The sequence below is a fragment of the Neoarius graeffei genome, chromosome 11 (genome assembly GCF_027579695.1).
Source record: "Neoarius graeffei isolate fNeoGra1 chromosome 11, fNeoGra1.pri, whole genome shotgun sequence".
Classification (NCBI taxonomy): Eukaryota; Metazoa; Chordata; class Actinopteri; order Siluriformes; family Ariidae; genus Neoarius; species Neoarius graeffei.
The window spans coordinates 59,930,149-60,074,327 of NC_083579.1; the positions used below are offsets into that span (position 1 = coordinate 59,930,149).

At 42.6% G+C, this 144,179-nt stretch overlaps 5 protein-coding genes across 14 annotated transcripts; 3 read left to right on the plus strand and 2 right to left on the minus strand.

The window, feature by feature from the left end:
• Window positions 1-4,260: 4,260 nt before the first annotated feature.
• mapkbp1 (mitogen-activated protein kinase binding protein 1) lies at window positions 4,261-74,253 on the plus strand. Of its 2 annotated transcripts, none has more exons than XM_060934396.1 (30): window positions 4,261-5,407; window positions 14,470-14,561; window positions 35,197-35,259; window positions 36,143-36,200; window positions 37,663-37,833; window positions 37,966-38,103; window positions 39,509-39,691; window positions 40,910-41,070; window positions 48,688-48,877; window positions 49,495-49,632; window positions 49,772-49,956; window positions 50,330-50,421; window positions 54,964-55,089; window positions 55,894-55,964; window positions 58,844-58,965; window positions 61,410-61,485; window positions 61,654-61,765; window positions 61,927-61,990; window positions 62,086-62,208; window positions 62,961-63,109; window positions 63,214-63,257; window positions 67,933-68,148; window positions 68,329-68,474; window positions 68,832-68,971; window positions 69,073-69,258; window positions 69,402-69,480; window positions 69,584-69,840; window positions 70,076-70,918; window positions 72,032-72,117; window positions 72,225-74,253. In XM_060934396.1, the coding sequence occupies exons 1-30, from the start codon at window positions 5,294-5,296 to the stop codon at window positions 72,471-72,473; spliced, it is 4,674 nt and encodes a 1,557-aa protein (XP_060790379.1). In that variant the 5' UTR covers window positions 4,261-5,293; the 3' UTR covers window positions 72,474-74,253. The 2 variants fall into 2 exon arrangements, with proteins under 2 accessions (XP_060790379.1, XP_060790380.1); XM_060934397.1 differs by having other exon boundaries at window positions 69,587-69,840.
• A 2,687-nt stretch (window positions 74,254-76,940) lies between these two features.
• jmjd7 (jumonji domain containing 7) lies at window positions 76,941-81,212 on the minus strand. 4 transcript variants are annotated; one of them, XM_060934400.1, is made up of 9 exons: window positions 81,174-81,212; window positions 80,939-81,091; window positions 80,129-80,282; window positions 79,772-80,025; window positions 79,482-79,538; window positions 79,288-79,383; window positions 78,913-78,989; window positions 78,116-78,275; window positions 76,941-77,473 (listed from the first exon to the last, which is right to left on the minus strand). In XM_060934400.1, exons 2-9 carry the CDS (start codon window positions 80,985-80,987, stop codon window positions 77,385-77,387), a joined length of 936 nt encoding a protein of 311 aa, XP_060790383.1. In that variant the 5' UTR covers window positions 80,988-81,091; window positions 81,174-81,212; the 3' UTR covers window positions 76,941-77,384. The 4 variants fall into 4 exon arrangements, with proteins under 4 accessions (XP_060790383.1, XP_060790384.1, XP_060790382.1 ...); XM_060934401.1 differs by having other exon boundaries at window positions 80,939-81,006; window positions 81,174-81,206; XM_060934399.1 differs by lacking the exon at window positions 81,174-81,212 and having other exon boundaries at window positions 80,939-81,165.
• A 5,121-nt stretch (window positions 81,213-86,333) lies between these two features.
• tbpl2 (TATA box binding protein like 2) lies at window positions 86,334-92,029 on the plus strand. The gene is made up of 7 exons (XM_060933100.1): window positions 86,334-86,381; window positions 86,484-86,851; window positions 90,271-90,358; window positions 90,970-91,061; window positions 91,273-91,440; window positions 91,523-91,617; window positions 91,953-92,029. The coding sequence occupies exons 1-7, from the start codon at window positions 86,334-86,336 to the stop codon at window positions 92,027-92,029; spliced, it is 936 nt and encodes a 311-aa protein (XP_060789083.1).
• Window positions 92,030-100,390: 8,361 nt separating this feature from the next.
• On the plus strand, window positions 100,391-119,265 carry atg14 (autophagy related 14). Its single transcript, XM_060934409.1, has 10 exons — window positions 100,391-101,061; window positions 108,751-108,813; window positions 108,913-108,955; window positions 109,041-109,122; window positions 109,276-109,513; window positions 110,616-110,848; window positions 112,273-112,390; window positions 115,902-115,992; window positions 116,085-116,170; window positions 118,357-119,265. Exons 1-10 carry the CDS (start codon window positions 100,775-100,777, stop codon window positions 118,655-118,657), a joined length of 1,542 nt encoding a protein of 513 aa, XP_060790392.1. The 5' UTR covers window positions 100,391-100,774; the 3' UTR covers window positions 118,658-119,265.
• Window positions 119,266-119,430: 165 nt separating this feature from the next.
• On the minus strand, window positions 119,431-143,365 carry fbxo34 (F-box protein 34). 6 transcript variants are annotated; one of them, XM_060934404.1, is made up of 4 exons: window positions 143,175-143,365; window positions 142,828-143,023; window positions 124,940-125,083; window positions 119,431-123,107 (listed from the first exon to the last, which is right to left on the minus strand). In XM_060934404.1, exons 3-4 carry the CDS (start codon window positions 125,029-125,031, stop codon window positions 121,031-121,033), a joined length of 2,169 nt encoding a protein of 722 aa, XP_060790387.1. In that variant the 5' UTR covers window positions 125,032-125,083; window positions 142,828-143,023; window positions 143,175-143,365; the 3' UTR covers window positions 119,431-121,030. The 6 variants fall into 6 exon arrangements, with proteins under 6 accessions (XP_060790387.1, XP_060790388.1, XP_060790390.1 ...); XM_060934405.1 differs by lacking the exon at window positions 142,828-143,023; XM_060934407.1 differs by lacking the exons at window positions 142,828-143,023; window positions 143,175-143,365 and adding an exon at window positions 141,910-141,970.
• Between the last annotated feature and the right edge of the window lie 814 nt (window positions 143,366-144,179).

Here is a 144,179-nt window from a genome sequence, read left to right on the forward strand (position 1 = left end):
AGCCTTACATGTAAAAGCACTATGGAAGTAGTAGTGGATTCTGAATTGTCAAGGCAAGGCAAGTTTATTTATATAGCGCATTTCATACACAGTGGCAGTTCAATGTGCTTTACAGAGGTAAGAGCAAAACAGTAAACAATAGAAAATAAAATTACATAAAATAAAGGGGGAAGAAGAGAGAAAAAAATAAGAATTAAACAATAGTAGAAATAAAATAATAAAATGAAGTAAAAGTTCAGTAAAAAACAGCAGAATAAAATAGAATAAAAGTTAAGTAAAGTTTAAAACATGCAGAGACTGTAAAAGTTAAGTAAAGTTTAAAACATGTAAAGATGATATTTATCAGTTAGCAGAAAGCATGTGAGAACAGCTTGGACTTTAGTCTAGATTTGAAGCTGCCAACAGCAGGAGCATTTTTGATGTCCTCTGGGAGTTGGTTCCGTAGCTGTACTGCATAGTAGCTAAAAGCTGCTTCACCACACTTTGTTTTAACAACAGGTTTTACCAGTAAATTTTGCTGCTGTGATCTGGTAGATCTGATCGGGTTAGGCCGCTGCAACATATCAGAGAGGTAATTGGGCCCTGTACCATTTAGAGATTTGTACACCAGCAGCAATGCTTTAAAGTCAATTCTGTAGCTTACTGGAAGCCAGTGAAGGGACCTTAGAATTGGAGTAATGTGCTCTGTTCTTTTTGTTCGTGTGAGAACCCTAGCCGCTGCATTTTGAACCAGCTGAAGTCGTTTGATGGTCTTTTTTGGCAGGCCTGTGAAAAGGCCATTGCCGTAATCAACCCTACTAGAGATGAAGGCATGTATAAGTTTTTACAGATCATTTTTTGACATAAGTCCTCTTAGTTTGGAAATGTTTTTTAGGTGATAAAATGACAATTTAGTGATTGCTTTCATGTGACTGTCAAAGTTTAGCTCGCTGTCAATGAAAACACCAAGATTTTTAACCATTTCTTTAGTTTTAATCCCTTTTGTGTCAAGAATAGTGGTAATCCTGAGTCTTTCATCTTTTTTCCCAAATAGAATTACTTCTGTTTTATCTGTGTTCAGCTGAAGAAAATTTTGTGACATCCAGCTGTTGATTTGGTCGATACACTGGTAGAGACATTCAAGGGGGGCATAATCATTAGGTGATAGAGCAAAATAGATTCGGGTGTCATCTGCATAGCAGTGATACAAAATTGAGTTGTCAAAAAAAAATGTCCTCTCCGAGAATCACTTCATTTGTTTCTCCCATCTTATAGCAGATTACACAAAACTACCATACACATATGTCAAAAAAATTACCTGAAATCTGTTCTTTAACTTCTCCTTCACTTAAAAACTGGTACAAGAACCAGTTTGAATAGGGTGACCAGACGTCCCGGTTTTACCGGGACAGTCCCGATTTGGGGTTGTGTGTCCCGAGTCCCAACAAAAGTCTGTTGGGACACGGATATGTCCCGGTTTTCGCCACTCGCGACGTTTGTGACTGAGCAGCGTGGGAATCATTAGCGGAGAAATGTCTGCATTTACTATTTTGATGAATTGACAGGAATCGCAAACTTTCCTGGTTACTGCCCCCTGGCCCTGTGGCATGGGTGTTTATTTAGCCACATTATTCCAGACAACAGAACGGGTTGCCATGCAACAATAAAATAAAGATTAACTGGAGCGAATGTTCTTTGTCTAGCAGCTAGCAGCAGTAATGCCGCAGCAATTATGCCGAAAAGAAAATGTACCTTTTCCAAAGATTTACAGGGCACCTACCCCTTCCTCCGAGAGGTGCAGAACAATGCGCACAAAGCCTACTGCACACACTGTAAGTGCTTTGTTCTTGTACTGAGTTGGGCAGCCTATGTCGCAAATGCTGTGCACTCCTGTGGGGGCTTTCCTCGGGCTGTCGCCCCTCTCCTCCTTTACTGCTGTTTTGTTTGAGTGTATATTTACGGAAGCCGCGAGAGGCCCTTCATATAATCTTTTTTTATTCACCTTGTTATCCCGAGATAACGACATAATTAATTCAGGATCTCGAGAAAACAAAACCGTTATTCTGAGATCTCGAGAAAACAAAACCGTTATTTCATGATCTCAGCTGGATCACTGTATCTCCGTCGGTAGAGACGAAGCCGGGCCAGTCTTCTGCGGAGGTGCTGCGGACTAATTTTGAAATTATCCCTTATTAAAAGACTTAATGCAATCTCTCCCTGTGTCAACCCCTGATCAAAATATTGCCTTATTAGGTGATCGATTATTCCAGACATTCTAATGACCAAAGTTGCGTCTATACAGAATGAGAAATAGCCCCAAAGTCAGCATATCACAAGTCTCTTGGCGTGCCTGAATGAACCATTTCTCAGCTGTTTACTCGAGATCATGAAATAATTGTTTTGTTTTCTCGAGATCTCGGAAAACGGTTTTGTTTTCTCGAGATCTCGAATTAGTTGTGTTGTTTTCTTGAGATCCTGAATTAATTATGTCGTTATCTCGGGATAACAAGGTGAATAAAAAAAAGATTATATGAAGGGCCTCTCTCGGCTTCCGTAGGTATATATTCTCAAATCACTTGTCTCTTTTTTCTGTTTAACATACCATTCTGACAGTTTGGCCATATTGCTGTGTTGAACAGCTTGTTGCACCTTCCATTAAAGTGTTCACTTTTGTACACATCTCATCTCATCTCATTATCTCTAGCCGCTTTATCCTGTTCTACAGGGTCGCAGGCAAGCTGGAGCCTATCCCAGCTGACTACGGGCGAAAGGCGGGGTACACCCTGGACAAGTCGCCAGGTCATCACAGGGCTGACACATAGACACAGACAACCATTCACACTCACATTCACACCTACGGTCAATTTAGAGTCACCAGTTAACCTAACCTGCATGTCTTTGGACTGTGGGGGAAACCGGAGCACCCGGAGGAAACCCACGCGGACACGGGGAGAACATGCAAACTCTGCACAGAAAGGCCCTCGCCGGCCACGGGGCTCGAACCCGGACCTTCTTGCTGTGAGGCGACAGCACTAACCACTACACCACTGTGCCGCCTTGTACACATCATCTTGCTTTATTCATTCAGTTGTGGGGAATGGTTAGTAAGGTTGATTCTGACCTAGGCTATGTTGAGGTCACATATCTACTTTTTAAGTTCATGCTATAGTGCATACAATTTTAGAGATATAGCCTACATGTGCATATGCATTCTTCTTGGTGTTCTCACAAACAGGTGAAATAAATCAGTGTAAATTTGGCCTATGGACATATGGTGCGTTCATGTGCTATGGGAATTATGGTAAATACCAAACGCCGACATGGAAAGCACACATGAACGCCCCATCTTGTGGTATTTTCCACTGGGCAACTCGTAGAAAATTTTGATACACGAGTTGCCGAGATCACGGTGGTGTAGTGGTTAGCGCTGTCGCCTCACAGCAAGAAGGTCCGGGTTCGAGCCCTGCAGCCGGCGAGGGCTTTTCTGTGCGGAGTTTGCATGTTCTCCCCGTGTCCGCGTGGGTTTCCTCCGGGTGCTCCGGTTTCCCCCACAGTCCAAAGACATGCAGGTTAGGTTAACTGGTGACTCTAAATTGACCGTAGGTGTGAATGTGAGTGTGAATGGTTGTCTGTGTCTATGTGTCAGCCCTGTGATGACCTGGCGACTTGTCCAGGGTGTACCCCGCCTTTCGCCCGTAGTCAGCTGGGATAGGCTCCAGCTTGCCTGCGACCCTGTAGAAGGATAAAGCGGCTAGAGATAATGAGATGAGATGAGATGAGATGAACTTTAACCTTCCAACATGGCAGCGAGCGTGGCATTCAATGTGTTAAGAAAATCTCTACTTGTCATGATCAGGAAATATTCAGCATTATTTACCTTTTGATAACTCATATTCCTGCTGCAGCTGGTGAACAAGGCAATCTATAATTGTTTTAGCCAAATAACAGGCCTGATTCTGAATCTGGTCCACCATCTTTAATTTGTCAACAACAACAAAAGCATGTGAACACAACACACTGGTAAATACCACTTCCCAACTGGAAAATATCATCTTCAGCCATTACAAAATCTGACCAAAGTCTGACCATAATTTAACGGATCTGTATACCACTATGCTACTAGATAACAAAATGCCTGTTTGTTTTATTTCATGTGAGATGTTGATAAATGTGAGCTTCAACACAATGATCAGAGCGCCTCTCTGAGGGTCACGTTTACGTAAAAAAAAAAAGGTGTGCGTGCACGAGCATGGTCGCGCGCAAAAGTGTCCCGGTTTCAGACTAGGGAAATCTGGTCAGCCTAAGTTTGAATCAATTTGAATTTTGGACCCCTGTGACACAAACTTTGCACCCTGATTGACTGTAAAACAACCCTTTTTTTTTTTCCTATGGATGTGAGCTTCAGGTTCTATGCAGTGGATTTGCTGAACTGAATCAGTTTGTCGCTGGATGGCAGAAGTCGCCTGTGAATAGGAAAAGATGTCGGAAGGTCCAGCTGTGAGGGAAACGGACTGATTCCAACCAGTTAGCTTAGCATTAAAGCAACCTGGATAGCAACAGCGACCTGTCATAAAGGATTAGCATAACGTTAGCAAACAAACGAGCGCGAGCTGAGTGTTTACCTGAGGAAGCTTCATTACACCTAGCATAGCTAGCGGTTGCTATGAAGCTGGCTAACTGTAGCGCAGAACGCTATGTTTAATTTAGGTTACAACAATGACTATCTGTATTTTTAAACTGACATTTTTCCTAAATTACAACCAACCAACCAGTGAGTGTAAATCAGGTCTCAGTATGATAAGACGTTAGAATTTACAGTTTTGCTTTTTTTTTTTTATTAGTAGTCCAACGAAAGTGCTAGCAGCTGAAGGATTGTAGTCCACACCGGCCGCTCCTCCTCCTCCACTGAGAGCTGGAGCGAGTTTGGGGTTTATATTCAGGTTTGGTTTTGTGTGCCGGGGAGATGAACAGAAGACCTTTAAAGAAAAGACTCCGAGCTCAGTAAGGACCTGCTGACTACATGAGAATGAGCCATGGTCCATCTCAACACGTTCAATGCAGTGAGGAGAAAGATCTTTAACAGCTCAGAGTGGCTCCAGTGCAGAAGAAGAGCAGGATTGCTTGCAGCCCACCAACACTGCCGAGCTGCTTTCTCCTCAGCAGGACAGGAATGCCTCATCCACTGCGGCTTGTTGGAGATTATTCAACACACAATCCATGCTGGGGTTGTTTTTTTAAATAGGCTAGAAAAGAGACTGTTTGTTTGTTTTTGATCTGAAAGCAGCAGAACATTTTCCATAAAACGTGATTTAAGATGACGATGGAAAACTCGACCATTAAAAATCGGATTAAAAACCTGCTCCGATCTCCTTCCATCAAACTGAGGAGAAATAAACCACGGGGCAACAAGGAAAACCTGGGAAATAAGGTGTGTAACCTGATTTTAGATCTGGAAACTGTAGTCTATGCTGCTCTGTAAATTTCTCCTCTAGCCTGTCATTTTTAATAGAGCATGTGTAGGATGGTAACCCTGTGTGTACTAATATTTCACTTATTATTATGTAAACGTGTGTTGGTTTCAGATATAAATCTCAGTGTATGACTGCTTCGTGCATTTACTTTGTGTAATAGCCATGCTTTAGCTTCTGTAATGTCAAACTCTTTATAAAGGGCATTAGGACTGCAGCAAAAATTAACCTACACAGTGACTGATTATCTCATCTCATTATCTCTAGCCACTTTATCCTGTTCTACAGGGTCGCAGGCTACGGGCGAGAGGCGGGGTACACCCTGGACAAGTCGCCAGGTCATCGCAGGGCTGACACATAGACACAGACAACCATTCACACTCACATTCACACCTACGCTCAATTTAGAGTCACCAGTTAACCTAACCTGCATGTCTTTGGACTGTGGGGGAAACCGGAGCACCCGGAGGAAACCCACGCGGACACGGGGAGAAGATGCAAACTCCGCACAGAAAGACCCTTGTCTGCCACGGGGCTCGAACCCGGACCTTCTTGCTGTGAGGCGACAGCGCTAACCACTACGCCACCGTGCCGCCCCAAATGTTACTTACGGTTTACATTTGCCTTTGATTTATGACTGATTTTCAGTTATTTTCTAGTATAAGTGTAGTTTGCTGTGTGTTTCAGCAGCTGACTGAGTGCTGCATTCCCTTCTGATTGACTGTTTACTGCTGCAGATAAATGCTCACTTACTTTCCTCTTCAAGCCAGGGGATGTCTGGGGCTTGAGGACTGTTCATGCTGTTAAGCCATGCAGAAACATTGCTTCAGGTTTTGACCCCTGCAGCAGCATATTATTATTAGGATGCAGTGCTGCAGCACAGCAACCTATGGGCTCCCCTAGGGGAGCCCATAGGTTGCAGTGCAAAGCACTGCAACTATTGTTCTTCTACGTATTTCTTCTTCTTCTTCTTCTTCTTCCTCTTATTATTCCTACGCAGTTTTCGATTTCGATTAACTCAATAACCGTACGTCGCACACAGACAAACAATATATCAAAACGTGTGGCTCGATCGTACTCGCTATGCTATTACTTTTCTCTACAGAATATGATTTTTTCGTGACGTAGTCGCGAAAAAATCGTCCAAAAAACCCCCATTCATTTCTATGGAATTAATTGAAAAAAAAAGCACTTTTTCAAACATCCACTGCTCTGGCATGCTTTCACCTAGAGACGTGATTCAAACTCTAAAACGTAGGAAAACTTCTCCTCTGTGGATCTGGCATTCAACTTTTCTGCTAGGTTCTACACTTTCGGATCAGTCCCGGCTCAAACGCCACGTGGGTTCTGGGAGAAAATCCGGCTTTTGAATGGGTGTCTATTGCGTTACACACCAGTGAAGCTCGTTAACTTAGAGTGGAGAGAGGTTGAAAATAAAGCTCAAACTTTCTCGCTTAAACTGTGTTTTCAGCCACAAATTTCACTCTACAGACATGATTTTCTCAAAAGTAGTAGTAAAACTTGTCCTGATTCACACAATGTCTACCTAAACGATAGGATTTGCAGTTTTTGAATGACAAGCGTCAAACTGAGGACAGGGCAGCTGACAGACCTCATTGACACCCATTATAAACGTGAGAGAAAAGTCACTCGTTTTTAAATCGCTCTAGTGTCATTATTTTTAACACTACAGACAAAAAAATACATCATTTTATTCAGGAGACCCTTCTAGCGCTCACTGTGAAAGAATTTTGTGAATAGCTGCTTCCGTTGTCGAGTTATTTGTCATTGTTCGAGGCCTGTTCCGTAGTAAAACAGCACAAAATTCAAGACCTTGTGTGTCTTAGCTCATTGACACCCATTATAAAAGTGACAGAAAAGTCTCTCATTTTTAACACTACAGACAAAAAATTACATCAGTCTATTCAGGAGACCCTTCTTGCGCTCACTGTGAAAGAATTTTGTGAATTTCTTTTTTTTGTGAAAAAAAAAAAACCAGCCTCGGTCGGCATGACACTTCACCTTAGCCGCCCACTTTATTAGGAACGCTTCTGTTCGTACATACAAACTACAAACACTCTTCTTAGAGTTTAGAGTTTATTTTATTTTTAAAAGGGACAGTGCACAAATTAAACATTATCCTTGTGGTAAGGACAGATGTCTGTCCCAGGTTATAGCAGTACATGCTAATTTCCGCCTGTAGTCACTTTGTTTATACTCTTGAATAGCTCTTCTTCATGACGGCTGTTGTCTCAAGCACACACATAATCATTGCATTGAAACATCATTGCAGGTCACACATTCACGGCCAGCAAACATGCGTGACCGAATTGCTTCGCGCACTGCATCCTCTCACAATTTCCCCCGGGGAATTGTCCGGTCTAGTTATTATTTATTATTATTATAGGCGGCATGGTGGTGTAGTGGTTAGCACTGTCGCCTCACAGCAAGAAGGTCCGGGTTCGAGCCCCGTGGCGGGCGAGGGCCTTTCTGTGTGGAGTTTGCATGTTCTCCCCGTGTCCGCGTGGGTTTCCTCCGGGTGCTCCGGTTTCCCCCACAGTCCAAAGACATGCAGGTTAGGTTAACTGGTGACTCTAAATTGACCGTAGGTGTGAATGTGAGTGTGAATGGTTGTCTGTGTCTATGTATCAGCCCTGTGATGACCTGGCGACTTGTCCAGGGTGTACCCCACCTTTCGCCCGTAGTCAGCTGGGATAGGCTCCAGCTTGCCTGCGACCCTGTAGAAGGATAAAGCGGCTAGAGATAATGAGATGAGATTATTATTATTATTATACTCTTTGCAAACTGCAGTAACTTATAATGACTTGTTTACACCCCAGTGGCAGCACAGTGGTGTAGTGGTTAGCATGGTCGCCACACAGCAAGAAGCTTCCGGGTTTGAACCCAGCAGCCAGCGAGGGCCTTTCTGTGTGGAGTTTGCATGTTCTCCCCATGTCTGCGTGGGTTTCATTCGGTTCTCCCAGTTAGGTTAACATGGGGCAGCCTTGAGCTGAGGTGCCCTTGAGCAAGGTACCTAACCCCTGACTGCTCCCTGGGCGCTCTAGTGTGGCTGCCCATTGCTCTGGGTGTGTGTGCGCACGTGTGTTCACTGCTTCAGATGGGTTAAATGCAGAGGATGAATTTCACTGTGCTTGAAGCGTGCATGTGACAAATAAAGGTTTCTTCTTCAGTGGGCGGCACGCTGGTGTAGTGGTTAGCGCTGTCGCCTCACAGCAAGAAGGTCCGGGTTCGAGCCCCGTGGCCGGCGAGGGCCTTTCTGTACAGAGTTTGCATGTTCTCCCCGTGTCCGCGTGGGTTTCCTCCAGGTGCTCCGGTTTCCCCCACAGTCCAAAGACATGCAGGTTAGGTTAACTGGTGACTCTAAATTGACCGTAGGTGTGAATGTGAGTGTGAATGGTTGTCGGTGTCTATGTGTCAGCCCTGTGATGACCTGGCGACTTGTCCAGGGTGTACCCCGCCTTTTGCCCGTAGTCAGCTGGGATAGGCTCCAGCTTGCCTGCGACCCTGTAGAACAGGATAAAGCGGCTAGAGATAATGAGATGAGAATCATCTTCAGTGTATCTGACTAGACTTGCCTGGCTGTAGTGTCCGTGTTGAATGTGGTTCTGCTCAGTCCAAATAAGCCTCTAATGACTTGTCCATTAAGTAAGCCTGTGCAGTTTGATTCCTGCATGCTGCTTATAAAATGTTTATAGCTTACAATTTGTTTTCCTTATCAGTAAAAGATGATGTTCCGTTCCCTCCAAAAGGAACTTGATGATACAAGACCAGATAAAGGGAACATGTGCACGTTTGTGTATTTGTACAATGGGGTGGTTTGCAAACCAAGGCTGTGGTTTTATGTCCTGAGGCTCTTGTGTTGTGCAACTTCAAAAGCATGGTTGATCCTCCCAGCTGTAAGGTGGGTTTTTTTGTTTTTTTGTTTGTTTTTTGGGTGACCCTTTGATGAGAAATGGTTCATTTCTTCTACCACATATGAGCTGAGTTTTTAAATTTCCTATTTAAATCCAAGTAATTAGCTCTAAAATCTATCACGTGTACCCCCGTATGGTCCTGGAGTTCCTCCTGTCCTGAACATTTTAGTGTTTTCCTTGCTCTGACACGCATTTTATCTTAGGAAGGCCTCTTAACTAGCTGATTAGTTGAACCAAGTATGTTTGGAGCAGGAAAATGTAATGAATATCCTACTTTTTTATATTTAGTAAAATAATATCCAGTATATATTTGTAAACTCCATGGACGATATTCAACGTTTACATACAATCAAAAAATCTGTTAATCATCTGTTGATATCTTCTATCTTTTTGAACGCTGTGGATAGTCTGTTAAACAGACCAATAAACCTGAATAATCTGAATAATCATCACTGACTAACATGATTGATGCAAAAATTGTTAGTGAGGAAACAAAGTTCCTATTGTAGATATTAAGGGCCCGTTTACACGAGGACGCTGTCGGGTAAAAACGACTAAATATTTTATCGGAAGTGCCTTTCGTCTACACGGGGACGGCGTTTCTGAGGCTGAAAAACGGAAAAAATTGAAAACGCCTTCCAGAGTGGATAAGTTAAAAATAGCCCCCGTTGCATATCCGTCTAAACTACCCAATACGCGAAACTCTGCTCGGATCTGCTCACGTCGGGTACGCGTTTACGTCATACATATGTCATATACTGTACATGCCAGCCCGGGAAGTAAGAAAGTAAGTAAAAAAAAAAGTAAGAGCATGTCTGATTACATCTATCCAACGGACCTTCAAGCTGCTCTGGCAGCTTTAATAAACGTCCAGGAGTCCTTCGAACATCTATACCGAATCTGCACGTATACCGTTAATGAACAGAGGCGGGTATAGTATGCGCTTACTTTTTTACTTACTTTCTTACTTACCATAGCCAGAGTAGTCAAAGTTTTCGCGGCGCAGATGTGCAGATCAGACAAGACGGAAGATGTTGCGCATGCGTGCAGATATAGCGGAGGTCTTTCACAGCACCACCTAGCCGCCTGGCATGCACATCCAATTGAATTCCACACATTTATGCGTCACTGTATAGACGCAGATTTCCTCCTTGAAAACGGTCATGTAGACGCGGAAAAAAGTGAGAACGAAAACGGACTTTTGCGTTTTTGTTTCAGACCGTCCCTGTGTAAAGTGGGCCTAAGAGTTAAAAATAAAATGAGTGCATGGCAAGCTGGCGGAGACATCGAGCTACTAAGACAAAGGAGAATTTAGAAATGCATTCTGTTTTGCTAAAAACCAACCTTGTTTAAAACCCAAGCAAGGTGTTTTCAGTATGCTGGAATTAATTAGTTCATTCATTCATATTAACATAAATGTTTGTATATAAACATGCAAATGAATGTTTCAGCATCACTGGTAATTTTATATTTGTGCACACGATTGTGGGATTAAAAGTATCCATCCATTACCACTTATCCTGTGCAGGGTCGCGGGCAAGCTGGAGCCTATCCCAGCTGACTATGGGCGAGAGGCGGGGTACACCCTGGACAAGTCGCCAGACCATTGCGGGGCTGACACACGACCATTCACACTCACATTCACACCTACGGTCAATTTAGAGTCACCAGTTAACCTAACCTGCATGTCTTTGGACTGTGGAGGAAACCGGAGCACCCGGAGGAAACCCACGGGGAGAACATGCAAACTCCGCACAGAAAGGCTCTCGCCGGCCACGGGGCTCGAACCCAGAACCCTTTTGCTGTGAGGCGACAGTGCTAACCACTACACCATCGTACCACTGGATAAAAAGCAGTGAGGGGGGAAAACATTGTTCACATTTTTACAATATGGTTCTAGTTGTTTAATTATGCAGAAGCTAATACTGGTATTTATTTTGGAATGTGAAGTCTGAAATGCTTCACGTTTGAGTAAGCTTGACACGAGTGAATTTATTAATGTGTGCGGTTGTGTGAGTGAAGAAAATGTACTGGCTTCAGTCTGTCGTGTTGAGTTCTGATGGACAGATGGAGGAGAAAAGGGACGGACTGCTGTGTGTTAGAGGGCAGGGTTATACTAACTAAACACACACAGACACAAGTTTTGTTTACTCAGTCTTTCAAGAATTCATATGCATGGGTCTGATGGAGCTTGGATTTTTGTTGAAAAGAGGATATTCGTGTGATTTGTACCCCATGGTTTTGTTAAAAGTTGGAGTGAGTGTATTGTTAAAATAAACCTTGTGTTTATTGTGGTCGCATTGAAAATGTTTCCTGCAAAGAGACTGTTAAAAGCTACACGACCTGATGTAAGTTCTCTTATGCTTGTTATTGTGTTGTGTGCATATAATAACACGGTTTCCTAGAGTTCATTGTGTAGTATCAGATACCGATTTTTTTTTTAATGTGTTTTTAATTTGCTTCAAAGCGTATTAATAATGCCTGCTTTTGTTACAAGTATTCAAACTTTTTTCAAAGTATAACTTAGGGCTGTGCGATATATCGAATATACTCGATATATCACTGAAAATTCTGTGTGCGATACATAAAATTATTATATCGTAACTATCGAGTATTTTATGGTCATCTTCCGACTTGCGTTTGTTGCGTTTGTTTAAAACCTTTTCCGGTGGTTTTCTCCCTGTCCCTCAGGCAGTAACGTGAGAGGCTGCCTAAGGGGAAAGAAAAGAAAAACGTCACGCACTCGCCAACCAATCCCGGGCGACATCTTGGTGCTGAAAGGAACTTGCGGGAAGATTTTCTATTTTCGGTTGTGTTGCCAGATTGGGCGGTTTTAATTGCGTTATGGCGGGTTTTGAACATATTTTGGGCTGGAAAACGTCAGCAGTATCTGGCAACACTGCCGGCGGGAAGATTTCCTGGTTCCGGTTTACAGCGCTGACTCAGTTCGTGCAGTCGCTGGTGCTGCATAGGCTACCATGTAAGCTCTGGCAATTTCAGCGGCAAATTAAAAATGGAAGCGGACGAATTGGTTCCTAAAAGAACTAGTAAGGGGTCAGTCATCTGGCATTTTTTGGATATCGCGAGGAGGACTTGGAACAGCAAATGCCAGTTTGTAAAGTGTGCAAAAAAACCTGTCATCACGAAAGGCAGCAGCACTACAAATATGTTCCATAAACTCACCCGGTACAGTATGAAGAGTCTCTTAGGCCAAGTTTACATTAGACTGTATCTGTCTCGTTTTCTTCGCGGATGCACTGTCCGTTTACATTAAAACGCCGGGAAACGGGAATCCGCCAGGGTCCACGTATTCAATCCAGATCGTGTCTGGTCCGGTGCTGTGTAAACATTGAGAATACGCAGATACGCTGTGCTGAGCTCTAGCTGGCGTCATCATTGGACAACGTCACTGTGACATCCACCTTCCTGATTCGCTGGCGTTGGTCATGTGATGCGACTGCTGAAAAACGGCGCGGATTTCTGCCTTGTATCACCTTTCATTAAAGAGTATAAAAGTATGAAAATACTGCAAATACTGATGCAAATACTGCCCATTGTGTAGTTATGATTGTCTTTAGGCTTGCCATCCTTCCACTTGCAAGTGGTAAGTGACGCGCATGCCCGACATGCACTGAGATCACACACACAGCGGCTCAGTCCCGAGTCACTGCTTGTGCGCTTCACTCGCGCGCTCTGTGAGCTGTGCAGGGCCGGAGTGCGCACCCTCCAGAGGGCACTCGCTGTTCAGGGCGGAGTGATTTGGAGCGCAGGATGCCTGCGGAGCCGAGCGTATCCATGTAGTGGCGTTGCTGTGTGCACGCTAATCGTTTTAAAAACGTTAATCTGATGATCCGCTGATACGGTCTAATGTAAACCCCACCTTAAACTCCGAACTACTTGCCCACGAGCTAAAACCCCCCACAAACTAAACAAATGACCATAGCGGCCTCATTCTCCAAAGCCCCCCATATGAGAAAACGAGTCAGAGATGGAGAGCTATAACGGATGCAGTCACTCACTTCATTGCCGAAGACATGATCCCAGTTGGTATAGTGGAAAAACCAGGCTTCCAAAAATTACTAAACACACTCAATCCCAAATGTGAGTTGCCTGCTCGCAGACATTTTACAGAGAAGGCAATTATACACATCTGAGAGTCAGAGCCAGAAAACATTCAGTTCAAAAGTGTGCAAAGAGAAAAATTATGTTTTGCAGATCTCTGTCTTCTCTCCCTCAGTCTCTCTCTCTATTGTGAATGTTCCAGTGGTTCTCAGTAGTCAGGTTAATAGCTTGGAGATCTATTTTTTAAAATAATTTAATGAATGAGCACTTTTCTTATTTAGGCTAAATGTCTCAGTGTTGAGCTTGCACTTTATTGGTTTGAGCTCTGAGCAGCTCTGTATTGTGTTGCCCCTTTGTTGCAATTTTCAAGATTGTTTTTTGCAGTTTGTGCCACATCTTTGTTGAATAAAAATAGTCTTATTTCAATTCAATTGTGATTAATCACGAACATGAAAATGTAAAATGTGTTGTTGAAAACCACCTGTAAAGTTAACCAAGAATGTTATTTAATCTGCAGGGATTGTAGTGAAAACAGTAAAGAGTGAAAGTTAGATTTCATGGGGTCCTTTAGAGGAGATTTAAATATATCGAGATATATATCGTATATCGTGAAATGGAGAAAATGTATCGGGATATTCATTTTTTCCCATATCGCACAGCCCTAGTATAACTGTTTGTTTCTATTTGCTTAAATTTGCACTGCAATGGAAATTTTTAACTTGTGATTTCCATTTCAAGTGACAGCACTGTTTTGGAGTGTTGGTTATCAGAGGAATCATCCTGGTCCAACTGGGCTTTTAAACTGGTTGTTCTACGGTACAAAAGTTATTGTGCAGGAGCTTGTCTGAAGTCTTGTAAATTTGAGGCACATTGCCTTTTATCATGCATCTGGCACACACACACACACACATTACACCCTTTCATACCCAGACAGCTCTTCCTTTCTTTTTCACCCAGAAGTGATAGCAATGTAGCAATGCACTGTGACACCACATTCGATTCATCTTTCTCTTGTTATTTTGCAGGTGACTCTTGAAAAGGTTTTGGGAATTACTGCTGCAGGAAACCGTGCCTTGGCCTGTGATCCTCACTCGGGTTTGGTAGCATACCCTGCAGGGTGAGTAACGAAAAAAAACCTGCACAGCAAAAATGGTTACTGTGCAAGAGTGAGCCCAGTTCTTATCTACAGGAATGGCTGTCATTCGCGTATCAATTTTCAGGAATAGAGAGAACTATGCATTGACAAGTTTGTTTTATTACTGATTTATTGAATTGAATAATTTTTGTTGAACACACTCGACAGTACAAAAATGACTTTCTGTGCTGTATGGGATTCTTAGAAATTCATCTGACAACAGCTGGGTAAGCATGTACAGGAGTTAGGTGGAGTACAAACAGGAAAAGCAAAAAGCAGGATCAGGATGGACAGTTTTATTCTCTGAGGTGTACAGAGTATGAGTGTCCAGTCGACCCAGACCCTTCTCTGCGTACATGCCTGTTGGCTATCCTGCTGTGGTTTATCCAAAGGCATGCACAGGATGCTTCTGTATTTTCAAAAGTATGTGTGTACAACACTCCACAGAAGCAAGACTAAAACATGCACACAAAAGCAGGTCTTGTGGCTGCCTTTGTATGTGAGAACGTACTCGGCTATAAACTTGATTCTGATTTAATGTTTGAATGTATTAAGTGCACGGAACATGGTGGCCTTCAGTTTGGTTATGGACATGAAATTATTGGGAAAGATGTCAGACCCTCAATGGGCTGGATACTAATCATGTATACTTCTTGGTGATTAACTAGAAATGGATTAGGATGGAATGTGCTGGTATTAGCCTTGGAATTCTGGCCATGAATATGGAGATTAAGAGCCTCCTCTCAGCCACCACGGTGAGATGTTTTAGTTCTCGCTCTCTATGAAAACGTTCTTTCGTTGCCATACAGCAGCGATTTCTTTGAGCATAATGTAATGCACTATACATACACGTTACTAGTACTGAAATAGTCTGTTGAACTGATTGAATCAAGCAAATGCCCTACAAAAACGTCCACTACCTTTCATGCAACCCCCCCATTCTGAGTGTGCGTAAGTGTAAAATGCTTTCATGAATAGTTGATTGTACAGTATAATAGGTGGAAGTGTTCTTCTCAAGGTATACGGCAGCTTTCTCAAGGGATGTGTTAAGTCTGCAGTTTGCTGATTAAGCTAAGTTACCAGTTGGTGCAGACAACTGACCATGCACCGCTCTGAATATAGTGTGGCGCACAGTGAAGTGTGCACATGGGGCAATCAGATCAGACCCTGCAGCTGTTATGCCAAGTCTGTTCTCCTAGTGAAATGTTTCTATCATCAGTGCAAAAGATTTCAAGGTTTGTAAATGCTTTGTTGCATACTGTGTTCAGTGCCTTTTGTGTCTGTGCTTCACCATCACACTTTGCCATGACTCAATGACTTGCAATTTGTAGTTCAAGTGACATTTATCACTCATAGTCGCTATAAACACGTTCTGGCTGACTTCAAATTTTGACTTGGCAAATTAAAACCTTGCTGATCTCTGGGCTCTGTTTGGATATCGAATAAAGTAAGATAACAGATAGCCACTGAAGTCAGGCTAAAGATCTGGATTGCTTTCATTGACTTTTAGGAGGTTTTATTGTGTCCAATATAGTTTTGACAAGATCATCTATATTGCAGCAGGTTTTAACACACACGCACACCATTCAAGAGTGTGTGTGTGTGTGTGTGTGTTACTCTGAATTGTAGTTATATAGATGACTGTTTTATAGATCCCCAAATGAGGGTGGTGTTCTGTGGTTTCAGATAACCGAGATATATTTTGCATTCTGTCCATGTGAATACTGAAGTTCAAAGTGCAAACACATGTTCTGCAGTGAGTTGAATGATTTATTTATTAGTACTCATTTGTGGAAACTGAGTGTTCATTTACTTCAGAATGAGCAGCTAATTCCATTTGAAGCCGTCTTTGTTGATTAAATTTGAAGTACTCTACGCCCTTTTCTTTCTGAAGCACGCCTAAATAAAGAGATGAAGTACTTGATTGGTCAAGTGTGCGCTCATTTAGTTTGACTGGCCTTTTCGGTCATAGGCTCTGTAGTTATGTGATATGCATCATGTGCTGCTGTTGCAGATTTAAAGGAGATACACAGAACCTTTTATTTTTAAATCAATTTCTGAGTGGATGGTATCTCCATCCTTGACTCTTGTATGCTGCATAAATGGGAATAAAAAAAAAATTTAAGAGTTAAAATCGACCGCAAAGTTGGCATTCGAGCCGCCCCGCTGAGCCAGCCAGCCCCGAGTGTGTGACGTCACAGCAGGAACCGGTTTTAAGGCCGAGGCCTTTTACAGCTATAGACCAAAGTCATATAAATAAAAATTTATGGTGAAAGTAAGAAATGCCGTTACCGACTTGCTCACCTAAGAGAAATTTTAAATGAAGGATCGGCATCCTACGCTGTGACAAATGACGCGTCTCTCTTTTATTTGCTTACGTCCTGATGCAGTGGGAATCATCAGGTTTTAGCAGTGCCGCTTTGTTGACGATGTGTTCAACAAATGTTTGGACAGCTCTGTGTTTCTATATACTTATCAGCCTGTTTAGAATCCTGCAGTAGTTCCGTCAACATCGGAAACATTTGTGGTATTATGAATATACACTCGCCGGCCTCTTTATTAGGAACACCCATCCACCTGCAGTTTTATGCAGTTATTTAATCAGCCAATCCCTTAACAGCAGCACAGTGCATAAAATCATGCAGATAGAAATCAAGAGCTTCAGTTCATGTTCACATCAAACATCAAAATGGGAAAAATTGTGATCTCTGTGACTTACACTGTGGCATGGGTGTTCGTGCCAGATGGACTGGTCTGAGTGTTTCAGAAACTGCTGATCTCCTGGGGTTTTCACACACACAACAGTCTCTAGAGTTTACACAGAATGGTGTGAAAAAAAAACATTGAGTGAGCAACAGTTCTCTGGATGGAAACATCTTGTTGATAAGAGAGGTCGGAGGAAAATAGCTACAGTGGTGCTTGAAAGTTGTGAACCCTTTAGAATTTTCTATATTTCTGCATAAATATGACCTAAAACAACATCAGATTTTCACACAAGTCCTAAAAGTAGATAAAGAGAACCCAGTTAAACAAATGAGACAAAAATATTATACTTGGTCATTTATTTATTGAGGAAAATGATCCAATATTACATATCTGTGAGTGGCAAAAGTATGTGAACCTCTAGGATTAGCAGTTAATTTGAAGGTGAAATTAGACTCAGGTGTTTTCAGTCAATGGGATGACAATCAGGTGTGAGTGGACACCCTGTTTTATTTAAAGAACAGGGATCTATCAAAGTCTGATCTTCACAACACATGTTTGTGGAAGTGTATCATGGCACGAACAAAGGAGATTTCTGAGGACCTCAGAAAAAGCGTTGTTGATGCTCATCAGGCTGGAAAAGGTTACAAAACCATCTCTAAAGAGTTTGGACTCCACCAATCCACAGTCAGACAGATTGTGTACAAATGGAGGAAATTCAAGACCATTGTTACCCTCCCCAGGAGTGGTCAACCAACAAAGATCACTCCAAGAGCAAGGTGTGTAATAGTCGGCGAGGTCAAAAAGGACCCCAGGGTAACTTCTAAGCAACTGAAGGCCTCTCTCACATTGGTTAATGTTCATGAGTCCACCATCAGGAGAACACTGAACAACAATGGTGTGCATGGCAGGGTTGCAAGGAGAAAGTCACTGCTCTCCAAAAAGAACATTGCTGCTCGTCTGCAGTTTGCTAAAGATCATGTGGACAAGCCAGAAGGCTATTGGAAAAATGTTTTGTAGATGGATGAGACCAAAATAGAACTTTTTGGTTTAAATGAGAAGCGTTATGTTTGGAGAAAGGAAAACACTGCATTCCAGCATAAGAACCTTATCCCATCTGTGAAACATGGTGGTGGTAGTATCATGGTTTGGGCCTGTTTTGTTGCATCTGGGCCAGGACGGCTTGCCATCATTGATGGAACAATGAATTCTGAATTATACCAGGGAATTCTAAAGGAAACTGTCAGGACATCTGTCCATGAACTGAATCTCAAGAGAAGGTGGGTCATGCAGCAAGACAACGACCCTAAGCACACAAGTCGTTCTACCAAAGAATGGTTAAAGAAGAATAAAGTTCATGTTTTGGAATGGCCAAGTCAAAGTCCTGACCTTAATCCAATCGAAATGTTGTGGAAGGACCTGAAGCGAGCAGTTCATGTGAGGAAACCCACCAACATCCCAGAGTTGAAGCTGTTCTGTACGAAGGAATGGGCTCAAATCCCTCCAAGCCGGTGTGCAGGACTGATCAACAGTTACTGCAAACGTTTAGCTGCAGTTATTGCTGCACAAGGGGGTCACACCAGATACTGAAAGCAAAGGTTCACATACTTTTGCCACTCACAGATATGTAATATTGGATCATTTTCCTCAGTAAATAAATGACCAAGTATAATATTTTTGTCTCATTTGTTTAACTGGGTTCTCTTTATCTACTTTTAGGACTTGTGTGAAAACCTGATGATGTTTTAGGTCATATTCATGCAGAAATATAGAAAATTCTAAAGGGTTCACAAACTTTCAAGCACCACTGTAGATTGGTTTGAGCTTCCAGGAAGGATAGAGCAGCTCTTTACAGCCATGGTGAGCAGAAAAACATCTCCGCATGCAACAGCAGAAGACCACATTGGGTTCCATTTTATTTAAAAAAAAAATTATTTTCTAAACAAATATCTTTGGATGGAATAACCTCACCGTTTGAGAGTATTGATCAAAAATAATGAATATGCTTAGAAGCAGGATGTTGCTGTATTGGTTTATAGAACATGGCCATTAATTTCAGCCATGCATGAACATGTGGGTCAGATCCTCTGTGTCTCAGCACTGCAAAAAAAAAAAAAAACTAGATAGAACTCGACGCCAATGGCGTCGATGGGGATGCCTCCGCCCGGTAGACTACACGCCTTATTAAGTTGTGATTTGGGGATGGGCATTTGACCTCACAGTAATCTTGACCTGGTGAAATTACTTGTATTAGCCTTGGATATACAGTGTTCACAAGGTTTTTGGACAGACATTTGACCTTGGACCTTTTGATCTCAAAATCTAATCAGTTTATCTTTGTCCCCAAATGCACAAATGGTGAAAGTTTGGTGAAATTCCTTTCATCAGCCTTTGAGATATCGCGTTCGCAAGGTTTCGGGACGCACGCACGGACAGACGGACAACCCGAAAACATAATGCCTCCTGCACCTTACGGTGGTGGAGGCATAAAAAAAAAAGACCTGTTCAGGTCTACTAACCCTTTAAGTGGTTCAGAGAGGGAGAAAAGAGGATTGGAAAACGGAGAGGAAGGGATAGAATGATGCAATCAGAAAAGCATAATTACCCAGTTGTTTAATGAGAATAAAGGGGTGGTGGGGGGGTTGCTGCTTTCTACTGTGCAGTCTGCATCTCTGCTGCATTGCAGCACTTGGGACTATTACTCTATTAGTAATCTCTCTAAGCGTAGCAGCAAAACTGAATTAGATGATGTGTGGGAAATGCTGGCACTTTAAAGGAGATTATTTCATTTCCCCTGCTTTGCACAGAAACTCACACCACATAAACTGTTCCCAATGTGAGTATTAAAGGCAGAACCTTGTGCCAAGACTTGCAATCTTTGTGCTAAAGTGTTCTATCCTGGCAGCTGTGATCTGACGCTGGAGAATTCGAGAACTCTGCTCAGTCTGTTGAGGCTGTGGGAGTCCTGGATCTGCGGCAGATCCTCGGTAACACAGGAGCATCGGGGGTTGGGCTACGAGTTGGAAACCAATACTCTGACAGCGAACCTGGATCAGTGCGTGTGTGTGTGTGTGTGTGTGTGTGTGTGTGTGTGTGTGTGTGTGTGTGGCTTGACCACCTGTCTCTCTTGTATATCCCACTTGCCAGATGGAGCAACGCAGTGGCTATTACACCATATAAACCACTTTTACTTCACCATTTTAACTCTCCCTTGCTCACCCAGGAAAGAAAAAAACGTGTTTATTGCTTGTAGATAAGTATTTGACTCTCCTCCTATATTCTGTACGTGAGAAGAAATGGAATGGCTAATTAACTACAACACATTTTTAAACATTGTGTATAAGCTGTATGATGCTGAAATCTAAATATTTCTGGTTGTCCCTACTCCCAGTACACCTTATCCATTTCCATAAGGCCTTGATCAAACTTCCAAGCTGTGATGGGGTCTCAGGGCTGACTGAAGTTAAAAGAAAAATCCACCTTGAAACATTAAAAATGTTTATAGTGAAATTTTTTTTTTTGGATGTGCTTGGCAATTCTTGGTGTTAATTTGTTGGTTGGTGCTTTATTTTCATTATGCCTGTGCATACATGTCAACCTATACGGAATGTCCGTATTTTATACGGATTTGATTCAGTAAACGTAGTATATGGGCATATAAATAAAGTTATACGGATTCTTTAAAAAAAACTTCAATATTTATTTAGAGCTATAATCAATTCCCACGATGATAAAAGAACGCATAACATTTACAAACGTACTGTACACCACAGACAGCCAGTAAAGAGTCTTATGAAATCACGCGTTATCTGGTGGTAGCGAGACTTCGTTCCACTTTTGATCATGCGCACACCGCATTGCGAGAATCCCGCCAACCGGGAAGTCATAGACATATAAACATAGATGCCGCCTTCTGCGTAGAATCATACGTCATCCTCGCCGCCATATTGGATGTGGCAAAGTGGAGATTCTTCAACCGTCTCTGGTATAGCGTCTAGACAGTAGCCGAGAATAAAGATGCCTCATTCATGTGCTGCGTTTAACTGTACCAACAGGTTTACCGTCCAAACGAGATCACATGGGATTACCTTTCACAGGTGAGACTGGAAAAATACTTTTCATTGTATTTGGTCACTATAACGTAATTGTACGAACAGATTTTCCTGACTTTGTGGCTAATATGAAGTCTCGTGCATAATAGCCGCTCGGTGAAACCTGTCTCCAAACAACGAAGTATTTCCTTCGTAACTACGCTGATAACACTTTGTGTTTTTGTCAAACATTGGAGCTTTGTATTCATTCTGAAGGTTTATTGTTATTAATATTGAATAAAAAGTAACTGGGATACATCATTGTTAATTATCATTCAAATTTTAGGAAAATTATTTTAATTTGCATCTTGTACGGATTTTATAAGGGAAATACGGATTTTGGAGGTTGGTTATACAGGTTTGATTGACCAAAGGTTGACATGTATGCCTGTGAGCAGTTACAGTGCCGTTTACAAGCAGAAAATTGTTAGTGACATCAAACATAAGGAACTACGGTCAGTCAGCTTTCGCTGCATGTGCCTAACAAGAAAAAAAAAAAAGAGTGCTCTGAGAGCACAATATCCCCGCTGGCAACTATGCCATAACTCCTGGTAAAATGCGACTGAATTGAAAGAAATTACAATATACGTATTACCAACATATAACGAAGAATCCTTTCCAGTTTCGTGAAATTCCTCCAAAAATTGTGAGAGGAGTTGATTTCAGAACGTGAGTACCCTTCCCGGGACAGACGGATGGACAGACATCGCCACAACATAATCCCCCTTCGGGCCTTTTGGCCAGTGGGGGATAATGAGAGCTTCAGGAAGTACTGGAAACATCAAATGTTGGACTTGAAGTTCCAAAATGAAATGCAGCTATGCAATTGCATTGAGATTTATTGCAGCGAAACAGCTTGGCTAGTTAGAGATGACGAGCGTGATTGATCAAGCTTGATTGATGATTGATCAAGGATGGTGGTATTGGCATGAAAATTGAATTTAAAAGTAGGGTTTTTTTTAACTACTGAAGATCACATTGACTGACTGATTTTATAAATACTGATATGCAAGTTACTTGGGATTTTTCCTTAAGGCCCCATAACTGAATTATTTGTTAATGAAATGTCTCTTTTTATGTAATGTCTTCTGGAGACTCAGACTCTGCGTCACGTTGTGTCAGAGGTGTATTGTTTTCTTGTGGGATACAGTGCAGTACGTGATCGTACTTGCAGGCAGGAATTCTCTTCAACTGTTAATTAACCTGCTGCCATAAGTCTTTATTTTTCCTTCAGTGATTAACAAGCCTAGTTGCACAATCACAGCTCACCTGCCTCTTAAAGTGCATATTCTGGACCAATTTAGTTTTTTTTTTTTAATTATATGAAAGTATGTCCCTTTACACGCTCATCCATAAGGGTAATTTTGCACAAGGCCATCTGTCTACAGCAGAAAAAAACAAAATAAAATGCGTCTGGAAAAATCCCAAGGGAGTCTGGAGCCAGATTCGTGATGTTATCTGCGGCAGCGCCAGCAGGCTGCGCGAGCTTTGCACGGTTTCAGTGCACAGCCTGTGTAGACCAAGCGCTCCCATTTCTCTCTCATTGTCCGGTCTTTTAGAAAACGATGAGTACTAATCCCATCAAGATTAGTGTTGCTACACCCTCCTACAATACAGCTGTTAACCATTTTAATAATTACGTGATAACGTTGAAGAAATTTGCAGAAAACCACCAGGTCATTTTCTCATAAACAAACCAGCGCTGATGTAGGATTCAGAGGGAGGCATCCCGCACGCGACGTCACGAAAATCAATGTTTCCCGGGAAATCCAAATGCCAAGTTTTTTCAGAGGTGGACCAATTCGCCTCAAATGCCTTGATTTCAACTGAATTTTTCTGGTATTGCACAAGGTAAAAAAAAAATTGCACAAAATGTAAAATGTGACCGATATTTGACCAAAGTTTAATATAAAATAGGAGAATTACATTGATCTTGCTCCTGAATTTACCCGTGATATGCACTTGAACCTATAATGGTGCAAATAGACCACGTTCACCGATTTCACTTCTGTTAAATGCGTCACAGTACATATAATGAATTTCTGTGACTTCACATTCACAGTCCATAATTCTAACATGTTTGCATAGGCTATGTTCTGTGACAGCTGTACACTGCAACACTTGACTGAACTGATTAGGCCTCTGACCAGGAGGGATGATGAGCTGGATCAGCTTGTGTCTGACAGTAGGCACAGACATGATACACACGGCCCTGCAGAGTTCAGCACATGGCAGTTCATGTTCAGCAACCTGTGTCATTTTTATTTTTTATTTTTTTACACCCCTCTCAGTATAAATGTGCTTCTTCTTACATTGTCATGAAACTCGCTAATTATTTAGGAATTTTTGGATTTCTTAACATTGCTGACATCCCTATGACAGCTGCTCAACTCTGTCTTTCTCAGGACATAGCTGTGCCTGGGAGATAGAATTATATTTAGAAAAATAACCAGTTTTTCCACTCTGGTTTGACATGTTCACTTAATTTTATGTGTAGAGAGAACTGGGTATTTTTAACACCAAGTTTATGTTCCCAAGGATATCGAATACAGAGACTGCTCCATTTGGATCCAATCATTTATATTTAATAATTTGGCTGATGCAAACAGCTGAAGGCACAACAATGCAAAGTACTTAAAGGAGATGCGCAGAGCCATGGCCTCACTTTCATTTATAAATGCCTTGAGACCTCAAGAATGGCACAGGAATAGTTTTAAGCATTAACAATAAATCTAATATAGTAATTTTTATGATTAAAGTGATTTATATAGGTAGCGGTCAGAGTGAATGACCTTGACGTCCGTAACGTCACAGCAGGAAGTCTATCGGTCTCATCGCCATTTCCGCTATACTAAAACACAGAGCTGACTGCAACTCCGATCCTCCATTTTGAGCTAATTTATCGCCATGCCATGCAGGTGTGTTTCTGGCCGGTACAGCAACACAACAGAAGCTGGATTTACGTGGGATTCATGGCCCAAGAATATTCAAACTGTAAAGATTTGGATGCGTTTTGCGAGAAGTTCACAGGCACATTGGGCGCCTACGAAGTGGTCTCTCCTCTGCTCTGCACATTTTACTGAGGACTTGTGCGAAACCTCTGATCTGTTGAGGAGCGTTGGCTATAAGCCCATATTGAAAGAAAGTGCAGTATCAACAATTAAAGAAAAAGAAACTACAAGAAAAGGAAATTTATTTATTTATTTATTTTTAAAAGGAAAGTGAGTTTAGTTGCACCAGTCCTCCCGGAGTGAGCCGAGGGTTGTTGCTAAAACCCGGGACAGGACGGGACATATCGCTCGGGCAGTGACCTCCCTGCAGTTGTTGCTAAAACCAATGACGTCCCGTTCCATCCCGGGTTTTAGTAATTGCCTGAGCCCAGCAGTAATGGCGGAATACACAGTATGAAGAAAAGGTGAATGAGTGTAACAGCCGTCTTATTTCTAAACTGGATATTGCTGCCATCTCGCCCTTATGTGGAAGAAGTAAATGAACGGAGAACTGAACAAACAACTGAAAGTCAGATTGTTTCAAAAACAATCGGCCACAAGATCGGCCTTCAAGAAGCGAGAACACAGACAGGTAAGCTCCGACTCTCATTTGGATAAAAAAAACAACAAATTGTTGACCTGCATTTAGATTAATACATGTAACTTGTATTGTGTGTTTAAGTTACCGGTATAAGATTATTTAATTTGCTTCAGAATGTGATTGTCTCAGTTCATCTGATTATTTAATTAGCCTTTTAATGTTTTATCAGGGAAAATGTATGCATGTACATGTATGTTGCATGTTATAACACCTATCTTGTTTTAATGAGAGTCAACCCACAATCAACGAAGTCAAATCAGTCTTAGTTGAGCAAGTTGGTAACGCTATTTCTTACTTTCACCATAAATTTTTATTTATATGACTTTGGTCTAGCGGGCGGCATGGTGGTGTAGTGGTTAGCGCTGTCGCCTCACAGCAAGAAGGTCCGGGTTCGAGCCCCGTGGCCGGCGAGGGCCTTTCTGTGCGGAGTTTGCATGTTCTCCCCGTGTCTGCGTGGGTTTCCTCCGGGTGCTCCGGTTTCCCCCACAGTCCAAAGACATGCAGGTTAGGTTAACTGGTGACTCTAAATTGAGCGTAGGTGTGAATGTGAGTGTGAATGGTTGTCTGTGTCTATGTGTCAGCCCTGTGATGACCTGGCGACTTGTCCAGGGTGTACCCCGCCTTTCGCCCGTAGTCAGCTGGGATAGGCTCCAGCTTGCCTGCGACCCTGTAGAACAGGATAAAGCGGCTAGAGATGAGATGAGATTAGACTTTGTTCTATAGCTGTAAAAGGCCTCAGCCTTAAAACCGGTTCCTGCAGTGACGTCACGCACTCGGGGCTGGCTCGCTCAGCGGGGCAGCTCGAATGCCAATTTTGCGGTCGATTTTAACTCTCAAAAATATATATGTATATATATTTTTTTATTCCCATTTATGCAGCATACAAGAGTCAAGGATGGAGATACTATCCACTCAGAAACTTATTTAAAAATAAAGGCTCTGTGTATCTCCTTTAAAGTATCTTGAGTAACGTTAAAGTCGATTTCAAAACCTAAACACTTCCAAGTTGCTTAATCTTTGAAAATGTGTCGTGTTTAAATCATTTTCTCCTTTTCAGTGTTAATGTGTCTGTTCGCCAAGATTCCTGTTTGTGCCATATTTCAAGAACGAGAGGTTGAATGTTTGTAGGATTTATATGGAATTATCATTTTAATCAGAAGATCAACTGATTTAGGTTTTGGGATCGACCCATACAGGGTCAAGGTTAAATGCTTGAAATTAGTTTTTCTTGCTTCCTTTGTTTGAGGTATATTTCTGCTATACAAATCAGTAACCAGAAAGAGTAAACTTGTTAATGACTGAGATATCCCTGTTGATGCCATTTGCATCGAGTTCTGTTTGTTTATAAATAAAAATTCCCAACGATGCCACAGCTATCCATGGCCAAGTTCCAAGAGAGCAAATTTGGCCATGTTCTCTGGGTGGGACGGATGGCATACTTTCTCTCCCTTATCAATCACAGTGACGCTAGCCAATAAAGGGCATCTGTGAGCTCATGTATGTGGGAGAGGGCAGATAGTGTTACATTACCCTGGGATACAGCAGTTTGCAGGTCATGCTACGTTCAGTTGGCAGCTTCATATGTCTTGGGAAAGAATGTGTTAGCCTTCATCTTTCTTGCCTGGTAGCTGTTTATGATGAGGGAATGCTAACAAGTAAATGGGAATTGGAAGTTGACTAAACTGGGGAGAAAAATGGGGAAACAAAGTAGCTGAGAGAGTTTTTGTAATACAGAACTACTGTATGCCTTGAGGATTGTGAGAAACCTGTATATTGTGATGCGCATCATGTATTGTAGAAATGCTTTCAAGAATCATATGACGTTGTCATATCACCCACTTCTATTGCATAAACAAAAGCAGAGATGTACAGGGGCTGTGTTTAATAGTATGCAAAGAAAAAGTAAACCTTTTATCACGAATTTTAACAATTATCAATACTCCAGGCATGTTTGTGTGAGGTGAGAAATCTTTGAGATAATGGAGAAATGTTTAACTCTGTAAAGGTGTAAAAGAAAGGTTACTGCATGAACATAGGCTTTGTGTCTGTGCTGGTTTGTTTTGGCAGGGCAAAATTGTTTCAGATGTATTTCAGTCATTAATAAAACACATTGTAAGATGATAATAATAATAATAATAATATTATTATTATTAGTGCTGTCAAGTGATTAAAATATTTAATCGCGATTAATGTCACGACTGTCATAGTTAACTCGCGATTAATCACAATTTAATCGCACATTTTTGTCACATGAAAAACCATTGTAATTCTCTTATCAGCATAAAGTGAATGGGCTTGCTTTGTACCAATGTTTTTTTATTGCAGAGCATAACACGTCACAGCCACTGACATCCATAACTTCCATATTAGATGAGAAAACCAAGGGATGAAAAATAAAGTGCATATCACTGTGAAAATAAAAAAATGTTTTATTTTACTCTTCATTAGTTTCTTTTGAAGAGAAGTATTTGCCATAAAAGAAGAAAAAAAACAGATAACAAAAATAAAAACATTCATCATGCGTTCAAAAACGTTCATCATAGTGTGGCACTGTATTATCTAATTCTCACTGCGTATAACTCTACACCTCCCCGGTGGAGATGAGCTGGGAAACTGAAGGAACAGTATTGAAAAGTATTTTTCCAGTCTCACCTGTGAAAGGTAATCCCATGTGATCTCGTTTGGACGGTAAACCTGTTGGTACAGTTAAACGCAGCACATGAATGAGGCATCTTTATTCTCGGCTACTGTCTAGACGCTATACCAGAGACGGCTGAAGAAGCTCCACTTTGCCCCATCCAATATGGCGGCGAGGATGTTTACATGTCTATGCCTTTCTCCATCACTCACACGTACACTTATTGAAGCAGCACGCGACAAGCCTCAACAGGAACTACGGGTGACTCGCAGGGCCAAATTAGAATTTGCGTTAACGGCACTATTTTTTTTAAATCGCGCTAAATTGAGATCGCGTTAACGCGTTATCGCGTTAACTTTGACAGCACTAATTATTATTATTATTATTATTATTATTACTGAGGTGACGATATTGCTGTGTGTGCATCAACTCAAATGTAATTAGTTAGAATTAATGGCCAACCACCAAGTGTTTTTATGGAATGATGCCAATCTTTAAAGAGTGACAAACTGATGACTGATACAGTGCCAATGTTGGATCATAATTACAATTGTAGAGCTTTATTTAGAGCTTTATTTAGTATAAATCATATATATTTTTAAAAGTATGCATTCCAATTTCAATGCGCCATTGACTCATCATTTTATCATAAAGCCATAGATACAGTTCACTTTGTCATTTGACAAAAATGTACCCTATTTTTCATTGATGAGAATCTTTTTTTGGACATCCTGAAATAAAATGCTACTGTAGTCTAAATTACACATGAACAGTAGAAAATAACATTTTAGAAGAAAGAAGAAACCTTTGTCACATGCACACTTCAAGCACAGTGAAATTCATCCTCTGCATTTAACCCATCTGAAGCAGTGAACACACGCACATGCGTGCACACACCCAGAGCAGTGGGCAGCCACCCTAACCCAGAACCTTCTTTTATGAAATCACTCAATCAGTAGCCTTTATTTAACCAGGTAAAAAACTCATTGAGATTAAAATCTCTTTTCCAAGAGTGATCTGGCTGAGAGGGCAGCATAAACAATATTACAATAAAAATTATAAATATACAACAGCAGTCCTCGAAAAAAATCTCCCAGCATTACTTGCCCAGTAGGCAAGCAGCACCCAGAACATCTCATCTCATTATCTGTAGCCGCTTTATCCTGTTCTACAGGGTCGCAGGCAAGCTGGAGCCTATCCCAGCTGACTACGGGCGAAAAGCGGGGTACACCCTGGACAAGTCGCCAGGTCATCACAGGGCTGACACATAGACACAGACAACCATTCACGCTCCCATTCACACCTACGGTCAATTTAGAGTCACCAGTTAACCTAACCTGCATGTCTTTGGACTGTGGGGGAAACCGGAGCACCCGGAGGAAACCCACGTGGACACGGGGAGAACATGCAAACTCCGCACAGAAAGGCCCTCGCCGGCCACGGGGCTTGAACCCAGGACCTTCTTGCTGTGAGGCGACAGTGCTAACCACTACACCACCGTGCCGCCCCACCCAAAACATACTTGCCCGAAAAACAATTCCACTTGCCCAGAGCTTTTATTTTATTTTGGAGAGGACAGAATGCAGTTGAGTTTTTATTTATTTATTTTAAATAGGTGAAGCAGCATAATTATGATAAATCCACAAAACCATAACACCAATATATGCAGACACATTCAGAAAGAAAGAAGTTCTAGTAGCAGAGGAATGAATAATTCAGGGTATATTCTGTTCCCAAAAGCTAATCAGGAAAAAATCTTTACACAAAGGTTTTCTTGCTTTTGTATTTTTAAACTGTTCTTCTGTATCGGGACTTTTTGGGGAAAAAGAAGGTATATTCCAACATGTAGCTAATGCTAACGCTGGGCCACAAATCTGCACCGTCACTCCAGTCATTTCGAGGAATTTTGTACAGATCATAACCGCTAATAAGCTCTAATTTCCGTGTATATCTACCATATCCTTCACTTCTTTCTGACTAAGACTGTCCAAGTAATCCGGTAGTAGAGCTTTTTTAGCTGTAGTTTTCTTTGGACAACAGCACCAGACGCCGGACATCTCCACTTGGCTTCATTATGTGAACAGCCAATCAGCAAGTCCCGTATGTGTTAACAATTTTTATGTCACAATTTACAACGAATGAGGGACACCCTTTGTCGGCTGTCCACCAATCACAGGCTCCCGTGCTACAATGTCGGTATGTTGATAAATATTTAGAAAATAAAAATATCGTTATGCAATATATGAAACCATCAAAAACAATTTAAAAAATCGTTATACACACACACACACACACACACACATGGTGGTGTAGTGGTTAGCGCTGTCTCCTCACAGGAAGAAGGTCCGGGTTCAAGCCCCGTGGCCGGCGAGGGCCTTTCTGTGCGGAGTTTGCATGTTCTCCCCGTGTCCGCGTGGGTTTCCTCCGGGTGCTCCGGTTTCCCCCACAGTCCAAAGACATGCAGGTTAGGTTAACTGGTGACTCTAAATTGACCGTAGGTGTGAATGTGAGTGTGAATGGTTGTCTGTGTCTATGTGTCAGCCCTGTGATGACCTGGCGACTTGTCCAGGGTGTACCCCGCCTTTCGCCCGTAGTCAGCTGGGATAGGCTCCAGCTTGCCTGCGACCCTGTAGAACAGGATAAAGCGGCTAGAGATAATGAGATGAGGTGAGATGAGACACACACACACACACACACACACACACTGGTTAGAGGTAAGGAACATTTATTAAGTGATATCGTTTATTATTAACTCCAATTCTGATATAAAAGTTCCAAGTTTGACACCTGCCCGCTTCAACCGCACTGCTGGCACACAATGTCCTTGACTCTCGTCGCCCTGAGCCAATTGGTATCATACGTGGACCCCTCTGAGTCGAGCTTTTCCAGTACACTCATACTTCGATGAATTACAACCAAAAGCAAGGAAATTTGAATGATTTCCTCAAAATAATTTTTGTACTTTTATATATTGTTGTGTTGATGAATAAAACTTTTTAATGTGTTTCCTGTGAAACGAGACAAGCTACTTTAGACTGCTTCACTGCTCTCTTAGCGCCTGCGTGCCTGTGTTTGCTTAGGTTGCCAGCACTAACTTTTGTCGTCCAATCAGACAATTACAATTAAAGTTTTACTCGTCCTTGCACAGACTTTAGTTGTCTCGGACGATCGGACATGAGGTTTTTCGAGTATTGAACAGACAAAAATACACCTGGTGTAACGTTACAAATGATTTACAGATAAAACGGTATTCAGTTAAAATGCTAAAAGCATAAAATAAAAATTTAAAAACAAGTGCATTGTACAAGAGAGGTATTTTCTCTGTCTTTTAGAATGGATTTAAATTCACCCAGGTTTATCAGCTTTGACAGTTTCAAGTCCTTTTGTGAATTGTTCCAGGATGAAGGAGCAGCATATTTAAAAGCCTTTTTTTTCCTAAAATCTGTTCTCACTCCAGGAACTAAACCTCTGTAACATGTTATTAGAGCGCAGGCTGTGTCGTTTTGTTTGTTTGTTTGTTTGTTGTTTTTTGTTTCAGACACAAGTATAAATAAAGATGATGAGGAGCTAGCCCAAGAACAGATTTATAAACAAACATCAACCAGTGTGAAAGTCTGCGAACAGACAGAGATGGACAGTTTGCTGTGTTATACAGAGTACAATGGTGTACAAGATTGCCGCAGCCAGTGATAAAACGTAAGGCACAGTGATGTGTCCAATTTCTTTAAATACTGGTCAGGTGCATTCATAAAGAGTAGATCCATGTAGTCCAATAAGGGCAATAAAAAACCTTGCTGAAAACAGATGTCTCCTAGCCTGGAGTGAAAAGCAGAATTTACAGTGGTGCTTGAAAGTTTGTGAACCCTTTAGAATTTTCTATATTTCTGCATAAATATGACCTAAAACATCATCAGATTTTCACACAAGTCCTAAAAGTAGATAAAGAGAACCCAGTTAAACAAATGAGACAAAAATATTATACTTGGTCATTTATTTATTGAGGAAAATGATCCAATATTACATATCTGTGAGTGGCAAAAGTATGTGAACGTTTGCTTTCAGTATCTGGTGTGACCCCCTTGTGCAGCAATAACTGCAACTAAACGTTTCCGGTAACTGTTGATCAGTCCTGCACACCGGCTTGGAAGAATTTTAGCCCATTCCCCCGTACGGAACAGCTTCAACTCTGGGATGTTGGTGGGTTTCCTCACATGAACTGCTCGCTTCAGGTCCTTCTACAACATTTCGATTGGATTAAGGTCAGGACTTTGACTTGGCAGTTCCAAAACATTAACTTTATTCTTCTTTAACCATTCTTTGGTAGAACGACTTGTGTGCTTAGGGTCGTTGTCTTGCTGCATGACCCACCTTCTCTTGAGATTCAGTTCATGGCCAGATGTCCTGACATTTTCCTTTAGAATTTGCTGGTATAATTCAGAATTCATTGTTCCATCAATGATGGCAAGCCGTCCTGGCCCAGATGCAGCAAAACAGGCTCAAACCATGATACTACCACCATGTTTCACAGATGGGATAAGGTTCTTATGCTGGAATGCAGTGTTTTCCTTTCTCCAAACATAACCCTTCTCATTGAATTCAAAAAGTTTTATTTCGGTTTCATCCATCCACAAAACATTTTTCCAATATCCTTCTGGCTTGTCCACATGATCTTTAGCAAATTGCAGATGAGCAGCAATGTTCTTTTTGGAGAGCAGTGGCTTTCTCCTTGCAACCCTGCCATGCACACAATTGTTGTTCAGTGTTCTCCTGATGGTGGACTCATGAACACTAACATTAGCCAGTGTGAGAGAGGCCTTCAGTTGCTTAGAAGTTACCCTGGGGTCCTTTGTGACCTTGCCGACTATTGCACGCCTTGCTCTTGGAGTGATCTTTGTTGGTCGATCAGTCCTGGGGAGGGTAACAATGGTCTTGAATTTCCTCCATTTGTACACAATCTGTCTGACTGTGGATTGGTGGAGTCCAAACTCTTTAGAGATGGTTTTGTAACCTTTTCCAGCCTGATGAGCATCAACAACACTTTTTCTGAGGTCCTCAGAAATCTCCTTTGTTCGTGCCATGATACACTTCCACAAACATGTGTTGTGAAGATCAGACTTTGATAGATCCCTGTTCTTTAAATAAAACCGAGTGCTCACTCACACCTGATTGTCATCCCATTGATTGAAAACACCTTCAAATTAACTGCTAATCCTAGAGGTTCACATACTTTTGCCACTCACAGATATGTAATATTGGATCATTTTCCTCAATAAATAAATGAGCAAGTATAATATTTTTGTTTCATTTCTTTAACTGGGTTCTCTTTATCTACTTTTAGGACTTGTGTGAAAATCTGATGATGTTTTAGGTCATATTTATGCATATTACCCATATTTATGGGTACTTCTAAAAAGAAAACCCAATTTAAGTTTCAGTTTTAATACAAGTTTATTGATGTGTAACTTAAATGTCAGGGACTCCTCAATGATAATACCTAGGTACTTGTACGATGTGACCCTTTCAATTTTTCAAAATGAAAGCTTGCTTCATCTGCAAATTTTTATCACTGTGGCCAAAACAACACCAGGAAAAACAACAACTGCTGACCAACATATCAGCTGACTGTTGGGTAGTTTACTTCTGGTTTCCTTCCTCTTACAGAAATGGATTTTCTGTTTTGTTTCTTCCAGTTAATTTAATAGTGTTGTTTTTTCCTCTTAGTGTCTCCTTGAATGTAAAAGCGGTTATATTGCAGCACTGTCGCAGCCATGTGTTGAACAGCCTCACTGTTTGAACAGCAACATGCACCAAAGCTGTATTCTTTCTTCCATTGTGATCTTGCATTGTTTGTTGTTCCTCTGAGTCACATTCTGTGCAAAATAAGATCCTTTCACATTGCTCATGTGTCCGCACTTGTGTGTTGCATGTGTGCGTACAGTATATGTTGCCCAAATTGTTTCTGTTCTAGCACCGAAAGGCTGCTGGTCTGGAGCTGAGGGAACTCGAGATGAGGTCTTGAAATGGAATTGTCTTCTCATGTTCATGATAACCCAAGCAACAATGACCACAATGAGAATAAATGGCTAAATAGTAGATTTATTTTCGAATGTAGGTTGGTTCTTAAAGGTTCAGCGGTTCCTTTAAGCAGTACCTGCTCTGTGTCGATGTTACAGTGGTGTCTGCTTCATATAGGAGTGTATCTGACGTAAGATGAATCCTCTGTAGTCACACTCTTGTCTGTGTGTGTGTGTGTGTGTGTGTGTGTGTGTGTGTGTGTGTGTGTGTGTGTGTGTAAGTGCTCTGTCTGAGCCTTGTAAATCCTCTCGCAAGTTCTATATAAATAGCCCTGAAAATCTGTTAAGTGCATTAGTTGTCAGTGGAGTCTCTTTTTCTCTTTGCTTCTTTGTCCTTTCAAATAACTTGCACAGCATGCAGAGGAGAAGTGCCTGACTGCATGGTTTTGGGAAAACGAATCACGTGTTTTTGATACATCAGTCTGTTCTCTCTGATGTTTAGCAGTGACTTAAGTGACCCATGATTCCTCCACAGCTGACACACAGCTGCATTTGCTGGTGCTGTGTAACAGGAAAGCATAATGATTGATTAAAGCCCTTTTCCTATTATGCACTGATGACGCTGCAGTGCCTTTCCCAGAAACACGTTTTTCTAAGTGGTACCACTGTCAAGTATCCATCCAACATTCAGCCAATGATTCTGTCTGTATTTTGCTCTTGCATAAATAAATTGACCTACTAAGTTGGCAGTCAGCCAGCAGAGCAGACCTAAGGTTTGAGTCAAGCTATACTACTGGTAGGAGCTTGTCCATTTGCCTGTGTGAGTGGACATAGCGTATTACTAATTTAACTATATATTTATACTTGGTATGATTGATTCTAAGTTGTATTATTTTGGACGGCAAACCTTGCAGGACTGACGTTCCTATGTGCTTCATAATAAAGTCTTTTCCCTTTAAAAAAAAAAAAGTGTTCCACATAATATAGGGTGGGGCTGGTGAGCATAACAAAATCAGGAGCAAGCAGCATGTGGCCCACCGAACCTACTTTCAAAGCTAAGCACACATGTTTCTGACCACCTCTCACTCCTGATTCTTCCTGTTTTAATCACTGTTGGGCTGCGTTTCTGGTTAGAGACTGGATTACTCGACACCAATGACAATTTAATAATTGTTTGGATTGTATTTCTCCAACTCAGCTCTTCAACTTTGTCCTGTCAGAGGGCTATCTGTGAATTTGTAGTTGTATAATGACGCGAGTGGCTTTTCTCAGTTTATTCCCAGAACAGACTGCTGTATTTCTCCTTTTTTTTTTTTTTTTGTTACTGGTAGTTTTGCAGAACTTTGCAATCATGATGGCATGTAAAGGAATAATAGGCAGTGTTTATTTCCAGCCCATTTAAAAGGCTTTTACTTTTTTCATTTTGCAAGATGAAAGAAATGGGGGGAGAGCAAATGCGCAAAGGGAAACGCCACACAATACAAACTGTACCAAAAATACTAGTTAATTTCTAATCAAACTAGTAAAGATGTGCTTGGTATTAATTAGTATTTCATTATTTTCTTTCCTTTCTGCTTTAGGTGTGTGGTGGTGCTTCTGAACCCCAAGAAGAACAAACAGTATCATATTCTCAACAACTCAAGGTAGAGTTCCCAGTCCCAGCTGCATGTCACAGCTTCGGCACATGCCCCGGCTTGATTCATAGCTAATACGCTGTAAAGCCTACTTTTATACCTTTTGTCCTAGAAACTGCAGTGCAGATAAAATTGGATTTATTTGCACTGAATAAAAGGAAACGGTGACTAGTGGTCCTGTGGTTTCAGAGATGTTTAACATCAGTTGTTCTCGTACATGATCATACGTGTACTCTGATTTTATTACAATACAAATGGGCCTCATATTACAGAGGCCTTAGACTAGACTCCAAAGACACTGGATAATATCTGTATCTGTTTAGAACTGAAACCATACAGATACCGCAGTTAATGAGTATAATTTTTCCCTTACTGGCTACAGAATAAATTGCAACACGTTCACAAGCATGCGTATTTCTGTTTTTTTTTTTTTTTCTGTCTCTCTGAGATAGGAAGTCACTTAACATGATAGATTGATTCAGTTGAGTTATGGTGATTCAGACTGTGGTTTAGTGATGGACAACACCTCAGGAATGTAACCTCTCATTCTACATAATTATCACATGCTTTAGACACTTAGTAATTCTCCAAGGACATTCTTTTAACGCTATGTAAAACTTAACATTCAAAGCCAAAAAGCATACAGAATCGTATATTCATCATTACTCAAAGCAGAAATGAGTTTGTAGTAATAATAATAATAAAGCAGCTATAACTGTTTGAATCAGTGCTTCTGTCTGAAGCGATATTCATGAGCTTGATCATGATATGAGTCATGTTCATTGTTGGAATGAGCACTAACCAACCAGACAGGAAGCCTTTTTATGTGGACAGGAAGCATTCACTTCAGCATGATAACTGAAATACTTCTCTTTCCTTTCTTTCCCCTCAGGAAAACAATCACCACTCTATCTTTCTCACCAGATGGCAAATATGTGGTCACGGGAGAGGTGAGGAGGGGATTTTTTTTTTATTTTACTTTATTTTATTGTTTTTGCCCCACCACCACCACCACTTCAAGGCTCATACAAAATAAGACACTGTAAAGCAGCCATGCCTGCTTGATCGGTTAGATTAGGCTACTTGCATTAAAGAAATAATAAATGAATTGCTCCTTCATACAAAACAATGAAGAGGTGTCTCTGAACCCTTCAGCTTCTGCAGTATGTGATGCTGTGCAGTTGATAATATGGGGTAAAAGGCATTTGATGAATGTTCAAGCATCCATTAAATATTTAGATTAGGTATTAGGATATTCTCTACCCTGCTTCAGTGTTTATCAAATTACCTTGAAGGTAATTATTTGGAACACTACCACTGGACAGAATGTTTGTTTGCCCCACCTCCAAATATTTGTACCATCCCCACCTCAGACAAACAGAACACACCCAGGAATATTATTTTCCCAAAAAAACCAAGCACGTTCAAGCCGAGAGAGATAAAATTTCAGGAAAATATATCCAGACATCATTGATTTAAGGTTAACTCTTTGTTGTAGTTAACTGATAGAACTGACTTAGTTGTCACAATTCCAATACAGAGGCGTCAGTGTGAGTCTGGAACATGTAAGGAGCACTTCAGGCTTTGTGATGTTGCCTGGTGTGGCTAAACACAAGTTGTGTGTTGCCCTAATCCTCAAATCCATACACGCTCCGCATGAGACTCTACTGGTGTGCAAGACTAATCTTTTCCGTTCCTGTGCCTCGAGCGTGTGTGTGAAAATGATGAGTGTGTGCTTACTGGTTGCTGTGGAAACAGGCGGCACAGTGGCAGCCTACGCATAGACTGTGCTGTCAGTAGGAGGTGAAGGCGAGGGGGGGAAAGAGAGAAGGAGAAAGATTGTAAAATAGGGCGCAAGGCAATGAGAATGAAAATGGGTCTTGGAGAAGCAGAGGGTAGGAGGCATGTAAGGCTTTGCTAGGGGTGAAAGAAATGCAAAAGCTGAAGAAGTCTCAGCGTGTGTTTGGCTGCTGTGGTTGGCCCTTGCATAAACAACTTTCTCCCTCTGAGTGTAGCCTCTGTGTGTGGTTCTGTTAGTGTTAACTAGTAAATGCATTTGGACTGCTTTGACTATTAAAGTAGAATTATCTAATCAGCAAACTGTCATGAGCTCAAGTCAGGTGTTTACTTTTTGTAATGGATTTGTAATTGGGATGCATAACTTGGATAATCCCAAGTCCACTGATTCTTTACCCATCATTTCAAGTAGTAAACAAAGACGTGTGTGTGTGTGTGTGTGTGTGTGTGTGTGAGATTGCAATTTCAGAATATTGAAATTACAAACTCTTTTCCCTGCTGTCTATCACAAATCTATCCCATTTGCTGCTAAAACAGGATAGGATATTGATATGTGGGCCTTGATTAAGTCACTGGTTATTACATTCTCTCTGCTCTCCTCTCTCTCACACACAGAGTGGTCATATGCCAGCAGTGCGTGTGTGGGATGTGGTGGCAAGAACTCCTGTAGCAGAACTACAGGAGCACAAGTATGGTGTGGCCTGCGTAGCCTTCTCCCCCAACAGCAAGTACATCGTCAGTGTGGGCTACCAGCATGACATGATTGTCAACGTCTGGGCCTGGAAGGTGTGCACAACATTTGTCTCATATAAGTTTAACCTTACCTGCACCACAGATCAGTAGATTTGTCCAAACGAGGCCCGTCATTTGAAACGGTCACTATAACGATGCCATGGATATTTCTTGTTCTCCTTCCAGAAAAATGTACTGGTGGCCGCCAACAAAGTCTCCAGTAAAGTGACGGCCGTGTCATTTTCAGATGACAGCTCCTACTTTGTCACAGCAGGAAACAGACATGTCAAGTTTTGGTACCTGGACCATACCAAGGCCTCCAAGGTATGCAGACTGCTTATGGCAAATCTTTTAACTAGCCATTTCTCATTGGTCACAAATACAAATGCTGTTTTTACATGAGAGGTTTGTTAAATTCAAATACTGTTTTGCATAAAATTATGTATAGGAAATGACCTCAATAACGCATGTGATATAATCAGCAGTGCTAGATTGTGTTCAATGCTACCTGATCTAGGCTAGATAAAACTATGTTGTACAATAACCTTTTATTGAAGTGAATGCATTCTAAAGTGCACAATACTGTGCAAAAGTCTTGGGCACATGTAAAGAAATGCTGTAGACCAAAAATGGCTTAAAAATAATGAAATGTATCAACATAAAAAAAATACTAATAAACAGCAGTAAGCCATAATAAATGAAACAAAGTCAATATTTGGTGTGAGATGTAGTAGTCTCGTGTACAGTGAGTGCAGTTTTGTAAAGAAACGAGCTGTAGGTTTTACTGAGCATCTTGCAGAACCAGCCACAGTTCTGCTGGACACTTTGACTGTCACACTTGGTTGTTAATTTTGCAGGAAAACCCAGTAGCCTTCATAGTTTTTCTTTTTTAATCTGAAAAAAAAATGGTCTCTTATGTAATATTCTGCTCAGATATGAACTTTTTTTTTTCCTATAATATTTAATTTTGTGCTGGGAAACGAACGTTTGGAACTCTAAAATGTTTTTGTACTGACTCAATCATGTCGACGTCATAAAATAGAAATCTATAACAAAGTTTGTATGGAAAAAAATAGGATGCCTAAGACTTCTGCAGAGTACTGTATATAAAACTTTGTCTAAAATAATATTTTAACAAAACAACGGCACGTTTTATTTGACAAATATAATCCATCATCCTGTTTTTTTTCCTCCTGTTATTATATTTGTTCATATTTCTGTGTTAACACCAGACACAGTTGTCTTGTAAACTACAGAAACACAGTTTATATGTTTATGTTAAAACCAAAAACGCAGTTAAAATTATTTTATAAGAAGTGTAATACCATACGTCTCGTCTCATTATCTCTAGCCGCTTTATCCTGTTCTACAGGGTCGCAGGCAAGCTGGAGCCTATCCCAGCTGACTATGGGCGAAAGGCGGGATACACCCTGGACAAGTTGCCAGGTCATCACAGGGCTGACACAGACAACCATTCACACTCGCATTCACACCTACGGTCAATTTAGAGTCACCAGTTAACCTAACCTGCATGTCTTTGGACTGTGGGGGAAACCGGAGCACCCGGAGGAAACCCACACGGACACGGGGAGAACATGCAAACTCCACACAGAAAGGCCCTCGCCGGCCACGGGGCTCGAACCCGGACCGTCTTGCTGTGAGGCGACAGCACTAACCACTACACCACCGTGCCGCCCCTAATACCAGATGTGATGTGTTATATTGTCAGGTCAATGCCACAGTGCCCTTACTAGGTCGTTCTGGGTTGCTGGGTGAGCTCAGGAATAACTTCTTCAGTGATGTGGCTTGTGGCAAGGGCCGGAAGTCCAGCAGCACTTTCTGCATCACCTCCTCAGGCCTCCTGTGTGAGTTCAATGACAAGAGGCTGCTGGACAAGTGGATGGAGCTCAGGGTGAGTGGGTCTAACTGGCCAATTGATTATTTGCTTAAAATTAAGGTTGGTCTGCTTGCAGTATATTAAGAAAAGTTAAATCATGACATGTTAAAATTTATTTTTTTAAAAACTCCTTAAATGTTTTGTTTTTTGGCTTTTTTCTAACCACGCTATATTGAAGACAAGACACTGCTTTTAGCTGCCGTTTCTAGCTTGTACTAACTATGCTTAGTGTTCTGCTTCTTCTCCTCTTATACTGTGCAGAAAAACGACAATATCACAGTAAGTTGCTCATCTGGGCCACATCAGCCACTTTTACCTCACATTTACTGTTGGTTATGGCCATCCATTCATAATGGTTTCCATTTGCCCATTATATCATCTCACAAATTCATTATTGTGTTGCGTTCACATTGCATTTTATCACTGGCACCGTGTCTATGGTTCATTTGGTGTCCAGATCTTACTTGCACCATCAGGGTCTGGTGATTTAGTCTGGTACACTGGTACACAGTCTTCTTGAACATTCACTGGTATTTTGAGCTTTTCAGATTGGTCAAGCCAATGAATTCTGTTTGTAGTCAAATGCAGAGTTTATTTCTGTGGCATCCAGTGTTAATTGTATAGACAAAAGCACAAGTGTGAACGAGAACAAGAGGGTCATTAGCTGAAAGCTCATCAGCTGTGAGGCTGCAACATTTATATACCATTCTGTGATTTGGGCAATCAAATTATATCAGTATCTGAGTAAATCGGTAAACACCAAGTACACCTTTCTCCTCAATTCACAACCAGAGCTTTTTTTTTTTTTTGAGCTAAATTAGACTTGGTTAGATTCCCTAAACACAAACATCTGACTCCTATTATGGATCATAAGGAACCTTGTGGTTGGCTCAGAGAGGCTGTCGGTGGTGGCCTACTTGCATGGTTAAAGTTGCACATTTTTAGAAAATGAGATGCAACTCTCAGAATGTCTACTGAGTATACACAGGCCTTTATTTCATCAGTATCATTACAGATTCAGATTGTGTGTCGTCCTAAAATTGCATCCCATCTACCATTTTTAATCTGTTTTACATCAAAACCCAGTTCTGTTATCCACAAATGCAGTTGTTTTACGTAGACCCGCTAAAAGCTCAAAAGTGTATAATGGTGTGTGTTCACATTTTTTTGTCTACAGACTGTTGTATTTCTTTGTCCAGTTCAAAAACGCTATACTTTTATTTGCTCTTCCAGACTGGCTTAGCCACTGCACTGTCTGTCACTGAGGATCTGATATTCTGTGGCTGTGCTGATGGAACTGTGCGAGCTTTCAACCCAGTCAACCTGCACTTCATCTGCACTCTGCCTCGCCCACACAGCCTGGGCACTGACATCGCCACAGTCACTGATGCCAGGTCAGCTGCAACATTTAAAAATCTCTTCAAATTTACTCTTTTAGGACCCTGTGAGTTATGGAATTTGAATTATATCTGAATTCAACATATTCATGTAGAAATAGTGCATCAAAGTATATGTTTTGCTTAGTAGGCAGACAGCGTGCTATACTCGGAGCTTTGTCACTGTTAACTCTTGTTTTCAAAAGGTCAGTTGAGTTCTGTTGAACAGCATTCCTGCTTTCATTGGGCATCATATAAATTGGGTCAGTGTGGGTTTTCTGGTATTTGATTCTTATCCACAGTCATACTTATGCAAATTTTTGCAAACTATGTAGGAAGCATTTCCTCCCCTTCTAAAATGTATCCAGTGTGTGGTCTGCTTGAATAGGCTGACCCGTCACATTTATTCAGCAGTCCTTGTTGTGTGTGGGGTTCTCCCCTCCCACCCCCTTCCTGTATGATAATCATGCTGTATACAGGATAGCTAAAATTGGGCTTTTGAGCTTAAAGGAGATATGCAGAGCCCAGACGCGCAGCTTGTGAACAGGCAAGGCAGGCAACTGCTTGGGGCCCCCTGGCCCAGGGGCCCCCCGAGAGTCGGGGTCCGAGGGTTTATTTATTTTGTTTTGTATTGTTCTTTACCATTGTATTTTCACATTTGGAATTTAAAAAACTTTGGTTTCATACATTTTTCGTTGGTGTCAGATTATTTATAACATATTGGTGATGAACACTGGTCAGAAGGGCCCCCTGGAAATTTTTGCTTGGGGCCACAACAGACTCTAGAATCACCTCTGGCAGAGCCTTTATTTTTAAATAAATTTCTGAGTGGATAGTATCTCCATCCTTGACTCTTGTATGCTGCATAAATGGGAATAAAAAAATATATATTTTTGAGAGTTAAAATCGACTGCAAAGTTGGCATTTGAGCTGCCCCACTGAGCCAGCCAGCCATGAGTGTGTGACCTCACAGCAGGAACCGGTTTTAATGCCGAGGCCTTTTACAGCTATAGACCAAAGTCATATAAATAAAAATTTATGGTGAAAGTAAGAAATACTGTTACCAACTTGCTCAACTAAGACTGATTTGACTTCACTATTTGAGTTGACTCTCATTAAAACAGGATAGGTGTTGTAACTTATGCAACATACATGTACATGCATGCATTTTCATTGATAAAACGTAAAAGGCTAAGTAAATAATCAGATGAACTGAGACGATCACATTCTGAAGCAAATTAAATAATCTTATACCGGTGTAGCAATTCCTGATGTGGGTGGAGCACAGGAGCACGGCAGGCGAGAATTGATGTTAGCCAAACCACTTTATTTAGCTTTTCAGCTTTCTTTCTTTCTTTCTCACTCATTCACACATGCATTGTGGTCAGGGGGAGAGCTCCTTTTCTCTGCTCTCTTTCGCTCCCTTTATGCTCCATCCCTGTAACAAACAAACACACACGTTATTGACAGCAGGTGGAATGACTTAGCCACTTACCTTCCCCGACCCCGCCCTCCGTTCACAGACTGTTGCTTGGCCATGCCCCGCTGCCACATATCCCTACCGCCCGACTCAGGCCGGGGAGCCACCACCATCTGTGCCCCCGGCCTGTGGATCACCTCGAGCTTAAATGGCTGGAGGGCAAGATACCAACAGGTGATCCACGCATTGGCATCCTTCATGCGGTGGAGCCATTGGAGGGGTGCGTGGTCCGAACAGAGAGTGAAAGGGCGCCCCAGCAGGTAGTATCGAAGGGCGAGGACCGCCCATTTGATGGCGAGACACTCCTTCTCGATTGTGCTGTACCTACTTTCACGCATCGAGAGTTTCCGGCTGATGTACAGCACGGGGCGCTCCTCGCCCTCCACCTCCTGGGACAAAACGGCCCCCAGCTCTCTGTCCGATGCATCAGTCTTCAAAATAAAGGGTAGAGAGAAGTCAGGGGAGTGTAAAAGTGGCCCCCCACACGGTGCAGCTTTACCTCCGAGAAGGCCTGTTGGCACTGCTCCGTCCACTGGACCGGATCTGGAGCCCCCTTTTTAGTGAGATCGGTTAGCAGGCTGGTGATGTCCGAATAATTAGGTATAAACCTACAATAATAGCCAGCCAGCCCCAAGAACCGTCTCACCTCCTTTTTGGTCTTGGGCCTCGGGCAGGCCGCAATCGCTGCAGTCTTGTTAATTTGGGGACGCACCTGCCCATGGCCCAAGTGGAACCCCAGATACTGTACTTCCACCTGCCCAATTGCACACTTTTTGGGTGAGCTGTGAGGCCAGCCCACCCGCCTCAGCGACTTTAGAACGGCCCTCGGGTGTTCCAGGTGCTGCGACCAATAATTACTGTAAATTATAATGTCGTCTAGATAGGCAGCAGCGTGAGGGCGGAGGACCCTGTCCATAAGCCGCTGGAACGTAGTGGGTGCCCTAAATAACTCAAAAGGGAGCATGACAAATTGGTGTAATCCAAACGGTGTGGAAAAGGCTGTTTTTTTTTCTTGGGATAGAGGAGTCAAGGGGATCTGCCAATATCCCCTTGTTAGATCCAGTGTTGAATAAAAGCAAGCAGCGCCTAACCGATCAAGTAACTCATCAATGCGAGGCATTGGGTATGCGTCAAATTTAGACACCGCGTTGACCTTTCTATAGTCCACACAGAACCGGACCAACCCGTCGGTCTTGGGAACCAGGACTACTGGGCTGCTCCAGTCACTGTGGGACTCCTCGACTATGCCCATTTCGAGCATGGCCTTGAGTTCATCTCGAACCACCTTTTTTTGTGTTCGGGCAATCGGTAAGGGCGGCTACACACTATCACCCCCGGGGGCGTTCCGATGTGGTGTTCTATGAGGTGAGTACGACCAGGAAGGGGCGAGAACCTGTCGGAAAATTCCTTCTGCAACTTGGCTACTTCCGTGAGTTGGTGAGAGGTGGTCTCCACAAGGGACCAGAGTGGTCCAAGATGTTGTTATCCTTTTTACCTCTGGCCCCAGCTCCACCTTCTCTGGGACTACCAATGCCATGGGGACCCCCTCATTCCAGCGTTTTTAAAGGTTGAGGTGGTAGATTTGCAGTGCCCCGCCCCTATCCGTTTGCTTCACCTCATAGTCAACGTCCCCAACTCGCTGTGTGACCTCACCGTGGGTGGCACGGTAGTGTAGTGGTTAGCACGGTCGCCTCACAGCAAGAAGGTTCCGGGTTCGAACCCAGCAGCCGGCGAGGGCCTTTTTGTCTGGAGTTTGCATGTTCTCCCCATGTCTGTGTGGGTTTCCTCCGGGTGCTCCGGTTTCCCCCACAATCCAAAGACATGCAGTTAGGTTGACGTGGGGCGGCCTTGGGCTAAGGTGCCCTTGAGCAAGGTACCGAACCCCTGACTGCTCCCCGGGCGCTCTGGGCTGCCCACTGCTCTGGGTGTGTGTGCGCGCGTGTGTTCACTGCTTCAGATGGGTTAAATGCAGAGGATGAATTTCACTGTGCTTGACGTGTGCATGTGACGAATAAAGTTTAAAAAAAAAAAAGGACCCTTGCCACTTGGTGACTAGTTTAGAACTCGACGTGGGCAATAATACGAGCACTTTGTCTCCTGGCGTGAACTCTCTAAGGCGCGTGCCCCTGTCATACAGCCAGCTTTGATGTTCTTGTGCCTGCTGCAAATTCTCCTGAGTTAGGTGCGTGAGGGTGTGGAGTTTTGCACGCAGGTCAAGAACGTACTGAATTTCATTTTTACTTGGTGAAGGCCCCTCCTCCCAATCTTCCCGTAGCACGTTCAGAATGCCATGCAGCTTACGCCCATATAATAATTCAAAGGGAGAAAACCCCGTGGAGGCTTGCGGGACCTCTCATACTGCGAACAACAGGGGCTCGAGCCACTTATCCCAATTACGCGCATCTTCACTTACGAATTTGCGGATTATGTTTTTGAGCGTTTGGTTAAATCGCTCTACTAAGCCATTTGCTTATGGGTGATAGACACTGGTGCAGATAGACTTAATCCCCAGTAACCCATACAGCTCGCGCAGTGCGCGTGACATAAACAGGAATTCTTTCGGAATCCTGACCCGGGTGATAAAGCGGAAGAGCGCTTCTGCAATACTGCGTGCTGAGATATTGTGGAGAGGCACTGCTTCTAGATATCGCATTGCATAGTCCACTAGAACTAAAATAAAGTGGTATCCCCGTGCTGACCGATCTAATGGCCCGATGAGATCCATCCCAATTCGCTCAAACGGGGTCTTGATTAGAGGAAGAGGGCACAACGGCACTTTTGGAGTGGCCGCGGGATTTACTAATTGGCATTCACGGCATGCCACACACCACCGACAGACATCCCCGCAAATCCCTGGCCAATAGAACCAGGCCATTATTCGGGCTAGTGTTTTGTCTTGTCCCAAGTGTCCAGCCATGGGATTAAAGTGAGCTGCATGGAATACGAGTTCCCTATGGCTCTTTGGGATTAACTCGTTCCTTAGTTTGAGTGTCCTGCGTCACTCGGTACAATCTATCTTTAATAATGGCAAAATAGGGGAAGGTTGGTGCCATGCTTGGCTGAAGAGTTTGACCATCGATTACTCTCACTTGGTCAAACGCATGCCACAGAGTCTCGTCTCGTGACTGTTCTCACGGGAAATCCCCAAGGGAATCCCCGAGAGAGGAAGGAGGAGCAGGCTGCTCCTCACTCTGACGCGGTGTCGACGTAGACGGCTCTGTGACAGCTTCTCCCGCCAATGCCACACCAAGATCTTCCCGTGACCTACTAGGGCAGGACCCACTACGTGTTAAATATTTCATTAGTTTTTTAAATCCCGGCCAATCAGTACCCAAAATCAACGAGTGGGTAAGACGGGGACTAACCGCCGCCTTTATTCTATGCATTTGGCCCTGGAATAAAATATGGACAGACACCAGAGGGTAATGGTGAACATCCCCGTACACACACAACACTTTCACCGCTTGTGCTCTCCCCAATGCCTCACCTTGCACCAGGCATTAGTGAATTGAGGTCTGATTGCAACCGGAATCCACCAAAGCGTGATATGTATCCCCTTGAATACTCACCGGTATGCGATACGCTCCAGCCCGATCGGGGGCGGTTTCTGGTGCGTTGGGGATCCGGATTACAGCACCCACCTCCCTTGTGGAGCTCTGACTTTGGAGATGCTCCGACTCCCCGCCGCGCCAGCACACCGGCCCAGGCTTTCCCTCTGCACTGGTGTTATGGGTGTCACTCACCTGAGGGGGAGACAACACAGAAGAGGGAGATGGGAGGACACCACGGGTGCGACGGGCCAGTTGGGGAGGAGCCAGCTGCCGCCTCCGTGGCAGGGGAATGGGGTGGAGAGGGGGACAAGAGACAGGAGAGAGAGAGAGAGAAAGAAAGAAAGAAAGAAGAGAAGCAAGGGGAGGCTCCTCGTCTGTCTGCCATTGGAGCCGCCTCCAGATGGTCCTCCGCCAGCTCGATGGCTCGTTCTAGCGAGGCCGGGCGGTGACACTGGACCCATTCTGCCATTCCTTCCGGAAGTCGAGAGATAAACTGCTCCAGTGCCACCAGATCGATGATCTCGTCGGCGTCGCGGTCTTCTGCCCTCAACCACCACCGGCAGGCGTCCCGGAGTTGCTGGCCGAATGCAAACGGCCGGCCGGCTGACCTCCTCCAGTGCCAGCGTCCGGAAGTGCTGATGATGTTGCTCCAGGGAGCAGCCGAGCCGCTGCAGAATGGCTTTCCTTAGGTCAGCATAGACCAGTCGGCTGTCAGCAGGGAGCTGCGCCTCGCCAGTCGGGAGCGGGAGGAGGCGCGCCGCGCGCTGCTCCTGCGGCCACCCCCATGCCTCGGCTGCTTGCTCAAAGAAAGCAAGGAACGCTTCCAGATCGTCCTGTGGTCCCATCTTCCTGAGGGTGGCAGCAGCGGTGGCCGACGGCCCTGCTGACGCAAGCAGGTGCCGAAACGCCTGGTGATTCTTCCTGCTGGGCCAGCATCAAGGCTTCGAAGCGTTGCTGCTGCTCCTTCCGGAGGGTGATCAGCGCTTGATGCTGGTTCTGGTGGGCGGTAGCGAGGGCAAGGATGAGCTCTTCGAATGGGGAGGACTCCGTGGGGTGGTTCCCTTCTGTGCTCCCGGGTTTCGGCACCACTGTAGCAATTCCTGATGTGGGTGGAGCACAGAAGCATGGCAGGCGAGAGTTGATGTTAGCCAAACCACTTTATTTATTTAGCTTTTCAGCTTTCTTTCTTTCTCTCTCTCTCACTCACTCACTCACTCACACACATATGCATTGTGGTCGGGGAGAGAACTCCTTTGCTCTCTCTCTCCCTTTATGCTCCATCCCTGTAAAACACACACACTATTGACAGCAGGTGGAATGACTTAGCCACTTACCTTCTCCGACCCCGCCCTCTATTCACAGACTGCTGCTTGGCCACGCCCCGCTGCCACACCCGGTAACTTAAACACACAATACAAGTTACATTTATTAATCTAAATGCAGGTAAACGTTTTTTTTTAAATGTTATCCAAATGAGAGTCAGAGCTTACCCTTTGGTGTTCTCGCTTCTTGAAGGCCGATTTGTTTTTTAAACAATCTGACTTTCAGTTGTTTGTTCAGTTCGCTGTTCATTCACTTCTTCCATGTAAGGGCGAGATGGCAGCAATATTCAGTTTAGAAATAAGACTGCTGCTACACTCATTCAGTTTTCTTCATGCTGTGTATTCCGCCATTACTGCTGGGCTCAGGCAATTACTAAAACCCGGGATGGAACGGGACGTCACCGGTTTTAGCAACAACTGCAGGGAGGTCACTGCCTGAGCGATATGTCCCATCCCGTTCCCTCCTGGGTTTTAGCAACAACCCTCGGCTCACTCTGGGAGGACTGGTGCAACTGAACTCACTTTCCTTTTAAAAAAATAAATAAAATAAATACTTTCCTTTTCTTGTAGTTTTCTTTAATTGTTGGTACTGCACCCTCTTTCAATACAGACTTGTAGCCAACACTCTTCAACAGATCAGAGGTCTCATACGAGTCCTCAATAAAATGTGCAGAGGAGAGACCACTTCATAGCCGCCCAACGTGTCTGTGAACTTCTCGGAAAACGCATCCAAATATTTGCAGTTTGAACATTCTTGGGTCATGAATGCAACATAAATCCAGCTTCTGTCGTGTTCCTGTACCAGCCAAAAACACATCTGCGTGGCATAGCGATAAATTAGCTCAAAATGGAGGATCGGCATTGCAGTCAGCTCTGTATTTTAGTATAGCGGAAGTGGCAATGAGACCGATAGACCTTCCTGCTGTGACGTTATGGACGTCAAGGTCATTCACTCAGACCGCTACCTATATAAATCACTTTAATCGTAAAAATTACTATATTAGATTTATTGTTAACGCTTAAAACTATTCCTGTGCCATTCTTGAGGTCTCAAGACATTTATAAACGAAAGTGAGGCCATGGTTCTGCGTATATGCTTTAAATCCTCTGTGCAGTCAATGAATATAAAGGAACATTGTATCAATGAAATTCTAGCATCTTCTTTCCACTATTTTCATTATTTCTGCCTGCATTCCAAAAGCATAGGAAAGCTTAGTTTCACTGACCATTTATTAGGACACTCATTTGTCTCATGACAAATCTATCTTTTGCTTCCCATCAGCCACCTCTTTGCATACAAATTGGATGCTCGGTACCCTGACACAGTGGCTGTGTCTTATGATCCCACTAACCGCTGGCTGTCCTGTGTTTACAATGATCATAGCCTGTATGTCTGGGATGTTCGTGACCTTCACAAAGTGGGAAAAGTTTACTCTGCCCTGTATCACTCTTCGTGTGTGTGGAGTGTGGAGGTAAGACGCATGCCTAACACAAAGATTCTCCCCACTGAAAAAGTTGTGCCTTATCTAAATGGGTGATTTCTACAGAATTTTACACTTAAAGCTAAATTTAGAAATGTCTTTGACTAAAGTATTAAAAGTTTCACAATTTTTTTTAATTATTAACTAAAATATATACAAAAATTTTCTATAAAATTCTATTTTATAATTTCAATAAGTGAGTTTTGAGAAAACAGGTTCCTATTCTTTTCTTGGTTGAAGAAAAACTTGTTAATATTCTTGTATATAGTTTATTTCACTGTAGTTTATTTTATATATATATATATATATATATATATATATATATATATATATATATATATTTTTTTTTTCTTTTCTTTTGGGAAACTATTCCCATGGAAAACCCTATTATATGCCTTAAGTAACCTCTGCCTGTACCAGCAGATTATGTCATGTTTGTTACTATAATGGCATTTTGTATTTGTATTGTTTACATGATTGTGGTATTCTATTAAGGAATACAATTTTTTCCCATTTAAAAAGAATTGTTTTTAATATTTATTTTTAATTTTTAATGTTACTTGAGTAGGGTGTGTCAGATTAGGTTAACATCTGCTTTTGTGTGATAGATGTGCCCACAGAGCAGTGAGACAGAGCAGTCTTGTCTCACTCCGGGATCCTTCCTTAGCTGCTCTTCTGACAACACCATCCGCCTTTGGAGCACAGATGGATACAGTGCCACAGTCAAGCGCAACGTCATCAGCAACGTCAGTCCCACAACTACTCATACAGCCATGCATTATCAAAAGCATACAACAGACATCAGCGGGTTTTCATGAGATCATTCTCTAGCCATAGCACAAAATGATGCAAATTTTCTCTCTCTTTCTGTTGTTCTCACTGTAGGACCTCCAAAAAATTATTTATATAGACAATAATGTTGCAGCTTTGTTGGACCCAGACTGTACTGTCTCCAGCAATTCGGAGAAAGCCGATCCACAGACCTCTGAGAACAGGACTGGCATTAGGACCATGTGTGTCAGCCCAGACGGTCAGCACCTGGCATCAGGGGACCGCAATGGAATACTAAGGTTTGGACCTGAGGGAATTTGATTTTCTACTTCACTACTTGGCATCTTTGTGCTAATAGATTTAAGATAATTGGTCTACTGTGGCTTTAATGGAAAAAGCAAAGTGTGTTTATGATTCATTGGGTATTCACTGGGCATTGATCACGCGAGCATGCAGGCTCTCCTGGGTGTGTTGGTCTCTATAATATGGCACTGTTTATAGTTGGCTTTCTAGCTAAATTAGTTGGATGTGTTTTATGAAAGGATCTATAAGTACTGTTAAGCTTTGGCAAGCTTTTGCGGAATGTGTATACCAAGTCCAAGGTATATAGTAATTCTTAAGTGCTGCGTTTGTAATCTAGTTTGTAACTGTGCTTCATTGTTTACATTCCAGAATCCATGAGCTACTGAGCATGGAGGAGATTCTGAATGTTCAGGCCCACGACTCGGAGATCCTGTGTCTGGAGTATTCAAAGCCTGAGACAGGTGAGTAAGAACTGCCATACGTGGACCAACAGCTCAACTCTTGCATTGTAGACTGCAGCACAGAGCATCATGTTAAACACTAAAAAAAAAAACCCTGCTGATCCTGCTCAGATAATCAGAAAATTTTTTCAGTCTGTTAGAAGCTGCTGAGTGTAGCTCATACTTATGGTACTAGATAGGACTGTCTCCCATGCTGAAGCTGCCTTAATAGTTGGACTTTGAGTAATTGAACTTAGGACTGATACTATACCATATAACAACTTTACTGCGTTATATCAGTCATTGTCACTTGTACCATGTCGGACTACATCAACACACTGTATTGAGCTATCCACTATCCTTGAGTTGGGGTTTTTTTTTTAAATATATCTTTTAATCCTCTACTGCCCTGCACTTAACACTCACTGTAGTTGGATTTTAGGCATTCACCTCAACTTGCTCTGGCACCAGTGACCTTGCCCCTTGGGTTGGATTGTCCCTATAATCCACATTTTACAGAGTAGACAGCACCTGCTAACCATTGTACAAGGCTTATGCTCCTGCAAATAAATGAATTTCTTAGAAAATGAAGATGGGCATTAGTTATCTGCACTACCTTGGCATTAACCATCTGAAAGACTCACTTTCTCACAGGAGGCCTCTCATTCTTTGACCTAGTGGTCACGCTAGTACCGACATGTACTTGGTGGCAGATTTGTATCCTGGTTTAGAGCATAATCTGCCCAAATATCTTGGTCTCAACAGCCTGTTCTTTTGACAACTGATATGTACTGCAGAAAGCAATCCAAGTTACTCTACTGACGAATTAATGACTTTGTTGCAGACATGGCTCAAATCAATGATGAGATGTACGCTGACCAAGTACTGAGTACAGACCCTGGTGAAAATGTACATCACATGTGGTACACAATAACACATTGGTTATTCTTCTGCTAGCACTGGAGGAATCTGCAGGTGTTGGCACTCCTGTAATAGAGCTAATTATCATCTCATTTTTGTGCCCAAGTCTCCCTTGATGTTTCATAAGGGGTGGTTTATTAAGTCCTAACTTTCGGTAGCATACAAATGGTCTTTTCTCCTTTGCTTGCCACTGGCATGAGGGTACAGCTCTATTGGGATGACTGGCTCTTGTGTGCACAAACTGCTGAAAAAGTTAATGCTGACACTTTTCTGTTTTAGCCAGCATTAACTTTTTCAGCAGTTTGTGCTACAGTAGCTTTTCTGTGGGATTGGACCATATGGGCTAGCCTTCATGCCCCATGTGAATCAGTGAGCCTTCGACACCCATAACCCTGTTGTTAATTCACCGGTTGTCCTTCCTTGGACCACTTTTGGTAGGTACTAACCACTGCATACTGGGAACCCCACACAAGATGTGCCATTTTGGAGATACTCGAACCCAGTCATCCAGCCATCACAATTTGACCCTTGTCATAGTTGCTCAGATCCTTACGCTTGCCCATTTTTCCTGCTTCCAATACATCAACTTCAAGAACTGACTGTGGTACATTTTCCAAAAGCCTGTTAACGCTAAGAGTGTCTTAACTAGGAGAGAGAGCATTCATTGTGTTGCTCGCGCTACCATTTAACGATGATCTTTGTGCTGCGATGCTTTTGGGAGACTCGGGCCTGTTCTCTTGCTGTCTAATACAACCCCGATTCCAAAAAAGTTGGGTCAAAGTACAAATTGTACAACCTCGATTCCAAAAAAGTTGGGACAAAGTACAAATTGTAAATAAAAATGGAATGCAATAATTTACAAATCTCAAAAACTGATATTGTATTCACAGTAGAACATAGACAACATATCAAATGTCGAAAGTGAGACATTTTGAAATTTCATGCCAAATATTGGCTCATTTGAAATTTCATGACAGCAACACATCTCAAAAAAGTTGGGACAGGGGCAATAAGAGGCTGGAAAAGTTAAAGGTACAAAAAAGGAACAGCTGGAGGACCAAATTGCAACTCATTAGGTCAATTGGCAATAGGTCATTAACATGAATGGGTATAAAAAGAGCATCTTGGAGTGGCAGCGGCTCTCAGAAGTAAAGATGGGAAGAGGATCACCAATCCCCCTAATTCTGCGCCGACAAATAGTGGAGCAATATCAGAAAGTAGTTCGACAGTGTAAAATTGCAAAGAGTTTGAACATATCATCTACAGTGCATAATATCATCAAAAGATTCAGAGAATCTGGAAGAATCTCTGTGCGTAAGGGTCAAGTCTGGAAAACCATACTGGGTACCCGTGATCTTCGGGCCCTTAGATGACGCTGCATCACATACAGGCATGCTTCTGTATTGGAAATCACAAAATGGGCTCAGGAATATTTCCAGAGAACATTATCTGTGAACACAATTCACCGTGCCATCCGCAGTTGCCAGCTAAAACTCTATAGTTCAAAGAAGAAGCCGTATCTAAACATGATCCAGAAGCGCAGACGTCTTCGCTGGACCAAGGCTCATTTAAAATGGACTGTGGCAAAGTGGAAAACTGTTCTGTGGTCAGATGAATCAAAATTTGAAGTTCTTTATGGAAATCAGGGACGCCGTGTCATTCGGACTAAAGAGGAGAAGGACGACCCAAGTTGTTATCAGCGCTCAGTTCAGAAGCCTGCATCTCTGATGGTATGGGGTTGCATTAGTGCGTGTGGCATGGGCAGCTTACACATCTGGAAAGACACCATCAATGCTGAAAGGTATATCCAGGTTCTAGAGCAACATATGCTCCCATCCAGATGACGTCTCTTTCAGGGAAGACCTTGCATTTTCCAACATGACAATGCCAAACCACATACTGCATCAATTACAGCATCATGGCTGCGTAGAAGAAGGGTCCGGGTACTGAACTGGCCAGCCTGCAGTCCAGATCTTTCACCCATAGAAAACATTTGGCGCATCATAAAACGGAAGATACGACAAAAAAGACCTAAGACAGTTGAGCAACTAGAATCCTACATTAGACAAGAATGGGTTAACATTCCTATCCCTAAACTTGAGCAACTTGTCTCCTCAGTCCCCAGACGTTTACAGACTGTTGTAAAGAGAAAAGGGGATGTCTCACAGTGGTAAACATGGCCTTGTCCCAACTTTTTTGAGATGTGGTGTTGTCATGAAATTTAAAATCACCTAATTTTTCTCTTTTAAATGATACATTTTCTCAGTTTAAACATTTGATATGTCATCTATGTTCTATTCTGAATAAAATATGGAATTTTGAAACCTCCACATCATTGCATTCTGTTTTTATTTACAACCCCGATTCCAAAAAAGTTGGGACAAAGTACAAATTGTAAATAAAATAAAAACGGAATGCAATGATGTGGAAGTTTCAAAATTCCATATTTTAAACATATTTTATGAAAAAAGATCATAAAAATTTAATTAGTATAACATGCAAAACACTCGTACTGCAAACAAAAAATGAATGCGTATGCATCAATATTATGGGTGGACAGTTCAAAAAATCTTTTTTTGTGAGAAAACCATGACCCTGCCAACACTGGTGAGTAGGCGGTCTTTGATGCCATTAGGGAGGCATCAGTACACGTTGTCATTCATACTACAAATGTAATGTGGCTACAAGTATCCCACACCACCTCCCCAAGTGGCCTGAGTGATCTGTTTACAAGACACATTTAACCGCTTTACCATCTTTTTTTTTATTTAGTGCTGTCCACTTGAATGGGACATTGGAGATAGCACATCTGCGCTTACACACATGCACACTATCTCTCCTTCCCACCCTCCCTTGACTCACCGTTTATCACACATGCTTATCACAGGCTTTAAGGTTGTTATTATTATATTTTCTGTTGTTAAAGCTCCTGTCTCATTGAAACCATCCACTATAGCAGAAGAGCTGTTACCAGATCACAGTCCCTCTTAGCCTGTATATTAAATTCTAAATTATGCAAATGGATTAAATATTAGATCATTTGTACAAACTGAACTAGTTACTATTTCAGTGCACTAAAATACACCTAAGCTGACTTTACATTTCAAATCCGTTATCAATTCATCAGCATATTTTTTATTTTTATTTTTTTATCTTGGTAGCACAGTTGTACAATTCTGGGTTAGGTTTCACAAAGTATCAATATATTTAACATATTCGAAATGCATACAATATATAGTGTTTAGTTTTCCTGAGATTAACTAACTACAGAATGAAGATGCACTGTTTCATCTCGCATTGTAATTTTATGATATCTGGGTCCCAACCAAGTACCTTTTTTTTTTTTTTTGTGAGGGAGAGCATAATCTGGTTCCCAGCTCTTTATTCATTTGTGAGCTTGCTCACCCAGTATTTTTACCCTGAAGCTTGTTAAGTGCTGATTCACACTTTTATGTGTTTTTGAATCAGCATGTGGATTCAGTTGCAAAAAATGTGGTTAGCACTAGCGTTTATGAGCATTCCACTCAACATGGTGTCCCGGATATAAAGCTGATCAATTTCAGCATCCACTAATGATAGGTGTGTGTGTGTGTGTGTGTGTGTGTGTGTGTGTGTGTGTGTGTGTGTGTGTGAATACTGCAGGCTTGAGGCTGTTGGCCACAGCGAGCAGAGACAGGCTTATCCATGTTCTTGATGCTCAGTGCGAGTATGGCCTGGTGCAGACACTTGACGAACATTCTTCCTCCATCACTGCAGTGCGGTTTGCTGGTGAGATATGACACACAGCTACTTTCCCTCTCCATATGGGGACTCACTTAGGCCAAGTTTACATTAGACCGTATCTGTCTCGTTTTCTTCGCGGATGCACTGTCCGTTTACATTAAACCGCCTGGAAACGCCGGGAAACGGGAATCCGCCAGGGTCCACGTATTCAATCCAGATCATGTCAGCTCCGGTGCTGTGTAAACATTGAGAATACGCGGATACGCTGTGCTGAGCTCTAGCTGGCGTCGTCATTGGACAACGTCACTGTGACATCCACCTTCCTGATTCGCTGGTGTTGGTCATGTGACGCGACTGCTGAAAAACGGCGCGGACTTCCACCTTGTATCACCTTTCATTAAAGAGTATAAAAGTATGAAAATACTGCAAATACTGATGCAAATACTGCCCATTGTGTAGTTATGATTGTCTTTAGGCTTGCCATCCTTCCACTTGCAAGTGGTAAGTGATATGCGCTGGGATCACACACACAGCGGCTCAGTCCCGAATCGTGGCTCGTGCACTTCACTCGCACGCTGTGTGAGCTGCGCAGGGCCGGAGTGCGCACCCTCCAGAGGGCACTCGCTGTTCAGGGCGGAGTGATTTGGAGCGCAGGATGCCTGCGGAGCCGAGCGTATCCTTGTATTGGTGTTGCTGTGTGCACACTAATCGTTTTAAAAACGTTAATCTGATGATCCGCTGATACGGTCTAACGTAAACATGGGCTTAGTTCACTTATTATTTAACAAAGAACAACTGAAGATGTGTTATTTGACTGTAATTCTATCTATGCAAATCCTCTGCCCTTAGCAAATGATGGTAAAATCAGAATGATCAGTTGTGGTGCTGACAAAAGTATCTACTTCCGCACAGCACATAAGGTAAGATGGATGGCCCGAGGGGATGTCATGTAATGAAGTATGTTTTAAATGAAAAGGAACCTGAACTGATTTTGTTTCTGCATTTGTTTGTTTGTTTTTATTCAGCAGTTCGAAATACTGATTATTTTGTATTAAGTCTGAGCTAGCCTTGTAATGATCATACAACCCAACTCTTGTAACACACTGGCACCCCACCATATTCTAAAGAAGTCTATTTTCATAATTAAAAAAAAAAATTATAATTTAAGTCAGCCTTCCAAAAACTGAAATTCCTGATCTTGTGAACTTGTCATGCAGTATCATGTGCCAATGGACATGGTATAATATTGTTTCTGTTCTATTTTTTGTTCGGTTGGTTTTGTTTATTTTCAGTTGATCCAGATTTTCAGTTGTTCATTGAATAAAGGTATAGAGAGAACGAATGTGCTCCACAGGCTGCAAGTTTCTAAAAAGGCTTAACTGATTTTGTAGGAGATGATCTGAAAATCATAGTCAATGGACGAATAAACAAAGAATGTTCTCTCAAACCCAAGAGACACATTGCTGATTTTAATTCAAGCTCTCAGTCCCAGATCATGTCTGCATTCATATCAGAGGTGATGTGGGCCTGTGAGCTTGAACTAAGATGACATGAAAGATTGCCTGCTTTGTCTCTTTGGTTAATTGCAAGCAAAAAAACCCAAACAAACCTGAAATATGTTCAGGGAGGCTTTTGGTATTTAATTTCCTATCATTATACCATTTAAATGCTGAACTAAGTCACCATGTATCAACTCTAATCAGTTTTCCTAATAGCTCTCAATCCCAGTGTAATCTTTTTTTAATAAGAATTTTATAAGCTTTAATGGAAACTCTGCTGGTTAATTGTGCTAGAGTAAATCTGTGTGCTACTGAAGTGAGCTAAATGTGTTTTCTGTTGAAGTCAAGTTTATTTGTATAGCGCTTTTAGCAATAAACATTGTCGCAAAGCAGCTTTACAGAATTTGAACGACTTAAAACATGAGCTAATTTTATCCCTAATCTATCCCCAATGAGCAAGCCTGTGGCAACGGTGGCAAGGAAAAACTCCCTCAGACGACATGAGGAAGAAACCTCAAGAGGAACCAGACTCAAAAGGAAACCCATCCTCATTTGGGCAACAACAGACAGCATGACTATAAAATTAACAGTTTTAACATGAAGTCAGTTTCGTTGATGTTTATAAACTCTTCATTGATGGAAACTTGAGTGCAAAACTGTTCATGACAACTGCAGTCCTAAAGTTAGCAAGTCAACTGTAGTCCTCAGCCATAAAAGCATTACTGTAAGAGTCCAGAGCGTCCTCCAGGTGTGACTTTCAACTGTCCACATGGGGCCGTCCTCCACAGGAGCGATGCAATGAGACTCCAACCAGACACAGGGCACCAGGATGGATCAGGCAGGCCCGAGGAGCAGAAGAGGTCAGCATCTCAATCCCAGGACCGACATGTAACTCAGAGGGACAAATTGGGGGGGGAGAGAGAGAAAACACAGGTTGTTAGGTATGCCCAGTGTCACCTGAATAAGTAGGAACAGTATACATATTGCACTGAGTACAAGCAGGGACTCCGGCAACTAACTATGACAGCATAACTAAAAGGGGAGAGCCGGAAGGTAACACAGGCATGAGGGAGCCCCGGGACATAAAGCAGCAGCCACTACACCGTCAACAAACTCGAGTGAGCAAGCGAGTGGGGACTGACAGCATCCATACATCCCAGTTTACCAAAACACACTGTCTGAGGACCCTCCAGATCTACTCCTTTAATTCATAAACACCATTAACAGAAGGCTTGACTAAACAGATAGTTTTCAGCCTAGACTTAAACGCTGAGACTGTCTGATTCCCAAACACTACTTGGAAGGCTGTTCCATAACTGTGGGGCTTTGTAAGAAAAGGCTCTGCCCCCTGATGTAGCCTTCACTGTACGAGGTACCAGCAGATAGCCCGCACCTGTTGATCTAAGTAGGCGTGGCGGGTCATAGAGGAGCAGAAGTTTGCTCAGGTACTGTGGTGCGAGACCATTCAGTGCTTTAAAGGTCAATAGTAGTATTTTATAATCAATACGAAATTTGATTGGGAGCCAATGCAGTGTGGATAAGACGGGTGATGTGGTCATATTTTCTAGTTCTAGTAAGGACTCTTGCTGCTGCATTTTGAACTAACTGGAGCTTGTTTATGCACTTATTGGAACATCCAGACAGTAAGGCATTACAATAATCCAACCTGGAGGTAACGAAAGCATGAACTAGTTTTTCCGCGTCATGTAGTGACATTTAAATTTCTTATCTTAACAATATTTCTGAGATGAAAGAAAGCTATCCGGGTGATTTTTATCAATGTGAGTTTCGAATGAAAGACTGGGGTCAATAATCACTCCGAAGTCTTTTACTGCTGTACATGAAGAAACAGAAAGGCCATCCAGAGTTACTATGTAATCAGAAAATTTACTTGTAGCTGCATGTGGTCCTAGTACAAGTACTTCAGTCTTGTCAGAGTTGAGCAGAAGGAAGTTAATAAGCATCCAGCTGCTAATTGCTGAAATGAGCTGATTGAGAAGAACCACATCTACTAGTCTTGTCTCTCCTACGTAGGGCATCTTAAATCATCACATATATATTTTTTTCAGACGTACGCAGATAATAATGCTGAGACTCCTTCTTGAAATCTAATCTAATTAAATATAATTTAAATCCACAATTTATCTATTCTCATGAAGTGGTAGATTTGCTATTATACAAGTTGGTATTATATGGCAACTTATTTTTTTTATTCAGATCTCATGGTTTCTTATATTTGTATCACTGTCAAGTTGGCCTTGTCATTCATTTGCATCACAACATTGTATACAATCTTACAGACAGATGAAGGAATCCTGTTTACACGCACCCACCATATTGTGAGGAAGACTACTCTGTACGATATGGATATTGACCCCCTGCGCAAGTACGCTGCTATTGGCTGCCAGGACCGCAGCATCAGGTAAGCGAGGAAATGTGTGCATCATTTATACCCTTAAACAATAACCAAATTATTATTTAGGTATTATTGTAGTAAAATGGGATTCAAAGTGTCTGTGCTATATTAACACCTGACCAACAAGACTGTTTCTTGAGTCACTTGACACACGCACATTCCCAGCACGCACGCGCACACATGCGTCTGTAATGGCAGTCTGACTAACATCTGAGACAATCCAATTTATCAGACAGGCTTTTAGCTATACTTCAGTCTGTTTATGTAGTAAAAAGGTGTGTGTGTGTGTGTGTGTGTGTGTGTGTAATAACATCTGAGCAACGGTCATGTTTAAAGGCTGACCTGTAATACCAGTCTGACTGACATCTATGAGGGAATACTATATATGAAACTTGGTTTAGTCTCTTTGTCTGAAAGGGCTTGGGGTGTGTTTGTTTGTTTGTTTGTTTGTTTGTTTGTTTGTTTGTTTGTTTGTTTGTTTGTTTGTTTGTTTGTTTTAGATTTAGGTGTAGCATAGTAAATTAGCTGCATTAGCAGTTGTGTAAATGGAAGATGGATTTAGTACTCAGGTGAAATCCAAGTGGTCACAAACACAAGTCTGATGCTTGTCATTCTAGTCCATTTCTTTGGTAGGACACTGTACTTGTCTTTTCTCTGTACCTCCTAATTTAGAATTGGGGGGAAAAATAGAATCTTAGTATATGTAATCAAGTCAAATAGGAATTTACAAGAACATGCTCCTTCTCTAAAGTCCATTTAAATCAGTTCCTAGTTCTGGCTGGAAGTTATTTTGGGAAGCAAAGTGTGCTAGGAGGAAACCAGAGAATCACATGACTGTGAACTGTCATTATGTTCATCCACTAAACCAAGCCTGCAAAGAGTACGCCTCGAAAACGATGTTCTAAACTGTGTCTCTTTAAGCAATGCCTCCTTTTAGCACAGCAGTAATTGCAACTGAGTTTTGACACAGGCTCAGAAAATTAATAGACTGCAAAGTGCAAGAAGCTGTACACAAGTAGTGCTTTGTTCTTCATGTAAGACACGTGGAGCTTTGACATTCTGTGCGTGCGTGCGTACGTGTGTGAGAGAGAGAGAGAGAGAGAGAGAGAGAGAGAGATTTGGCCCTCTGGTGGTCAGTGGATAAAGAGACACAATGAACTGTTCTGGTTTGTCTTCTCAGAAACTTGTAGTGTTTTTATCCCTCGTTGGCCGAAAGGCCCGAAGGGGGATTATGTCGTGGCAATATCCGTCCGTCCCGGGAAGGGTGCTCACCTTCTGAAATCAACTCCTCTCACGATTCTTGGAGGAATTTCACGAAACTTGATGAGGCATTGTTATGTCAGTAATGCACATATTGTAATTTCGTTAAATTGGTTTACATTTTACCAGAGTTACAGCCCTTGATTAACAAAATTATACTTTGACAATTTCATGAGTGTGTTTTCCTTCTGACGTCAACTCCTCTTACAATTTTTGGACAAATTTCTCGAAGCTTGGCAAAAGGCCTTGTTATATGACAGTAATACGCATATTGTAATTTAATGTCGTTTGTGAAAATTTTACCAGAGTTTTGACCCTTGATTAAATAACTTGAACTTTGACAAGTTCATGAGGGTGTATGTTCTTCTGAAATCAACTCCTCTCACAATTTGTGGAGGAATTTCGCCAAACTTGGCAAAAGGCTTTGTTATATGACAGTTATACACATGTATTGAAATTTTGTTTAATTTGGGCAAATTTTACCAGAGTTATGCCCTTGATTATTAACAAACTTGTACTTTGGCAATTTCATCAAGGTGTGTTTGCTTTCTGAAATCAACTTCCTTCACAATTTTTTCCCCCTCGCTGGCCGAAAGGCCCGAAGGAGGATTATGTCGTGGCGATGTCTGTCTGTCCGTCCCAGGAAGGGTACGCACATTCTGAAATCAACTCCTCTCACAATTTGTGGAGGAATTTCGCCAAACTTGGCAAAAGGCTTTGTTATATGACAGTTATACACATATTGAAATTTTGTTTAATTTGGGCACATTTTACCAGAGTTATGCCCTTGATTATTAACAAACTTGTACTTTGGCAATTTCATCAAGGTGTGCTTGCTTTCTGAAATCAACTTCCTTCACAATTTTTTCCCCCTCGCTGGCCGAAAGGCCCAAAGGAGGATTATGTCGTGGCGATGTCTGTCTGTCCGTCCCGGGAAGGGTACGCACGTTCTGAAATCAACTCCTCTCACAATTTTTGGAGGAATTTCACGAAACTTGACAGGATTCTTTGTTTTATGTCTGTAATATGCATATTGCAATTTCGTTCAATTCAGTTGCATTTTACTAGAGTTATGGCATAGTTGCCAGCGGGGGGATATTGTGCTCTCAGAGCACTCTTGTTTGAACTGTAGTTCTAGTCTATCCACATTCAACATCTTTGTTCCTCATTCAATCTTCTGTCTAATACAGGATCTTTAACATTAGCAATGGCAAACAGAAGAAAATATACAAGGGCTCTCAGGGGGAGGATGGCACTCTCATTAAGGTAAGCACTTCCTAAGAGAAAATGGTTGATAAAATCGGTGATTGTTCATGTTCTCAGTAGTTAGACTGCACATTTTATTTACTATAAAAGCATCCCGGCCTAATCAAGCCTGAGGTCAATATTTGATTTAGAAATTAATTTTACTTGTTTTTTGTGAATGTGTCTCAGGTCCAGATGGATCCATCTGGGATGTATGTGGCTACCAGCTGCTCAGACAAAAACATAAATATTTTTGACTTCTACACTGGGGAGTGTGTAGCCACCATGTTTGGGCACTCCGGTATGAATACACTACTTTTGCAATTAATACGGTCTCGGCTGATATCATGCGTGTTCTCGCATGTTCAATCAATCAATGTTCTCCATATTACTGTATTTCAAATCATTACCCAGTGGTGGTTTGTCTTTGAAGGATTGCTGACTCTTTCCCCTTATTTGCAGAGATCGTCACTGGGATGAAGTTTACCAATGATTGCAAGCATCTGATATCAGTGTCAGGGGACAGGTAGGACCTCAGAATTTCATTGTCTATTTCAATTATTAATATTATTAATAATAATAATAATAATAGACTTTTTCATTGAATTATTCTGATAATAGCTGCATCTTTGTGTGGAGGCTGAATCCAGAGCTGACCATCAGTATGAGACAAAGACTTTCTGATCTTAAACAAAAGAGCAAACCTGTACAGAAAAGTCCCCCTACCAAACATCATCCAGTCAGGTACCACACAAAAACACACATGTATACAGGTTATTATAGGGTGTTTGTGTCTGTATTGGGTGAATTATAATGAATCATGCATGTCAGGGCACTGAATGTAATAAAACTGAATAATTGAGGTCTGAGCAGGCAACTTAACTCTCCAAACTACTTCCAAAAAAAGAAGGAAAAAAAAACAAATCAGGTTTTCCACATTATGAGCATTTTATAATTGGTCTCATTTGTTGTGGATTTTGTCCCAGAATTCATTTGAATTCTGAAAAAAATAGTACATATTTAAAAATAAATAAATAAATAACCTTAGCTTTCTGTTCCTGATACTTACTTTTGATGCATGTTGTGTGCATCCTCTGCACACCTCCGCTTTAATGTTAACTTCATCAGAATAAGATGGTGGATCACACCTAATAGTCAATATTTAAAGTTCACCAGGATTCTCCACTTGAATTCTTTCCTGGAATTGCGACTTCTTTGGTCATTAAACCCAGATGAAGCTAAAAATAAAACAACCGACATGCTAGTTATTCAGAATAATTTAGAACTCCTGTCTGAATGTGAGACTGCCTATTTTAAAAAGGCTGAATTGTCTATGGTTTCTCCTGAATGGCTTTACACACATTAATGCATAACTTGGATGTTAGTAACAATCCAACAGAGCCAAACCAGCAAAATTGTTACTGACCAAATCCAGACTGCAGTCTTTGTATGTTCACACATTATAATGCACATTAAATCTACATCATTGTGTTCAGCACTAGGAGAGAGGTGCACAGTGCTCCAGCTATACGCACCATGTCCTCAGACAGTGATAAAGAGCCCGAGGAAGAGGAGGGTATCGAAGATGAGGATGAATACAACTTTCCACACCTATGTTCTGGCAGCAGCAGCACAGAAGAGACTGGTAACTTACAGTATTTGCCCTTCTTTGTAGCTTGTGGAATTCTTTGCCTTTATTTGTAAATGCTTCAGATCTATACAAAACACATTGCCTTTTATGTTTATAAGGATCGTCCGAGGAGAAACAGGACTCTATCCGACAGATGAGAAAGGTAAGAATAATTATTGCATTATATAATGCATTCATTGTGCATTTTATTAGGAACACTATACTATTCCTGGGCGGCACGGTGGTGTAGTGGTTAGCGCTGTCGCCTCACAGCAAGAAGGTCTGGGTTTGAGCCCCGTGGCCGGCGAGGGCCTTTCTGTGCGGAGTTTGCCTGTTCTCCCCGTGTCCGCGTGGGTTTCCTCCGGGTGCTCCGGTTTCCCCCACAGTCCAAAGACATGCAGGTTAGGTTAACTGGTGACTCTAAATTGACCGTAGGTGTGAATGTGAGTGTGAATGGTTGTCTGTGTCTATGTGTCAGCCCTGTGATGACCTGGCGACTTGTCCAGGGTGTACCCCGCCTTTCGCCCGTAGTCAGCTGGGATAGGCTCCAGCTTGCCCGCGACCCTGTAGAACAGGATAAAGCGGCTAGAGATAATGAGATGAGATACTATTCCTGGGTAGGGCCTTCCTTTGCTCTCAAAACAGGATCGAGTCTTTATTGCATGGATTGCACAAGATGTTGGAAACATTCCTATAAGATTCTGGTCCATGTTGACATGATTGTATTGCGCAATTCCCACAGATTTTTCAGGTGCACTTTCATGATGCGAATCTCCTGTTCTACCACATCCCAAAGGTGTTCTTTTAGATTCAGATCCGGTAACTGGGAAGGCCACTGAAGGCCATAGAACTCATTGTCATGTTCATGAAACCAGTTTGAGATGACTTTTGCTTCGTGACATGGTGCATCTTCATGCTGGAAGTAGCCATTAGAAGATGAATAAATTGTGGACATGAAGGGACGCACATGGTCTGTAACAATACTCAAATAGGCTGTGGCATTCAGGTGAAGATTCACTGGTACTAACAGGGCTAAGGGGGCCAATAAAACATTCCCCACAGCATTATACCACCTCCACCAGCCTGCACTGTTAACACAAGGCAGATTGGGTCCATAGCTTCATCCTGTTGATACCAAATTCTGATCTTACTATCTGTGAGCCTCAGATAAGTTACTGTAGACTTGCTGTCAGCTTGAACTAGTCTGGACATTCTCCATTCAACTCCCTCACCAGCAAGGCATCTCTGCTCACAGAACTGCATTTTCTTCATTGCACGATTCTGAATAAACTCCTAGAGACTGTTGTGTGGGAAAATCCGAGATGATCAGCAGTTATAGAAATGGTCAAACCAGTCTGTTTGGCACCACCAACAAAACCACAGTCAAAATCACTGAGATGATATTTTTCCCCATTCTGATGGTTCATGTGAATATTACCCAAAGCTGCTGGCCCATACCTGCATGCTTTTATACACTCCACTACTGCTACACGATTGGTTAATTTAGATAATTGCATGAATGAACAGTTGTACAGGTATTCCTAATAAAGTCCCCAGTGAGTGTATTTACTACATTTATATTATACAGTGGTGCTTGAAAGTTTGTGAACCCTTTAGAATTTTCTATATTTCTGCATAAATATGACCTAAAACATCATTAGATTTTCACACAAGTCCTAAAAGTAGATAAAGAGAACCCAGTTAAACAAATGAAACAAAAATATTATACTTGGTCATTTATTTATTGAGGGAAAATGATCCAATATTACATATCTGTGAGTGGCAAAAGTATGTGAACCTCTAGGATTAGCAGTTAATTTGAAGGTGAAATTAGTATCCGGTGTTTTCAATCAATGGGATGACAATCAGGTGTGAGTGAGCACCCTGTTTTATTTAAAGAACAGGGATCTATCCAAGGCTACATCCACACGACAACGGCAACGAGATGTTATTTAAAAATATATCGCGTCCAAATGGGCAACGATCAGTAAAATATCAGGTCCATATGGCAACGCAACGCTTGCTGAAAACGATGCAATACACATGCCACACCTCTAGGGGCGCTGTAAGACGGTCCCTTCGGAGACACCAGAACAATAGAAGTAAGGACGCATGCGCATAAACTATTATGCGCGAAACTTCATATTAGCCACAAAGTCAGGAAAATCTGTTCGTAAAATTACATTATAATGACCAAATACAATGAAAAGTATTTTTCCAGTCTCACCTGTGAAAGGTAATCCCATGTGATCTCGTTTGGACGGCAAACCTGTTGGTACAGTTAAACGCAGCTAATCTTTATTCTCCGCTTTGACCTATCCAATATGGCGGCGAGGATGACGTATGATTCTATGCGGAAGGCGGCGTCTTTAATGGTCCGGAATAAATTGAATGCTACACGTTGATGGATTAACTTGTTGTTTCTCACCTGTGAAAGGTAATCCCATGTGATCTCGTTTGGACGGTAAACCTGTTGGTACAGTTAAACGCAGCTAATCTTTATTCTCCGCTTTGACCTATCCAATATGGCGGCGAGGATGACGTATGATTCTACGCGGAAGGCGGCGTCTTTAATGGTCCGGAATAAATTGAATACTACACGTTGATGGATTAATTTGCTCTTCTACGCCCTTTTTGAGGAATGTATTGTAGGATTTAAACCAACATCTGAAGAGGTGAGATCGCTCCTTTTTTTTTCCCTATTTTTGCTGGCGGGATTGACTCTGCCCTAAGGGCAGAGTCTCTCTCTCTCTCTCACTTTGCACCATTACACAATTAAATATTCACAGTGAAAATATTTTGTAAGCGCGTTTCATGAACCAAGTTATAGGATTTGTTGACAACTCGCATCGAGTTCGTTACACTTCTACCCGGCGTGAAGCACTGACAGTCATGTGGTTGTGACGTCATCGTAAACAAATCCGTTCTACTCATCCAGACAACTTCACAACGGCAACGTTGCCAGATCTTTCCACTCTAGAACCCGTTCTCAAAAAGATTGCGTTTTGGGCACCCAAAACGCCGGTGCCGTGTGGATGCCAGGCCTAAATGATAAGCAATTGTATCGGAGTCACCTGAATCCGTTGCCGTGTGGACAGGGCCCAAGTCTGATCTTCACAACACGTTTGTGGAAGTGTATCATGGCACGAACAAAGGAGATTTCTGAGGACCTCAGAAAAAGCATTGTTGATGCTCACCAGGCTGGAAAAGGTTACAAAACCATCTCTATAGAGTTTGGACTCCACCAATCCACAGTCAGACAGATTGTGTACAAATGCAGGAAATTCAAGACCATTGTTACCCTCCCCAGGAGTGGTCGATCAACAAAGATCACTCCAAGAGCAAGGCGTGTAATTCTCGGTGAGGTCACAAAGGACCCCAGGGTAACTTCTAAGCAACTGAAGGCCTCTCTCACACTGGCTAATGTTAATGTTCATGAGTCCACCATCAGGAGAACACTGAACAACAATTGTGTGCATGGCAAGGTTGCAAGGAGAAAGCCACTGCTGTCAAAAAAGAACATTGCTGCTCATCTGCAGTTTGCTAAAGACCACATGTACAAACCAGAAGGCAATTGGAAAAATGTTTTGTGGACTGATGAGACCAAAATAGAACTTTTTGGTTTAAATGAGAAGCGTTATGTTTGGAGAAAGGAAAACACTGCATTCCAGCATAAGAATCTTGTCCCATCTGTGAAACGTGGTGGTGGTAGTATCATGGTTTGGGCCTGTTTTGCTGCATCTGGGCCAGGACGGCTTGCCATCGTTGATGGAACAATGAATTCTGAATTCTCATCTCATCTCATTATCTCTAGCCGCTTTATCCTTCTACAGGGTCGCAGGCAAGCTGGAGCCTATCCCAGCTGACTACGGGCGAAAGGCGGGGTACACCCTGGACAAGTCGCCAGGTCATCACAGGGCTGACACATAGACACAGACAACCATTCACACTCACATTCACACCTACGGTCAATTTAGAGTCACCAGTTAACCTAACCTGCATGTCTTTGGACTGTGGGGGAAACCGGAGCACCCGGAGGAAACCCACGCGGACACGGGGAGAACATGCAAACTCCGCACAGAAAGGCCCTCGCCGGCCACGGGGCCCGAACCCAGGACCTTCTTGCTGTGAGGCGACAGCGCTAACCACTACACCACCGTGCCGCAGAATTCAGAATTGAATTCTGAATTATACCAGGGAATTCTAAAGGAAAATGTCAGGACATCTGTCCATGAACTGAATCTCAAGAGAAGGTGGGTCATGTGGGACAAGGTGGGACAACGACCCTTAGCACACAAGTCGTTCTACCAAAGAATGGTTAAAGAAGAATAAAGTTAATGTTTTGGAACTGCCAAGTCAAAGTCCTGACCTTAATCCAATCGAAATGTTGTGGAAGGACCTGAAGTGAGCAGTTCATGTGAGGAAACCCACCAACATCCCAGAGTTGAAGCTGTTCTGTACGGAGGAATGGGCTAAAATTCCTCCAAGCCGGTGAGCAGGACTGATCAACAGTTACCGGAAACATTTAGTTGCAGTTATTGCTACACAAGGGGTCACACCAGATACTGAAAGCAAACGTTCACATACTTTTGCCACTCACAGATGTGTAATATTGGATCATTTTCCTCAAGAAATAAATGACCAAGTATAATATTTTTGTCTCTTTTGTTTAACTGGGTTCTCTTTATCTACTTTTAGGACTTGTATGAAAATCTGATGTTTTAGGTCATATTTATGCAGAAATATAGAAAATTCTAAAGGGTTCACAAACTTTCAAGCACCAACCACTGTATATACATTGCTATCAATATTCCCAATATTCATTTTTCCTCCCTCAGATTTCTGACAGCAGTGCGGCATGTGAGAACTCTGGCCCAAGTCAAAGGCGGCGCTGGTCCAGGCGAATGGGCAGCACGAATTTGGTGGTGAAGTCTATGCTGGACTTGAGGCAGCTGGAGTCCTTTGCCAAATCCTCTGTTGTGAACCGAGAGCCTGCGCTGCATCCAGATATGGATCTTGGCAGTACAGTCAGCCTACAGACGATCGCTGGATGGGTAATTAGACATGTGCACAACCCTGTGTCAGGTTGATTCCAGTTTTGTATGAAACGCTTCAGTTACTTCAGAATACTCATAGGTGCAATGGTGAAAAATACATTTGCTTTACCAGGATTATGAAGTTTAAGGAAACAGTGCCTCATATGAGGGAAACATTCTCACTATTTTTTTATGCAGGTGGAGGAACCTGAACTGCAGGTCTCGTCTGTCCCAAGAGGACATGGACGTCCTCATTACATCCCTCTGTCGCCTCAGGTGCCAGACACAGAGGCTGTGGTGCTGTACCCTGAGGGCTGTGAGGACAGAGTGAGCCTGGCAGGCAGGTCAGTCCACATGTCCTCCTCAATCACACAGCACTTAGATGTAGAGGCAGAGCTGACCATTCAGTATTTTTGTCATCGTGGTGATTCTTTCAGTAATGCCTTCTGTTAATACACTTTATAATGCTCTGGTATTTTCTCAGTATTCATAGTTGCTTCATTAACTCGTTGAAATTTCTCACTATTTACATGTCGGGCAAAATGGAAAGCTTGAGAATTGGCTTGTTTTATTGAAAGTTTACATCTTTCAAATGAGAGCAAAATCTCTCATTTGAAATTTTTGAATAATATATTTTTATATAATGATTGTCATAGCAGTCTTGCTCATGTTATGCAAGACGATTCTTCTCTGCTGTTTAGTGAGTATCAGGTCAAGGAATTAGCCCATGGTGTGAGGTTGCCTAAAGGAAACTCCTGTCCTGAGAAGCAGAGCCCTGACAGTGCGTGCTCAATGGATTATTCCAACAGCCATCTTTCCAGCCCAGATCAGCCTGGAGAAGGTGAAAAAAAAAAAAAAACACACACACGCACGCGCGTCAGTAATACTTACAAAGCCATGTAGATGCTAACGTTGTTTTATCTTGATTTTGGTGTGTGTTAGACTCTGAACCAACTGAGCCACTGAGCGTGGATGGAAACTCATCAGAGCTGGACATGGAAGACCTAGAAGAGGAAGAGGAGGAAAGCCTGAGGAAGACTGATACCTCTAGCTCTATGCCTAAGGCTCCAGACCAAGAAGCCTTCCTCAAAAAAAACTTTGCGAACTTGTCAGACTTCAGCACCTCAGGTCTCTCTCTCTTTTTTTTTTTTTTTGTGTGTGTGTGAAAGTTTGTAGTAGAAGAGTTCTATTTTTAAGTAATACAGTAATGAGCTTACAGTTGTCTGTCATGCTCTTTCTTGTTTTTTTTCTTTCTTTTAACGGTGATACAGGAAGCCCAGCTTCTTCTCAGCCAACAATCACTGACACTGTCAGTATCTCATCAAAGTTCCTCACTGGTTCCACTGGCTGGTAAGATATTCAAGCAAGAGCAAACTTTACTCAGCAGCATACTAAATTATGGGTTACACAAAGTAAAATATTATTTTTTAAAGATTTTTTTCTAATTTCTCAGCAGGCAGGCATTTGTTTCCCCTTCATGCAAAACTACTGAGAATCAGGTTGCCAGTGAATTGGTGCATCCCCTGGTTTCTGAAGTGCACCCTCTTATGGCGGACAGAAAACAGTGTGCCCTGCAAGAACTTGAGAGGCCTTCAGTTCTGCACTTAAATCCTGCAAAGAAACGCATCCCTGTAGAAATTTCTGCTGATTCTCTGGCTTCCTCAACTGGCATGAGGAAAGCCCAGTCCATCCACAACATCGCTTCAGAGGGTGAGACATCCAGCCTCTGATAAATAGAGCTATTAAATAAAACACTAATATGGCCTTCAGTCATATGATATCAGTTCATATAAAGATCCATTTGATGATAGATTATATAAATACTTTTTTGTTTGTTTGTTTTTTACTGGAGTGAAAAATTTTAAGTTTCTGTTCTTGTTTTGAATGACCTTTTCCTTTTTTCCTGTTTCTGCGTTTGTTCAACCTTCCTCACGGTCTTGTTCAGCTGATATGCCTCAGACATCTACACGTCCTTCTAAGGAGGTTCTCCCTCAGCACCAGCATTACGAGCGTGCTCTACCATCCACACTGCGCCGCACACTTCCCACTGTGCCTCTCTCCAGCCCAACATCTACCCAGCCCAGGGACTGCCCTACACCCACCAAGTCCAAGCCACGCTCATACATGAGCCCCACCACCAGTTCCAAAGCAAAGATGTCACGCTCCATGTCCATGGGGGACAGCCTGAACGTGAGTGAGCTCAGTGAAGCACCTGCAGGCTTCGACACCAACCGAGGCTCAGGATCAGACACTTCCAACCTTCGCAATGCTTCTCGCAGCAAGCCCTCGTCTCCAGTAGTCCCACTACCCTCTTCATTTATTGGCTCTCCCTCCCGTGGTGCTGTTATACCCACCATTAGTGGTGCCTCCACTCCTAACTCTTCTTCTAAAAGCATCCAGGCCAAATCACCCGGTAGCACCCGTCCACAACTACACCTTGACATCACCAAACCTCTTCCAGATAAGCTCTCCATGGCCTCCTTCTCTCCTAACAGCAAGATTACAAAGCTTGATCACAAGGAAGATTTTGGTAACAGGACTCCAGTAAGTGTACCCCCCCTGCCAGGACCAGAGCAGTCTCATTCCAGTAACATGCAGCCTATTACATGCTCAGTCCCTACTGAACCCAAGCCACCAGAGCAACAGGAGCTCAATACTGATCAGTCTGAAGAGCCGGAGAAGATCCAGGGAAAAGATACAGAGCTGGAGGAGACTCAGACCAAGCAATCATATCAGAATCAGGGCAGCACAGTTTGTCTGCAGGCAGCCAGTCAAGCCCAGGATTCAGGTTTGCTGGGATTTCAATCCTCTCTTGTTCTCTGATCTGTGCCTCTGCGCCTGGGTCTGTCCAAGCACTTCTTTACCAGCAAGCTCTGGTATCATTCTCCTTCCGTCTCTTCCATCACTTCTGCCATGTTCTCCTTTTCACCCTGTCCCTCCATTAACTATTACCAACTGAAGGGTGAGGCATTCTTCCTCTCTTCATACTCTTGATACTCTTCCATTAACCATGCAGCCTGCTCCTAAATATGTTTTCCTTTCCCTATGAATTCTCATTCTGTTCTCTTGACTCAATTTTACATATACTGCAAATAAAAACCTGTTCTTTATGCAACTTATGTAAACAGTATGTCTGTGAATGTGAGTCCTTTTTGTATCATCAAGGTGCTGGTGCCTAGTCTGGAACTGTTCTGAGCCAGTACTTGGCAGCAAAATATCTTCAGCCCCAGCGCTAAAGTGCTGCTGGTCTGGAAGCAGAAACTAGTCATATCAGAGACTTGGGGGTGGTGCCATGTCTTTTACCAACAACCTGAGCAACCACCGTTAAAATAGGACACGAACAGTGAAGAGGGTTTGAATATATGGTGAAAATTGTTCAATGTGGGGGCGTCGTGGCTCAGGTGGATAAGGCGCCATACCATAAATCCGGGGACCCAGGTTCGATTCCGGCCCGAGGTCATTTCCCGATCCCTCCCCGTCTCTCTCTCCCGCTCATTTCCTGTCTCTACACTGTCCTATCCAATAATAAAGGTGAAAAAAAAGCCCAAAAAAAATCTAAAAAAAAAAAAAGAAAATTGTTCAATGTAATGCTAGGGCTGATGCTATATTTTCTTGAAGAATCTCTGTGCTCAAAATCAACAATTAAAAGCAAAAAAAAAAAAAAGCGTATTCATTGTCCATGATAATGAGGTGTATCTTACAAAATGACTTCAATCCCTGTATGTCAGGAAACTCCCACATCTGATTATGGAATGGTTTGGTTCCTAAACCAGCAGAAATGCAAAATTGATCTTAATTGTTCACTTGTTTTCCTGAAAAGACGCCAAATGCAGCACCAGCACCTTGTCAGTGGACAAGGAGTGTTACAGAATGTTGTCTTCCCCCCTCCTCTCTACATCAGATGCATCTCTCAGTATGGCATCATGCAGACTTGCAGCTAGTGAACTTCAAAGCAGTTTTAAAAAAGCCTGCCAGTTCTACAGGATGGTAAGTTATCAGTGCAGTAATCTATTCTTGTATTCATTGCCTGTAAACTGTTGCACTGAGAAGACGCATCTAACTAAACACTGTGTGTATTTACTCTGTGTTTACAGCTGAGCAGTTCCATAGACGAGAGGCAAGAGCATCAGGAGATGGCTAAAGTGCTAACTGAGGCGTTTGAGGCAGTACAGGCTGAGTTGAACTCATTGCCACATTATATAGAAAGCCGCAGCAGCAGCTCGGTGTGTGCGCTGGGCAGTGGGGCAGGTGGTGTGGGCGAGGAACGAACATTGGCACTGCTGGAGCAATATTCACAGCTTCTCCTCAGAGCAGTGGAGAAGAGAATGGACAGCAAAAGCTGACATGCACCTCTTTCGTCTTATTAGATCGTACAGGCTGAGGCCGGATCCCAAGCCATGACTGCGCAGCAGCAGATTCTTTTAATTGAGTTTTTTTTTTTTTTTTAAATAAGCAGATTTTTTAAATAACTCACAAATGATTGGGGTGTGGAAGTCCCTTCCTTTTGCTTAAACACTACCAGCACAGATGGACAGGCTCAGTCAGACAGGCATGGCCATATTGCACTATAGACTGTAATCTCATCGGCCTACCTCCCTTTTTTTAGTGTGCTATTACAGCAACCGTACACTCTACACTTCACCTCATTGCCAAATAAGGTGCCCTTTTACCCTTTATTTGTATACTGTACCTGGATTTTTGTGTATAGGAACAATTAGTGAAAAAATGGACTTTATTGTTCTCAAGGAGGTGAGATCTGAGCATTGCATGGCTCATAACAGAGTAAAAATGAGAAATGGACTCGCACAGCTCCAGTTTGGCCATCACCAAGATGGAGATTAACTTATTTTATCGATCCTCAAGAAAATGTGAACTTTTTTTTTTCAGAACTTAACTTTCAACCTTTCTATCTCTTTTTGAGATAATCCAGATGTTTGCTCATTTATATCTTCCACCATGGAGTGCTTTTTATCCAGTATGATGATGTTGCAGATGTGTCACTCTATTTATTCTAACGCCATTGGTCAATAACGGCGGTTACACGTCTACAGACAGTGTGCCGTACAGTGAATGTGTTTTCATCCAGGATACCCTTAATGCCAGTACATTTCCAGAGGGGAGGATCTGGAATGACAGCATCCAAATCTCATGCATGAACCTTGACAATTTTGTACATTTTGGAATATTGACACTGTCGGTGTCTCAAGAGACCGGGTGCCTTATCTTGTAACCAGCAAATCTCTGGCATTTATAATTCAAAAATTTGCTTTTGATGGGATGCTGTCTCCCTCAATGTAAAATACTCCAGTAGATCAGATTCAACTGCCACAGAAATACAATAGAATAGGACAGAATTACAAACGGAATGTTGCATATATTAATAAAAAAAAGGTAAAATTAAATGTACGTTGAGGAATTTACATTTAATTTGCTCTCAGTTCCTTAATTTTGGATTAAACCTAGATGTTAGTGTTTTTCATAAATATATACTTTATGAAATACTCATTCACGTTCCTGTACCTTTTCTTAAAGCTAACACTGATGTACAGTAAAGCACTTTGTTTTCTAAAGTAATACCATTGTAATACCACAAGAATACTGTGTTTGTGTTCGTTGTCTGTCTGCTGTATATTCAGACTCTTCTCATACTGTTACAGAACATGGTGCTTGTGCTCAGTACAGCCAAGTTGTGCTAACCAGTTTAATACAACTTACAAGTTACTGGATGCCCAAAACAAATTTTTTATGATCCTCCATCCCAAATAGTGCAGCAGATAACATAATATTTCAGAGGAATCTTTCAAATTGTGATACAAGCACCAAATTCGGCACAGATACTCCTTAGACATTATTCTTTTGAAAAAGTACGCGGGCCACTTGAAATTCAAGATGGCTGCCCATTTTAAAGCTGGCCGCCATGTCCAGTACAGAAATATATCGTTTTGCCATAACTATGCACAGACTTGTCCGATATGAATGATTCTGGCATCAAATTATACATTTTTGACCATGTAGAATCCAAATCTGGGAGAATAAAATCACTCAGAAGCTTACTTTTGCCTTATTCTTGGCCTTTTGTAAAATAGTCCGCTAACATAGCTAGCATGCATGTTTGTATAGACTGTAGCAATAATTATAGTTTGGGGTGTAGCAGTAGAGGTAGAGGATGTCCTCGTCATAGCAATCAGTGTTCTGCCTCTCCTTCAAGGGATTGGTCTGCACCAGTTGTGGGTGGCCTTTGGCCAAGGACGGAACCTGAGATGGATTCCTGTACATGACCTACACCTCTCTTTAGGACTGGAGAAGAGCAAAGGAATACTCTTCTTCCATGCCTTCACTATTTGCGATGTTGTATCAGGCTTCCGCAGCAAAGGGAAGAAGTCTGCATGGCAAACCTGGGATGTGTATGTTGAAGCTTCTGATGTCTTTGCCAAGCTCAGCCAGTACCCACCAACAGTAGATGATGATGATCTGGAGGTCCTGGAGAAGTTTGTGGTGACAGTGTATGACAGGTCCAGTACAGTTGCACGTGTTGATAATGCCAGGCTGGATATGTTTGCTCGAAAGCAGAGGCCATATGAAGCCATCCCTCCAACTCAAGCAGCACTACTTCAGCATGCAAAGCGCGCTGCCTATCAAGCAGGCTGTATATGGAGTCAGTCAACACTGTGCCAACCAGAAACACAAAGTCCTGCTGACTGGGGATGGACAAAGAGTGGAGACACATGGAAGGTCTTCTGGACAATGCTTCCACCTATTGCCGAGAGTTGCCAACAGCTGACCAAATGTGGATGCAAATCTGAATGCCGTGGAAGGTGCAAATGCTACCGATTCAGTCTCACCTGCACCGGACTATGTAGCTGCAAATGTGAGGACAAGTGAAACCATGCAGCTCACTGCTGGGGTGAACAGTGCATTTGTGAGCTCTGTATTTGACTCATTGCACTTTGCAGTGACAAACATTGACCATAACTAAACATTTCAGTTGTGCATTTAAAAATAACAAATAAATGAAATAGTTTGTAGGATATGTTATGGTCTATGTATATTTTTCATCATATTTTTGCTAGAAATGGCAGAAAGGAGCTCCCTAGAAGGTTAAGAGTGGGATTTTTAGATTTCTCAGTCAAAAACCTACTTTTAGACACCAAGATCATTCAGATCGGTCAAAGTGGCCAGATTATATCCCATTTTCAAGTCTGCAGCGGGGCGGCACGGTGGTGTAGTGGTTAGCGCTGTCGCCTCACAGCAAGAAGGTCCGGGTTTCGAGCCCCGTGGCCGGCGAGGGCCTTTCTGTGCGGAGTTTGCATGTTCTCCCCGTGTCCACGTGGGTTTCCTCCGGGTGCTCCGGTTTCCCCCACAGTCCAAAGACATGCAGGTTAGGTTAACTGGTGACTCTAAATTGACCGTAGGTATGAATGAGAGTGTGAATGGTTGTCTGTGTCTATGTGTCAGCCCTGTGATGACCTGGCGACTTGTCCAGGGTGTACCCCACCTTTCGCCCGTAGTCAGCTGGGATAGGCTCCAGCTTGCCTGCGACCCTGTAGAACAGGATAAAGCGGCTAGAGATAATGAGATGAGATGAGAAGTCTGCAACGGCGGCCATCTTGAAAATAAGCAGCCATCTTGAATTTCAGGTGGCCCGCGTACTTTTTCAAAAGAATGTCTAAGGAGTATTTGTGCCAAGTTTGGTGCTTGTATCACCATTTGAAAGATTGTTTCAGTTATCTGCTACACTAAAACCAGCCTCAACTCCATCCCTTAATGTCAGGATTTTTAACTCCAAAAGTTTACCAAGAGCATTTCAATGTGCATGAGAGAAATTACACTCACCAGCTACTTTATTAGGTACACCCATACACTTGCTGTTTTATGCAGTTCTCTAATCAGCCGGTCGCTTGACAGCAGCACAATGCATAAAATCATGCAGATACAAATCAAGAGCTTCAGTTAATGTTCAATTCAAACATCAGAATGGGAAAATTTGTGATCTCAAAGTGTGACTTTCACTGTGGCATGGATGTTGGTTGAGCCAGATGGACTGGTTTGAGTATTTCAGAAACTGCTGATCTCCTGGGATTTTCACACACAACAGTCTCTAGAGTTTACACAGAATTGTGAAAAAAAAATATTGAGTGACCGTTCTATGGGTGGAAATGCCTTGTTGATGAGAGGTCAGAGGAAAATGGCCAGATTGGTTTTGAGCTGCCAGGAAGGATATAGTAACTCGTAGCAGCTCTTTACAAACGTGGTGAGCAGAAAAGCATCTCAGCATGCAACAGTAGAAGAGCACATTGGGTTACACTTCTGCCAGCTAAGAACAGGGATCTTAGACTCAAGAACAAGTTTCTATCAAAGTGGCCGGTGAGTGTATAACACATGAATGTACAGTTCTTATATTTTCTAAAGTAATCTGTTAATCATGTGACCATATTAAATAATTTAGCTGAACTGAGTGAATTTAAAGTGTAAAAGGTATATGTAAAGACAGTGGGTAGGAGAGTAACTTTTACTGCTAGCATGATGTAATTGTATGCATGAAGAAGACTTAAGAGCTCAATGGATGCTAAACTAGAGTGCATGATTGTATATCTGACTTTCTTGAAGAATGTTCTATGGTTTCTATTCAGCACTATATCTATAGCTACCTATACTGTTTTCTCTCTTTTGTTTTTTCCTGTAAGGCAACAAATCACAGAAGCTAGCGTCTGTTTCCCATTTGAAACTTGTTTATTGTTTGTTCTGCACTACTCCTAAATAATTTGTTTTTATATATTTTAAGGTGTCATCTGAAAAGCAAAGTCGGGTGCTACTTAATAAAATTGTATTTATTACACAGAAACTCTGGTCCATTTGTGCTGCATGAATCAGCCATTCCTTTTCAGAGTGATTGAAAATAATGAACTCTAAACATGTGACCGGTAATACTTTGTTCAGTGGATTAGGAGCTGAAGTGGATTTGTTCATGTACAGCAGTTATCGTTGCCATCTCATAGCTTCAGGGTCTGGGATTCAATTGTGAGCTCAGGATGCTGTATGCATGGAGGCTCACATGTTTGCCTCATGTCTGTGTGTGTTTCTTCTGGACTGCAGTTTCCTCCCATCTCCCAAAAACATTAGCTGGATCGATGACCTTAAATTACTCCTTGGTAATGTAGGTGTGTGGGGTTCCTTGTGACGCACTCTTGTCCTATTCAGAGTGTACTCCTGCCCTGTTCACACTTGGAAGAATATTTGTTCAGGAGGTCAAAGCTTCATAGTGAACCCACAACTCCGGATAGAGATTCCACCAGTTGAAAGTAAGTATACTTGATATCATAATCCATATCGTACCAGAAATTCACTGAAGAGACACACAGCACATTTTCACATTACATTCTGTTACTTCAAGGAACAACATACATTTAAGTCCACTGGAAAAATATTTAAGCTTACTCTTAATTCATACATTTGCACTGCATGGTCATATTTGAATATCTCATCTCATCTCATTATCTCTAGCCGCTTTATCCTTCTACAGGGTCGCAGGCAAGCTGGAGCCTATCCCAGCTGACTACGGGCGAAAGGCGGGGTACACCCTGGACAAGTCGCCAGGTCATCACAGGGCTGACACAGAGACACAGACAACCATTCACACTCACATTCACACCTACGGTCAATTTAGAGTCACCAGTTAACCTAACCTGCATGTCTTTGGACTGTGGGGGAAACCGGAGCACCCGGAGGAAACCCACGCGGACACGGGGAGAACATGCAAACTCCACACAGAAAGGCCCTCGCCGGCCCCGGGGCTCGAACCCAGGACCTTCTTGCTGTGAGGCGACAGCGCTAACCACTACACCACCATGCCGCCCCATATTTGAATATTATTTAGTAAAGAATAGTCAGTCCTAGTGGTTGAGGAGGGAATTTATTCCCATGTGAAACTACATTTGTAGATCAAATAGAGTCTAAGGCTGGTAGAGGAAAATCCCCTGCACAGTACCTGCTATGCATCCATGAGACTGGCGGACATGGTGGAACCAGAGTGAGGGGAGGTAAAGCATCTCTCCTGCTCTCACTGTACAGCACAGTGGCCGGGCCTGTTTGTAGGAGGGAAAGCGTTCCAGGTCTGGATTTAGAGGATCCAGTGGAATCCATGGCACCTAAAGTGAGACAATAATACGTTTCTCAAACAGACTGTTTGTTCGTTTCGGATGAGCCCATGTGTAGTCCAACACCAGTTTGGTGATTCACCTTCTTAAACTCACTGCCAAAATTTAACCATTTAGCAAAAAACATCCAATTGCTTAATAGTATGTTTTAGTTTGACCAGCTAATGTAGAACTTTTCCTTCACACAATAAAACTCATCTCATCTCATCTCATTATCTGTAGCCGCTTTATCCTGTTCTACAGGGTCTCAGGCAAGCTGGAGCCTATCCCAGCTGACTATGGGTGAAAGGCGGGGTACACTCTGGACAAGTCGCCAGGTCATCACAGGTCTGACACAGGCAACCATTCACACTCACATTCACACCTACGGTGAATTTAGAGTCACCAGTTAACCTAACCTGCATGTCTTTGGACTGTGGGGGAAACCGGAGCACCCGGAGGAAACCCATGGGGACACGGGGAGAACATACAAACTCCACACAGAAAGGCCCTCGCCGGCCACGGGGCTCAAACCCGGACCTTGTTGCTGTGAGGCGACAGCGCTAACCACTACACCACCGCGCCGCCCACAATAAAACTTTTATTAAAAAAAATAAAGGTTTCAAGACATGTAAAATGAATGTCATACTTTTTCTGAATCCTCTTCATCCACTATTTCAAAGTTGCCATCTTGCTTCTGTTTGTATGTTGCTGGCTGGTACAGTTCTACAAAGTCAGAATGTGAACACAGTTGTTTCCTTTTGTGGTGATCAAAAATACTACCAGGACAAAGAGAATCAAAACCATCAAATAAGCCCTTTTTTCCTTAGGGATACTGGTCAATATTTTTGTAAAGATCACTGCAATGTAGGACATGATTTAAAAAAAAAACATGCAGGGATTCGAACAGTATTTAGTTAAGTGAAAGACTATCTGGACAGCCCTAACAGTAGGTGAGACTTAAGAAGCAATTATCTCAAGTACAATATAGAGAGCAAAAATATTCATGAGAATTTTGCCTTGCCATATGGTATAAAGGGTCGATCAGTGGGAGGGAGTAGAATAAACGTCTTCTCTCCAGAGATGACGCAGTAAAGGTTCTCATAGGGGTCTTTGTGCACTGCAAAATAAAAGGTTAATTTTCTAGTTCAACATCCCTCAGTGCTTCTGAATTTTAGACCCAAACTTTCTAATGGAAATTATATAAATAAAACCTACTAGATGTGACGGCATGCTCCTCTCCCAACCAGAAATTCACAGCATCAGGCATTTTTCCTAAAAAAAAAAGTGTATAACATTTACTTTTAACCTTTAAGGTACAGTCTGTTGGATCCTAACCATGTTTAATCAAATCAAAGTAGTCATAATGATTCTCAGTGCAAAGTGCAATAACCAAAATTCAGGAATGCAAAACACAAGCTACACTCACAACTTGGTTAACCCACCAGGCTAGTCAGTCATTTCTTACTGCTTTAGACTTAAAAGTAGGTATCTGTTGTATGACACACCCAGAGCCTCGCTCATCCAGGGGATGTGAGCCTGTACGTCTCCTGTGAGCTCTGGCAGTTCCTCAGTCAAATTTGAACACTGCTTCTGCACATAAAACACACCCCTGCTCTTTTTTCTGCCTTCTATAATGTCCAGTACGGCTGAGAAAGTCATCTGGCGCTCTTCAGGCATTACAAAACGATTTCCGTTAACAGCGTCTGCATAGCCATTTGGTGTAACAGCAACGCTGATGAGCTTGGAGCCAACAACCTGCCTGAACATACACACAATAGCCCTTTAGAAATGACCTGTTGCAGGCAATGGAACCTGACTGCAGTGATTAGTATAGCTGCATCAGTGTCATTTAACTGTCTCACCTGAGATATGTGCTGTTCCATTTAGACAAAGCAGGCCAGTCATTGAAGGCATTACGGATAATGCAGGGCTTATTGGAGCTGATCCAGTCCCGATAGAACTGTAGAGGGGAGAGCGGCCCATCCAGATATGGGACTGACTCGTTCAGATAGAGCTCTGAGGAGTATAAGACATGCACATTATTTGAACCATCCATTCAAAAATCATTTTAATAAATAAATGCAAAATCATTCTTACATTTAAGGCAACCAGTCACTCTCATTTTTAAAATGATTTGAATGATGACACTGCTGTCAGGCGGCACGGTGGTGTAGTGGTTAGCGCTGTCACCTCACAGCAACAAGGTCCGGGTTCAAGCCCCGTGGCCAGCGAGGGCCTTTCTGTGTGGAGTTTGCATGTTCTCCCCGTGTCTGCGTGGGTTTCCTCCGGGTGCTCCGGTTTCCCCCACAGTCCAAAGACATGCAGGTTAGGTTAACTGGTGACTCTAAATTAACCGTAGGTGTGAATGTGAGTGTGAATGGTTGTCTGTGTCTATGTGTCAGCCCTGTGATGACCTGGCGACTTGTCCAGGGTGTACCCCGCCTTTCGCCCGTAGTCAGCTGGGATAGGCTCCAGCTTGCCTGCGACCCTGTAGAACAGGATAAAGCGGCTAGAGATGATGAGATGAGATGAGATGAGACACTGCTGTCAGAGACACAGTATATTGGCATTTGGAGATGCAATACTGAGCAAATAATTCAGCCACAAGCTTACAGGACACAATCTGAATACGCATTTATCTGATGAAACAAGTTTGAACCTTACTCACTCACCTCGAGCTTCTTTTGGGAAGTCTCTCAAACAACTTCTCACTTCTTCCATAACCTTATCTCATATCATACTGACCAGAGCAAATATCAGACTTACTCCTCACATCAGACAATTCATTATAAGCAAGAAAACTTCTTTACAGGACCATGCACAAGCTAATAAAATAAGAACACAGTATAATAATCAAATAATGCTATGTTTACTGTTACATGCACAATATATGTGTGTCAGACATACTGTATCACTGTACATGACAAGAGCTGCTTCTTCTTCTTCGGTTTGTAATGACAACTTACTCTATACGTGTCGTTACTGCCACCTAGTGGACATGATTGTGTTTTGCATTAGGGTTGTGTGATACCACCAATTTTCTTTTCGATCCAGTACTATCCATCCAATATCTGTAGCTGCTTATCCTGTTCTACAGGGTCGCAGGCAAGCTGGAGCCTATCCCAGCTGACTATGGGCGAAAGGCGAGGTACACCCTGGACAAGTCGCCACATCATTGCAGGGCTAACACAGAGACAAACAACCATTCACACTCACATTCACACCTACGGTCAGTTTAGAGCCACCAATTAGCCTAACCTGCATGTCTTTGGATTGTGGGGGAAACCAGAGCACCCGGAGGAAACCCACGCAGACACGGGGAGAACATGCAAACTCCACACAGAAAGGCCCTCGCCGGCCACTGGGCTCGAACCCGGACCTTCTTGCTGTGAGGCAGCAGTGCTAACCACTACACCACCGTGCCACCCGATCCAGTACCAAGTATAATCCAATATCGATACTTCAAGTCTTGTTTATATTAAAAGTCAAATCAATTTTATTTTTATAGCGCTTTTAACAATAGACATTGTCACAATGCAGCTTTACAGAATTTTAATGACTTTAAACATGAGCTAATTTTATCCCTAATCTATCCCCAATAAGCAAGCCTGTGGCGACGGTGGCAAGGAAAAACTCCCTCAGACGACATAAGGAAGAAACCTCGAGAGGAACCAGACTCAAAAAGGGACCCATCCTCATTTGGGTGATAACAGACACCGTGATTATAACATTTTTAACAGTTTTAACATGAAGTCAGTTTTGTTGATGTTGTTATAAACTCTTCATTGATGGAAACTTGAGTGCAAAACTGTTCATGACAACTGCAGTCCTAAAGTTAGCAAGTCAACTGTAGTCCTTAGCCATGAAAGCATTACTGTGTCCAGAGCATCTTTCAAGTGTGACTTTCAACTGTCCATATGGGGCCGTCCTCCACAGGAGCGATGTGATGAGACTCCAGCCAGATATAGGGCATCAGGATGGATCAGGCAGGTCCGAGGAGCAGAAGAGGTCAGCATCTTGATCTCAGCATTGACATGTAACTCCAAGGGACAGACAGGGGGTGATATTTTATTTTAAAAATGAAAAGGGGGAAATATGCTACTTCAACAATTACAATTTAATAATGATTTTTTAAAATAAATAATTTAAGACTAATCAAAGTGAGAACAAAGTTGTTCACTCAAAAGAGCAGTGCCTTATCAGGTTTGCGCTCTCAATACCTTGCCTGCATGATTGGGCAAGTAGATGATGGCAAAAGTGTCATATTCTGATTGATGTTTTAAAAAATATGTATAAACACACAATACGGATATTTTGACGAGTGTGCGAATGAAACATGAAAGACCGACTACAGTCACAGAAAGCAAGAAGAAAAGACATTATGTTGCGAAGGAAAGGAAACACAGGACCAAACTAATAAACATCGACGGTCAGCGAGCACCTTGGTGTGATCAGCTGTTAGTTTAGCGACAGAATGATGTAACTGTTAGTGCACAGTCAAGGTAAACCTGTAGATGACTGTAATGCAACACTGGATGCCGGCTGCCGTTAAACCCAAAAGAAGAAGAAGAGGTAAACCTGCGCATGTGCACACAGACTTCCTCTGTCTGCTTCACTGCGCAAAGCGAGTGATTTCATGCACGTTATTTGCTCAGGAATCCCCTCAAATTAAGTAGCTTCCCAGCCACAGAATGGCCTGATATTTTGTGAGATATTACAGAAATAAACATATATCACAATGACCAAATTTCAGAGGGAACTAAATTTCACCAATTTTATTAACTCAAATGGCCGTCTAGCTTTAATATACATCCATTCCTGTGTTTCAGGCCTGCAACACATTCCAAATAAAAGTTGGGACGGGGCAATTTAGGGCTAATAATTGGGTAAAACAAATAATGATGTGATTTGAAACAGGTGATTGTAATCATGATTTGGTACAAAATCAGTATCCAGGAAAGGCCTAGCATTTGAGGAGCAAAGATGGGCTGAGGATCTCCACTTTGTCAACAAATGCATGAGAAAATAATTGAAATGTTTTAAAACAAAGTTCCTCAAAGAAATATAGGAAGGGTTTGGATATTTCAGCCTCTATGGTGCATAATATCATTAAACAATTCAATTGGAGGAATTTTGGTGCATAAAGGGCAAGTGCAATCCTAAGCTGAACACCTGTGATCTCTGATCCCTCAGATGGCACTGCATCAAGAACCATCATTCATTTTAATTTCCCTGAGGGAACCCTCCCAAAGGGATGAATAAAGTTTTATCTAATCTAATCATCTATAGCTGATATAACCACATGGGCTTGGGATTACTTTGGAAAACCTTTGTCAAGCATAATACAGAGTTACATCCACAAATGCCAGTTAAAACTTTACTGTGCAAAAAGGAAGCCTTATGTTAACTGTGTCCAGAAACCCCATCAACTTCTCTGGGCTCAGAGGCATCTGAGATGGACCATCACCCAGTGGAAATATGTACTGTGGTCAGATGAATCAGTATTCCAGATGTTTATTGGAAGAAATGGATGCCATGTTCTCCAGACTAAAGATGAAAAGGACCATCCAGACTGTTACCAGCAGCAAATCCAAAAGCCAGGGTCAGCCATGGTATGGGGTTGTCAGTTCCCTTGGCAAAATTAACTTCTGTGATGGCAGCATTAATGGAGAAAAGTACACAGATTTTGGAGCCACATATGCTGCCTTCAAGACGACATCTTTTCCAGGGACATTTTAACAAGACCACATTCTGCACACATTACAAAGGCATGACCGCGGAAGAAGAGGGTGCCTGTCCCCGCTGTCCCCAATAGAGAATATGTGGCGAATTTTGAAATAAAAATATATGACAAAGACCCTGTACTGTTGCACACCTTAAGACCTGTTTGCAGGAAGAATGGAACAAAATAACACCTGAAACGCTTCATCACTTGGTGTCTTCAGTCCCTAAACATCCTATAAGTGTTGTGAGAAGGAACAGCAACATTATAAAGTGGTAAATAATTTCAGTCCCAACTTTATTTTTTTTAAATGTGTTGAAAGAATACAATTGAAGTGTGTTTATTTTGAAGAAGCAATAAAATTAACGAGGTAAATCATCAAATAATGTGCTGTTGTATTGTTTTGAGTGCAGTACAAGTCAAAGATTATTCACAAATCATTGTTTTCTGTTTTAATTTCAATTTCAACATACCATCCCAACTTTTTCTGATTTGGGGTTGTATTGTATATGTACAATAATCATAAGCGTTACCATTTGATGCATTGTACCAGAGTTAGCCTAAAGCTAATTTTCATCCGCTGTTCCCTGGCAAGTCACAATTAAAACTTCCACTAAGTGACTGAAAAACATTCAGCAAACTAGACAAACAAAACAAATTACCATATAGCAAAAACAGGCGGCACGGTGGTGTAGTGGTTAGCGCTGTCGCCTCAAAGCAAGAAGGTCCGGGTTCGAGCCCCGGGGCCGGCGAGGGCCTTTCTGTGCGGAGTTTGCATGTTCTCCCCGTGTCCACGTGGGTTTCCTCCGGGTGCTCCGGTTTCCCCCACAGTCCAAAGACATGCAGGTTAGGTTAACTGGTGACTCTAAATTGACCGTAGGTGTGAATGTGAGTGTGAATGGTTGTCTGAGTCTATGTGTCAGCCCTGTGATGACCTGGCGACTTGTCCAGGGTGTACCCCGCCTTTCGCCCGTAGTCAGCTGGGATAGGCTCCAGCTTGCCTGAGACCCTGTAGAACAGGATAAAGCGGCTAGAGATAATGAGATGAGATGAGATAGCAAAAACACACCTTGAAAAAACTATGAATATGTTAAACTACTTAATGGCTGGGCAGTACGGTGGTTAGCGCTGTCGCCTCACAGCAAGAAGGTTCTGGGTTCGAGCCCAGCAGCCGGCGAGGGCTTTTCTGTGCGGAGTTTGCATGTTCTCCCCGTGTCCGCGTGGGTTTCCTCCGGGTGCTCCGGTTTCCCCCACAGTCCAAAGACATGCAGGTTAGGTTAACTGGTGACTCTAAATTGACCGTAGGTGTGAATGTGAGTGTGAATGGTTGTCTGTGTCTATGTGTCAGCCCTGTGATGACCTGGCGACTTGTCCAGGGTGTACCCCGCCTTTCACCCGTAGTCAGCTGGGATAGGCTCCAGCTTGCCTGCGACCCTGTAGAAGGATAAAGCGGCTACAGATAATGGATGGATGGATGGACGTAATGGCTAGTAAACTTGGAATTAATTAAATTCTTACTAAATTAGGCTTCGAGTTCTGAGTGGAAGTTATATCAAAACAAGGATAAATGTACTTATTAAAGGAATTTTCTGTGTTCTTATTTGGGGTGTATAAGATGTGATGAGAGGAACGTGATGGTGTTTTAAGTCCAAAACGGTGGCAGCGCTACCATAGCGCCATCTAACGGTGTCTGTAAAAAAACAACAACAAAAAAAAAAACCCACCACAGTCTCGTTTCTTTGCCAGACTGGCCTGTTACACATCAACGCTTGTTTTAATCCCACCGACATTAGAAAAAGGGCTCGCCTTCTGCATTAGGAATGGCTAACCATTCGTACTTACTGTCAGTCCGCCGATCAACTACAATTATTATTGGACAGAGCATGAAGTGCTAGCCAATCATATTCCGAGGGGTGGGGCTTTCCGGAATACGGGTGGGAAAATAAATAACGTTGATGCTCGCTGATCACTTCCGGTCTTGCGCAAAAGATAATTGGTTTTGTTGCTGATAAATATAACGTCTCCCTCTTGTGGATGGAGGCTAAAGCGTATGGACTGTGACGTTGTGTTGTTTTAATCCTGACGTTTAATTAAAAGTAAGCGTGAGGTAGCTGCCTGGAATTATTTGTTTAAATAAAGAAAACAGTGCTGATGTTGATGTTATTTCACGTTTTGTTACACTACACCTCTTGACCGGGGTTTCACACTTGATCCTAATTCGTGAGTGATATTAATTCAAAACGGAAAACAATCAAGCTTTGTGTTAAACAGTTTTAAATTTACACCACGCGACTATTCGACTTACTTTCTTGTTCATTCACAATCCTTAATGGATCTTCAGAGACATGGATGAAGAGGCGTCTCTTGAGAGTTACTTTGACCAGTCAATTGCGGTATGTTGAGATCTTGTGGTGCTTAAAACAAGGAGAATGACTGACTGATTTTCATCTTCTTCAGGCCATGCATGCTCCTCACTGTATGCCCACTTCCACCAGGGTTCCTCTGAGTACATGTTTGGAGGAGAATTGGGTTTGCAGGGCCCACCACAGCTTCAGGATCCCTCTTTCCTCTGCTCCTCTATCTCCAACCAACAGAAAGAGCTCACTGAGGATCTGGACCTGAGCTTTCTGCCTGATGAGCTTAATGCTCAGGATGAAGGGAGAGAGAATGCAGGAGTGGGTTCGACGGAAGACAGTGGTGTTTACCCAGACTGTACGACTGCGGTGTCGACTGAAGCAGACACTGATGTCAATAAGACACAGTCTGCAGACTCCCCCTTCTGCAACCTCCCTATGACCCCCATGACCCCTATGACCCCTGTCGCCCCTGTGGCAGAAAGTTCAGGAATCATCCCACAATTACAGTAAGATATTTTACTTTTATTAAACAATCTAGATTTCAAAATATCTCCAGCTGTTCTATAAACGTGTCATGATGGTTCTACTTTACTTCAATAAATGCTGACAGAAACAAAGATATGGCATCTCGTGCTTATCACTGGGGTGGTGCCTTCTGAACTTTTATGTCTCTTTTACCTGGTAAAGTAAATGTAGTGACATTCAAAACTCATCTCATTATCTCTAGCCGCTTTATCCTTCTACAGGGTCGCAGGCAAGCTGGAGCCTATCCCAGCTGACTACGGGCGAAAGGCGGGGTACACCCTGGACAAGTCGCCAGGTCATCGCAGGGCTGACACATAGACACAGACAACCATTCACACTCACATTCACACCTACGGTCAATTTAGAGTCACCAGTTAACCTAACCTGCATATCTTTGGACTGTGGGGGAAACCGGAGCACCCGGAGGAAACCCACGCGGACATGGGGAGAACATGCAAACTCCACACAGAAAGGCCCTCGCCGGCCCCGGGGCTCGAACCCAGGACCTTCTTGCTGTGAGGCGACAGCGCTAACCACTACACCACCGTGCCGCCACATTCAAAACTCACTTGAGGTATATAGCAAGAACATCGCTTAATGGTAAATAAATGTTAAAGTGCACAGCTTCACTACACACACTTTCGTATGTAAAAGTACAGAAGATATACCCTTGAGAGTACTGGTAAAAGAATGGTACAGTTCGATACTTATTGTTTTGAGAATGATAGAAGGATATAGGTCTGTCTCAGAAACTGGGTACTGTGAGGGTACCCCATTAAATATACTCACAGTCAATAAACTATACAGTTTTGAATGGTGATGTTGGTTTTAATTTGAAATAAAACGATGAAAGAAATAATACAGATAAAACTAAATCTTTGATGTGAATACTCTATTCAGAATTTGGCAAAAATTCTGCAAATTTGTGGAAAAATGGCGGCTTGATCTGGGACATGATAAATGGTTGACTACATCGCGTTCCCTTAAAAAGGTTGTAGTCCACTGAAAAGTCTACAGTTATCACTAATTGTATTTTAAGTTGTAACTTTATACACCTAAGGATTGGTGCGCTCACAGAATAATCATAACCGTAATAAAACATCATGCAAAATATTTGATCACCGTTGTAACTCCATTTTCCGCAGACCCACAACCAATACGATCGTGTGTTTTGATCTAAACGGAAAGCCTCAGGGTCAAGGTCACTACCTCACCAAAAGTAGTAACTTAAAATCACTACGCCATATAAAAATGTAGTTATAAATCTGCGATTTTGTTTTTTAAAACGAAAGCTGAAAGTTAGGTATAGAATATGTTTCTTACAGAATATGTTACGATGGTAGCTGGTCTTGTATGAATTTCTGAGCTATAAAATGAGTTGTGGTCTATTTTTTACCGTAGCGTGTTATTTGTGTGCGGGGAAGGACACACATTAACAATTTGCATGTGTAGAATGGAATTTTCCACTCCAACAGTTAGAAGTTGATCGTGCTTCCATTTGCGGTCTTTCTGTTACGCGGGTGATCTGTTCGGACGTTATCACTGAAAAGGTGAGTTTTGACAGTTTTATTTTGTTTTAGTTTTGCAGTATAAGGCAATAGAATGTTTCTTTTTCATCTTACTTTCATATTTCGTAGTGTTTGTGTATTTTTGGCCAATATTTTGCAACCACGGTCAATTTAGATCGAACATTTGATAGAATCTACGGCCAGTCATTTTGCCCCGCCCCTGCTCCATCCGGTGCGGTAGTGATGTCCCGTTACTTGCGTGCCGTAGCAGAGACCTGCGCGACCTTCAGCCGGTACAGTCGCTGTTCTTTTACCACCGCCGTTATTCTCATCTTTCCGGTGTGTTCTTGATTTTTCCATTGTGTCCTATTTCGCCATATCAAATACCCAAAATGTATCATATTATTCATATTTAAGTGAATAATCAATTCAGTCATCATAACTTGGCATTTTTAACCCAAGCAATCAAAAAGAGGAAATTTATTCAATATTTTCACTCATCTGTGAAGGAGGGGCTTTAATTCTTCATGATGTAGTTATTTTATATGGAAATCAATTTTACAAAAGCATTTGAATTGTAATCAAAAAAATTTCCACAGTGGAGGCCAGATGAAGCAAGATACTATCTTTATTCTTATTAAACATGACAAAAGAAACATTGAGTGTTAGGTAAATGCAAAAAAAAAAGTAAAATTAGAAAACTTATTTTTTGACCATAACGCCCCAAATGAGAGACCAGTTTCTGAGACGGACCCATAAGTTTATCAAAGTATATTATTTGTTTAATAATTACCAAGCAAAAATAACAAAAATCCAGTTGCAAATACTTCAGACAGTATCATGTCTATGGACTTGGTATATATTGACAGAAAACATGTACATTTAAGACAATAAATTACAAATGTTAGGAGGGAAATAGTTAAGTGTTTATGATGTATAGTATGCAAAAAGTACAGTCCTTGATGCATGTATAAAAAGCTACAATGCATAGGACTTATTAAAAATGGAAGGCAAAGAAAACAACACACCTATGATTACTGAGTCCAGGAAGGAAATAATACTCTACATTATGATGTTCCTGACCTGCTGTGGCTCACCCTGTAAATCCTGTAACAGTAATTCATAGTCAGGTGTGTTAGATCAGAATTGGGGAGAATTTTCTGCACCTGCATTATATGCCAGCTCACATACATTAAATATCATCACACACAAACTTTAGAAGTCTGCACAATTTTATTTATTTTTTTATTCTCATAACACTTCTATAATACCTTAAAGATGGCAAATCAAAGTATATCTGCACACCTTTTGATATCCTTAGTATTTAGGCATCTGCTTAATGCACACTGGATGTGGCTCTGAGTTATCTTTAATTATAGTGACCCACAGCCATGAAATTAATTTGTGCAATAAAGCACAATCCATGTTCCAGTACGTTCTTCTACAATTGGCTTGTGATAGCTTTTTTCACCAGATCGAGTAAAATTTCCAGATCTTGTATTCAGCAACTTTTAAATATGGAAGAATGTTCTATATTTGGCGTGTAAAGAAACAAAAAGAGATGATCACAGGAGCTCAGAGGTTTACTTGTGGTCAGTTAGGGTAAACAGGAGAATACAGGGTGTGTTTAGCACTGGTACTGGAGAGCATTTTTCTAGCTCTGGCTTTCTGAATTTCTGCACCCTGTATTTTTCCATTGCTGAGATGTTTGCCCTTCTAGCTTTGTGGGATCTGAACATATGACAACAATAGGTTGTTGTGGACAATGTGATCTATTTTGACTATTTGCTTATTGGGTTACTGTGTCCAAGTCTGAGTAGGACTGGATGCTTTTTGTGTGAAAAAACTGCATGTTCATGTACACGTATTAACCTGTGTGTGGTTGTGTATAGGAATATAGTGTCCACAGTAAACCTGGCTTGTCCTCTAGACCTGAAAGCAATCGCCCTTCAAGCTCGAAATGCTGAGTACAATCCAAAGGTAGGTCTAATTTGAATGCGTGACACTGGACCGCATATAATTAAATTTCTTTTACAGTGCATTCAGCTTTCAGTCCCTGCTGAATCTGAGATCAAGGAGGTAAAAATAAAAGTATTTAGTATGCATGAATATTTCATTTCATCTCATCTCATCATCTCTAGCCGCTTTATCCTGTTCTACAGGGTCGCAGGCAAGCTGGAGCCTATCCCAGCTGACTACGGGCGAAAGGCGGGGTACACCCTGGACAAGTCGCCAGGTCATCACAGGGCTGACACATAGACACAGACAACCATTCACACTCTCATTCACACCTACGGTCAATTTAGAGTCACCAGTTAACCTAACCTGCATGTCTTTGGACTGTGGGGGAAACCGGAGCACCCGGAGGAAACCCACGCGGACACGGGGAGAACATGCAAACTCCGCACAGAAAGGCCCTCGCCGGCCACGGGGCTCGAACCTGGGCCTTCTTGCTGTGAGGCGACAGCGCTAACCACTACACCACCGTGCCACCCGCATGAATATTTACAATAGCAAAATGTAATTACTATTACCATGTTAAAAATTCTATGTTCAGTATTGTGAGCTCTTCCAATCATGTTCTTCGCTAGCGTTTTGCTGCTGTAATTATGCGGATCCGTGAACCCAGGACCACTGCCCTCATCTTCAGCTCAGGAAAAATGGTCTGCACTGGTGCAAAGAGGTTAGGAACTTTCATCTCAAAAATCAAGCATGTTCAATGTACTAATTGGTGGTGTGTGGCATGATGGTGCAATGTGGTTGGTTGTTTAAGGGCAACCTGACATTGAATGTCTCTATAGTAATTTGTCGTCATGTTAAAATCACATTCTCTCACTTTCCTGTCTGTTTTACTAACATCTCATTTGAATAAGGTTAATCTTATTTCCCACCAGTGAGGAGCAGTCTCGCCTTGCTGCAAGGAAGTATGCCCGGGTGGTACAGAAGCTTGGCTTCCCAGCCAAATTTCTCGACTTCAAGATCCAGAACATGGTTGGCAGTTGTGATGTATGTTTCCCCATACGGTTAGAAGGCCTGGTTCTGACTCACCAACAGTTCAGCAGGTTTGCCCAAATAAGTGATCCTGTTTTAAAGTAACATGAAATCTCACTTCTGTATAGTAATTCCAATCTGTTATGCCTCAAGCTATGAACCCGAATTGTTTCCTGGTTTGATCTACCGTATGGTGAAACCAAGGATTGTCCTGCTGATTTTTGTGTCTGGAAAAGTTGTTCTTACAGGTATGGTGTGGTCATCTGTTGATGATCAGGTTTAGTTTTGATCATTAGGTTCATTTATATCATTTGAAATTTCTGGTTTAAACTTCAGGTTTCAAATGCCAAAATTATTTCAATAAGTATATCTTACTTTACACAATGCACATTCTCCCCCCCCCCCCCCCCCCCCCCAAAAAAAAAAAAAAAAACACATTGCAATGCAAAAGCATTGATTAAAAATGCTGGAAATGTCTTAACATTTGTAATATTTCTAAAAACATCCTATACATTGTTTTGATTTTCGCATGACGATAAACATTATGATGATGACTTTTCGTTTTCTCCATTTGTAAATCTAGGTGCTAAAGATCGCTCCGAAATATATGAAGCTTTTGAGAATATCTACCCAATTCTGAAAGGATTCAGGAAACAGTGAAAAAGAAAGAGCACTTCTACTTTTTATTGAGTTCTGATATGTCAGTATATGAGGTGATTTGTCTCTGTTTAGATATCTACTTTTATTGAAAATGACTCTAATATTTCACTTGAATCGAACCTTTGTTAAGGGACATTTTGTTTGCAAACCTTGTGCATGTTGTTTGTATATGCTTCTGGCACTGTGCTTACCATTTGAGTGGTGAGAGGTAACTGTTTTGTTCTCACATTTTGCTACATAGGACACTGAACTATAAAAGTCTGATTTTCTGGCAACTGGTTCTGATTTTCACACTAGAATAATGACACTGCTGTTTCAGAGCCTCTGTGCATGTCATGTTTGCATTTCTCATGTTGCCTTGTTTTTCACAGCTTGTTCTCGAGGCTCACCAACACGCAGTTCTCCTGACAGAATGTTCATCTAGCTGTTTCTTCTGATTTAGGAGAATGAAAACAGTTCTGTTTATTTCAGTATTGTAACCCGCTCCCTGTTCTTCGTACATCACTTAAATTCAAGATAAAAAAACCATTTGTGCCATATTTACTAATCGTGATTATTCCAAGTGGTCTAATTCAGTTCTTCAAACGCAAAAGAAAACTTGATGATAGTTCTACATTATATGGCCAAAGGTTTATGGACACCTGACCACCACATCCATATGTGGACCTTCCACAAACTGTTGCCAAAAATGTAGAGAAAACAGTTTTGCAGGAGGCCTTTTGTATGATGTAGCATTACAAGTGAAAATCCCTTTAATTGAACTAAAGGGTCCAAACCTGTTTCAGCATAATTATCTTCCTGTGCACAAAACGAGGTCCATGAAGACACGGGTTGCCAGTGTTGGAGGGGATGAACTCTTGTGGTCTGCACAGAGCCTTGACTTTAACCCCACTGAACATCTTTGGGATGAACTAGAATGCTGACTGAACCCCAGGTCTCCTTGCCTGACATCAGTGCCTGACCTCACTAATGCTCTTGTGGGCACAAATCCCCACAGAAAAAACTCCAAAATCTAGTGGAAAGCCTAACCAGATGAGTGGAGATTATAACAACAGTGAAGGGAGACTAAATCTGGAAAAGGATGTTCAAAAAGCACAGACATTTCATACATGATGGTCAGGTGTTCACAAACTTTTGGCCATATTGTGTATCATTTATAGAACTTGATTAGCATAGCCAGGCTGACTTGTGTGACACAACTGCACCTTCCTCTTTTGCCTGGAAAGGAAGATACAGTTCCCGTTAAACATATTGGAATGACAAGGCCAATTCAATTGTTTCTGCTATACACTGAAGACATTTGAGATTGAGATGAGAAGATGAGACGATAGATCAGGATTTCAGCTTCAACTTCCTGATGTTTATGTCTGCATTTGTTAAACAACTTGGAACATGGTACCTTTGGTGGCAGACCATCCAATTTTTAGGTGAGCTTTTGCTTGTATCGGAACAGATAGTCTTAAAGTACAATGTTTCTGTTAATAACTACTGTTGTTCTCTTTGGCCAACCTGTTTGATATCTGGTTGTTGGTACACCAGTGGTTTCTTTCTTTTTCAGGACACTACAGATTGTTGTACTGGGTATGCCCAGTGCTTGTGCAGTGGTGCTGATAAATTTTCTCTCTTTTCTCAGCTTCAAAATGGCTTACTTTTCTCCTGTAGACAGCTCTCTACTCTTCATGTTGGTTTATCCTTTTTGAACAGCAAATGCAGTCTTTGCAGGTGAAACCTGGGGCTCAAACCAAGAGTAGACATTGTTCTTCTTTTTTGATCTCTTTTTCCCCCACTTCTGTGCAAGGTTGATGTGGATGGGTTAGGCTGATAATGTTAAGGGCCTTGCTCAAGGGCTCAAGAGTGACCAAGCCTTAAACCAAGAGTAGACATTCAGAGCTATTAATTGTTTAAACAATCAATCTAACAGGGCACACCTGGGCAACAAGAAATACCCGTCAGTCACATGTTCCAATATTTTTGATCACTTGAAAAATGGCTCAGACAAATGGTGTCATGTTCTCAGATGTAAATATCAGGAAATGAGAGGTGAAATTCTGATCTTTTTTTCTCTTATTTGTCTTTTGATCGTAAACCTACAGCAAAAACAAAATAATTGGCCTTACTGCTCCAATGCTTTGAGAGGGGACAATCTGCATATTGATCACATGGGCCAAGAGTCTCATGTTAAATAGGAATGTCCATTTGATCGTATTTACTCTATTTTATTTGCTAACATAAAGCCAGGTAGGAGGATGCAGTATGTCATTATGCAAACATTCAGTGAGCATAAAATTTCATTTTTCATCCTTCTTCTGGAAGACAAAAGTGATTTTCTATTCCCTGTGGCTTTTATCTCATTTTCCACTGTTCGAGCCTCCTCTCTCTGTCTGAGACAACAAACTCCTTTTTATACACACGTCCCTGACAACAATGTCATTTGGGAGGTTTTAAGGCAAAACAATTTTTTTCCAGTAATACGTGCACATGCCTATTAGCCTATTATGGTGTAGTTTTCATATGTGAAAAAATGTAGAGAATGCAAAATCATAATGGACTTATTTGTTTTGACAAGACTGTTTTGACATCTGTTTTGACATCGAAAGGAGTCAGTTGAGGTGGTTCGGGCACCTTGTTAGGATGCCCCCTGGATGCCTTCCAGGGGAGGTTCTCTGGGCATGCCCCACTGGGAGGAGACCCCAGAGCAGACCTAGGACACGCTGGAGAGATTACATCTCTCGGCTGGCCTGGGAATGCCTCGGTATTCCCCCAGAAGAGCTGGTGAAGATGGCCGGGGAGAGGGCAGTCTGGGCTGCTCTACTTAGGCTGCTAGCCCCGTGACCTGGATAAGCGGCAGAAAATGGCTGGATGGATGGATGGATGGATGTTTTGACTGTACTGATTGGAGTGTTTTTGAAGCTGCAACTGACAACTTGGATGAACTGACAGACACTGTGAGATCCTATATCAGCTTTTGTGAAGACATGCTTGTACCAACCAAGACCTACTGCATTTACAATAATAAACCATGATTCACATCCAGGCTAAGGCAACTCCGACAGGCCAAGGAGAGAATGCCTACATAAGTGAGGACAGGGCCCTCTACAAGCAGGCCAGAAACACACTGACTAAGGAAATTGGAGTTGCTAAAAGAAGCTACACTGAAAAGCTGAAAAACAGGTTTTCAGCCAGTGACCCTGCATCAGAGTGGAGAGGCCTGCAAGACATCACCAACTACAGGAGACCATCCTCCCCGCTGAGGAAAAAGACCTGGCCGACGACCTGAATGCCTTCTACTGCAGATTTGAGGAGAACATATTAACACCCCTCACCCATCCCAGCCCATCGACAACAGCTCTGATCACACCTTGGCAACCCCCCTCCCCTGATAGTAAGCCCATGTTTACATTAGACCGTATCAGCGGATCATCAGATTAACGTTTTTAAAACGATTAGTGTGCACACAGCAACACCAATACACGATTTGCGTGCACACAGCAACACCAATACACGGATACGCTCGGCTCCGCAGGCATCCTGCGCTCCAAATCACTCCGCCCTGAACAGCGAGTGCCCTCTGGAGGGTGCGCACTCCGGCCTTGCGCAGCTCACAGAGCACGCGAGTGAAGTAAACAAGCTGTGATTCGGGACTGAGCCGCTGTGTGTGTGAGATCCCAGCGCATATCACTTACCACTTGCAAGTGGAAGGATGGCAAGCCTAAAGACAATCATAACCACACAATGGGCAGTATTTGCATCAGTATTTGCAGTATTTTCATACTTTTATACTCTTTAATGAAAGGTGATACAAGGCGGAAGTCCGCGCCGTTTTTCAGCAGTCGCATCACATAACCAACGCCAGCGAATCAGGAAGGTGGATGTCACAGTGACGTTGTCCAATGAGACGCCAGCTAGAGCTCAGCACAGCGTATCCGCGTATTCTGAATATTTACACAGCACCGGAGCTGACACGATCTGGATTGAATACGTGGACGCTGGCAGATTCCTGTTTCCCGGCGTTTCCAGGCGGTTTAATGTGAACGGACAGTGCATCCGCGAAGAAAACGAGACAGATACGGTCTAATGTAAATGTAGCCTAAGGCTATACTCAAGGTGTGTGAAGAGGGTGTGAGATGGCTCTTCCGGAATCAGAAAATAAGGAACGCACCAGGCCCAGATGGAGTCTCTCCCTCCTGTCTTAGGCTACATCCACACGACAACGGCAACGAGATTTTTTTTTTTTTTTAAATATCGCGTCCACATGGGCAACGAATCAGTAAAATATCAGGTCCATATGGCAACGCAACGCTTGCTGAAAACGATGCAATACACATGCCACACCACTACGTGCGCTGTAAGACGATCCCATCGGAGACACCAGAACAATAGAAGAAGTAGACGCATGTGCATAAACCCCTTCTTCTGTAGCATTAGCCACACAAAGTTTTGATTATTAATCAGTAGCGTAAAACGAAAGACGCGGAAAGAGGAATGAATGGGGGTAGATGGAAGCCGGTACGCCAACATTCTGATATCCTCCAGAATTCTTTAATGGTCCGGAATAAATTGAATGCTACACGTTGATGGATTAATTTGTTCTTCTACGCCCTTTTTGAGGAATGTATTGTCAGACTTAAACCAACATCTGAAGAGGTGAGATCGCTCCTTTTTTTTTTTTTTCCTATGTTTGCTGGCGGGATTGTTTTTGTTTTTGGAAAGTGCACGGGCGGTGCGCGGTTTGGTACTGCTTCCGCAGTGTTTGGACTAAAGACTCTGCCCTAAGGGCTACTCTCTCTCTCTCTCTCTCTCTCTCTCGCTCACTTTGCACCATTGCACAATAAATATTCACAGTGAAAATATTTTGTAAGCGCGTTTCATGAACCAAGTTATAGGATTTGTTGACAACTCGCATCAAGTTCGTTACACTTCTACCTGGCGTGAAGCACTGACAGTCATGTGGTTGTGACGTCATCGTAAACAAATCCGTTCTACTCATCCAGATGACTTCGCAACGGTGCCGTTGCCAGATTTTTTCACTCTGGAACCTGTTCTCAAAAGATTTAGTTTTGGGGCACCCAAAACGCCGGTGCCGTGTGGACGCCAGGCCGAAACGATAAACAATTTTATCAGATTCACCTGAATCCGTTGCCGTGTGGACAGGGCCTTAAAGTCTGGGCTGACCAACTGGCTACAAACTTTACACAGATCTTCAACAGACCCCTCAAGCTGTGTCAAGTCCCCTCTTGCTTCAAGCGCTCCACCATCATTCCAGTCCCCAAGAAACCCTCCATCACAGGACTAAATGACTACAGACCTATTGCTCTGACATCTGTGGTCATGAAGTCCTTTGAACCACTAGTGTTGGCCCACCTGAAGAGCATTACAGGTCACCTGCTAGACCCGCTGCGCAGACACGCAGCTTGTGAACAGGCAAGGCAGGCAACTGCTTGGGGCCCAGGGGCCCCCCCGAGAGTCAGGACCCAAGGGCTTATTTATTTTGTTTTTGACCATTGTATTTTCACATTTGGAATTTAAACTTTGGTTTCATACATTTTTCGTTGGTGTCAGATTATTTATAACATATTGGTGATGAACACTGGTCAGAAGGTCCCCTTGGAAATTTTTGCTTGGAGCCACAACAGACTCTAGAATCACCTCTGCCGCTGCGGTTTGCCTACAGGGCAAACAGGTCAGATGATTCAGTTAACATGGGACTGCACTACACCCTGCAACATCTTGACTGCCCAGGGACCTATGCAAGAATACTGTTTGTAGACTTCAGCTCAGTGTTCAATACCATTTATTCCAAAAATCCTCTCCTCCAAACTGTCCTAGCTCAATGTCTCACCTGCTATATGTCAGTGGATCACCAGCTTCCTGACAGGCAGGGAACTGTAAGACTGGGGGCAGTCACTTCTGGCATGTGGTCACTCAGCATTGGTGCTCCTCAGGGATGTGTCCTCTCTCCACTGCTCTTCTCCCTTTACACCAATGACTACACCTCCATGGACCCAACTGTAAAATACCTGAAATTTGCAGATGACACTACAGTCATAGGCCTCATCCAACATGGCAATGAGTCTGCATACAGGCAGGAGGCTGAACAGTTGGTGCTCTGGTGCAGTCAGAATAACCTTGAGCTAAACACGCTCAAAACAGTGATGATAGTGGACTTCAGGAGATACCCCTCTGCAATGCTCCCCCTCACAATATCCAGCAGCCCTGTGTCAACTGTGGAAACCTTCAAGTTCCTGGGAATTACCATTTCACAAGACACTGAAATGGGACTCCAACATCAACTCCACACTTAAAAAAAAAAAAACCCAGCAGAGGATCTACTGCAGGAAGCTGCTGTTTCAGTATGTCACAGGAGCTGCTGACACAGTTCTATACTGCTGTCATCGACTCCGTCCTGTGCATATCCATCACAGTCTAGTTTGGAGCAGCCCCAAACCAGGACAGGAATAGACTGCAATGAACAGTAAAGTCAGTAGAAAGGATTCAGTGCTCCTCTGCCCAGCCTCCAGGATTTGTACATTTCACGAACCAGGAGGTGGGCAGAGAAAGTCATTAAGGACTCCTCACACCCTGGTCACAACTTTTTCCAATTCCTCCCCTCCAGCAGGTGCTATAGAGCACTGCGAACCAGAACCACCAGCCATAAGAGCAGCTTCTTTCTCTGTACTATCAACATCATATCTGATCTGAAGCATCCTTGCCATTATACCATCATGCCACTTGTACCTCCTGTATACTCCCGTTTGCACTACCTCAGTGCACTCTATCATGTATATTTTTAGCATATTGTGTGTTGTCTGTAAAATATCCTGCATATTGTCTATGTACTGTTTACTGCTGATAATGCACTTTTATAATGTATATTATAGATATTGCATACTATTGATATAGATATTTTAATGCATAATAGATGTTTATTATAGATAGACATTGTGTATAATATAGGTATTGTATATAATAAGTATACTAGTTCTTGTAGATTGCATATTTATTATAGTGTGTAATGTCCATATTATCCATCCATCCATTATCTGTAACCGCTTATCTTGTGCAGGGCTGCAGGCAAGCTGACTATGGGTGAGAGGCACGGTACACCCTGGACAAGTCCCCAAATCATTGCAGGACTGACTCATAGAAACAACCAACCATTCACACTCATGGTCAGTTTAGCGCTACCAATTAGCATACCCTGTATGTCTTTGGACCTGGAGAAAACTCACACGGACAACATGCAAACTCCACACAGAAACGCCCCTAGGCTCGAACCCAGACAGTGCTAACCACTACACCACCGTGCCACCTGTCCATATTGTATATTATTTGTTTATCTATAACCGCTTATCCCGTGGGGGGCAAGCTGGAGCCTATCCCAGCTGACCATGGGTGAGAGGCAGGGTACACCCTGGCCAAGTTGCCAGGTCATCGCAGGCTGACACAAACAACCATTCACACTCTCGGTCAAGTTAGAGCCACCAATTAACCTAACCTGCATATCTTTGGACTGTGGGAAGAAACCCATGCAGACACGGGGAGAACATGCAAACTCCACACAGAAAGGCCCTCGTCGGCCGCTGGGCTCGAACCCAGAACCTTCTTGCTGTTAAGCAACAGTGCCAACCACTACACCAGCGTGCCACCTGTCCATATTGTATATTATTTGTTTATCTGTAACCGCTTATCCCGTGGGGGGCAAGCTGGAGCCTATCCCAGCTGACCATGGGTGAGAGGCAGGGTACACCCTGGCCAAGTTGCCAGGTCATCACAGGCTGACACAAACAACCATTCACACTCGTGGTCAATTTAGCGCCACCAATTAACCTAACCTGCATATCTTTGGACTGTGGGAGGAAACCCATGCAGACACAGGGAGAACATGCAAACTCCACACAGAAAGGCCCTCGTCGGCCACTGGGCTCGAATCCAGAACCTTCTTGCTGTTAAGCAACAGCGCCGACCACTACACCAGCGTGCCACCTGTCCATATTGTACATTGTTTCATCTGTAACTGCTTATCCCGTGCGGGGTTGCGGGGGGCAACCTGGAGCCTATCCCAGCTGACCATGGGCGAGAGGCAGGGTACACCCTGGCCAAGTCGCCAGGTCAGACACAAACAACCATTCACACTCTCGGTCAAGTTAGAGCCACCAATTAACCTAACCTGCATATCTTTGGACTGTGGGAGGAAACCCATGCAGACACGGGGAGAACATGCAAACTCCACACAGAAAGGCCCTCGTCGGCCACTGGGCTCGAACCCAGAACCTTCTTGCCGTGAGGCGAGCGCTAATCACTGATTCTGATACTGATTCGTTGCGTCGGGGGCGGAGCCACAGGAGGGTTAGAGCTCGGTGAACTGGCTCCCCATGTGATAAGAATGTAAACGAAGGTATTTGGATTCATTTAGGCTCAGATAGTTTTAGAGAAATTGAGCGTTAAGTCTTTAAATGCCCCCCGGCGCCCAAATGGGTCCGAACATGTCTGCTTCGTTCGTGTGTGTTTACGGTGAAGAGCGACACGCGACCCGCGCACACGCGACCTGGACGTAAACAAAGTGAGTCACGTGGTAGAGGTCCGCAGGAAGCGCAGCAGAGTCGCTCCTCCCCGGTGAGCGGGATGCTTTGTTGTGGTGTAACTTACAGATTCAGCGTTTGTAGCTGAGAATGCTGTCGGACACAACGTGAACTGTTGCTGGCGTATCTCGGTAGAACGGCACTGCAGCGAGAAAGCGCCGGTGCTATGGCGTGTCCTACGGAGAGCGAAGTGCGGGTGGTCGGGCCCTGTGAGTCGGGCGCTGAGGGTGTAAGAGCACAGGCCCGAGCAACCAGTCGGCAGGATCAGCCTTGCCCAGGGGCCCTGACAGGTTCCCCGGCGACTGTAATGGTGGAGTCGGTGGACGATGCGGAGGGGCTGTATGTGGCTGTGGAGAGATGTCCTCTGTGTAACACTGCAAGGCGCAGGCTAACCTGTGCCCGGTGTATCAGAGCTGGAGACTTCGTGTACTTCGACGGTAAAAATCCCGAAAGGTACCGTATGTTTCTGTTAATATCGCCGTGCGCCTTTACATTTTTAAACAACAAACCGAAAACAAGAGCCTCTTTTGTGGCTGTATCGCAAGAACCCTGTAGGTAAATTACTTAGCCATGTAGCATTTACATTAGCGAGCTCTTTATGTAAACAGTGATGTTTGCTAGCTCTTGCTAACGACTGTGCTAAACAACAAAGACCTTTTATAGCTAGGCTCTTTGTTCGGTTCTCCTGTTTTGTGATAAAACATCTTAATACGTGTCTGAAGTCTAAAAACAAGCTTTAGAGAACTGTCAGTCTGTATTAGCTAACTGAGTGACCAGCTTCTTCATGAGTTAGCCGAGGAATAACGAAACGAGCTAACTAGGTTAGCAGGTTTATGGTGGATTAGCCGCTTCTTCAGGTGTTTCACACTGGAGGCTAAACCACCGGATACCGAGCTCCATCACTGAATTGAACTAAGTTTGCTCATAATTTTGCCTTCTAAAACACCAATTACAGTAACTGATCAGTTTTTAGAATTAAATCAAATGAAATATCTAGTCAGAAACGTCAAGTTCAAACTTTCCTTTGAAAAAAAAGCTCTGTTTCATCTCATTATCTCTAGCCGCTTTATCCTGTTCTACAGGGTCGCAGGCAAGCTGGAGCCTATCCCAGCTGACTACGGGCGAAAGGCGGGGTACACCTAGCCTGGGCCCGCCCATCCTAAGCGTGACGCAACACGAGGGCCTGTTGCGAGCTTACACTACGTTCACACTGCAGGCTGAAGTGACTCAAATCCGATTTTTTCGCCCATATGTGACCTGTATCCGATCTTTTATTGACAATGGCTACGTTCACACTGCAGGCTGAAGTGACTCAAATCCGATCTTTTCGCCCATATGTGACCTGTATCCGATCTTTTATTGACAATATGAACGACACAGATCCGATTTTTTCAAATCCGACCCAGGCCGTTTGGATATGTGGTCCTAATTCCGATTCCTATCCGCTCTTTTCATATGCGACTTCAGTCTGAACCGCCAGGTCGCATTCATCCGACTTACACGTCATCAACAAGCCACAAACGTCACTATTCTGCGCTGAAGTAGGCGGCGGGTCTCTCAAAAAAAGTTACAACAACATGGCGCATAATCACGGGCGCAGATAGAGGGGGGGACTCGTCCCACCCAGATTTAAATTCACCTCGTTCGGTCCCCCCCACTTATAGGGAGGAAAAAACGTCTATGCTGTCTTTCTTTGCATAAGGCAAACCTCACAGAAAAATCAAAAGACTAATTACCATTCGGTTTATTGAGGTGCACGGCAGTGTATACATAGTTGCAACAACTCACATAAAACAAAACAAAGACTGATATTCGGTTGGTTGAGCTGCGCAGACTGCACAGGTTGCGAGCTCGAGCTTGGTTGCTATGGTTACTAACAACAAGTTTGACAGGCATATCGGGGTTGGGGTTGGTTTGCTGGCAGCTTTGTCCCCCCCAGTTCAAAAAACGTATCTGCGCCCCTGCGCATGACATCAATGCGAGGGACGCTTCGGGCTGTGAAGGTTCTGAATCTTCTCAATGGAAGGACGCAGAGGTTAGGGAGCTGATTTCCATTTGGGGGGATACAGCTATTCAAGCTAGATTGGATGGGTCATACCGCAACCGGGCGGTTTTACTTCCGTAAACACTGGACATGCTCACTGCGTGTGACGTCATCGTATCCTGCAATGCGCATGCGGAACACTTTTAGGTCGCTTTTCGTTCATACTGAGGATCACATACAAGTCGCATATATTTGTTAATGTGAACGACCTCACAAAAAAATCGGAATTGAGCATTAAGCCTTGCAGTGTGAACGTAGCGTTTATGAACGACGCAGATCCGATTTTTTCAAATCCGACCCAGGCCGTTTGGATATGTGGTCCTAATTCCGATTTCTATCCGATCTTTTCATATGCGACTTCAGTCTGAACCGCCAGGTTGCATTCATCGGACTTACACGTCATCAACAAGCCACAAACGTCACTATTCTGCGCTGAAGTAGGCGGCGGGTCTCTCAAAAAAAGTTACAACAACATGGCTTTGATGTTCCTTTGAACGGAGGTTGCAGTCACTACCCCGCGGAACGCCTGAGCCAAAACCCTTGCCCTCTTCCTTCTCAACATCAGGCTATTGTGCATGTTCTGGCTCCGTTGCAACAACAACTGCATCATCGCCAGGTACTCCATGCTGGCTACTGTCATACACAGGAAACTTTAGGTTACTTCCGTAAACACTGGCCATGCTCACTGCGTGTGACGTCGTCGTATCCTGCAATGCGCATGCGGAACACTTTTAGGTCGCTTTTCGTTCATACTGAGGATCACATACAAGTCGCATATATTTGTTAATGTGAACGACCTCACAAAAAAATCGGATTTCACAAAAAAATCGGAATTGAGCATTAAGCCTTGCAGTGTGAACGTAGTGTTAAGGCCTCTGCATGCTCGTGCGACAAGGCTTTCGCAGATAGCTTTTCGCAGACAGTTGTAATTTATCGTTGAGCGGGGAGTAATAGGCGTGCGCGATGTTATTCACCGGCACAACGCAAGGGGGCGCGAAGTCGCTAGGAGTAGTTGGTGGGTGTGGTTAGTGGAGTGTTTATCCTCCGGTTACTTATAATGACTAGAACTTTTTTATAATGACTAGAACTGGAGTCGTATAGATGTACGTACTTCCTCAATCAACCGCTCTTCATGCTGCTCCATCTTCGCTCGTGTTTTTAAAAATGCCAGTCGTGAAAACAAAACAAACCGGGAAAGTAGGGAAGCGGAAGTGCGTGTACAGCGGGTAGAGTGGACCAGTCAGAGCCCTCTTGTCTGCGGCGCTGTCTGCGAGGCTTCTGCGGTGGTCACAATTTTTGGGAGGTGCGCGCAGAGCATCTGCGAAGGTGGGGGGGCTACGCAGACGCTATCTGCAACACCGTCTGCGAGGACTGGGTTGTCAGCATAAATTGGCCTTTAGTCTGGCCAGGCAAGCTATCTACAGCTCTTCCAAGCTCCCGAAAAATCGGGAACCAATCAACTTTGAGCATCTCCAACGGCCCTGGGTAGAGGCGTGTTCAAGGCACTGACGTAGTAGAACTGCGACCGGAAGCCATAGATTGTTTACAGAATCTATGCCGGAAGCGCTTCATTCACGCTTCCGCATCTATTACGCATAGATGCTGTATTGAAAGCATTCAATGGGAAGTTCTCATTGAAAACGGAGCAAAGAGCAGCCCTGGAGGTATTTATTGAAAGGAAGGACGTTTTCGCCTTGCTCCCGACCGGCTTCGGTAAGAGTTTAATCTACCAGTTAGCCCCGTTGCGTCGCATACGTCAGAGGAAAGAGTGATGTGATTGGTTTAAGCTTCGTCACAGCCTTTTCTGGCTTCGACCAGTAGCAAACTGAGGCATTTCAGGGAGGCGGGTCAACCACGGGCTCTGGGAAATGGTTGGGCTTAATATCTTGGCCAGACCAATAGCTCGGAGAGCTTTGAAGTCGCGTTAGCCAGGCTAGGGTACACCCTGGACAAGTCGCCAGGTCATCACAGGGCTGACACATAGACACAGACAACCATTCGCACTCACATTCACACCTACGGTCAATTTAGAGCCACCAGTTAACCTAACCTGCATGTCTTTGGACTGTGGGGGAAACCGGAGCACCCGGAGGAAACCCACGTGGACATGGGGAGAACATGCAAACTCCACACAGAAAGGCCCTCGCCGGCCCCGGGGCTCGAACCCGGACCTTCTTGCTGTGAGGCGACAGCGCTAACCACTACACCACCGTGCCACCGTCTTTAAATAACAATAATGATAATTTTTTTCTTTATAAGCACCTTTCAAGACACTCAAGGACACTGTATAATCAATAAAAACAGCAATAAATAAAATCAACATGCATGAAGCAATGGAGAGCATAATAGAAGTTAAAGTGAGTGAGCAATCTTAAACAAGTGAGTTTAGAAGAAACCTTAATTTGTCACATGCACACTTCAAGCACAGCAAAATTCATCCTCTGCATTTAACCCATCTGAAGCAGTGAACACACATGCGCGCATACCCAGAGTAGTGGGCAGCCATACTACAGCGCCCGGGGAGCACCACATTAACCTAATTGCATGTCTTTGGATTGTGGGGGAAACCCATGCAGACTCCACACAGAAAGGCTCTCGCTGGCCGCTGGGTTCGAACCCAGAACCTTCTTGCTGTGAGGCAACTGTGCTAACCACTACACCACCGTGCCACCAAGTTTAGACTTGAAGATGGGGAGAGAGTCAGAGTTGCGGATGTGAGGAGTCAGAGAGTTCCAGAATCTAGAATGATCAATCATAGACACGTTTGATCAACTTTATTCACATTTAAACACTGGGCTACAACACAATACCGCTTAGCAGAATCATGAAGTTAGTTATGTATTTTATGTTGAACATCCTGTTATCTTAAACGTTTAAAGGGCATATTCTGGACCAATTTAGTGTTGTTGGGTTTTTTTGATGAAAGTATGTCCCTTTACACACTCATCCAGAAGGGTAATTTTGCACAAGGCCATCGGTCTACAGCAAAAATAAATAAATAACAAAACGCGTCTGGAAAAATCCCAAGGGAGTCTGGAGCCATACTGATCCAGATTCGTGACGTCACATGCGGATCTGCCAGCAGGCTGAGAGACAAACACAGGAACACCTAATTTAGAGTATAGTCTCTATTTCTTACCCTGGCAACAATCAACTTGTGAATTGCCGATTTTCTTGGTCTTTTTCTCGGCTCTGCTTGGTCCTCGGCTTCGAGGGCCTCAGTGGATGCAGCACTTCGCCTTCTGTCAGGGGAAACGAACACGGCTGGCTCCTTTGGGGACGCTGACACAAATGGAGACAGTGTTGCTTTGGGCATTCTAACAGATGGAACTGCGTCTTTTTTCAGATCAAGTTACTTCTTGAAGCCCGTTTCCCACTGCAAATGTTCTCAAAGTCGTCAGGCTTTATGAATTGAGCCCCGCATATGATGCTGTGGTCTGTTGCATGTTGCCAGTTTTTCCAGGTGCCTCGCACGAAGCGCTCCCATTTCTCTCTCATTGTCCGGTCTTTTGGAAAACGATGAGTACTAATCCCATCAAGATTGGTGTTGCTACACCCTCCTACGATACAGCTGTTAACCATTTTAATAATTACGTGATAATGTTGAAGAGATTTGCAGAAAACCACCAGGTCGTATTCTCATAAACAAACCAGCGCTGACATGGGATTCAGAAGGAGGCGTCCCGCACGTAACGTCACGAAAATCAATGTTTACCGGGAAATCCAAATGCCAAGTTTTTTCAGAGGCAGACGAATTCGCCTCAAATGGCTTGATTTTAATTGAATTTTTCTGGTGTTGCGCAAGGTAAAAAAAAAATTGCACAAAATGCAAAATGTGACAGATATTTGACCAAAGTTTAATATAAAATAAGAGAATTACATTGATCTTGCAGGGCGGCACGGTGGTGTAGTGGTTAGCGCTGTCGCCTCACAGCAAGAAGGTCCTGGGTTCGAGCCCCAGGGCCGGCGAGGGCCTTTCTGTGCGGAGTTTGCATGTTCTCCCCGTGTCCGCGTGGGTTTCCTCCGGGTGCTCCGGTTTCCCCCACAGTCCAAAGACATGCAGGTTAGGTTAACTGGTGACTCTAAATTGACCGTAGGTGTGAATGTGAGTGTGAATGGTTGTCTGTGTCTATGTATCAGCCCTGTGATGACCTGGCGACTTGTCCAGGGTGTACCCCGCCTTTCGCCCGTAGTCAGCTGGGATAGGCTCCAGCTTGCCTGCGACCCTGTAGAAGGATAAAGCGGCTAGAGATAATGAGATGAGATGAGACATTGATCTTGCTCCTAAATATACCCCAGATGTGCCCTTTAAAGCAAATTACGGGCAGCATGGTGGTGTAGTGGTTAGCACGGTCGCCTCACAGCAAGAAGATTCTGGGTGCGAACCCAGCAGCCGGCAGGGGCCTTTCTGTGTGGAGTTTGCATGTTCTCCCCATGTTTGCGTGGGTTTCCTCTGGGTGCTCCGGTTTCCCTCACAGTCCAAAAGACATGTGGTTAGGTTAATATGGGACGGCCTTGGGCTGAGGTGCCCTTGAGCCAGGCACCTAACTCCCAACTGCTCTGGGCATGTGTGTGCGCTCATTGTGCACGTGTGTTCACTGCTTCAGATGGGTTAAATGCAGAGAGGAATTTCAGAAGTGTGTGATGAATAAAGTTGTGCTTTCTTTCTTTTATCTCGAATGTTTAAAGCAAATTACTTTCAGAAACATATGCAGGTGTCTAACTATTTTCTTTTGCCCGTTGTGTATTACCTTAATGCATAATAACTATAACATTAAATCTGAATCATTGGTGATTTTGTTGCTTAATCATTCCTGAATCAAGACAAAGTATGTTCCTGCAGTAAAACCGACATGTTTTGTGTCTTTAAAACCCTGTTACATTTATTAGTAAGTAAGTTTAATTTGTATAGCACATTTAAACACAGCATACACTGACCAAAGTGCTGTACAGAGTTAGCCTGGGAAATCCCATGCTGCTTTGCACAATCGTTCCGATCTGAAAAGACAGCATGGAAACTATGGTCTCAAGGCTCGCCTGAGTTAGGGAGCCAATCAGAGAGTGGGGAGGGGTGGAAAGACGGTGATGCGTACTACTCGACAAACGGAAGCTTGTAGTTTATTTGGGACTGTTTACGGATCACATTTAACATGGCGGCGAGCGATACGAACCAAACTTTCGATCAAGCTTTGTCTTGCACAAATGGCAGTAATCGTTCGGTGCCATTGTTTTCCTATTTTTGTTTTGCCTTCTCTTTCTCTTTCCTTCTCTTCTTTGCCTCTTCGTCTTCTTCGTCGCTCTAACTACGTCACCGGGTACAACTGCCATGATTGGCCATGGGCTACGTATACGCCAAATGATAGACATTCGCAACGTCCAATAAATGGCCGTTGACAATCGTAAACCACACCTCCCCTACGAGAAATTCAATAGGCGGATTCCAGACCATATTTCACTTGTGATATGGTCTGGTGTTAACCAGACTAGTACAGAGTCAGTATTAAAAGACAAATTATCAAAAGAAAATAAAAAAAGAAATAAATAAAATAAAACTATAATAATAATAACAATAAGCTGATGGTTAGGGAAAGACCAAGGAGTAGAGATGGGTTTTTAGCCTAGATTTTAAATATTAATATTATGGAAATCTCATCTCATCTCATTATCTCTAGCCGCTTTATCCTTCTACAGGGTCGCAGGCAAGCTGGAGCCTATCCCAGCTGACTACGGGCGAAAGGCGGGGTACACCCTGGACAAGTCGCCAGGTCATCACAGGGCTGACACATAGACACAGACAACCATTCACACTCACATTCACACCTACGCTCAATTTAGAGCCACCAGTTAACCTAACCTGCATGTCTTTGGACTGTGGGGGAAACCGGAGCACCCGGAGGAAACCCACGCGGACACGGGGAGAACATGCAAACTCCGCACAGAAAGGCCCTCGCCGGCCCCGGGGCTCGAACCCAGGACCTTCTTGCTGTGAGGCGACAGCGCTAACCACTACACCACCGTGCCGCCCCTATTATGGAAATATTATGGATATTAATGGAAAATAGTGTAACATCTGATCAAAATTAAATGCTTGCCTGCAGATACACAGAGAAACTGGAAAGGCTTCAGAAAATGAAGAAGGAAAAGGAGATCCTTCAGCAAAGGTAATTGTACGAGTCACCATAAGCCTGCCTGTTATACATGGTATCTGATAAATGCTAGACACTTTATGATTTTGTAATTTCTGTGTTTTATGCATTCAGGGTAATCAAAACCATGGATAAGAAGGTTCAGGCAGACCAGCTTGTAAGTTTCCTCAGAAGACGGTTTTGAACAAAGATAATATTTTCTTACCCTCACTGACAGCCAGTTATGATTTTGTTCATGGCAGAAATGGAAGATTATGTCATGTAAGATGAAGATTGAGCAACTAAAAGAGGCAATTTGCAGTGGGAATGAAGAAGTGAAGAGTGGTGGGTGTTTCTAGAAAATGACTGGAACCATCAGTTCTACCCAGCTTTCATGTTGTGGTGTGGTGGTGTTTTTTTTTTTTTTTTTTTAATTTAAATAAACAAGGTTTAGACATCTCACGATCACTTCTTTTTCCTTTGCATCTCTTTGTTAAGGCAAAGATCTGTTACTTCGCTCTCGGGAAGAAGGTCAGAGATTGCAGCGCCGGGCGATTCGCCACCAAGAAAAGAGGGATAGGCTAGAGCGTCATAACCGTCGCCTGAGCGAGCTGTTAGAGAAAAGGAATAAAGAGCTGCAGAATAGACTGGAGGCTCTGGCTGAGGTGCGGCGGGATCACATTCTGGAACTCACCACGTACATCTTCCCCACACAGGAGGAGAAGCAGGGCAGCAGGTTTGAGTAATTAACTTAATGTAATGTCCAATGTTTTATACATAAATAATATTTCCAGATTGTAAAAGCTAAGTCACTGGCACAAAACGGTTATCAAAGCCCCACCTTAGGCTGTTTTGCTTAGCACTACAGGAATGTAATACTTCTCTACCCAAAATACTTGCGACTAAGGTGGTGTTTACATTAGACCGTATCAGCGGCTCATCAGATTAACGTTTTTAAAACGATTCGCGTGCACACAGCAACGCCAATACACAATTCGCGTGCACACAGCGACGCCAATACATGGATACTCTAATCACATGACTAATTCGGCACGTAAGTTGAAATGTGTCAGTGCGGCTCAGCGCTTCCTCCTCAGCGGCTGCGCTCCAAATCACTCCGCCCTGAACAGCGAGTGCCCTCTGGAGGGTGCGCACTCCGGCCCTGCGCAGCTCACAGAGCGTGCGAGTGAAGCGCACGAGCAGTGATTCGGGACTGAGCCGCTGTGTGTGTGATCCCAGTGCATATCGGGCATGCGCAAGTCACTCACCACTTGCAAGTGGAAGGATGGCAAGCCTAAAGACAATCATAACTACACAATGGGCAGTATTTGCATCTTACCATGAACAACATTAAGAATGGCAAAGCATTATATTCATACTTTTATACTCTTTAATGAAAAACAAAGGTGATACAAGGCAGAAACAATAGCAGGAACTGAAGTCCGCGCCGTTTTTCAGCAGTCGCGTAACATGACCAACGTGGCATGAACAACGCCAGCGAATCAGGAAGGTGGATGTCACAGTGACGTTGTCCAATGACGACGTCAGCTAGAGCTCAGCACTGCGTTTCCTCGTATCTCAATGTTTACACAGCACCGGATCAGATACGAACTGGGTTGAATACGTGGGCCCTGGCGGATTCAAGTTGTTCCGCCTGTGGAGTCGTTTCCTGGCGTTTTAATGTGAACGGACAGTGCATCCGCGACGAAAACGAGACGGATACGGTCTGATGTAAACACCACCTAAAGCGGGTCATTGTGTTTTTAGCATCCTGGCATAAGCAAGCTTTTACTTACGTACACTAAAGAGACGTTGTAACTGGACTTTCTGCTCTTCAGAGACCCGGCTGAAACTGCTGTAGCAGAGTACGACTTTACCCTCACATCCAGCACTGTGAGTGAGTTAGCTGAGGCCCGGCGAACAACATACATGTCTGGTCGTTGGATCTGGGATGATCAGAATGGAGAGACAAGCATCAGCATCACTGGGTCCCATGTCACGCTGCCCAGTAATGGAGACTGCTCAGCCTATTATAACTGGGTAGAGGAGAAAAGCACTAATTCTGGCCCAGGTGCAGTTTCTTCTCACTGCTCTCTTCATACTTTCAGATAGAGCAGATAGATCAGACTTGAGTGTTATGGCTGTAATTCAGATTGCTAAGCCATGTCCTGTTTGCAGAGGTTATTAGCAGATTGCCATAGGTGGTGTTAGACTGCAAAATATGTTTTGATGTTGAAGAAAAACATTTACTCCTTTGGTAGTTGCTTTTATCCAAAGTGATGTACAGTTGAGCGAGGAGCCAGCAGTGGTTCTCTGGTGGCCCTTAGATTTGAGTTGCAAGATTTTGATCTCTAGCTCAGACTTTGAACCACTGATCCATTGCTGCCTGAGATTAGTTTAACTAGATGATAAAGGCCATAATGTATATGTGTTCAGTAGGGCTGTAACGATACACCCAACTCACGATACGATTCGATTCGTATCGCGATTTTTGACCCACGATTCGATACGCCCACGATTTTTTTTAAAATGTTTTTTTAAAGTAGTAAATTTGACTTATTAACATTTACTTACTTACATTAACTATTTAATAACAAATAATTCAGACCACTGCAGAGAATGAGTAATATGTATGCAAAAATGAACAAATGTATATCCAAAGATTGTTTTATTTCTCAAAATAATACTGTTGAGCCGGAAGCTCTGTTTTTTTTCAGTTCTGAAAGTCATTTTTCAAAATCGTGTAAATCCGTTAAGATTTTTTTTGGGGGGTGGCTCTCTCACTGTCTCACTGTCATAGGGCCAATGATTTTCTGTGATCGCGGAAAACAGATGGAAATTACGGAATTTTTATGGTGAAACATTGCTCGCGTGTCAAAATGTAACTGCCGCAGAAGGCTTCCGCCCAAGCAGACATGCCTTCAGTGTTGCCAGATATTGCTAACGTTTTCCACCCCAAAATATGTTCAAAACCAGCCAAAAAGCGCCTAAACCTGCCCAATCTGGCAACACTGCATGCCTTTCCGGTCAAGTGATTGTGATTGGCTTGTGGCACACCTAGCCAGCCAATGAGCTGCTTGTTTACAGATTCGCTCCCCGCGTCGCAACCTGAATGGCGACCGCTTAAAAGAAATGAATGCTCTGCCAGTGGCGAGTGTGGACGTTGCGTGACTCACAGAAGATTGTCGCAGGTCGGCGAAAAAACGACTTACTAATAGATATCAAAAAATAAAAGTAATTTAAGTAAGTTTAAAATGTAATTTAAATAAAAAGTAAAGTATTCATAAATTGAAGTTTGGAAGCGCCTCTGTTTTTGGGCTGAGGAGAAGTTTGAAAGGGTGTACCGCGATTCTGCCTTCTTGTATCGCGATACGGATCGTGGCTCTGCGTATCGCGATTTCGATACGCATATCGTTACAGCCCTAGTGTTCAGTATTTATTAATGTATATTTGTGATGTTAGTTGTTGAAACCTGTTTATTTACTTTTTATGCAGAGCTGGATCACATCACTCCAGCGCACACCATTAGCGCAGCCCTCTGCTACGCTACTCAACTTGTTAACATTCTTTCTCATATTTTGGATGTCAGTCTGCCCAAAAAGCTGTGTAACAGGTAACGTACAATGTCCAGAATTCTGCTCTGTCACCTTCTTAAAGGCTTGACCATGGATAATTCCATGTCAAATCAATGGATTTTAGAAAAATTTTCCAACTAACCATCTTCAGTTTGCTTTATGTAACTAAGGTTACTGTACCCAGTAACTAGTGTGCAAAATTCTCAGCTTGTGTCTTTTGGTTTCTAAGATATGGAGGCTTTAAACAAGGGGTGGTGGCCCTAATAAACAAGTTCCATAACTCGTTGACGTGTTCAAGTTGGATGCTTGAATTTTCAGAGATTGTTCTACACTGTCTTTCACTTCTGAAATGGGTGAAAATTGTGTAAAAATTATTTCATGCTTTGAAGCACACTATATCTTCACACTGAACCACATCAGATGTTTTTTTTTTTAATATATATTACTCGTTCTAGTACTTTTCTTAGCAACTGGGTGCATGTCTGAAAGAAATCAAAATGTCTTTTTATATGAGGAATTAAAAATGAAGAAAATAATTTCCAGTATCCAACAATTTAAGAACAAGGATTATCAACATAGGATTGCAAAGTATTTAGGGATTTCACCACTGACAGTTCATATCGTCAAAAGATTCAGTGAATCCAGAGAAGTTTCTGGATTTCAGAAAGCTGAAAACTAGCATTGAATGCCTGTGACCTTTGATCTCTCAGGTGGCACTGCATTAAAAACAGAGTTGCTTGTCTCATCTCATTATCTCTAGCCGCTTTATCCTGTTCTACAGAGTCGCAGGCAAGCTGGAGCCTATCCCAGCTGACTACGGGCGAAAGGCGGGGTACACCCTGGACAAGTCGCCAGGTCATCACAGGGCCGACACATAGACACAGACAACCATTCACACTCACATTCACACCTACGGTCAATTTAGAGTCACCAGTTAACCTAACCTGCATGTCTTTGGACTGTGGGGGAAACCGGAGCACCCGGAGGAAACCCACGCGGACACGGGGAGAACATGCAAACTCCGCACAGAAAGGCCCTCGCCGGCCACGGGGCTCGAACCCGGACCTTCTTGCTGTGAGGCGACAGCGCTAACCACTACACCACCGTGCCGCCCCAGAGTTGCTTGTATAAAGGATATTGCTACTTGGGCTCGGGAATACTTCAGAGAACCACTGTTGGTAAGTACGGTTTGTTGCTGCATCTACCATGTAAACTGAAAGTTACATATCAACAATATCCTGAAACTGTTGAATTCTCTGGGCCTGAACTTATCTGAGATTAGCCTGGGAAATCCCATGCTGCTTTGCACAATCGTTCCGATCTGAAAAGACAGCATGGAAACTATGGTCTAAAGGCTCGCCTGAGTTAGGGAGCCAATCAGAGAGTGGGGAGGAGTGGAAAGACGGTGATGCGTACTACTTGACAAACGGAAGCTTGTAGTTTTTTTGGGACTGTTTACGGATCACATTTAACATGGCGGCGAGCGATACGAACCAAACTTTCGATCAAGCTTTTTTTTTTGTCTTGCACAAACGGCAGTAATCGTTCAGTGCCATTGTTTTCCTATTTTTGTTTTGCCTTCTCTTTCCTTCTCTTCTTCGCCGCTCTAACTACGTCACCGGGTACAACTGCCATGATTGGCCATGGGCTACGTATACGCCAAATGATAGACATTCGCAACGTCCAATAAACGGCTGTTGACAATCGTAAACCACACCTCCCCTACGAGAAATTCAATAGGCGGATTCCAGACCATATTTCACTTGTGATATGGTCTGGTGTTAACCAGTCTAATCTGAGATGGACTGGCACAAAGTGGAAAAGTGTGTTGTGGGCTGAATCCACATTTCAAACTATTTTTGGAAACCATGGATGTTGTGTCCTCTGGGCTAAAGATTGAAAGAACCATCCGGATTGTTGCCAGGATCTCTTATAGTATGCCCATAAAATGGGTAACTTGCACATTCTGGAAGGCACCATTAATGCTGAAAGGTACACATGGGTTTTGGAGCAACATCCTGCCATCCAGATGATGTGTGGTGTTTATTTTTTTTTTAGGGACATCCCTGCTTATAACAACAAGACAAATGCAGAATGTGGCTTGGCAGTGTTACAACAGTGTGGCTTTGGAGTAAGAATGCAGGTGTTAAACTGGCCTGCCTGTCTCCCATTGAAAATATGTGGTGCATCATGAAACACAAAATACAGAGACCCCGGACTGTTGAGCAACTGAAGTCGCATGTCAAGCAAGAATAGGAAATAATTTCATGTTCCTAACTTCAACAATTGGTGTCCTCAGTTCCCAAATGCTTTAAAGGAACAGTCCACCGTACTTCCATAATGAAATATGCTCTTACCTGAATTGAGACGAGCTGCTCCGTACCTATCCGAGCTTTGCGCGACCTCCCAGTTAATCAGATGCAGTCAGATGCGCTGTCACTCCTGTTAGCAATGTAGCTAGGCTCAGTATGGCCAACGGTATTTTTTGGGGCTGTAGTTAGATGTGACCAAACTCTTCCGCGTTTTTCCTGTTTACATAGGTTTATATGACCAGTGATATGAAACAAGTTCAGTTACACAAATTGAAACGTAGCGATTTTCTATGCTATGGGAAGTCCACACTATAATGACAGGCGTACTAACACCTTCTGCGCGCTTCGGCAGCGCATTGATATCTGAGCTCCGTATCAATGCGCTGCCGAAGGTGTTAGTACGCCTGTCATTATAGTGCGGACTTTCCATAGCATAGAAAATCGCTACGTTTCAATTTGTGTAACTGAACTTGTTTCATATCACTGGTCATATAAACCTATGTAAACAGGAAAAACGCGGAAGAGTTTGGTCACATCTAACTACAGCCCCAAAAAATACCGTTGGCCATACTGAGCCTAGCTACATTGCTAACAGGAGTGACAGCGCGTCTGACTGCGTCTGATTAACTGGGAGGTCGCGCAAAGCTCGGATAGGTACGGAGCAGCTCGTCTCAATTCAGGTAAGAGCATATTTCATTATGGAAATACGGTGGACTGTTCCTTTAAGGTTGTTAAAAGAAAAGGTGATGTAAGACAGTGGTAAACATACCCCTGTCCCAACTTCTTTGGAACACGTTGCAGGCATCAAATTCAGAATGAGTGTGCGGTTGTTGTGGTTTTTTTTTTGTTTTTTTTTGTAAATATACGAGGTTTATCAGTTTGAGCATTAAATATCGTCTTTGTATTTATTCAATTCAATATAGGTCAAAAAGGATTTGCGAATCATTGCATTGTTTTTATTTACGTTTTACACAGCCTCTGAATATTTTTTGAATCGGGGTTGTACAAGCTGAAAATTTTGCACATTAGTTTTTGGGTACAATAAGATTTATTTACATGAAGTATGAAGCAAATCCAAGATGGTCAATCGGGAGACTTCTGTCCATCCAAAATGGTATGACCCATGTAACACTGCAAGGCCCGTATTACTTAAAAAAAAATACTTAATGAATTTCCCATAGATTTGTGCGTTTTCTTCTTGCTTTGACCACTGACCTCTGTGTTGTCTTCTTTGCAGTGAGTTCTGTGGTGATAATTTGAGTTGCTACAGATTTACTCGTGCTGTTAACAAACTCAATGCCAACATCCTATATGTCTGCTTCTCCCAGGTGGTACAATCACAGTTATACTTCAAAAACACCTATACCTTTTAAGATAAATACTTATGATATCTATGTTCTATATGAATCTGTCCTCACAGCATGTAGACAGTGAGCTACTCCATCCCCACCACACACTGAGAAATATCATGTTTCTGGTCTCCCCTGAGAACAAGAACCTTGGCAGGTAAAAACTAATTGCCTCCCTTCATTTTTATCAAAACCCACAAATTCTCCCCACACACACACACACACCATGTGTCACTGCTATGCTGCTATCCAATTTTACGTCATGGTTCCACCTCGGGGCAGGTTAGACGTTTCATGGTAGCCTTCCATTTTCCACGATTCTGCGCGTCAGCTGCCGAAAGACCGTACTTCTTGAGATCACTATTGACACCCTCTAACCAGGTTTTTCAGGGGTGGCCCCTAGGTTTTCGCCCACACGCAAGATCAACAACCCTGGAAAACCAAGCAGCACTGTGGCGAACGTGTCCATACCACGTCAAGCGTCTTACAGCAATGGCTGTGTTGGTATCAGTGAGATGGAGCTTTCCTAGCAGGGAGGAAGTTGGAATGTTAGCGTCTCACTGCATACCCATCTATGCCCCTATGCTGAGACTTTATAATATCTAAATAATATCCGGTCAGTGGTGGTCCCTCTACATTGTTGGCTGGTGTATGACTGGGATCATCAAGTGGTGACCTAGGCCCAGGTCTGAGTTTTCTGTGGCTCTAACCCCAACACATTTTCATAGACACATTATTTAAAATATCTTGGAAAAAGTACTTCAGTACTGACTACTGTACAATGACCTCAATAAATTACAACAAAGCAAAACCTGCCAGCAGCCAAAAACACTGCTATTGTTACTAATTACACAATATGCCATTATTACACTGAGCATATGGAGGAAATGGCAAAAGGTCAGGAGAAAATAATAATAATACTGATATGCATATCTATCAGCACTTTAGTCTTAAATTAGAGCCACGGCAGGCCAAAGTTTAGTGTAAAGCTTGTCAAGCAGTGATGGCTTAAAATAAAAATACATTTTACTTGTGAAATATGTACACAGGTGTAGTTTTGCCTTCTGTATGCAGAACAGTCATTGTTTTAAAATTATAAACTTCAGTCGCTGTAATGAATTGAAATTCCACTGAATGTCTGTACTGTACCTGTTTAAAATACATTAGTTTTCACCATTGTAATTATGGGTGGGTGAGAGAGCGATGCAAAAGAGTGGGTGGTTTTGATGAGTGACCAGAACTTAGACACTCCCTTGTCCCTCCTCTGTTAGTTGGGGAGTATACAGAATCAATGGAGCACTTGCATGTGACGTCACAGCCGATCCAGATTGTGACAGACGCCATCTTGTCGGTCAAACGCCATATTCCGCCTTCTACTTCTGGAAAACCCTACTATATACAATTCTACTACAACGGCTGCGGCTACAAGCTCTCCCTACCTGTGCACGTTTTTTATGTTTTTTGTGTGTATTTTTGCGTGTTGTTCGTCTGTACCGGACTTCAATATCCACTACAACCGTATGGACTTACTGGACATTGGTTTCCAGCAGAAAATGACGGTTTGTAGCGATTTCCATCACATGCACAACATTCCGGACGAGATAGCGAGACCAGCGGGGTCTCCGTGGATTGTTATCGGAAGCAAAGCGAAGGAGGCAGCGCCGGGAGCGGAAGCAAAAGCGAGGCTGCAGAGCCGGCCTGTTGACTAAGCTCAGAAAACAACCATTCAAATCTCCACTGCCAAGCCTCTACCTCTCCAACGCCAGATCCATGTAAACAAGACGGACGATTTGGAATTACAGCTGGAATTACCTTATTCTATAATCGGCTGGTCAGTGCATCTAGTATCAGTACTAGTAATACTTAAGTGACTTACCCATCCAATGAGGATTCTTGTTTACAAGCGGCCACATCTGAGTCGCTGACAAATCCTGAATTTCTGTAAAGATAACTGTCCAGAGATTTATAAGCACGCAGTGCTTCACCACTGAACAGCGAGGGAAAGTTAATGAGGTAATTATACACGTCTGGGTATTCCGCTGGCAGTTCAAAATCCGGTAGTGAAAACTCCGTCCGGAAAGCCATAAGGGTCACTAATCTGTAGATCGTTTATTTTAGACATGTATCTAGTTATCTGTTCATTAGAAAAATGAGCCGTGTAGTCCGTCGGTTGAAATTGATCCATTCTGTACACGAGTGCAGCAGTATTCAGCGGTGTTTTTGACCGACAAGATGGCGGTTGTGTACTTTCCGGTCACGTGACTGCAAGATCTCTTTTGAGTGCAGGAAGATTTAAAAAAATGCTAATTGAACTGCTTCAGTTGTTTCCTGCTCTTTGCACAGGACTGGACCATTTGAAGTAAGTGCAGACTTGGAGGACTCTATGGAATTTTTGGAGCCTGAGGCATCAGGCACGGCAGAAGAGAGTGGAGATGAAGCCGTAACAGATGAAGAGACAGACTTGGGTACAGACTGGGAAACTGTCCCTAGTCCCCGTTTCTGTGACATCCCCTCTCAGCCCATGGATCTGTCTCAGAGCACAGCCTTGCAGGTCTCACAACCAGTAGGAAATGCAGGAGGCATGATCTCCTCTGCTGCTGCGTCAGTCAGCTCCTGGTTCCTTACCTACACGGGCCAGCGCTGAGGCTAGGCTGGAGTGTATAGACTGCTGTAGCTATGCAAACAAACTTTGTTCTCTTAAATCTTAGTGATCACTTGATTGCATGTCAGGAATGTGTGTGATAGAGAATGCAATTTCTAATCTTTTTAAAATGTAGAAACAAGATCTGGTGAAATGTTAAAGCACCTGATCTTTTGAAGCTTGTACATGGTAGGATTTACACTACTATCTAGTCAGTAATGTTTTGTTTTTTTGTCCTTTAAAACTTGTCTATATTGAGGAAGATTAACAAAAGGATTATTTTATGAGGAATAATTTCTGAATTAAGAGCATGATGCTTGACTTGAATGGATCTGATTTGCTTGGATATGTTTATTGAATCTAGCATCATCATCACCTTTATAGCAAGTTGGTTATTACACCATGTTTTTAAAGTGATAACGATAATTAGTACAGCTGGTTTAACAGTACAAACTGTGTGAAATTCACCACTGGTAGTCTAGATTGAGTTCAGGCTTTGGTTTGCTTAAAAATGAAAGCGCACCTTTTCACCAGCTATTTAAAACCCCCCTTTGTATCTTGCAACTACATAAAGTGTCTTAGTTTATGAATAAACCAATGACCATGTTGAAGACCAACTAGGATTATTGACTTGATCACAGCATTGTAGTTGATCATACCCCAGTGATTTATTTATAGGCTAGAAAACATTTAAATCCTGGTAGCTGAGAGACATCATGGTAGTTTTAATTAAAAAAAAAAAAAAGTTATTTGAACTCAAACATGGGAAACAGAGGTATTTTCATGCATTTTATTGCCCAGTGAGTTAACTTATTCATCCATTCATTTTACTGTGCACTTCAAGGCCATGATTGGGGTGGAAGAAGCAATACCAAGTATGTACATTGGAGGGAGGGATGGAGAGTGAAAGGTCAACAATACATTTGGTTACTGGCAAATAGTTGTGCTGAAACATTATACATATTACTTCCATATAGATCAAAGCAGGTATAGGTCAAATCCTAACTTGAGAGGATAGATCAGGGAGAAGTGTAAAACATTCACATTGCTTAACTGTGACATCACCAAAACACTGGATCAGTCCTTAAGTATAGAAAATAAAAGCACTCACAGCCATGATCACCCAATCTTCAACACAATCTCACCACTTTTTCCTTCATAACTGAAAATAGTGAAAAACATTCTCCCACTTTTATTCTAAGCTTACATAATATTCACATTACATGTTTACAAATCATATACACGTGTCTTAAGGGTATGATAGCAAAACAAATGCAGCTTACAAAATCTTCCAGGAATACACTTTATTGAAGTAAAATGCCTTATAAGGCAGAAACAGCACAGGTATTATAATAATGCTCTTTAAAACTCTGAAATGCACTTTGGAGACCATTCTCTTTACATTGTAAGGGATATGTTCCCCCCCCCCCCCTTTAAATCTGATGCCATCCAGATGGTTATGGGAAAGGATGATGCAGTTGACCAGCCTCCCTACATTCACCAAAAAAAAAAAATTCCCCTGGGAGAAATACTGCATCATACCATGGCGATGCCAAATACTTAACTTGAATGCATACACACTGCTACTTTACAGTTTGACAGAACACTGTAAATCTAAAAGCAGTGTGGAATACAGACAAGCATGTTCCACCCAAAGACCAAATTTCCAAGTTATAGAAACTCTTGACCCTATTATTATACAAGTCTCTGCTATGTACAATGTAAACAACTGGGATCCCATTTCAGACCAGCCAGAAACAAAATGCTACCTAGTACATGATCCCAGAACATTTATAGCTATTACAATAAGATGGACAAAGGGGAAGATAATCTAAGCTCTTTAAACAAACTTGTCCATTATTAATAAAAAGAAAACTGTATTAATTGTAAGCTAAAAGTTAAGCTTTTGGTGTCGAATATATTAACCACAACAAAAGGGAAACATTTTTAAATGGTGTTCTCTGGGAAATAAGTTAGTGTGACAAATGAATGCTTGAGAGTAAAAACAACTGAAAAGTACCCTGGACAAATTTACAAGAACTCAGCAATTAAAGGTTAAAGTGCAGATCAACTTTAAAGGACCTGAGTAGGCACAAAAGACATGCTTGTTGGTTGGCAGGGGTAGAATCACAAGCAAAAATACAGCCATCCATCTGGTTAGTTTCAGCAGTGTGGACGCAAGCTGATTCAACATTTAAATCATTAACAAAAAAAAGAAAAACCCCACACACAAAAACGACAGACACCCAAAACAACCCCACACACACACACACACGACATGCTCCTATGATGGCTGAAGCACAAGAACCAGTATTAACCCACACCTATTACAGCCACATGTCTTGCATGCGTGTACATCCCCCCCACTCCAGTACACTACACATCTTCACTGTCCCTGCTTTTTTTATAAATTGGCATATTGATACTATGGAAGGCAGGAACCCACCGGTTGTCATGCAGTCCCACATTGCAACCAGGTGTGTCTTTATGGGCCCCCCTGCAGCACATCCAGTAGCCAGGGCCATAAGGCAATGCCTGGCAGTAGGGCTTATGGTGCCAGCGACACAGTGACACATCACCACGGCCATAGCGCTTCTTGCACTGCTTGCAGGGATCATCTTTGTAGCGTGGATCACTGATCCAACGGGAGTCAGCTGGGCGCACACCATAACTCTCAATGATAAACTTGAAGTAATGACAGGTGCACTTCAGGGCAGCCAGGCTTTCAGTAGGCAGCAAACTAAAGACCTTGACAATGATGTGGTGGGGAAGAAATGCCATATACTGTTGGGGCTCCAGGAGGAGCTGAATCTTAAAGCGGGTCTCCAAGAATTCATGAGATACCATGCGACGCAAAGGCACAGGACCTCGATTATTTACACCAAACTCTTCTTCTATGTCCTCCAAATCATGATCTTCCAATTTATCCATGTTCTCTTCTCTGAAAGACACATTGGCAGAAGGGGGTTCTAGTGCCTGTGTCTGTGGTGGCAGCGGCAGCGACTCTCCCTGTTCGTTCTTTTGGTCATAAGAGTCCTCTGTATTCTGTGATATGGAGATAGAAATAGAACATCTCTGCTCCTGAGGAGCCTGAGCAAAGAACAGCATGCCTGGAAGAGGTTCCTCACTGCACTCATGGGTCTCTGAGCTGACCTGACTGAGTGTGCACAGCCTGTTTACTGGATCTACTTTAACACACATCTCCTGTTCAGCCACATCCCTACTTCTGAGTGCAAAATGTTCCGAGTGCACATGCACACAGGCTTCGGATTTATCCGAATCACTAGCAACTTGCTCCAAGTGACTGTCCGCCCTCTTGTCCTGAGGAAGGTTCGGCAATGCCACCTGGCTAGGCAAGACTGCAGAGTATGATTCAGATCCTGCCAGCAAGACACGTCCCACCCTCCTCCGCAGACTGTTGTTACGAGAGAGGTCTCCCCCCTCCCTCACACCTTGTCTGCTGAGACACTGAGATTCCAACTTGGCAACCATGTCCAGCACTCGCACAGATTCTTCTTCCTCATGGACCTCTGGCAGATGTGGACCTTTAGATATCTGTTCAGCTGGAGGAAGCAGGGACAGACCTTTGGACAAAGTAATTGTGCTGAAGCTTCGCAATGGACGTTTCAGATCTACATGTTGATCGCTAGCCCTCTGTTCCAAGTATGCCACCATTTCAACCACAGAGATAGTTTTTCCACCCTCTTCTCCGTCTGTCCTCGCATTCTCCCCAGATATACCAGAGGAAACATTTGAGCTTTTGTTGGAGTTCAAGAGTGCTGCACAGAATTCAGATTTTTGCACAGGAGTAGTAATGCATCTTGAGTTGTCCAGATTCCCAGACCGCCTTCTTCGTTTTGCCATAGACCAGTCACCATCCCAGCAACCTTTGCTTTTCATTGATCCGGTCCGCAAATCTGTTGTAATCCCCTCTCTCTCCGAAGCCTTGTCATTACTACCTACTGCAACGTGACTACATTTCTGACCAGTAAATATTGCAATCTTTTCTTTGGTGTTCCCAGGCTTAATGACTGCCCATATGTCTAACAATCCATCTCCATCCTCTCCTTGGTATATTCCAAGTGAGTAGTCATTCTCCATGCCAGTTGAAGAGGAGAATAGCACTAATGAACTAGTGACTGTAGTGACCGAAGAGGATGTCTTGCTCTTGTGGCCCCATGAGTGGGAGAAACCCCCACTTGCTCTTGTGGGTGAGGTACTGCCATTGTTGGTGGTACAACAGAGTGTATTGGTGGAAATGACACTGAGGGGGCACCGGTTGACTGTGCCGTTGCCAGGCGAGCCCATAAGACTGCATGCTTGGCGAACACCCCACTCAGTTCTGAGTGCTCCCCGCTGACCCACAAGATTTTCTGTGCCATCCTGTCCCCCATCCTGGTGAAGTTCTTTATCCTGTGGCTTGGGGTATGGCTTGAGGTGCATGGCTGAAAACCTAAAAACACAGGGAAAGAAGTTATGGTCCCCTCCAACAACAATATAGGTCAGAATTAATAAAACTTAGTGTTACACAGGTGAAACTCTTTGGGTTTCAGCAAATGCATCATTAAAAACAGTGATAACCCATTGTATAACCTTTGTTCAAAGCCTAAACAAATCACGAGATATTCAGGGCAACTGAAGCGCTGCAAGGTGTTTGATACCTTGCTAATTTTCCTCTTTTGTCAGAAACTGAAGTGCAAAATAGAAAGTTCTTTTTTTTTTAAAAAAAAGATGTCATACATGTTAACCAACTGACTGATCAAATGATTTTAAAGCAAAGCACAAGTATGCTACTGGAGGATTCTGGTGATGTCAGTCAAGGCAACAAACACAAGCTATTCTCTTTGGCACTTGGATTAATTCTAGGACTAGAACCACACACATCTGGCATGTTACACAAGCAGTCAGCTGATCAACACCCAGCTGCTCCAAAATCCTGCAAGAGAACATCCATGAGCAGCTGAGCGGGATGCCTCTCGGACAAGTGCTTATAAGGCATTCCACCTTAGGTGTGGACACACTAATGGGAATGATGCTTATGGAGCAGGTTGTCCAATCTGGGAGGACATTTGTATTGTAGAGACAGTCGTTACAGAGCACAGTGGCTTGCTTTAAAAAAAAAAAAAAAAAAAAAGTTTTCCACTGATATGTGGGATACACAAGAAATCTCATTTCGTGGAGCAAGTTAATCATGCCACATCTCATGTGCCAGCTCGCTCCATGGTTACAGAAAGTTACTACCACAACACCGATTCCCTTGCTTAGCAGCTGTAGAGTATTGTAATAAATAATTATTTTAAGTGTGGAAATTAATCTTGTTTAGTACCACCAGTTGCCAGAAAGCCACATGATCATGAACTGCCTTTCATATGGTGTAAAGGATAAAGCTCATCACTCCCTCTGTGGGTGCAGGAAAATACTGCCAATTCTATAAGAAACTTCATTTTATACATCTCTAGACACAAAGCTCACAATAAATTGAATATTCAGTGGCCAGTATTTTTAATCCCACTTCATGGTATTGCTCTATTCACTCAGCCTGCATATGAGAACTTGCCGGGTGGGAGTTGTATCACACTGGAGAGTAGTCTGCTCATATCGGACCCTCCAAAACTGAATTTTATCCATTACACAATCCAGCAAAAACACAGCCCTAGCCCAAGGCTTTGCCTGCCCATAGAACTCAGACTTTCCTTAACACCATGTGCCAAAACATGTGAGCTAATCAATTTTCAAATGGAAAGGGGGGAGGAGGGGGAAAAAAAAAAAAAGGCACAAAGCTAGAGCATTATAGGATAAGAAAACAGGCGTTCATAAAGAAAAACCAAGGGATGAGTCATGTTAAATGATTAGGTGAGCTCATGTTGAATTCAGCAATGTATCTTGTAAAGGTCCAGGACTTCCCCTTCAGGGGGCCTGCCAAGGAAACTATCCAACTCAGGAAAAAACAAGGATGAAGTCACAACTGAAGCCTGTTTTATGCCAATTAAAGTGAAACACAGCATTATACCCAGACAAATGCAGAGCATCTGGGTTTTCAAGAATCAGTACATGTTTATTTGGCCTCTTGCTAAATCAATGTACAATTCTATGAAAATTTTTTTAAAAACTTTCATTTCAGGCTGCTGGTCTACAGTCAGGCACCTATAATCATTCGCCTCATTCTATCGTTACTCAGGAGACATTCAGTTTACAAATTCTTTATTCAAGTTAAGGCTCTGGTGAATCCGATTTAACTTTTAAACCCCACACACACACACACACACACACACACACACACCTTACCTCCAGATTTTCTGTGGATGGGAGGTTTGTTTCCTTGGTTCCCTGTAAGGGGTGGGACTACAGTAACTGATAGTTTCACATTTCTGAGGCATTAGGCTCCTCCCTCCAGTGCAGAGTGGCGTTTTTCTCCCAGTCTCAGCCACACTGCAACATGCAAACACAAAAGCATGGGCAAGATTAGAGGCCTGGACAAGAGTGAACATGCAAAAGATTTATAAAAAAAAAAAAAAGCTTCTGCACAAATGATCACCACCACTACTGTAAGTGCTTCAGTTCTATGCAGACCAATGGAGTGTATAATCCATGAAGGCAGCCAATAGGCAAATGAGCCCTTCCATGGCACAGTGAAAGTTCTCTGGATAACTAACTCATTGAAATCCAGGTTCTTCAAGTCAGTATTAACCAGAGTAACAATCTAGAATTGCAAAAACCTTCAGTCAATCAAGGTGGGATAAATCAGTAACCAAAGTAGTAAGACCGAAGTAAACGGAGATGTTAAGGATTCCATTCTCATAGTTTCAGCGCACAGTGATCCTTTTGAAAAACTACACCACTGTGTTTTGGCCACACTGGGGTTTTGGGTCAGTTTCCCAGTTTCATGTCCACAATGAAACGTGAAATGAAACAATGCCACATGCAGGGCATGTGTTTGGGTGCAACAAATCATGACCATTTACAGCATTTCCATTTGTTTTGTCAAACAAGGACAGTGCGTTCTTGTACACCCCAGCATCCTTTGTATGCCATGTATTATACAAAATTGTAATTTCTTTAAAAAAAAAAAGCCCACAATAAGCTGTCATTTTTGGACCTGTACAGACGACAACAGTCACCCATGGTGGCTGCTTCATATTTATTTGCTTTGGAGAGTGGATTCACAAAAGACGTTTTTGGTTGTTGAAAACAAGCATTAATGAAAAGGCAAAATGGATACAAATCTGCCCACGTTATTGCTGACTGGGTCCTAGAGTGTTGAAACTATCCTTTTCCCATCTATTTAAGACTTCAAAAATCCCTTTCGGACAACACACCACCACAGCAAGCTATTCCGCTGCAAGTACTTCAGACAGGCCGACAATGAAAGGGAATAATTATCCATCAATCCTGCATTATGGACATGTTAGACATTTTTGTACAGTATGTGAACCAAAACCACAGGGTCTGATTGGTGCACCAACTGTTATATCTAATACCACAGATTGTCCTTAAGCCCAGCGCACACCTTCCCAATTACATCGGGGCTTCGTGTGTCGTGCAATCGGTATATGGGCCCGATTTGATCAGTTCAAAATTCCCCGCACACATTGAGACACCATACACGTTCAGCCAAATAGATGGTCACATGTTCAAGATATCACATGATCTCTCTTTTGTACATACACACCCATGTATATACATACACAAAATATATACACAAATATTAAAAATTTTGAATATTAGAATCAAAAAAGGGGTAATCCCAACTAGACAACTCAATAATAAGAATTGATTCCAATTTGTTCAGTTGTTCTTAATTTCAACTTGCTCCGGGATTCCAGACAAGCGATTTTTGTACCACTGACAAATGCTATAAATACTTGACCAGGCATTTTCAAAGCTGACACGATTACAGCCATAGCCTTGTTCCTCTTTCCCCGTTCGCTGTAATCAGGTGAACTAATGTCATAAAGACAGGTGGACGCTTCCCAAAGTGACAAGTTGTGCTTCCCGGTCTGCAGTCCATGTGTGATTGTCACAAGTCACCATTTTGCCTTATTTACACCATGTGATCAACCCTGGCACTCCAATTGGCTGTTTAAAATGATCGTAACGATGAGATTGTAGTAACAACGCACACTACCGATTGTGTTGCATACGAGGAGATAGTGTCTGAAAATATCAAGACCAGTTTGAGCTGAACCAAGAACCAATGAAATCTGCTATGAGGTGCCCCCGCACACATTCACGATTCGCAAGCGATTTAAATCAGCCTGACAATCGTAAGCAAATCGGGAAGGTGTGCGGTGGGCTTTACACAATATTGCACGAGTGCACTGATGCACTGAAAATTGTTCGATTGTGTCCAATATCTTAATTGGTGGAATAATCATACAAACAATACAAACAACCTCCTGTATTTGCACTCATTCTGCAGCATCTAAAATAAGCAGCCAGTTTGTTTCAAATGCCCCTTTTCCACCAAAGCAGTTCCAGGGCTGGTTCGGGGCCAGTGCCTAGTTTGGAACCGGGTTTTCTGTTTCCACGGACAAAGAACTGGCTCTGGGGCCAGAAAAAACGGTTCCAGGCTAGCACCAACTCTTTGCTGGGCCAGAGGAAAGAACCGCTTACGTCAGCGGGGGCAGCAGAGTTGTTAAGACCAACAATAGCAAGACCGTGAAAGGTCGCCATTTTTAAGCGACAAGAAGCAGCAGCTGTACAAACGCGAAGTCATCCATTATTGTTGCTGCTGCTTCTTCTCCATGTTGTTGTTGCTTCAATGTTCGAGCCAAGGTTTATGCAAACGCAGCGACGTAACTGACGTATACCGTGACGTAACAACGTGGCTCCCCTTAGCACCCCGAGCTATGGAAAAGCAAACTGGTTCTCAGCTGGCTCGCAAGTTGAGTTGTGAACCAGCACCAGCCCTGAACCAGCCCTGGTGGAAAAGGGGTAATAGAGACAAGTTAGCCATGAAGACTTAAGCCTGAACAAAAGCTTTCTTTGGGATAGGAAGTAACAGCCTGGGACGAGAGATATTCATGCACAAACCCGCAGTGACCCAGGACACTTACAAAATGAGCACTTAAAATGTATTTCACAGGAGAGATGCAATAAAGTTTGCTGTCTTTTCAATGAGAAGTGAGACAAATTTCACTCCAACACATTTCATATCATATCAGAGTTGTACATTAACTTTTTTGGCACATAGCACTGGTGCTACAGAGATAGATAATTTTGTGGCCTGTGCTACAAAATTGCAGCAAGAGTATAAAACATCCCCTCTTAAATGAATAAATAAAAACCCACCCCACCACAACTAGTTACTTAAACAGCTATGTGACAGGCAAAGGACATAAATGTTGCATACAATGCAAACGTTAACAAGCAATGTTCTCAGACATAGTACCAGTCTGGACACTAGTAATTCAATTATTTTTTTTATTAAAGAAAGGAGGGGGAGAGAGAGAGAGAGACACTTCCTGTCTCCAAGTAATGATAGATTGTCGTTTCTTTTTACAGAGTTGAGTGGTTCTTGACAATTACTACGACTACTGCAGTTGTGGAACAGGGGTATTTACTGTGGGTTTTTTTTTATCATTTACTCTGATGATCTCTGACACATTAAGGCTACATCCACACGACAACGAGATGTTATTTAAAAAAAATAAAATAAATAAAATCGCGTCCACATGGGCAACGGATCAGTAAAATATCAGGTACATATGGCAACGCAATGCTTGCTGAAAACGATGCAATACACATGCCACACCTCTAGGGGCGCTGCAAGACGGTCCCTTCGGAGACACCAGAACAATAGAAGTAGTAAGGACGCATGCACAAACTATGCGCGAGACTTCATATTAGCCACAAAGTCAGAAAAATCTGTTCGTAAAATTACATTATAATGACCAAATACAATGAAAAGTATTTTTCCAGTCTCACCTGTGAAAGGTAATCCCATGTGATCTCGTTTGGACAGCAAACCTGTTGGTACAGTTAAAAACGCAGCACATGAATGAGGCATCTTTATTCTCCGCTTTGACCCATCCAATATGGCGGCGAGGATGACGTATGATTCTACGTGGAAGGCGGCGTCTTTAATGGTCCGGAATAAATTTAATGCTACACGTTGATTAATTTGTTCTTCTACGCCCTTTTTGAGGAATGTATTGTAGGACTTAAACCAACATCTGAAGAGGTGAGATCGCTCCTTTTTTTCCCTATTTTTGCTGGCAGGATTGACTCTCTCTCTGCACCATTACACAATAAATATTCACAGTGAAAATATTTTGTAAGCGCGTTTCATGAACCAAGTTATAGGATTTGTTGACAACTCGCATAGAGTTCGTTACACTTCTACCCGGCGTGAAGCACATGTGGTTGTGACGTCATCGTAAACAAATCCGTTCTGCTCATCCAGACGACTTCGCAACGGCGCCGTTGCCAGATCTTTCCACTCTGGAACCCGTTCTCAAAAGACTTCGTTTTGGGGCAACCAAAACACCGGTGCCGTGTGGACGCCAGGCCGAAACGATAAACAATTGTGTCGGATTCACCTGAATCCGTTGCCGTGTGGACAGGGCCTAAGGCAGCAAGAAATTGCACTAATCAACTTTGACGAGGCACCTGTTAATTGAAAAGCACTTCAGGTGACGACCTCATGAAGCTGGGTAAGAGAATGCAACAAGTGTGCAAAGGTGGCTACTTTGAAGAATCTAAAATATGAAGCCAACACTTGTTTTCCACATAATCCATAAAAATGTTCCATATGTTATTTCATAGTTGAAGTTTTCACTATTGTTATACAACAGAAAATAGCCAAAATACTGAAAACCCTATGAATGAGGTGGTGTCCCCAAACACACACACACAATATCTAAATTTTCCCCCTTCATTAACTACTTGGAAATGATAGTGAGCCAAGCTACCAGTTACTCTACATTAAACTCATCTTCACTGCACTGAAGCTACCTCACAGGTGCAGCAAGCCAAGCTACACCAACATGGCAAAAGTAGTTTACTGCATCAGATGCTACCATTTTAGTCAATACCAAGTCAATGCTCTCTCAGTGAGAAAATAAGCAGAGCTAAACAGATACACAGGTAAAAGTTGAAACAATAACCCAAGCTTGTTACGCTCACTGTTTCGCAAACAATTTAGCAAAAAAGCTCACAAAGCAGGCGTCAAAAGTGCATGAATGTTCATCTACATGTACACACTGGTGTTTGCATCACCCTGTATGAAGCGACCATCATACAGAAGCACTTCTGTGGCAACACGCAGTCAAAACAAGTAAGCACGTGCTGATACAAAATTAGATACTTCTGCCTTTAATTTTATTTAAACCACAGCTGTACCTGAGCTTCAGAAATGCTCAGGGAAATGTAGCTTGTTGCCATGCTACTTGATAAACAAGAGCTTTGCTACAAAAAGCTATTTGATTCAAAAAACGGTGACATTACCACCATACTGCTGGGGGGGACGGGACTATGACACTGTAGTTAAACTAGTAAAAACACCATTACTTCTAGAAAAAAAGGGTACCACCCAACACTTCTAGCTAGCTCGACTCACTGAAGAAATGGAATTGCTCACAAGCAATTGTGGCACAAAACCAGCAACTCTCATATACATACATGAGAAACTTTCACACGTGCTACTCTCAAGTTCAGTCATTGCACAGGCCGACTTTTTCATAGAATGTGTGACATGCGTCACACTGTACAGCCCTGACTGCATTTAAATAAAAACACTGATGTATTCTAATTTATTGTATTTTACTTGCAGGTTGTATACCTCCTGGCACCAGTTCATCCAGTTTTAAGTTCCCCAGACAGTATGAATATTTCCATCAACCACACCGTAGTATAGTTGAACAGATGCAACACTCCAATAAGCAGCAAGTTATATATTGAACCCCACGAGAAGTGCTACAGAGTATACAGAGAGGGGGCCCCCCCATTAACTGTGCATACCGTTCTTACTAGTGGTTGGGACCACGGCCGGCCCAAGGCATAAGCGAATTAAGCGCCCGCTTAGGGCCCCACACACCACCAGGGGGCCCCCCAAGAGCAGTTGGAATGCCCACCTGCGAAAATATTTTTAATTTAAAAAAAAAACAAAACTTAATATCAATGACATGATATAGCAGAAACAAAAGACACAAAAATAAGAAAACTTTTTTGTATCATTTTCATAGTTGGTACATTAGGTTAACTAATCCTTGCTGCTGGTTGCTACCACTGCGCTCCTGCCCAACCAGACCCACGTGACGTGACAGGAGTTATTCACTTCAGAAGATAGGTGGACTAGATGGCTAAGCCATGTCTCAAAGAAATCCATCTGGGGCAGAGAAGAGGAAGAGACAAGAGGAAGAAAAAAAAAGCAGCAAGAAAAAGCTAAATTTGAATGTCCAATGTTACTATGTGTGTGTCATTAAGGTTGTCTATGTTCTGGCTAGGTTGGCTGGATTAGCTAACAATGTCTGTCATAGTAGCTAACGTTATGCTACCCAACACAACAAAATGTAGCCTCGGATATCATCTTTAGTTCTAAGCTGAGAGCCGTCACTTTACTTACAAACTCCAACCTAAATGTCATGACCGATATTAGCTCAAGTGGACAAAGTCATGACAGAGTTTGTTTTGTACATTAGTGCAAAATAAACTGGTTGTTTACATATACAGTGTCTTGTCTACTGATTTGTTGTTTTACTTACAAATATGCCACACATCACTCTGAATATTTTATATTGCAATAGCCACAAGTTGCAGTATAATGTAAACCAACTAAAAACGCAGATTATGGTGGGTGGCCAGACTAACTAGACTGTGTAGCCTAAGAAATAATAAGGCAGCTAGCAGTGTAGTTTTGGTGGTGTGTGGGGGGGGCCCCCCCAAATCAAATTCTGCTTAGGGCCCCTTAAAGGCTTGGGCCGGCCCTGGTTGGGACCAACAATTCATTACCTACAACTTCCTCTTCTCACTAAGAATTGCACCATTGGGGGGGTGTACTATACACATGGCAAGTGCAAGTTGTTTGTAGCAAGTGATTAAGAGCCATATTCTACATAGTACATACTGTACATTACAAACCACCCAACCAATTTGAGTCAGTGATCCAGCAGCATGATTAAGAAAGTTTTGTTCCAATGACTCGATTCCGCTATCCCAACATTTTAACTGTATTCAGCAGGTGGCGCTGTGATTAGTCCTCCACTTCTGGGTCATTTCCAGCCAAAACAATACTCACTGACATTGGTTTGTATAACGTTTCACTGAAATAAGATAGAATTAATAAATTTTATTTAGGACTGCACGATATCAAAAATATGCGATATTCGATAACATGACTGAATATCTCGATATTGATATGCATCACGATAAATATATAATGTTTTTCTTACCTCTACTCGCCGTTCTGCCCTGTATCTAGCATTTAAAAAAAAAAAAAAAAAAGCATCGCTTCCATTCCAACATTATTTTTTTTATTGGAAAAACATGGCTACACCTGCAATGGTGTCCATCAATCATCTTTAAATCTCTTAATTTTTGTGAGCGCAGCAGAAAATGTCTTAAGTTGAAGTAAACAAAAAACTGAAAACTACATTACATTAACATAAAGCATTCAAAATGACAATTTCAGCGGCTCCCGGGAGATGAAGGTGAGCGACACAGATTCACCATAAACTCAAACACAATCTGTTAATAACACATGCGGGTGAGAGAGCAGTGGTGTGTGTGAGAGCGGTAGTGTGTGTGAGAGAGAGAGTGGTTGTGTGTGTGTGTGTGTGTGTGTGTGTGTGTGTGTGTGTGTGTGTGTGTGTGTGTGTGTGTGTGAGTGAGAGAGAGAGAGAACGGTTATGTTTTTACGCTGCTGTAAATCAGTGTTTGTCCCAGTGAGCCGCCCCACCACTGTTTTACAGGTACATGTCTTGCAAAGTACCTGAGTTTGCAGTATGTCAACCCTCCTGAATCCAAAGTACTTTTTTTTTTTGGAAACCAGTTCCTCCTCACACAAGTTTGCCTCACCACACTTGCTACCGCTTCCGCCATCACCACGAGGATTTGACTTGTTCTGCAATAGGGGGGCGGAGTTATCCCACGGCACTTGTTGACATTCAAATGTGATTGGACGGCACAGAAAAATGTGCCTTTTATCGAAATTTAAGTAATTTTTGCGGTATGTGTATCGCAAACTATGATATCGCAATATCGATACTTTTTTGATATATTGTGCAGCCCTAATTTTATTGATGTTTAACTGGAATAGACGCTTATAAAATGTTGTCAAACGTACAAATACGTGAATTATCGCCCATGCCACATCCATTATTGTGCTTAATTTACGGCTTGTGGTCTGGGTAACCGTGTCTACTTCACGCGGCCTGTAAGATACATTTGTGCTTATCATGCTTATTGATGGGCCAGTTACAGTGAAATCATTATGATGTTTGATTTTTTTTTTTACATTAATCACATACTTGAATAATCAAACATTTCCTCAAAAGAATTCATACAGAGCAAAAGAATGCATACATTTAAATTTTGATGAGTGCTGATTCTATATTGGTGTATAGGTCATATATCTGGGGATAAGAATTCTGGTAACAGAAATTAACACATGGCTCCCTCGAGATTGCCAGTTACGGAGAACGTGGAGAGAACGCATGGACATGCAAGTTCAATTAGTTGAAACAATCACAGCATTCGGTAATGCACAAGTCCTTGTGAGTTTTCAAACATTTTAAATGGTCAATCCCCAAATATTTGAGAAGTTGATGTCTAAATACCAGCATAACATCCTAACTCTGGTTCATAGCCCAATTCCAAAAACCTACCCAATAATATCCCTCATATTCCTTGAAAACTTTCAATGTTTTGAGGATGTTTTGAGTTGGGAATGTAAATTATGAGTCTCTTCAGTAAGTACATGTTAAAACACCAGTGTGAACAGAAATGAAGTTGGACGTGTCCATTTCCTGCAAACATCACTCTAAATCAACTAATGTCAAGGAGTCCAGGGGTATGGCACTTTGAGGTTACACTCAGTGACGAGAATGATCAAATTGACAAATTTATGATTTAACAGACTATCACGAAAAACATTTACTTGATGGCTCTGTATCTTTAAAATTTACAAGATGTTATTAAACTTAAAACAAACCACAATAAACCCTGAATAAACACTTTACTTTTGTTGGTTTGGGCTGTGCAGCGACCACCATTGTTGAACGACCCAGTGATGCGCGCGCCATCTGTTGAATACTCCGCACCGGAACCGTCTCATTAAGAAAAGTTTCTCCATCAGACAATTTTTACTGATCTTTTCATTCAGACACATGTTTAACTGTTCTTACAGTGCAGTGACTCATGAAGATCAACACCGTACTTTTCCATCAAAAAAAGTTAACTGTATAATCATGGCAGCAGCGGCATGGTCAAGCGTCAGTTTGTGAATGAGGGCAGGGCCAGGGAAGGTGAGTGGCAAAGTCATTACACCTGTTGTCAATGTTGGGTGCGCGCGCATGCGTGTTTGTTACAGTGACTACAGCACAAAGAAAAGGAGGGAGCACGTGGGGAGGGGATCTCTCTCCCGACCACAGCACGTGTGAATAAGGTGAGTAAAAGCTGAAAAGCAGTTTGTTTGGTTTTTTTTTTAAAGAGGAAGTTACAATAAAGCCTGTATTGACATCAATTCCCACGCTTCAGTATTCCACCCATGTCAGGGACATACCACAATTTAATGCAGCCCAATTTAGAAGGAGCTTGATAAAATAGTGTTCAAAACAGAGATGTCGTTAACACACAAAAAATGGGAAGTGGTTTCTCCACAGCCAACTACACCATTTCAATTGGATGCAGTTTTGCACGCCTGCACACTGATGTGACTTCTGCACAGCTCAATGGTTCCACACCTACCCCACCCATGCGAGGTTACTGGCTTGGTGTACAAACCTTTGTCTGCCAGGACCGTTGAGGCCACAGTGTAAATCGAGGGGCACTTTCACACTCAGTAAAGTCACCAAAACATCTTAACTACTATACATTATACAACCTCTACAATTTTTGTAGAGGACAGTGAGCCATCCCCCCCCCTTTTTTTTTTTTAAATAACAAGTATAAAAAAATTAACCAAATGACTTCAGTTTGAGTATCATTCAAGCAAAGCAAACACTAAAGCCTGGCTTATCTGTCTGGGTTTATGCATTTGTGAACGTGTAGTCACACAAGTGTCATTATATTATACACACAAAACTAGGGGGCATAAAGTTAACCAAATGAAAAGCTCACATTTTACTGTGGAATGAACGGAGAAGCTTATTGGCTCTAAAAAGTCATACCATACAATGCACTAGGATTAAAGCTCACCATATATAACAAAAGCAGCAATGAATAGCGTCTAGACTGATTCTTTAATCAGCCACAGAAAACCTCAAAATCGGGGTAATTATCTCTTCATTTCTATGTACACAAGATATGCCTCCCTGCTTCAGCTGTGCAAACCAGATACACCTCCTTTGCCACAACAGTGCTGTGCATTAAACAGCCTTCAGGTGAATTGTGATCATACAACATTGTAGATTCTAGCACTCTCCACCTCTATGCGCCACACGTACCCATAGATCCCTTCCCTGCACAAACGTACATTTATAAATCGTAAAACAGCTTTAATATGCACACATTGGTCTTCCGAGTGCAGCACATGGTAGAAGTGGATACCTTTTGAACTAAACGTATATAGCTGAATGGCTGGCACCATCATGAACAGCTCTGAAGATGAAATAAGGTCGCCTGATGAGCCAATGGCTACGCAATGTCCTCACAGGTCTGTATACAACAACTTCAGAACAGAAATGACAAGCAAGACAGATCCCAGATCATACAAATCACCAACCCACTGCTCTCACACACACACACCTAAATCTACCACTAATGAGAATGTGTACCACACAGAACTGTATGAAACATGCAAAGTGATGTGCTATATAAATTTATAGCTTACAGATTCCTTTACAAGCTTTTCAAAGCACACTTCAGTACCTGAACCTTTGGAATAATAATGGCACTCATTCAAAAGGTGGAGCCACCTAGATTACACAATGCAACTTCTAAAAACAGTCAATATCCTGCTGTGTACAACCTAGAACCTGCAAAACAAAAAAAATGCATTAGAAAGAAGTGAATCTCACCACAAACTTGACTCAACTGTAATGTTCTTTACCAGCATCCTTCTAGATCACAGACACTACACTAGGTCATCACATTCTTGTGTAGATCAGTAATAAATAAAATGCACTGATGCAGATGCACACTAAGCAACCGTTCCAGTTTCTCCTGCATCTACCAAACTGCTATGCTTTCAGACAGACATTACTCTAGTTCTGTTAAGAGACCTGAAACTAAAACTGAACATTCCTGTTCCCCACACTCTACTCCTACTATTTCAACACACTTGGCAAACACCATGGACCTGTTTTCCACATTCATCCCTGTTCTCTTTCAAGTCAGTGAGGCACTTTTTTTTTTTTTTTTTTAAGTAGTACACTTTTGGAGCCATGATGCAACAAACTGCCCTCTTGTAAAACATAATGCCCATGTTGTATTCTTATCTTGCAAACATTCACAAGGTTGTTTTCCATTTACAAATGCAAAATACTTCATGGCACAGTAATCTAATGCCCAATTCCTCTCGGTTGCAGAAGTTGTTCAGTGTCTTCACTGATAGAAAAATGTTTAAGAGCATTTTTAAAATTCAGTGCCAACTCTTACGCTACGTTCACACTGCAAGGCTTAATGCTCAATTCCGATTTTTTTGTGAAATCCGATTTTTTTGTGAGGTCGTTCACATTAACAAATATATGCAACTTGTATGTGATCCTCAGTATGAACGAAAAGCGACCTAAAAGTGTTCCGCATGCGCACTGCAGGATACGACGACGTCACACGCAGTGAGCATGGCCAGTGTTTACGGAAGTAAAACCGCCCGGTTGCGGTATGACTCATCCAATCTAGCTTGAATAGCTGCATCCCCCCAAATGGAAATCAGCTCCCTAACCTCTGCGTCCTTCCATTGAGAAGATTCAGAACCTTCACAGCCCGAAGCGTCCCTCGCATTGATGTCATGCGCAGGGGCACGGATACGTTTTTTGAACTGGGGGGGGGGGACAAAAAACTGGGGGGACAAAGCTGCCAGCAAACCAACCCCAATATGCTTGTCAAACTTGTTAGTAACCATAGCAACCAAGCTCGAGCTCGCAACCTGTGCAGTCTGCGCAGCTCAACCAACTGAATATCAGTCTTTGTTTTGTTTTATGTGAGTTGTTGCAACTATGTATACACTGCTGTGCCCCTCAATAAACCGAATGGTAATTAGTCTTTTGATTTTTCCGTGAGGTTTGCCTTATGCAAAGAAAGACAGCATAGACGTTTTTTCCTCCCTATAAGTAGGGGGGACCCTAACGAGGTGAATTTAAATATGACTCGTCCCACCCTCTATCTGCGCCCGTGATTATGCGCCATGTTGTTGTAACTTTGAGAGACCCGCCGCCTACTTCAGCGCAGAATAGTGACGTTTGTGGCTTGTTGACGTGTAAGTCGGATGAATGCGACCTGGCGGTTCAGACTGAAGTCGCATATGAAAAGAGCGGATAGGAATCGGAATTAGCACCACATATCCAAACGGCCTGGGTCGGATTTGAAAAAAATCGGATCTGTGTCGTTCATATTGTCAATAAAAGATCGGATACAGGTCACATATGGGCGAAAAGATTGGATTTGAGTCACTTCAGCCTGCAGTGTGAACGTAGCCTTAATGCCATCCATTGCAATTCAGTTAAGGGAAACATTTCAGTTCATGAAAACATGAATAGCTAGGTTTCCTTTGCAGTCCTGCACAAAACAGAAGAGATTCTCAAAATTGACACCCCCCCCCCCCCAAAAAAAAAAAAAAAACCCGTTGCAAATGTTCTACATTGCCATCGAGTGATAAGTGCTTAAACCTGGGTTTTCACATCTTGCAATAGTTCTTAAAGTCCACTCTTCAGAAAGGTAGCATTTCCATTTGCTCGTCCTGCCATGCAAAAAAGGCGTCCTTGTTTCATCTCATTATCTGTAGCCGCTTTATCTTGTTCTATAGGGTCGTAGGCAAGCTGGAGCCTATCCCAGCTGACTACGGGCGAAAGGCGGGGTACACCCTGGACAAGTCGCCAGGTCATCACAGGGTTGACACAGACAACCATTCACACTCACACCTACGGTCAATTTAGAGTCACCAGTTAACCTAACCTGCATGTCTTTGGACTGTGGGGGAAACCGGAGCACCCGGAGGAAACCCACGCAGACACGGAGAACATTCAAACTCCGCACAGAAAGGCCCTCGCTGGCCACGGGGCTCGAACCCAGACCTTCTTGTTATATGAGGCGACAGCGCTAACCACTACACCACCGTGCCGCCCATCCTTGTTTCAATTTCACAAAATGCTTTATCAAATCTCATGCAAGCATAAAACATTACTTTTTTTTTTTTTAAGTTAGTAATTTCGAATTGCACATTGAGCAAGTGAATGGAAACCCAGCTAATGACAAATTCTAACCCACCTTCATTCAGTCATCACCATTAGACCATGTTATATTTCAAGCAAACAACCTGAAGTCTGGTTTTCCTGTTGCCCATCTTCTCAGACTCAGATCAATGATAGTCCTGATAAAGTTAGCAACAACTGTTCTTTGAGCCAAGGGGAGCCCTTTCCCAATGAAATCCCAAAACTCTTGAATGAAGAATGTGTTTTACAGGTTTTGAATTTCACATCATCTCCTTAGAGAACATCACATTGGCTTTGTAACAGCTTCTAAAAAGAATAGCCAATTGCCTGGGGTAAGTGAAACATGCATTCAGGCAAGTGGAATATGTCCCCAACATACCCGACTGGGCAAGTTGGAATGAGCATATATTACGAACTAGCACCACAAAAATTAGGCTTTGAGTTTTTACTTCAGTTCCTAAAAGCATCCCTCATTACATATCCACCATTATGTCTTAGCTGTTTTCTTAGTCTCGGTTTCATTTACTGCTTTGCAAGTTATTTTATATCCACCCACTATTGTAGTATGGTAAGTGTACTGTTTATAGACCCCTTCTGCATGACATCACTCATCACATAATTACAGCTGGGGTCAGACAGACACAGTCCTTCATGCAGGCAAGGCTTAATATAGTTAATTTTTCAATTTTTTTTAGGTTAACTAAGCTTAATTTAAGAATTCAATATGGTTAAATTTTTGCACCGTTTTTGCTTGTTCAGACAGAGAAATAGATAAAAAGGCATTACCGTCTCTTTGCTATCAAGAAAAGTGTTAAAATAGAAGCACATGCTTCAAGAACAAGGAAATGAGTGGTTAAAGAATACAAGAGGAGCTCAGCCTGAAAACTCCAGAGAAATTCAGTTGTATTTAAAAATATTTTACAAAAACAAGTCAGAAGTGAGTATGGAAGAGTTCGCTTAAGAATCTAATTTTATTTTTTTTTTTCCCTGCTTGCATTCGAGTTAGCACCTTCCTTAAAGCGTTTGATTTTCTTACAGGTGAAGCAGCTTCCTATTCAACACAGAAAACCCAGATTGGTTTCAAACTCTGGCATTTAAGGTTTTTTTTTTTTATATTATATAAATAAAACCTGGGCGGCATGGTGGTGTAGTGGTTAGTGCGGTCACCTCACAGCAAGAAGGTCCGGGTTCGAGCCCCGTGGCCGACGAGGGCCTTTCTGTGCAGAGTTTGCATGTTCTCCCCGTGGGCTTCCTCCAGGTGCTCCGGTTTCCTCCACAGTCCAAAGACATGCAGGTTAGGTTAACTGGTGACTAAACTGACTGTAGGTGTGAATGTAAATGGTTGTCTATGTGTCAGCCCTGTGATGACCTGGTGACTTGTCCAGGGTGTACCCTGCCTTTCACCCATAGTCAGTTGGGATGGACTCCAGCTTGCCTGCAACCTTGTAGAACAGGATAAAGTGGCTAGAGATAATGAGATAAATAAAACCTGCACTGCATCATGACAGACTGGCTGCACTGATTCAGTTACAGGTTGCCAGGTCTGTATAAAAAACACCCACAACCAACACACCAAACATTTTAAACTCAAACATTATCCTGCCATGACAGCACAGGGTGTGTGTGTGTGTGTTTTTTTATTTAACCCTAGAGATGGATAACAAAAAAAAAAAAAAAAACTCAATCTATACTGTTCAAAAGTCTTAGCAACATGTTTTCTTCATACAAACTTTGTTATAGATTTCTACATCATCAAGTAATGAACCTACAGTCAGCGAGTTCTACACAAACACTGAACTTTACAACAGCTGCATGCATGTGAAATGGCAATAAGTCAACTAAGGCAGGAATAACCATTTTATTCAAAATGTTTTTTTGTCCGTTACAAGTAAAAAGTAACCAATAACCAAACAAACTGAAAATCACGCACTGAATTGATGTTGCAAGTCACAACTACTCTAAGGTTTTCCTTAAATTAAAAAAAAAAAAAAAACCTCACAAAATAGGGGGCAAGTGATAATATTGGGGGGCAAGCAGAAATTAATCCCCACTTGACCCCCAGGGCAAGTGAATTTAAAAGTTAATGTTAAGCCCTGCATATATAATGGTGAGATTTCTATGATGCACAATATGCATTATCCTATACAGATTTGCTAACAAACCACATTGTGTGGAAACCTGAATTTAACTGTACTTTTGGAATACACAGTCTACTAAACATTCAGCACAAACTTAAAAAAATAAAATAAGTTTAAAAAAAAACCCTGCTCCTAATTCATTACCGTTATAAAAATACTGATTACACCTGCAAGATCTTTGAAATATACAAGTGATCAAATGTGTTATTTTTTTGGTAGACCCCAAATGGCAGATCAAACATGCCTGCAACCAATTCAGTCATTTAGCATGAAAACAGCAAAACATTAAGCAGTAGTTTGTAGTCTTGAGCTGTAAAGGTTTGATCAATTCCTTGAATGGTTTCAGCACTGCTGTACCAAACCAGATTTGTGTCTTTAAAATGGCTGTTCTGTGTGTGCACGTCTAAAAACACTGATGCACTATACTATATATTTAGACAGTACTGTTAACATTGGCCATGTCTAAACCAAAGCAGAATGTGAGAATATTTTGAGAAAAATACATCAAGCCTGCACTGGTAGGGCAGTATCAATAGAGACTAGTGTTTCTACCAAGTGTAAAGATCAGTCTTACAGGAATGCTCTACAGTGTAACAGCTCTGAACACACCCAGGGACACAGAGCATGCTCATGCGTCATTGTTCACAAAATATACACACTTGGGTGCAAGCAACTACTGGAGAAAACAGACAGGCACAAAAAAGGAGAACACATGCATGCAAGAATACACAGGCTCTATATTTCACAATCTACTCAATTATGGGTCTTACCTAATGTGAACTGTGGCATACATGGACACATTCCAATAAGAACAATCCTACCTGCCACAAACTACTAACACCTTTACAAGGACAGAGACCGCAGTCTCACTGAAAAGAAGGGGGGAAAGCGAGCACATCATACGAAACTGCCAACATAGAACTTCTCTAATATACAGGACAAAAGCTTGTCACAACCTGCTGTATGAAACTTGCCTCACCCAGACTAAGGTCTTTTAAGCAGCGCTCAGAGGCTTGTCAAACAGTTTTAGACCCACCTACTTGCACACAGACCTCTGCTACATGACTCCAGGCAAAGCAGGCAGACAGGTTTTCTCCAGCTAAACAACCACACCAGTCATCAGATGACTCCTTATAAGAGCTGGAGCACCTGGAACACTCAAAACAGGCCTTGTACTGCTACACACCTTTTTTAAGAAATAAAATAAGCCACAAGGACACCAAACAGATGAAAACAGTTACACGTTCAAATACGACAACTGCTTCTTAGAGCAGAAAAATGCAACATGCCAAGTGACTACATAAAGGAAATACTAAAGTATTGCATATTTTACGAACATGCTCTTGCTTCAAAACCTGTCATCTTGTATTATTACCACCATGGGGTCATGTTTTGTCACTAGTTAAGTGTTATAGTAGATTTGAGTCAAACATTAACCACCACTGACTTGCATTAACAGTCACGCCATGATCTTACATACAAAATAAATCAAACATAACTTCAGATTTCAGATCCTATGGCGCAAGTGTGACAATGACAGCCTGTGTCCAGCCACACTATGCCAGCAACAGCAAAACATACAGCTTACCACAAAGGAGCATATAATTTTCAGACACCGAGTTTTGAGTTTGAAGTTGACTAGACAGAGACAAAACCCACTCTTCCCTCTACTGGTCTACAATTAAAGCAACAAAAAGGCTCGTCCCACTTCCCTGATTACCCAAAAAAGGTCCTTTGGTAGCGTGCGCTGTTGTTAACTGCAGACCTGTTAATCACAAACCAGGCCTGAGTTCAAAGTTTGGCTGGAAGCCTGAATTGAAGACTGGTCAGTAACAGTGTTCCATATTTTGGGAGGAAACTTGAGTTAAAGCAGATGAACTGAGAGTCATGTGGTCGTCATATCGAGGACATACAATAAGTAGGTATGAGACTCCAGCTCACTTGTCTTGCATTGCATTGCATAACCTATTATTATATTAAACAGGACACTGTTATACAAGTATTAACATAAAATAACACTCAGGTGGTATCAAAGAGGATGAAAAAAAAAGACCCTTCACAAGATAACCTATTAATTAGCCTATACTATTTTAGGCCAGAGAAGAAGGGAAAAAAAAACCCACACCCAGAAAACACATGATTGTGAGCTAGTTCAAATAAAAGCAATTATCACAACAGAAATAGCTCAAATCAGCAAAGACCAAAGTTATTTCCCCAGCCTGCCTGTTAGCCAGCTAGCTACATAATTAATATATAGTTAGCAAGTTAATGAAGTTAAAGGATGGTCCAAATAATAACCGTAGTGTGCATCTCGTTGATTAATGTGACATTTGACAGAGGCTCGCCAAGGCACACAGTGTTCTGAAGCTAGTTTCGTTGTTAACTCCTAATGCGTCACCAGTTATATGAACATATTGAGGAAAACTGTGGGAATTTCACGACCGTGTCATTTTATGAGAAGTCAGCAAGTTATTCATTAAAAAAATTAAAAGAAGTGCTTAAATACCTTATGAACCTCCACCCCTGATTACACGGCTGTCCAAGAAGATCATAGAAACAGTCCACTAGGTGGCTAACCAGCCTAGCACGCTAATTATCCACAGGCAGCACTGGAGAGTTAGCTTAGCTTAGCTATCTGACGAACCACAACTTGGCCAGCTAGCTGGTTTCACTCGACAGCTCAATCAGCCACGAACCCGCAGCTACAGCCAGGGAAATACAGACAGCGAGACAAAAAAATGTCAGCTATAGCTTTTAATTTTTAAATGGTCCTGAATAGAGTTTTCTTTGGGGAAAAATGCATCAATGTCTGATCATTAAGTAGGAAGAGAGTTACAAGCAAGTCAAGCTGACCTGAGCAAGAAAGTCGGAAATAAGACGTTATAATTCACTTGCTGGAAAACAATTTAACAGCGCACTTCTTTGTCTTCACAATCCAGGCGGATCCATGAAAACGTTAAATCCACTTTTAAGCAGTAAATTTAGTGCAAGTTTCTCCACCTCCGTGTCCCAACATCAGACCAGCACAGAGACAGGCGAGCTGCCCGAGCCTCATATAGTTGCGCGCCGACGTGACGTACACGCTCTCGTGCACGCGCACGTACAAACCCGTGGAGGGGGGCGGGGGGAAGAGTCACATTCCCATACTGCACCACAGCCAAGCGTTCAACCAAAATAATACACCCCCCCATGGCTATTGCATAAAAATACAAAGAAAACACATAGAGTTGCTCTTTTCAGTGTTTCAGTTCTGTACTCACTCAACATCGTTTTGGATGCTATATATGTCATTCCATCCATCCATCATGGAGCCTATCCCAGCTGACGACTGATAGGGCTGACACATAGACACAGACAACCATTCGCACTCACATTCATACCTACGGTCAATTTAGAGTCACCAGTTAACCTAACCTGCATGTCTTTGGACTGTGGGGGAAACCGGAGCACCTGGAGGAAACCCACACGGACATGAGGAAAGCATGCAAAATCCACACAGAAAGGCCAGCCGCTGGGCTCGAACCCGGGACCTTCTTGCTGTGAGGCGACAGTGCTAACCACTACACCACCTTGATGTCATTCCATCCATTCATCCATCCATTATCTGTAGCCGCTTATCCTGTTCTACAGGGTCGCAGGCAAGCTGGAGTCTATCCCAAGAGGCAGGATATACCCTGGGCAAGTCACCAGGTTATCGCAGGGCTGACACAGAGACAAACAACCATCCACACTCACATTCACAATTCATTATCTCTAGCCGCTTTATCCTTCTACAGGGTCGCAGGCAAGCTGGAGCCGAAAGGAGGCGTACACCCTGGACAAGTCGCCAGGTCATCACAGGGCCGACACATAGACACA

What these genes read in the sequence shown, in the direction of transcription:
- mapkbp1 (XM_060934396.1), top strand. Translation starts at nt 5,294, where the DNA reads ATGACGATGGAAAACTCGACCATTAAAAATCGGATTAAAAACCTGCTC. An exon ending in CGTGTGTGTGGAGTGTGGAG is followed by an intron (nt 48,878 to 49,494) that starts GTAAGACGCATG and finishes TTTGTGTGATAG; the next exon opens with ATGTGCCCACAGAGCAGTGA. An exon ending in CTCACTGGTTCCACTGGCTG is followed by an intron (nt 69,481 to 69,583) that starts GTAAGATATTCA and finishes CTAATTTCTCAG; the next exon opens with CAGGCAGGCATTTGTTTCCC.
- jmjd7 (XM_060934400.1), bottom strand. Translation starts at nt 80,987, where the DNA reads ATGGAAGAAGTGAGAAGTTGTTTGAGAGACTTCCCAAAAGAAGCTCGA. An exon ending in CTGGATGAGCGAGGCTCTGG is followed by an intron (nt 79,539 to 79,771) that starts GTGTGTCATACA and finishes TTTTTTTTTTAG; the next exon opens with GAAAAATGCCTGATGCTGTG. An exon ending in GTCTCATGGATGCATAGCAG is followed by an intron (nt 77,474 to 78,115) that starts GTACTGTGCAGG and finishes GTGTCTCTTCAG; the next exon opens with TGAATTTCTGGTACGATATG.
- tbpl2 (XM_060933100.1), top strand. Translation starts at nt 86,334, where the DNA reads ATGGATGAAGAGGCGTCTCTTGAGAGTTACTTTGACCAGTCAATTGCG. An exon ending in ACTTTGACCAGTCAATTGCG is followed by an intron (nt 86,382 to 86,483) that starts GTATGTTGAGAT and finishes CACTTCCACCAG; the next exon opens with GGTTCCTCTGAGTACATGTT. An exon ending in GTCTGCACTGGTGCAAAGAG is followed by an intron (nt 91,062 to 91,272) that starts GTTAGGAACTTT and finishes ATTTCCCACCAG; the next exon opens with TGAGGAGCAGTCTCGCCTTG.
- atg14 (XM_060934409.1), top strand. Translation starts at nt 100,775, where the DNA reads ATGGCGTGTCCTACGGAGAGCGAAGTGCGGGTGGTCGGGCCCTGTGAG. An exon ending in GAGGAGAAGCAGGGCAGCAG is followed by an intron (nt 109,514 to 110,615) that starts GTTTGAGTAATT and finishes TCTGCTCTTCAG; the next exon opens with AGACCCGGCTGAAACTGCTG. An exon ending in GAGAACAAGAACCTTGGCAG is followed by an intron (nt 116,171 to 118,356) that starts GTAAAAACTAAT and finishes CTCTTTGCACAG; the next exon opens with GACTGGACCATTTGAAGTAA.
- fbxo34 (XM_060934403.1), bottom strand. Translation starts at nt 135,869, where the DNA reads ATGCTGGTAAAGAACATTACAGTTGAGTCAAGTTTGTG. An exon ending in ACAGTTGAGTCAAGTTTGTG is followed by an intron (nt 125,084 to 135,831) that starts GTGAGATTCACT and finishes TGCATGTTGCAG; the next exon opens with TGTGGCTGAGACTGGGAGAA. An exon ending in CATCCACAGAAAATCTGGAG is followed by an intron (nt 123,108 to 124,939) that starts GTAAGGTGTGTG and finishes CTGTGTTTTTAG; the next exon opens with GTTTTCAGCCATGCACCTCA.